This window comes from Camarhynchus parvulus, chromosome 4A (assembly GCF_901933205.1).
Source record: "Camarhynchus parvulus chromosome 4A, STF_HiC, whole genome shotgun sequence".
Taxonomy (NCBI): domain Eukaryota; kingdom Metazoa; phylum Chordata; class Aves; order Passeriformes; family Thraupidae; genus Camarhynchus; species Camarhynchus parvulus.
In genome coordinates this window covers 19439886-19550486 of record NC_044600.1, presented here as the reverse complement: position 1 = coordinate 19550486, position 110601 = coordinate 19439886, and the positions used below count along the sequence as shown (strand labels likewise).

Here is a 110601-nt window from a genome sequence, read left to right as displayed (position 1 = left end):
AGGTGTGCACGTGCACGTAGGAGCATGGACATGCACACACATGCACACGTACAGGTGTGCACACACCTACCTGCACTGGAACACATGCACAGGCAGACTCGTGTGCACACATACCTCCACATGCACACATGTGTACACAGCTATGCTTTGCTTCTCTGTGTGTCCATAGCACACAGAAGTACACACACAATTGTGCACCTATGTACATTCACAGGTGTGCAAACCTGTGGATACCCACAGGTACCCTCACCTATAAGCACACATACGCATAAGCACACAGCCACACTTCCCATGCACATGCACAATCATGCACATGCGCACACACAGGCATACACCTGTGTGCACAGATGCGGGCAGACGTGCATCATGTGGGCATCATGTGGGCATACAGATGTGCACCCACACAGGTGCACCAGCAGGATTTGGGCACACAGTGGGCTCCTGAAGACCACAGCACACTTCATCCCGGGGACCCCTTTGGGTAGGTGGGGGCCAAGTGGCTGCTGCATCGGACTCTGCAGCTGTTGGGAGAGAGACAGGACCCCGCAGGTGCCATGTGCCACCTGAGGCACACATGACCCTGTCATCCATGTAATCTGCCTTTGCACAGCTGGGCAGGGGCAAGAAGGTGCTGAATGTGGGCAGGGTGCATTAGGTTTATTTTCTGTACAGAGCATCTGGAGCAGCCCAGCCACGGCATGGCCCCAGGGAGTTCAGCAGCACAGTCTCCCCCTGGCCCAGCCCACAGGACATATGGCTGCTGGAGAGTCCTGTCCCAGAAGTGAGTGCACGCTGTCCCTTGGTCTCTGGGGATTCTAGTGCACAGTGGACATTCCTGGGGATGCTAGTGGTTGTCAGCACTCATACTGTGGTGGGGCACACCCCCAGACCTGTGGGGCAGAGCAGCCAAGAGCACTGTGCCAGGGTGTCCAGAGGGAGAGCATCCCTGAGCTGGAGGCAGCTGGATGAGGGGGCCAAAGCTGGGCTCTGCTGGGGGGATGCCTAGGCTGGAGTCACTGGAACTGGAGGACACCACAATGGTGGGCACAGGAGGTCCCTGAAATGTGGGCAGCGAGGAATAGTGTAGGGGTGGGGGTCCTAGAGTCGACAACTCCCAAAGTTGGTGGGGTTGGGTTACTTGTGAGGCCCCATGGCTGGGGACATCAGAGTACATGGAGCAGGCCACAGGGCTTGTGGGGATGAGAGACATTAAGAGTCCCAGGCATGCAGACAAGGCTAGGCAGGGGGTGATGCAGGGGATGAGCAGGGGTCCCCAGTTACTACAGGCCCTGATGACACACACAGTGCTGTGCCAGCAGTGGGCACCCAGAGGTCTGCTGCTCTCCATCCTCTAGAAGGGTGCTGCATGGGCCATCTGGGGGGCCACATGCCTCCTGCCCCCTGGGGCTCCTGGAACACCCAGAAGGGCAGATGGGGAAAGGAGGTCCTGAGCCACCTGGCATCTGCCCTTTATGCCAAGACCCCCCTGGAGGGAGCTGTAGAGAAGCAAGAGGAGGGAGAGGAGTAGTGCTAGGCTGATGGTGATTCCTGGGGATGGTAGTGAGGACTGCACTGGCCCTGTCAGCCATTCTGAGTGCCGAGGCTTCCATAGTCTTGCAAACTCCATCTGTCAGGTGTCTCCTCTCAGGCACTGCTCCTCTCAGGTAATGGCTCTGCACAAATATTTCAGTAGCCCTGGGCAGAGAAACAGCCCCAGCTGGGGGCTGCCAGCATCTCTGCAGGGCACCCATAAGGCATCTGGATCCTGGCCATCACCGTTTGCATCCAGCTACAGTCCTGGCAAGGTGCCTGGGGAGCACCTGCTCTCCACAGCTGGGTGATCTCCATCCTGGTGCCCCTGTACTGTGCCCAGCCTAGATTTACCACAGCACTGCAAGGGCACATTGGGACACATCCCCACAAACCCAGTCCTCTTCTTTTTAAACAAAACTAGGGGGAGATGTTACAGTGTGAAGCAATGTCCTGTCTTAGCTTTCCCACTTCCTCCCAGGTTTAGTAATTCTTCCCTCTTCCCCTCTCCCTGCCTCCTGCTGAGAGCTGTCCATCAATCTCAGAAGGTCAGCAAGGCCGTCGTCTGATAGGTGAAGTTCAAAAGATGCCTCTCAGCCCTGGGGACAATTGGGTCATCCAGGTGTCATTTGTCTCCTGAGCCCCCCCCCCTCCTACCTGGTTGGTAGCTCACCTACCCCTTCCCCTCCCCCTTTCCCGGAGCTTAAAAAGACACGGGACCATGTGGTCGGGTTCCGGTCGGGGTTGTCGCAACATTCAGAGGCCTGCGTGCCCAGGAATAAACTCTGGATTATGACCCCCTAGCTGGATCCATCTCCTTTTTCCTCTTCGCCTCGCCTAAAGCTTCTTCATCAGAGTTTGAGCCTGAGTTCTGTTGCCTGGACTTGTTCCAAGAGCCTAGCTGCCGCATACAACTAACCAAAGGGCCAGGCAAGCCCAGGCACGTTCAACCCGGTAATATTGGGATTATATTCCAATACCCCCTCTGCCCAGTGCCAGCCTGCAGGATATGGGGTGTGAGGTGTTCATGCCCACTTAGGAGGGGCAGCAGGAGGGATAGTGAATGGGCACCCTGTGGAAACAAAGCAAAGCCTCAGTGTGGGGTTTGGGGCAGGGGAAGGAGCTGGGAACAAGGCAGAAGGGAACAGGGATGCACTAGCTGGCCTGGGGGCGAGAAAGGGGCTAGCAGCAGTTCCACAGGCAAGATCCCTAAGTGAGGCTGAGTTGGGGCGCATATCCCCAAAGGCAGGATTCCTGGTGGCTCCCAATGGAATGCCAGGCTGTGCCCAAGGGGCTCACATAGCTGCAGGATCTGCAGGAAGATCATCCTTGCAGGGTGCACCCAGGCAACAGGCTAGGGTCACTGCACCCTGAGCCTGGCAGTCCCAGCAATGATGCAGGCACAGTGCTGGGGTCATCTGGGGACAGTGAATCTTTCCCTGAATCACTGCTCCTCCATCCCTGTGGTAGCACCTTTCCCACAACCAGCACAGAGGTGATCCTGCTACTGGAGCAGCCCCTAGGCACCCATGGGTACTCAAGGAAGGGGCCCATCCCAAAAGACTCAAGAGCTGTTGGCACAGTGCATAAATAGACACAGGGCTGGGGTGACAAACTCCAGTGCTCACCCATCTCCAGGTGCCCAGCTGGTCCAAGGGGCGCTGGCAGCAGGTTGGGGGTGGGGAGGGCACTGGCATCTAGGGGTATCCAGGGCTGGGAGCATGCCACTCTCCATGTCTTTTATCATCACTTGCCTGCATGAATCAACAGAACATGGTTAATGATTGATAGGGCTCAGATCTGTGAGCTTCCAAAAAAGCAGATGTTCCCCACTCATCACCAAGATGTGGCTAGCTGGGGACAAGGGGCAAGAGACAACCTGGGCCTCTGTGGTTTCTCACTCTTCCAGGATGGGAAAGAAACTTTGAGACTGGCAGGAAAGGGAGGGATTGGGGTTGACAGCACCCCATCCAACAGCAAACACGGGAAAAATAAAATTGCTGAAACATCCCCATGGAGCTTGGGCCAGCAATAACAGATGGGGCTGGACCCCAAGCAAGAGGAGACCCTGGCAAAAGCATGAGCTGTGGAGAAACAGTACCCAGGTGACAGCGCTGGTGCCAAGGATGATGACTGCTACCTATGCCTTGCTGCTCAAAGAATGGAAATTTTGCTCCAGCACTGCAGACAGGGCACCATATCCAGCAACAGTCAGGTTTGTTTGCAGATACCTACCCACAATAGCAACAGCAGAGAAATGCCTTGGCCATGGTGACAGACAGCCCCAGGAGACCCGGTTCATTGCTCTTCCATGGTCTCCTAGGACTTGCCCCATACAGAGGGATGCGGGGCATCTCTCATTCCCAGACCCATGGAGGCAGCTGCCTGCAGCCACATCTGGTCTCCTCTGCTCTAGGGCAGGTCAATGCTCCAGGGGAGGCACTTCTCATAGGCCCTGCTTGAACCAGCTGGGATTTACCCCCGCACCCACCCCCTCCAGTGAAAGCACAAAAGCAGGGCACAGGGATACAGCCTAGCGCAACCTATCCCAGGGTGCACCTGCTGCACCCTGGGGGCAGTGCAAGAACAGGCCAAGATGGTCTTTAGCAAAATCAATCAATTTATTTATTCACAGTCAAGAAATAAATAGAGAAGAGTCAGGCAGCAGGGGTGCTGAGAGTGGGACTGACCCTTCTGGAAACAGGGACATGCCAGAAGCTCAGCAGAGCCCAAGGACGGTGTGACAGCAAGAGTGCAAGAAGGTAGAGAGGCATCTGCAACAGGAATCTGACCTCTGGGAACAAGACCTGAGCCCTGCTAGAGGGCAAGCCAAGGAGCTGAAGAACAGGTGTATCAGAGGAAACAGCAGGCAGAGCCCAGCACAGGCAGCTGCCTTGGCCTCTAGCACCGGAAGCAGAGATGGCAGCTCAGGTCCCTCCAGTTTTTCACAGCCCTTCCAGAGCAGAACTGCAGGGGAGGAGAGAGGCTTCCTCACTCCAGCCCAAATTCTCAGCCTGGTGAGATGCCTCTGCAGCTGAGACTAGATAGGGATGGGGTGCACGTGAGTTGGGAAGGAATGCCACAGGCAGGGTCACATCAGATCCTGACACCACCAATGTGTCAGATGCAAAACACAGAGACACCTGGACTTCCTACCCTCCCTGCCCTCCCTCCACCAGGAGACTCCCAGCCACCTCCTAAGAGCTTGGTACTCCTGTTTAGGGATACAGCTCATATCTGAGAACATCAGGCCAAGCCCCCCTCCCCACCAAAACCAGGCAGCAGCCATGGGGGCTGCAGGAAGGACAGATGCCATGGGGCAACCACCCCAGCACAGGTTTCTGCCTTTAAAAGCCCACAATTTACATAAAACTGTCATTGTAAAACCTCCCCACTGAGCAGCACTGCATGGGGAGGGGAGATGAGCCAAGTGAGCCCCAGGCAGAGCAAGATAAACCCTAAAGTCCAGATCTGCAGGAAGAAGCAGAGCCCAGGGGTGATGTGCTGGGGCAGCGGAAATTACCGACAAGTGCAGGACTCTGCAATCATGTTCTCATACTCCTTGTACAGTATGTCTCCATTGCGCTCAAGCGTGAGGACGCTGATGGGGCTGTAGCGATAGGGCACACAGGAGGGCGGGGGCACAGCGGCATCCACAAGCTGATGGACAAAACTCTGCACCACAGCATGGTTGGGTGCGTGGAAGTCATAGCGGAGCAGGTGGGGACAGGTGCCCTTGCAGTAGCGTGGGTTGTAGCGGTGAGGAGCAATGATCCAGTGGTCCCAGCCCAGCTGTGCAAAACTGACAGGGAAGGGGCAGAGGGAACAGTCACTCTTCTCCCCTCCCTGCTCCCGCAGGTACTTGGGCAGGTCATGAGCCAATGTCCCTGTATCACGTTGGTGTCGGTGGGCTCTGCTGCCAGAGATGCCAACCCTGCCTGAGTATCATTAAGGTAGAGAAGGAGGAAAGGGTGGCCAGGGGCCACAGGAGCATCGTGGCCTCCTGCTCGGCCAGCACGCACACAGACATGCCACAGCGCCAGGCTCCCCATGCTGCTGTTCCCCAGTACCAGGTAAGGGGTGACATCAACCTCGGCCCAGTCATGACGGGGACGGGCAGTAGGGCTGAGCAGTACCCTGGGTGCCTCACCAGCCATCACCAGCTCCAGAGCGCAGAGAAGGCGACTGTGGGCCAGTGACAAACTGGGCAGGTAGACTACAGTAGCTCTGAGGAGGTGCTCGACCTCTGGCTGGACCTCCATGTGGTAGGTGAGGGCCTGCAAGTACCAGCGACCTGCAGGGAGGCAGTGCCCTGTTAGCATAGGGCAGGAGGCACTGTGGAGCACCCCTTTCTGTCATGATGCTGCCACAGCCCCACACAGCACAGCAGAGCCTGTGACAGCCATCTGCCCCAGCACAAGGCAGAAGCTGCAGCAAACAGAAGCCATGCGACAAGGCTTGTTGGTGGCATGAAGGGTAAAGAGTCTGCAACATTTCCTATCCTCTCCACCAACACCATTAGCCTGGCAGAGCATCAGGCAGAGTGGGAAGGAGAGAAGGGCACACAAGGGCCAGCTATGCACTTGCCCATCTCACCCCTGGGGCAGAGCCTTGGACTCCTGCCAAGTGGAACCCCATGGCCAAGAGCAACTCCAGCCAGGACACTGTAGAGAGGGGGAAGGAAGCAGGCAACAGACCTCACCTTCAGAGCTCAAGCGCCCACCCTGCTAGCTCTGCTAAGTGCACATACCATCCTTAGTGCTCACCGGTTCCTCACCTGCCCAGGGCTGACCCCCATGGGAACTGGCCTGCACCAGGCGGATGGTGTTGGTGCCTAGGCTGCGGCTGCGGCGGGGTCGGCCTTCGCGGTCAGCAGCACGCCGGTACAGATTCAGCATGTAGCGCAGGGGCTGCCCACTGGCTGGCCCCGCCTGCCAGCCTGGGCTGCCTGGAGCCCGCGTTTGCAGGGCCTGCAGGAGGGGCAGGGTGGGGACAGCAGGCAGGGAGCCAAGGGGCAGTGGGGACTGGTTCACAGCCTGGGAAATGGGCACAACAAGGAGAAGGAGGAGGCTGGTGAAAGGGTAGGGAATAGCCATGATAGGTGAGTGTCGGGAGGGAGCAGGTAAGAGGGACAAGGTGGGGCTGGCCAGCAGAAGAATTAGGGAGAACCTGCAGTCATGCTTCTCCTCACTTGGGAGGCAGAGGTGACTGTGGACGCCAGCAAAAGGATCCCAGGGTGCTTCCAGCTCCTATCAAGACAGGACAACCACACCAGCTGCTTCAGCTTGGCACAGGAACAGAAAGGTGGGGGGAATCTGTATGCAAAAAGGGGTACAAATTCCAGACTAAAATCCAGACCAGGAGCAAAGCCAGCCCAACGGAGCCTGGCTATGGGAGCTGTAAAGGTGCTGGGGTAGGGGAGTGGGGTGAAGTGGGGTGGGAGAATCAGCTCACTCAGCCCACGTGCTCTTGGCTCAGCCTCCTCCTACAGGGTAGGAGGTCCTTGCCCAGGCCCATTTTAAAGGCATGGACTCAATCAGGTTTTAAAGAGGCAGGACCTCCCTGGGTCCCGGGGAAGTGGGGCCAGACGGAGCCTGAGAGGGTGCTTTCATGCAATGAGAGTCCCTCCAGCTACCTCCACTCTGTGCTGACACTCCATCAGCGGCTCATCACCTTTGTGCCCATTGCTGCATGCTGGTCTGCACTGCCCCAAGCAGGCACAGAGCCTGGAGTTCTGCTCCCCAACAGCCCCACAGCACAGCCAGGCTGCCCAGTGCCTCACTCTATCCAGCTGGCACTAAGACACATGGGTGAGCAGAGTGACCCTGAGCCCAGCAGTGCTAAGTATGTCTGGGTAAGCCAGCAGTACCCCACTGTAGGCATCATCCTGCCACCACCATCAGCATGCCCGCAACTTTGCCTACCTTGACCAGTTTCCAGGTCTTTCTGCCAGCACCTGCTCAAAGCTGAGAGGTGAGCATGATGCTCACCCTCTCGCTGGCATGGGCCATTCAAGTCACTTTCCCTGCTGGGGACAGTACTTGCCTGGGAAAAGCCCTCTGGGCACACTACAGTGTGGTGTGGGCAGCTGCAGCCAGTCCCACCTCCAGAGCCCCTGGTGCTGTGCCCCGACCCACAGTACACTGTTGCTCTCCTGCTGGGATGGAAGTGGCCAGGGAGTGAGCACACTGGTTGGGAACCACTGGTGCAGGCATAGGGACATGGGGAGAGCTGGAGGGATTGCACTGGTGTCTGCTGCCCACTCTTCTTGGCACCAGCTGGGCACAGTGCTAAGGGCTTGGGAGGGCTGTGTAGGGGTGTGTGTGGTGCTAAATGTGCTATGGGGCCATGTGAAGAGCCAGGGCACAAGAGCCCTCTTGCCTGGCCAGGCAGCCCTTGTTACTCATTTGGGAAAGCGCACAAGGGGCAGATGAGCCAGTGAACATTGGGAAGTCTGGGCATGGCAGCAGCCAGTCATGATTTGGGGGCATTACAAGGCAGGTGGGGTCGGGGTGGTGGACATGTCAGTGGTGGACATGTCAAGGCTGTATGGGGGGGAGCTATGAATCTCTCCTGGGTGGGCTCTAGCACTACAAATAGCCCAGGTACCACTCCACCCTGTGCCCTGTGACACTCTGGCTGTACTGGTCTGGCTGCAGCTGGGCTGCACAGGGAGCAGGCAGAGTTCAAGACAGGTGCTTGTGGACAGGGACTACCAAGAAAAACTTGAGACCCTTCCAGCACTGGGAATGAACCAGCCTGGCACTGCAAGCTGACCCCCCCCAGGCCGTGGCGGGCAACCAGGGCTGCAGGCGCTGCTTGCAGAGCAGAGCTTTCCAGGCCGATTGTCTGGGAAGGAGATGAGTAAGAGTCATGGCCCCAGGCGGGAAGGGAGGAGCAGGACTCTTGGGTTCCCTCGGGAATCCATGCCGATCCACTGCCACCATCCCTGGGTGCTATTGCTGGCTCTTCCCCCTGCCTCAATTTCCCCCAGGTAGTACAGCTGCCTCTTCTGGGCGTAGCAGGGAAAAGACAAAGGTGAAGAATGGCCAAACTGCCAGGTATGCCCTAAGGTGCCTGGCAGGATATGGACAGGGATTGGGGCTGGCATGGGTAGGTCAGACTGTGCTGGCCTGCAGGCAGTGGAGCTTGGGGCGCCAGTGTGACTACATGGTGGGGAGCTGGGGGGGCTGCATCACGCTACTGCCACCCCCTCGTACCCACCTGAGTGCTGTTGAACTGCCACTGTGCCAGGCTAAACTGTGCTGAGCAGTGCCTACTGGTGTGCGTTCCCAGTGGCACCATATTGTGCTGAACTGGGTCATTTTGAGCTGAACCTGTGGATGGTCAAGCTAAGTCAAGGCAGGCCAGGCTCTGCTGAGCTGAACTCTGCCAGCCCTGCTTGTCCAAGTCAACCAAGCTGAACTGCCCGAAACAAAATTGGGCCAGGTCAAGTGGAGCTAAGCCAGATGAGGCCCCTGCTTGTTCTGTGCTGTACCAAACTTAACTTTGCCAGCCCTGTGTCATGTTGAACTGAGCTGAGACAAGCCAGAATGTGCCAACCCAGCTGAACTGCGCCAAGGCATGCCAGGCTGAGCCATGCTGGGTCAGTTAACCCATGCTGGCCCCCCTGCCATCCCACGTTGAGCTGAACTCTGATGCATCGTGCTGCACTGAGGTCTGCCAGCCTTCCATATCATGCATGCTGGGTTGAGCTGGACTTGGTACGGCTGGGCTGTACCAAGATGAGCCAAGCAGCTCACTTTAGGTCCCTGGGCTAAAGGATGGCATGCCAAGGTACTGAGTAGAAAGGTGCTGTGCTGTGCCATTGTGTGCAGAGCCATGCCATGAGCTGTGCTGAGCCGTGCCGTGTTGTGCCGTGCCGAACCGTCCGCCGCCGTCCCCCCGCGCCTCATTGGCGGCGGCGGAGCAGTCCCGGTGCGGAGCGGCCCCGCCCCGCACTCGCCCCGCGCCGCTCAGTCCGGGCGGGCGGGGGTGTAATTTCCTCCACAGTTCGGGGCCGGGCCGGGATGGGGCTGTAGCTGTAGCCGCCATGGAGCGGGCAGAGGGCCGGCCCGGCGCCCCCCAGTACGTGCATGTGCAGCTGCAGGGGGGCGCGCCCTGGGGCTTCACGCTGCGCGGCGGGCTAGAGCACGGTGAGCCCCTCATCGTCTCCAAGGTAGGAATCGCCGTCAGAGCCCCGCGTGGGCTCCGCGACATCCCCCCGCGAGGGGCCTCCCGCCCGTGGCGGGGCGCGGGAGATGGGAGGACACCCGGGGCGCGGCGGCGTCGGGGGTGCGGGGAGCCCCGGCCGCGGGGTCTTGCGTCCTGGCGCGGCGGGACGGGGACGGCCACTCGCACCTACGATCTCCCCGGCCCTCCACTTAGAGTCGCAGTGAAGAGTGAGAGCGAGGGGGGCGGCGGGACAGCCCGGGCCCGGCGGCAGGAAGAAATTCCTCTGGCACATCCGTTGGGCTGGCGTCGGGGGCGGCCCTCCCATTCTCTTTCACGTCTTTCCCGGTCCCGTCCCGCGGGCTGTAGCCGTGGGAGGTCAGCCCCCTGTGTGCCTGTCCGTCGGTGCCGCGCCCACGGGCGTTCCGGGCACCAGACTCTGCGGGGACGTTTAGTGCCACGGTGGGGGAACCATAGTCCGTCCCGTCATGCCCCGGCACCCCTGGAACGCAGGGGCAGGACCGTGCCCGGGACGGGGTTGGCGCCGGGGTGCGATGCCGAGCGGAGCCCGGCCGCAGTCGGGAGCAAATGGCGAGGGTGATCCCCGCGGCCCCGAAGTCTCGCCACACAGAGGGTCACCGATTCCCGCGGCCCCGCCAGCGCCTCGTTCCGCGGGGAGACTCGTGGGGAGACCCGCAAGGAGCAGAACAGCGGCCAGGGGAGCTCCAATAGCCACCCCTCCGGGGAGCCCGGACGGGGCCCTGTCGCCGGACGATTTGGCCGCCTGCCCGCCCGGTGTCGCCGTCCTGCTGAGCCGGGGTGCGGCGGGCCGGGCTGGCGGCCCCGGGGCTGCTCCATGCCTCGAGCCGGGCCGACTGCGCCCCCGGGCCGTTCCACGCCCTCGGCGGGACGCGGCCAGCGCGGTCTGGCTGGGGGAGCTGGAAAAGTGGCTCCGATCCCAGCCCTGCGCCCTGAGATGGCACCGCCGGCGGGTGGGGAGCCGGGCGCCGAAGGAGTAACTGCCCGCGTCCCCACTCGCTGCTGGCCTTCGGGATGATGGGTCCCCGTGGGTCCGCCGGTTGCCGGAGGAGGGGATGTTCCTCACTCACCCCTTTTGAGAAGGGGACTGGCTTGCGGGCCGCGGGGTGTCGGCCCCCGCGCTCCCACGGACACGCCGCCACCGCGTGTGCTCGGTAGACAAAAGGGGCTTGTTCCAGCGCTTTATGCATTCAGGGGAGGGTCCCCCGGGGTCACCGCTCCGCCGCTGCGGCCGGCCGAGGTGTGTGCGAAGAGGGGGCGGCCCTCGCCTGTGGCGTGGGGGGATGACCGCCAGAAAGAGGAAGGGCGTCCCCGTACACGATGACTGAGTTTGGCCTCTGAGCCCACTCCGGGCAGGATCCCTTTCTGTGGCAGAGTCCCACGGCATGCTCACATGCGATCTTAAGCCTTCCATGGGGCTGAAAACGGCCTCCGGCACAGGCTTCCCTGAGCACGTCAGGGGCAAGGAGGGAAGTTGGTGTGGCGCAGGGTGAGCACAGCTCTGGCACTTTTCTGGTTGTGAGTCCTAAGACAAGTTTCTCCTGAGACAGGCAAACATTTCCGTGAGCCATCTGGTGCCCACCATCAGGGCCCAGAGTGAACTCCAGGGATGGTGTTTGGGAAGCGTCCTGGGCTGGCTCAGCCAGGCAGGGCAGCAGGCAGTGGCGTTTAGTTGCCAATGCTGAGTTCATTGGTGGCAAAGGCAGAACAAGGAGCTGTTGTGCCAAATTTAGCTCCTCGTGAGCAATGCCGGGGCTGAGCCTGTCCATCCTAGTGCATGTGATGGCCCAGACATGGGTGCAGACCTGGTGGTGTCCTGCAGCAAGTGAGGACACCTTTCATCTCTGGCTCATCCCCATGGCGGTGGCAGGCAGGACTGGTGGGCACGTGTCTGGACAGAGGTCTGAGGTGAAGGTGCAGCCTGCCTTGCATGCTCTGCTGGTGCCTGGTGGTGGGCAGCAGCATGGCAAGGGGTAAACCCAGGTGCTCCACTGACTGCATGGTAGGACTGGGAGCCCTTACAGACAGTCAAGGTCCCCTGCCAGGAAGGCAGCCCCATGGCTGACATCTGAGTAGGAGGGCAGCCTGCCTGCACAGGCAGGCACACTGGGCTGTGTCTAGCCTGGGTATGGCATTGCAGTGCTAAGATTCTTGGAAAAATGGGAGAGCTGTTGGTTCTGGGCACACCTGTGCCAGGCAAAGCCATGGGGCAGTGGTGCGCTGGGCAGGAGGCTTGGCTGCCCCTGCCTTTCTCCCTCCTAAGGTGACATTTTGTCCAGGGGTAGTGGAATGCCCCCTGAGCCCTGCCCAGCATTAGGGCTGGAAAGTGGTGCCCAGGGGCACATGCACAATGACTGACCTGCTAGGAAGCCATGTGTGCTCCCTGGCACTGAGGTCTGGCTGCTGCCCAAACTGGTCCTACAGGCACTGTGAGCAGAGCTCATTCCCTGGCCAGGCCTGGGAGCAACTGGGCAGGGTGAAGGGCCCATGGGCAGGGTGGGTGCAGGAGCCCCAGCATGGAGCCAGGTTAGCTCTGCCCTGTGGGTGGCTATAGGGTCTTGCCACATCTACAGTCAGCATGGGGCACCCCAGGTCCTGCCCCATGCACCTGCATACCCTGTGCTACTGCCACCATGGAGAAGCAGCTCCAGTCGCTTGCCAGCTCTGTGGTGTGGAGTTGGCAATCCCTGGCCATTACAGTGGCAGGATGGGTAGAGATCAGTGCTGGCAATGGACACTGCCTAGCCCAGCCGGGCACTGCTTTTCCCAGGGCTGCCAGGACTGCACCTACCAGCTAGGGCAGAGGGCATGGGCCAGGATCTCATGTGCTGGCAGCACCATGGCTATACTTCCTCCAAGCACAGCAATACAGAGTAACAGGTTCATTTTGGCCATGGGTGTCAGGGAGGGTAGGCATGTGCCAGGGCTCAGCACTTCCCCTACTATTGTCTCCTATGTGCACATAGGGTGGGATGGCATCCTTTGGGCATTGAAATCACCACGGGTGCCCAGACAGGCTCAATGTGGGGTTGGAAGCAGCAGCAGGGGGCTGGCATCCATGCTGGACAAAGGGCCCTTGTGCTGCCTGTGAGGGAATCTGCTGGGATGGGACATTTTTCTTTCTCTCCCCTCTGTGATGCCCTTGCTCAGAAATTCATGTGACCAGAGAAGGGGGAGAGCCTGGCCCCACAGATCCCTCTGTGGTGCCTGGGGCTCAGGCACCTTCTCTAAAGCCTCTTTCTCCCCTGACACACGGCGGCCATGGAACATCCCCTGGGATATTCTGGGGGCTGTGCTCCCTTTGATGCCCCTCTCTGTCACCCAGGTGGAGGATGGGGGCAAGGCTGCACTGTCCCGCCGGCTGCAGCCAGGTGATGAGCTGGTGAACATCAGCGGGACGCCGCTGTACGGATCCCGCCAGGAGGCCCTCATCCTCATCAAGGGCTCCTACCGCACTCTGAAGATGGTTGTTCGCAGGTTGGCAGTGCTGTGGAAGGGACACAGGGCGGGCCAGTGGGGCTTTACCTGCCTGGGGGACTGGCAGGAACCTGGAGGTGCCCTTGTCTCCAGCTTGGAGGTGCCCCTTTCTGGGACAGGGTGGGGAGCAGCCCCTTTGCTGCTGTCAGCACTCCCGCTAAGTGGGGGTTCCACATCCAGCAGAGCCAAGGCAGTGCATCGGGCTCACCACCCCCTCGCTGGGCGGTATCCTCAAGCGTGGCCGCTCCTCTCCCTTCCTGCCTGCTTGCCTGCCTCCTGCCTGCCTGCTTGCCTGGGAAAGGAAGGAGAGGCAGGGCTGGGCCTTGCAGTCCCTTCCCACCCCAGCCCCTCCAGCTGCATCCATTCCCTGGCTGCATCCTGACTGACTCCAGCTCCAGCAGCACTCAGGGGCAGGGACGGCGCAAGGGCACTGCCCAAGGGGCAGGGGTCCCACGGGACTGTGCTGGGGCTCGGCATCATCCATGGTGAGTTTGGGGGTTCTGGGAAGTCCCTGTGCTGACCTCACAGCTTGCTGCTCTTATCCAGTCAGTAGATGTGGCATCACTTGGCAGTTGGGAGGTACAGGAGGTGGCTTCTGACCATGTCTGTGCAGTGGCATTTGTTGGGTGGGCTGGAGACTCCTGTGGATGCCGTGAGGGGGTGGGACAGAGACCAGCACAGGACCCTTCCCAGAGACATGACGTGGCTGGTGCTTGCTGCAGATATGGAGGGACAAAAGAACAAGGGGGAAGGTCAGGCTTGCAGTGGAGACAGATGTGGTCCCAGTCTCCCTTGGTGGAGCTAATCCAGTCCCAGCAGAGATGCTTGCCTTGTTCAGGTCATTCCCTGTGGGCTACGCAGGGGCTGTGTCCTAGGTCTCCTGTTAGTGTGGCAACAGGCATGCTGCAGTCTAGGGAGCCCTGGCCAGCTGGGTGAGCTGTGAGATCCCCTTGCCCAGTGCCGGGTGCTTGCAGGACTGGACCCTCCTTGCTGCCATCCCCTTTGGGCGGGCAGTGGCCTGGAGGGGACAGGAAACCCCGTAGGAAGTGATTTCAGCCCCGGTTCCTTGGCCTGGCTTCCTCCCCATTCTTGTCCTTTCCCGCTGTTGCTCTTGGCAGGAGGAGCGTGCCCGTCTTCCGGCCCCATTCCTGGCATGTGGCCAAACTTGCCGAAAGCCGCGCAGACGTCCCCACCATGCACTGCCTGGCTGATGCCTTCAGCCTCTCCTGGCCTTCGGGTTGTGATGTCAGGTGAGAGCCTGGGGGCAGTTATGAGACTGTGCAAGGGGAGAGGGCAGACAGGACACCCCTTGGGTTGTGGCAGTGGGGGTGGCATAGGGGGTCCCTCCTCATCCTGCACTACCCTTTCCCCTGGCTGTTTACTCCCGGCTCCCGGCAGGAAGGGGCGGTGGCTCTGCTGGAGACAGCCAGGAGCTGCTTAGTCCCACTGCCCCGGCTGCCAGAGCTGGGAGGTCTCGAGTGACTGGAGTCACACACACCCTGTGTTCCCTGTGCCTGTTCCCCTTGCCAGTGCCAGGCAACCCTGGTGGTGGCCCCAACCCAGGGGTGAAGGGCAGGTTGCGGTACTGCTGCCCTGTGCTCCGTTGTCCCAGGGAGGGTGTAGGTGGGGGGATGGGCTCCTTGGAATCTCTGTGGAGCTTGATGAGGGGCAGCAGGTGCCTGTAAGACCGACGTGGGGCTAGGCAGCAGCAAGCTGTTCCTGCAGTAGAACCCACTGTCCTGGCACTGCAGCACTGACCGGAGCAGCTCCATCGGGAGTATGGAGAGCCTGGACCATCCCAGCCAGGCCTGCTATGAAGGAGACCCCTCACCCATTGACCAGGGCATGTACCACAGCAAGCGGGACTCGGCCTACAGCTCCTTCTCTGCCAGCTCCATTGCCTCTGACTGCACCCTCTCTCTCCGTCTTGAAGAGACCGTGTCCATTGATTCCAGCCTCCAAGGCCCCTGCAAAGCCCCTGACAGGCGCTACCTGACCACAGGGACTGAGCCGTCTGCCAGCTGGCACCCTGAGGCCTGGCGGGCACCAGTGCCCCCCCAGCCCCCTGTCAGGAGGGACAGCCTGCGAGCAGCCCCAGCTGGCAGAGGGGACAGGTGCCAGGCCTCAGTGTCAGCGGATATGCTGCATGCCAAGGGCCGGTGGATCTCTGACACCTTCCTCTGCCAGCGGGATGGGGAGGCAGAAGTAGTGGGCAGGAGGAAACTGGCGCCATACCCCACAAAGGACTGTCTCTCTGCTGACCAGTATTACATGCTGAGCTCCCACCCGGACCGTTGCCCAGCTGAGCCACTCCTGGGGGAGAGCATGGAGTCTGACAACCAGCCATACGTGGATGACAGCATGCACCAAGTGCCTGATGCCACAACAGCAGATGACAACCCATTGCTGTCCCCTCTCAAGGGCCTCGTGTCGCACCGTCACAGTGCTCCTGAGCAACTGCTGGCCTCCCAGTTCCGCTCTCTCCAGCTGGGCACCAACAGCGGGCGAGCTTCTCCAGCCCCCAGTGGGCAACACTGGACCTTGTCCCCACTGCATCCTGAGGGCAGCCGAGGGGGAACCACAGGGGCTGCCCGGGATCCCCTGCACTGCCCAGAGCCTTGCTGCCGCCCACTGCCCTGCCGCTGCTGCCCTGAGCTGCAGCAAGCCTGCGGGCCGGATGGCCAGGGGGCTGGCCCAGTACTCAGCACTGAGGGCCCAGTGGAGGAGGAGAGCCAGGGAGGGGCCCGGCGGGCTGGGGGTCCTCCCCACCGCTCTGCTCAGATGCGCCGCCGCAGCGACCGCTTTGCCACCAGCCTGCGCAACGAGATCCAGTGGCGCAAGGCCCAGCTGCAGAAGAGCCGGGGTCCTGGTGCACCTCCGCCTGGTGAGGAGCCAGTGGAGGAAACTGAGGAGCCCCCAGAGGGCAGTGTACTGGCAGAGCGACACCCTGCCCCGCCTGAGTGTCTCAGCCCTGCACCGAGTGAGGAGAGCAGGAACTCTGGCCGCTCTGCAGATCAGGGCATCCCCACCCCTGACCCAGCCCCTAAAGGGCCCTTGTCCCCTGAGCAGATGGTGCCAAGAGCCAGGGGCCGCTGGCACTGGTCCCCGGAAAACAAGCTGCAGCCACAACACTCGCCCAGCCACAGTGAACTGGAGGGCTACAGCCAGGGCCCGGCGGCCTGCAGCTCCCCACCACGGGGCAGCGACGAAGCGGTCCTGCTGCCCTTTGCCGACCGCCGCCGGTTCTTTGAGGAGAGCAGCCGACTGGCACCACCCCGGCACAGCAAGCCGCCAGCAGGTGATCCCAGCACCTTCCAGCCCCCTGGCCCTGAGCACCGGGATGTCTGCCGCCTCTCTGTGGACCAGCCCTACAGCCCACCCTCACCCAGCCGCCCTGGCTCTGCTGGCCCCTATGCTGAGTGCTGCCGGGAGCAGCCCCACTGTTACAAGCCACTGGGGAGGCCAGGGGAGCTGGATTACCTGCGGGGCTTCTCCTACCCCTATGGGGTTCCCCTGCGCCCTGAGCCCTGCCGCTACTGTGGAGGGGACCTGTGCCCGCCACCACGGCCCCGTGGCCACACATGCCGCTGTCACCCTGTGTCCTGGGTGCGCTGCCCTGACTGCTGCTACCCAGCTACCCATCCTGGGCGAGAGGAGAGTGATGCCTGGCCCCCCCGGAGAGCTTTCGTCCCAGTGAGTAATGCCCTGTGGGACTGTGCTGGGGAGCAGCACTGACACTCCCTTGCACCCCTGGACTATGACCCTGGGTTGGGGTGTGGGGTACTGTTCCCCCATTCGCCCTGCAGACTGCCTGCAAGTCTTCTGCATCTGAATGGGGATGAGACAGAGGTGCTGGGGGATGGATTTCACACTGCCTTCCCCCTCACACAGGAATTTCCTCAGGATGAGTGGGAACCACCTGCAATCACCAGGAAAGTCAGCCAGTCCGTCAGGTGAGTCCATGCCAAATGCCATGGTGCTGGGATGTGTGTGCCACTCAGTGGGGACTCAGGGGATGTGGGGACTGCCCGGGGGATGTGGGGACTGCCATGATTTTGACTGGGGATGTAGAAAGTGCCTCCCATACTTCCTTGGCCATCCTTGGCTGGTGCTCTTTGAGGCAGAAGGAGGCACACAGGGCAAGAGTGTGTGAGGAGGTGTCCACAGCAAAGGTGGTCCCTCCTTACCCTTCCCCAGGGTTCTGGGGCCATCTCTGGAGAACTGTGCCCAGCAGATAAGCCTGGGTTTCTCCCACCAGTGTGACTGGATGACTAGCTGGGGTAAATGAGGCAGGACATGAAATGGGCCTGGACTGCCAGATGGGTGACTGTGTATGGGAGGGTGGGTACCTCCTTCTCTTCCTAGTGAGCTCTCCAGCTACCCACCCGGTTTCCCAAGGCTTGGCCCATTCCACACCTGCCTTGAGAGCACCGAGCCAGAGTGGCCACCCTGCTACCGGGCCACATCCACGCATGACCTCTTGTGGGATAGTGACCGCCTGGCCCACACCCCTGAGAGCCCCCCGGATCCGCTGCACCGCCCACTAAGGGGCAGAGCCTTCTCTGAGAGCCATCTCAACCTGGAACCTTCCAGCCCCTGGGGCTGTGACCAGAAGGACCTTTTCCGTGCCAAGCTGGACCCTCCCAGCATCCCCAAAAAGAAGGGCCCACCACCTCCCCGCCCACCTCCGCCCAACTGGGAGAAGTACAGACAGCGTCGAGCATCCCAGCACCCACCAGATGGTGCTGGGCATGGCTCTGCCTTCTCTGCTGCCCCAATGCCAATCCGCAGCATTGCTGAGGCAGTGAGGGAGCGGTCACAGAGCCTCACCGGGGAGCAGAAAGGCCAGTCCTGGGGGCACACTGCTTGCCCCCCTGCTCTGTCAGGTGCCTGGCCCCGACCTGAGGCCTCCAGATCACTCCGCAGGACTCCTGGGCCTGGTGCTGCCAACGCTGAAATTTGCAGGCAAGTGGTGCCATGGCATGGGGGTGGGCCCTTGTACCCTGTATCAGAGCATCCTAATCCTTAGAGCACAGTGTGGTGTTTTTTTGTGTTGTGGAGTGTCCCTGTCCCTGACCTCTTTCCCTGGCGTGGCCATAGCCCTGAGTGTCCCTGCCCCCACAGGTGGGCAGGGGAGCTGACATGCCCTGGGTGGGTGTTGACAGGGTGTCAGGAGCTGGGGAGAAGCAGACAAAGATGAAGCGGTCTGGGGAGATGGAGGAGCAGCCCCAATGGCTCATCCAGAACCAGGAGCAGGGCCGTGCCAGTCCCCGTGGGGTGGGTGAGTGCTCCCTGTCCCTGCATTGTGGCTCTGGCCCTGCCCTGCCAGAGGCACTTAAGCCCAGTTCTGGGGCAGTGGAGGGGCTGAGCTGCCAGGGCAGCTGGCCCCAGCCCCGCTGCATGGACTCCGAGGAACGACTGTGGGATGTGGCTGTCAGGGACCATTCCCTGGCCAGTATCCTGGCCCCCTTGGCTTCCCCTGGCACTGCCAGTGAGGTGATGGGTGAGCTGCTGGTGGCAGGGGAGCGACAGGCCTGGCGGAAGTGTCTCCAGCAGGACTGGCACCTGGAGGCCCTGGCACAGGACAGGTAGGGCTGTCACAGCACCGGGCCCCATACCAAGGCTGACACCCCACAGTGCTTATCGCTGTATCTCTGTCTCCCCAGGCAAGGTTTTGAGCCCATCTCGCTGCCTCCCAGGAGTGCTGCCAGCTCCAGTTCCTTGCCAGTGCACTTTGGTGTTGCAGTAGGCAAAACTGAGCCACTCAACAAGGTAAAGGCGCTGCCGGAGGTGGTGGAGGGGAGCTCGGAGGATGAGGAGGAGGAGGTGGACCATGAGCTGGTGGAAAAGAAGGTACAAGACACTGCTGGGAACAATTCCCTTGTGGTTCCCCACTGTCCTGGCCAGGTGCTCATGGAGACTGGGTGCATTTCTGGATGCTCATGGGGACTGAGGCATCACTGGTTGTTCCTGGGAGCTGGGGACATCACCAGGCACTCATGGGCATGGGGGTAATTGCTGGACACTTGTGGGTACCAGGAACATTACCATATATTCACATGGGCCTGGGGCATTGCCAGATGTCTGCAAGGACCAGGGGCATTGTCAGGTGCTTGCAGGACCTGGGAGTCTCACCAGATGCTCATGGGGACAAGTGGCATCTACAGATGCTTGATGTTTGCAGGGGCTGGGATGTTCCCAGATACCCACAGGGACGGGGGCATCCATTAGGTGCACATGGACTCTGAGACATTGACAGATTCTTGTGGGGACTGGGAATTGCCAGTAGCTCATGGGAACCTGGAACCTGGGGTATCACAAGGTTCTTGTGTACTGTTGGCCCCAGCACAGTGCCCCTACACCTCCGTGCCAGTCCCCTGATCCCATGGGGAGTGGCCCCAGTTCCCCCTGACCCTTTTGCTCTGGCAGCTGCAGCTGATTGAGAGTCTGAGCCGCAAGCTGGTGGTGCTGCAGGAGGCACAACGGGGGCTGCAGGAGGACATTAGTGCCAATGGGGCACTGGGTGAAGATGTGGCTACTCGCCTGCAAGCCCTTTGCACCCCAGGGGAGTTTGACAAGTACCGCCTCTTCGTGGGTGACCTGGACAAGGTGGTCAACCTCCTGCTCTCCCTCTCGGGTCGCCTGGCCCGGGTGGAAACTGCCCTGGGCAGCCTCGGGCCGCACACCCCTGCTGAGGACAAGGTGGGCATGGGGGAGGGGACCCTCACCCATGAGGTTTTGGGCTGCAGGATGCCCTGCCAATGCCAGCTGTCTTTCCCACAGCTGGCCCTGCGGGAGAAGCAGCGGCTGCTGGTGGCACAGCTGGAGGATGCCAAAGAGCTGAAGGAGCATGTGGGGCGGCGTGAGGAGGCAGTGGGTGCCATGGTGGCACGGTACCTGCCCCCCGAGCACCTCCAGGATTACCAGCACTTCGTCAAGATGAAGTCGGCCCTCATTGCTGAGCAGAGGGAGCTGGAAGAGAAGATCAAGCTGGGCCAGGAACAGCTCAGGTGCCTGCGTGAGAGCCTTGGCCAGGCCTCCAAGGACTGCTAGCCCCCCACCCATTCTCCCTCCGGGATCCTGGCTGTGATCCCAGATTGCCGCCAAAGAGGATCCAGCTCCTTGTGGATTCTCCCCTGTGTCTGTTCATCTGTCCAGCCCCTGCCTTTTATTTATTTTTCTGATTTACCAAGCAGGGGAGGGGGTTGCCTGTCCAGGTGCTGACAGGAGTTGTTGTGCTACAGAGCTGTCATGGGCTCTGGTCACTCAGCAGCCTGTGGCCCAGCAAGACCAGATGGATGGATGCTACCACCACTCTCATGGGTCTGTGCCCATGAGGTCCCTCCAACTTGTCCTGGACACCAGTGCCTGTCTTGTATCTGGTGCTGCACCACATGCCTTAAACATCCCCCAGCTACTATTCATGCAGCATCTGAAAGGCTTAAACAGTGCTCACTGGCTGTCCTGTCTGTTTGCCCAGCTCTGTCCATCTGTGTGGGAGGCGGGGGGAGCTGAAGGAATTTCAGCCCCAGCATCCTCTTCCTCCTCATTGTGTCAGAAACAGTGGCCCCAGCCAGCAGGTTCTTAACCCACTCCCTGCTGGCTGAGGGACCACAGGGGGCCGAGGTGAGTGCCAGTAGGTGTTGTGTACCTGTGTCTTGGCATGGTACCCTGCCAGGGCATGGATGCTGGGACAAATACACTGAGGCCTGTGCTACTCTCTGTCACCAATGGTGTGGGCATGGAGACAACCCAGCCTCAACCAGCCCTCACCTGTAGCATCTAGCTCAACACCAGGAGCGATTAATAGAGGAAAAACCACATTAAGGACAAAACGGGGTACCTGTCCCCTCCTTTCTGCTGCAACAGCCACAAATAGCACTTAGATGTCACCCCCGCCACTGTCCACCTGTCTCCATGGCATGAGCAGGTGCCTTCATACTGATTTTGCAGAGGGGTTTAATGCAACCAGCGGGAGCTTGGGGCAGGGGGTAAACGTTTTGGGGAGGCGCGTAGGCAGCAGTGCTTTGGTGTGGCCATAGCTGGACAACCCAGCCCAGGGTTGAGGCAGCATTCATGCCTGCCTGTGAGCTCCAGCAGCAGCCCTGCTGTGTTGCTACCCCTGCTCTGGGCTACCCTTTAGCCTGTTAAACACTACACTACACTTCACACATGCCTGGCTGTACTATGGGATGGTGCCTGGCAGGAGTGGGGTCCTCAACATTCCCTCCATCTCAACCACCCCAGGATCATTGCTAGGACCAAAGACTGCACCCCCTGGGGGCCATGCTGCTCTCGTGGTGGGTTTCAGCAGCCCTGCACAGGGCCCTGTGCTGGAGGAGCTGCCAGCGCCTGCATGTTGCTGCATGCCATTGTATCTCTAACATTAAAGCAGCAGCAGGAGCTGCACTTCTGTTCCAGCTGTCTCTTGCATGGTTTGTCCCTGTGCCCCAACAAGTGGCACTGGAGCAGGGAGAGGGTAATTTCTCCAGCTGGGATGAATGAAGGCTTAGCAAGCTCTTGGAAGCTGAATGCCCCCGTGGCACAGGGGGCACCTGAAGTGCAGCTGTGGGCAGGGTGTCTTCTGCTCCCAGTGCTCCTAGGCTGAGTTGGGGCACGGGTCAGTGCCTGGACTTTTCCGCCGGGATGCATGTAGAAGTCACGGCGCTTGGGTAGTGGATACAGGGTTTTCCCTGGCAATCTCTCAAGGAATTGAGAGCCCCGGGGAGGGGGTGGCCGTGCCCAGGGGGATGTCGCCGTGCTGCTGCTGCTGAGCCTGTTCCGGGTGCCCCGATTCACCGGGGTGCCCCGATTCACCGAGGTACGGCAGGATGGTGCCCAGTGCCTTCCCCGGGGACTGCTCTGCTCGCCGGGAGCCCCGGCGGCCGCTGGGCGGCGCCAGTGCTCGGACGGGGCATGCGCGTGCAGGTGGGTGTGGGAGCGCAGGTGCGCGCGAACGCGCGGGGGGGAAGGGGGGGGGGAAGGGGCGCGCGCGTGCGCAGATGTTGGGACGGGGCCCGGGGATGCTCCGGGGTGAGCGCAAGTGCACGGGGCCAGTGCGAGTGTAGGCGGCTGGGTACACACCCCACAGTGGGTACACACCCGCACAGTGGGTACACACATGCACACACATAGATGCGTGTCGACGAGTGGCCGGAAACATGTGGAGTGCGCGCATATGGCTATGCAGGGGATACAGGCACATGCATGTCAGTGCATACAAATGAACATGTACGCACAAATGGATGTGTGCACATACATGTGAGCACACACAGCTGAACTCTTACCTAAGTGAATGCATGCACACACCTCTGAGCATGCATGTTCACATAGTTGGACACATGCCATATGTGTGAGTGCATGTGCAACAGGGCACAGCTCCATGCTGCTGCGCACAAGTGTTAGTGGCTAGTGACTGCGCGTGCCGGTGACCACACGCACGGGGGAACTTGCCTTATGTCTGATGTGCACATGTGAATGCATGCACATCTGTATAAGTGTGAGTTCATAGGGCTACTTGTGCAAGCCCTTGCATATGGATAACTGCAGGCACAGGGAAACTGTGCCCCATGACCCATTCAAAACACCATTGCCCCTCCGTGCAGCTCCAGCTGCTGCCAGGTATGACCGTCGGCCCACGGCATGGCAGCATGGCTGGGTTGCTGGGTACAGAGACCCTCAATGCTGGATGTGGCCATGGCATGGGGTGTCCTGGGGATCCCTTTGTGAAACTCCAGAATTGCAAAGAGAACCCACAAAGGTGGGGTAGCCCCTGGCCCTGGTGTCTGTCTCCTCATCGTGATGATCTCTCCATTTTACAGATCCCAGATCTGTCCCACAATGTCCCATACACCTGAGCTGGGGAAGGATGAGGACATGGCAGGTAGTGATGCTTTAATGAGAGATCCCTGCCACATGTGGGAGATGGGGAATCCTGGAGCATAAAAGTCTAAACCCCACAGCAGAGTGCACATAGTAGGCCCCCCTCACTCCCACAGTCCATTACAGCCCAAAAGGGAAAGCCATGCATTGGGAAGGGGCAAGAGAGCGCTTCCTGTCCCTGCACTGGGGTAGAATGGCCCAGCAGGAAGGAAGGGATATGGGGCTCTGCCAGCATGGAGAGCCCAGAGCAGCAGTGGGTGAGAGATGAGCGCAGGGGCCCATGCAACACTGTGGGATGGAAAGTGAGGCTGGAGCTTCTCTCCCCACATGTTTGGTGGCACACCCCTCTGTGCGCATGCATGTGTGTGTGCTCCAACACATGTTCCAGGGCATGCTCTATGCAATCACACCTCTGTGGGGCTATCTGCATGCATGCACACCACAGAATCACAGAAAGGTTTGCGGTAGGAGGGATCATTGAAGGATATTCTGTCCAATCCTCCCTGCCACAGGCAGGGTTAGGGTTAGGGTTAGGGTTAGGGTTAGGCTTAGGGTTAGGGTTAGGGTTAGGGTTAGGGTTAGGGTTAGGATTAGGGTTGGGGTTAGGGTTAGGGTTGGGGTTAGAGTTAGGGCAGGGACATCTTCCAGGGATGCCAGGTTGCTCCAAGCCCTATCCACCCTGTCACTGAACATTTCTAGAGATCGTCTAGCCACAGCTTCTCTGTGCATCCTGTGCCAGTGCCTCACCACCCCTATCAGAAAGGATTTCCTCTTTCTGTGTAATCCAAACACACCACAAGTCACTTTCAAACTAATGTCCCTTGTCCTGTCTCTACATGCCCTTTAAAAATCTCTCCTTTTTGAATCCCCTTGATAGACTGAAATGCTACTTTAAAGTCTTACTGGAGCATTGTCTTCTACAGTCTGAACAACCCCATATCTCACAGTCTGTTTCCACAGTAGATAGTTTTCAGCCCTCAGAGCATCTCTGTGGTGTTCTCTTGACCCACTCTAACAGCAGCACAACCTCCTTGTGCTGGAAACCCCTGATCTGGAGCCAGCACTCCTGGGCATGTCACCAGAGGACAGCAGAGCAGACAGGGAGAAGCTTCCTCCCTCATCCTGCTGCCCACCCTGCTGGAGATGCACTCAGGACATGGGTGGCCCTCTGGGCTGCCAGCACATTTGTGTGCCTGTGGAAGTGTGTGTACAACTAAAGTGTGTGGCAGCATCTGTATATGTGCTCGGCCGTGCCTCCATGTAACGCCATATGCCCATATGGTTGCATGGCAATGGTGCACACACTCACCTGTGCGTGGGGTGTGCGTGTAGATGTCTGCACAAAAATGTGCGTGGCCACAGGGTGAATGCTCACCTGTGCCAGCCGTGTGCCTTCCCTTGTCCATGTGGGAAGTATGTGCACAGTGGCAGTGCACGTGCTCGCCCATGCCCACACGGATCTATGTGCAGGCACAGGGTGCATGTGCTTTTCCATGCCTGGGGTGCGGTGCGCAGGCATGTGTGGTCTGTGACTGCTTGTGCATATGCCTATGTGGACGGTACACATGCATGTGCAGCTGTGACGCCTATGCATGTGCTGGCCCTGCCCACGTGGGGGGTGCATACACAGGTGCACTGCAGTGGTGCATGTGCTCTCCCATGCCCATGCATGTACCCATGCGAGGGGAGCATCCGTTTGTGCACGGTGGAAGCCGCGTCTGCCCGTGCGCGTGTGAGCCTGTGCACACGTATGTGCGTGAGCACACCCACACCGGGTGTGCCCGCCGTGCCTCCGTGGGCGGGCAGCGCACACGTGCGTGCACGTGCTCTCCCGTGCCCGCGCGGGTGCCGCACACGGATGCGCGCGGGGGCGCGCGGGTGCCCGCTGTGCCCGCATGCTCGGGGCCGTGCGTGGGCCGCCCGCGCCGCGCAGCAGCGCCCGCCGTGCCGAGCAGGCCGGGGCTTGCGGCAGGGCAGGGCCGGGGCCGCTTGCGGAGGCACGTCCTGGCGGGGCCGGGGGGCCTGCGGACGGCGCGCCGGAGAAGGAGCGACCTTTCACCAGCGGCGGCGGCTCGGGTCGTGCAAGGTGTGTGCGGGGCGGCGGGCGCTCCGCCTTCTCCGTCCCGGGCGTGCTGCGGGATGCTCGGCGGGGATCCGGCGCCTGGCAGCCCTGGGGCTGGAGGAAGCAATGCACCCGGGGGGCCGCGGGCCGCGGCGCTGCCCTCACTCCCTCCCTCCCTCCCCCCGCAACGCTTGTTGCTGCGCCGAGAGACGGCACCGCGGTTGCCGGCAGCCGCGGGGAAGGGGGAGGGCGCGGCGGAGCCGGCCCGTGGTAGGTGCGTGGGGCCCGGCACGGCGCCGTGCCACCCCCGGCCCGGCCACGGCAGCCCTGGTGCCGTCCAGGCTCGCTTGTCGAGGTAGGCGCCCTCCCAGTCCCTCCTCAGCCTTCGGGGCCGGCAGGGATGCCATGGGGACGGCTTCCCCCGCATGCGGGAACCCCGCGCTCCCCCATCCATCCCAGCCCACCCGCAGTCACCTGCTCGGGGCTCGCGACCCAGGGCCGCAGGAGGTTCACCCATCCCTTCCCAGTTGCCGGCGCGAGACGGATGGCGGGGTCCAGCTGCTGCTTTTCATGGAGATCCCTGCGCTGTCCCCAGCCACGCAGTGCAGCCCAGCACCTCGGGGGTGGGCAACAAGGGGAAATAGCACAGGCTGCGGGAATGGCTTCCACCCCTCTATGCACCAACTTACCAATGCCCGAGCGTGGGGCAATGACAGTCTCCTGTACCCAAGTCAGGGACAATGTTGGGATGCCAGGTAGGCTGAGGAATAGTTGGGACACTGAAAAAAAGGCAAGGAAGGAAAACTTTGCCTGCAAGGGTGCCACCCTGAGTGTCATTTCTGGGCAAGGATGCACCATCCCCCTTGATTTCCAGGCCTGCACCTCCCAGCTAGCAGAGCCTTACAGGATGAGGGGCCATGCATGCCTCTTCAGGGCTTTTCCTCCATTCCTGTGTGTCCTTGTCCTCTCAGGGCTGTCAACAGGAGCTGCAGAGCTCTGAGCCAAGCCAGATCGGAAGATGGCTGAGAACCTGGTGCCTGGGGACCTGTTCTCGAGGAAGACCCGGGAATCAGTGTCATCCCTGGACCTGGACAAGCTGGCACCCATCTCACCTGAGGCTGGCGGTGAGGAGTCATCCGACAGTGAGGGCGAGCAGGAGGACAGTTCTCACAAGCTCATCCGGAAGGTTTCCACCTCGGGACAGATGAGAAGCAAGGTCAGGGGTGGGGGATGCTGGTGGTGAGGGGCTGGCTGGGTGTGGGGTCACTGCTGAGGACAAGGCAGGGGAGTTTATCAGGGTGTAAATGAGTACCAGGTTCTTGCTGCTGACAGACTTGACCCAGCCACAGCTGGGAGGGTTCTGGCCCCCTGTGTCCTGTGGGAGGGCATGTAGAAACATGCAAATCCCACAGTGGTAGTGTCAGCATTGGTCCCATGGGGCTGTGAAGCACAGATTTCATCCTACTGTTCAGGAACAGGGTCTCGCCCATACCCAGAGAGCCCCTACCACATTGCCTTCATGCTGCATTTGTATCCCCTGGGTTCCCCTTACCTGTCCCTGGAAGAAGAGGACTCTTTTTAGGATGCTCTGTGTATGCTCTGGGACTGAGATTTAGGGTCATGACAGTTTTGTAGGCTCCTTGGATCCCACACCCTGCTGCAGGCATTGTGTGTGTAGGGCTTGGTGGGTGGCAGAATGGAACCATGCATCTTTCCTAGTGCCCTAGATCGATTTGGCTGTGCCAGCTCCCCTGCGGGTCCCATTCCCACAGATCTAGTCCCCAGTGGTGGTTTGCTGGACAGATGGGAACACCTTTGAGGTCAGACGTGACACTCATATTTCCCAGCCACTAGCATGACAGCAGCTGGAGTGTGTGTGTGTGTATCACAGTTTGGTCAGAAAAAGCTATTTTGATAGCTTACAAAATTTACAAGATTACCCCTACAAAATATGGGGTGTGGTGCCTTTAGCCAAACAGGAGTGCGTGGTCAGAGGTCCCAGGTCAGGACAGTGAAATGCAATGCGGGCAGAAATAACCTGGGCCGAATAGCCAGGTAGGATGTGGGGAGAGAAGGAGGTTTGGGGGACATTTTGGGGAGGGAGGATGCAGACACAGTGCTTGGAGGATGCTCTGGATGACATGCTGGTACTTTGCATCCACCTTTCATCTGCGGGAAGGAGATGGTGGAATGAGTCAAGGCAGTGCCTGCAGTGTTGGGCGGCACGTGGGGGCTGCTAGAAATCCCCCTACAGCCAGCTTCTGGTGCCAGCTTCTCCTCAGTGGGGATTTGGTGGCTGTGCTGCTCTGGGGTGGGGGAGAGCTCTGAAAACACAGCATAGGAATGTAGTTGTGGAGAAGAAGGCTATTACTGGACTCTGGTATTGGGTGCTGAGGGCATGAGGGACGGGGAATGAGGCAGTGTGGGTCTGGTGGCAGCTGTGGGGATGCTTGGAGCTGGGGCAGGCTCCCCTGCTGCTGTCCCTGTCTTGGCTGTTGTGCCAAGCCTGGTGCACTGGCATGAGGTGGGGCAGAGGATACCTGCTCAAGGGTATGGAAATTGCATGCTCCCAGCCTAGCACTGGGGGGTTTTTCCACTTGGCAGAAGAGACTTCTGGGGCATGGGGCATTGAAGGGGCTCTTATTGAGTCCCCCTGGCTGCTCAAGGAACATACCTCAATTTTCCCTTCTTTGAAGCAGGCTGACATCAACTCTGCCCTCTCCAAGTTGGCTGCTAGGCAGGTGAAGAGGGCTGTACTGGGTGCAGGGTGTTGGGGAGGAGGCACAGTGGGAAGCCAGGCCAGTGTGTGGGATCATGGGGATGCTTAGTTCTGTGTATGAGCCCTCAGCACCCTTCTGGAAGGGTGCTAGAGTTTGCCATGCAGCACTGGCCGTGCTCTGGGCACAGGGACATCACAGGGAGCCATCAATGCCAGGAAGTCTGAGGGGAAGGGGCAGATGGCTGGGCTATGCCCACGTCCTACAGCAGCAGCACAGGGACACGAGCATGCTCTGAGCCCCAGCCCAATCGCCAGAGCCCCCCATACCACCAGCAGGTTCTGGCCTCACTGCTGACAGGCTGCTCGTGGGGAAAGGCTGTCTCCCTGCCTGCTGTGGTTGCTGCCCATCTCCTGCTTGGCATCAGAAATTAGCCATGCAGGAGGTCATGCTGTGCAGCATGTCAGGGGAGGCAGGTGGCATGATGGATGAGCAGGTGGAAGTGATATGTCTGGGTTAACAGCCCATGGAGCTAGGGGGGGAGAGTGAGAGATGGCAGGGCTGGAGCTGAAGGGGCCTCAGAGTGAGCTGTGTATGCCTCCCCTGCCACCTCTGTGTTTTCAGTGTTGGAGTTCAGTGTTTTTCCCAAGGATGCCTTTGCCCTGGTCCAGATGGGCAGGACTGCACTTGCCAGCCTGGCGTCTGGTTGGATGGACTCCTTCCTTTCCTATGGAGATGAGGATTTTTGGATGACATTGCTGCTGCCACCCAGGTCAGGCTTACAGCCCTGACATGGCACATGTACTGGCTGTCACTCCAGCCACAGCCACAGGGTGTGTGCCATGGCAGGCACCTTCCTGGGTGACGCCCCTGTCTTGACATCCTCGGCACCCAGGTGGGTCTGGGGCAGGGAGAGGGAATCATTGCCTGCACCCCAGGGGCAGGTCCCTAAAGAACACAGTTTATAAGGGAGAGTTCAGTGCCAGGGTGGCAGCTCCTGAGACAACAGGTCGTGGGGCGTCAGGGCTCACTGTCCTGTTTTGGGTCATATGTGGTGGATGGGGTGCTTGAGAGGGTCTATAGGAGCCTGCCATGTTGGGGGGCTGGGAAAGGTCAGGACCCCCACCCCATCCACACTGACTGGGGAGACCTGGGTCTCTGGTGATGGAAGCAGGCAGCTTCTCCCACTCCAGAGTGTTGTCCAGCCTGTGGGACAGGAATAGGTGAGGATCATTTTGGGATCTGTTGAATCCTTCTGATTGCTGCTCCCCAGTTCCAGTGCTTCTGCACTCTGAATGCTCATGCCCCCACATCCCTTCGTCAAACCTCCGCATCAGTCACATCCCCCCCACTCCACACCTCCAGGCTGGAACTGTGGACACCCTGTGGGGTGCTTTGTGCTGGCATTGCTGTGGGGGCAGCGAGGTCATTGTACTCAGTGACAAAAACAACTGCCAGATGCAGGTGTCCCTACTGGACTGAAAGGCTCCAGGATGGATGAAGTCTTGCTGACATTCCCCCCCGCCAGTCCTCCTCAATGCAGGTTGCCTGCACCAGGTTTTAGGTGTGCAAGTGCAGAGTGGGAGGGGGATGTGATGCTGTTTCCCAGCACTGGTCCCCTTAGGGCTGGGCTTGGAGAGAAGGGGAAGGGGAGAGAGGGGCTGGTTCTGGGGCTCACCAACACATTTGAGTTGATGGGGCTGGTGGGTCACATCCTGCTCACGTGTCTGGGGCGTTCATTCCCCGGCACTGCCTCAGCACAGGCTCTCCCAGCAGCTGCCTCCCAGAGTGGAGGCAGAGAGTGACCCAGCAGTGCTGTTTGATTCAGCAAGTGACAGTCCTGGGGTGATTGCACCAGAGCTGGGAGGTAGGGGTATCAAGGGGAACACAGCGGGGTGCATGCGAGGGATCCAGGGTTGCCCGTGGCATGGGAACAGTGTTCATGGCCATGGTGGGCAGGGGTAACCATGGCTTGTCTGCTGTTTGGAAAGGGGAATCCTGTTCCCGAATTCCTGATCTTGAGATACATCATAGCTGTTTGGTGGGGCTGAGGGACCCAACAGAATCCTCCCATGGGGCTCAGGGAGGTCAGTGGGGTTATTGGTACCCTTGTCCTTGCTGCAGGTATTGAGCATCCTGCAGGCTCAGAGTGCCCCAGGAATGAGGCAAGCTGTACCTGTGCATATTGGGGTGTTGGGTAGGTGTAGGGAGCCTGGTGAGGCAGTGCCATAGAGCCAGGCTGTGGGGAATGTTGCCCACTGAGTGCTAAATCCTGGCCAAAAGATGAAGAAAGAAGGTAGAGCTGGCTGGGGCCAGGCCTGGAAATCTTTCTTCTGCAGCAGGAGGGTGGACCATGGCTCCTGGGCAGTGCACCCTTTAGACTTGACACTGGTGGGGCACTGGAACGTCTCTCATACAGAGGGAGCCTGGGAGAGCTGGGACTGTTCAGCCTGGAGGAGAGACTGTAACCACGGAGTCCCTGGTTTTTGGAAGGGAGGGTGCAGCAAAGGGGGAACCAGGCTCTTCTCAGTGGTGTCTGCCAATGGACAGAAATGAAAAAATAGGAAATTGCACCTCAACACAAGAAAACACAGTCTGAGACCAGAGAGGCTGGGCTTGCTCTCATTAATCAGGGCTCACCAAGCTGGTGCCTGGGGTGTGAAGATAGCCCCACGGTCACTAGCCGGATGTTTGTGAGGTTTCTCAAGCACTCTGTCCTCTCCATGCTAACTTTTTCTGTTATGTGAATGTCGTTCTTGTCCATCAGCTCTTTCGCACTCCTGCTGGGCGGAGTGGGACGGCTGTGCCCACCAGCACTGGGGCACAAGGTGCAGGGGTGAGCTAGTAAAGGTTGGCCTGATGCGGGATGCTTGCAAGCATGATGCTTGGGGACCGATGTGGCTGTAGATAGGGAAGAATGACCTCATTTCTAAAAAGCAGCTGCTGGATAATGTGCTCTAGGGGGGTTGCCTTTCTTCTAGGGGCCTCTTTCCTCATTCCTCTCCTCCTGTTAATTGTCTGTTGCCTTTTAATGGTCTTGTGATGGCTTGTCAGGACTGGTGCTAGAATCTCCTTTTAAGCATCCACCCAGCACAGGGAAGGGATATTGTGGTTGGTCCTGCAGTGGCAGAAAGCTCCATCCTCTGGGAGCAGCAGAGCCTGTGGGGCCATAGCACCTGTCAGGCACCGAGCTCCTTGACTGCCCAGTCCCAGAAGAGCTCTGCTGTGTCACAAAGCTTGATAAGGTTTCCAACTGACTCCAGCCTGTGGAGTGCCTAGCAGCTGGTGGAAGCCCTGCAGCTGGGCTGTTTGAGGTCTGCCAGCTTTGCTCTGCTGTCCTGGTGCCTGCTGGCTCAGCTGGGGGATGAGCTCTTATGTAGCTGGACCCCGGCTTGTGCCCAGTGGGCTGCTGCACTTGGAGCAGGAGGGTGGCTGCCTGGAATGATGCTGGTGCAATGCAGGTCGGTGTGTTGACAAGTTATCCTCTTTCCCTTCTCCTCCTACTGGGTGAGGCATCGTGTGGTCACAGGGACAAGTATATCCCTTCAGGAGTGGTGTAGGGTGGCCAGCTGTGCGGGCAGATAATGTGGTGCTCAGGAGCCATATGTATGGCATTCCTGGGTAACAACCTTCCTGGCTCTTCTCCAGGCGCTGCTTCGCTGTCCAATCCGATCCCAGCAGGAAAACCCTCCTGCCCCAGCTGTGGTCAGACCTGGATTCACTATGGGCTCTTGCCAGGAATGGTGGTGACAGAGCTGGGAGAGTGGGGTAATGGAACAAAGCAGCATCCTGGGGCTCTGCATTAGGGCTGAAGGAAGGGCTGGCATTTCGGGTTGTAGCTTGACCTGGAAGAATCCCAGGACTGCGGTTCAAGCCCCCTGCTTGTGCCGAGCACACAGGCAGCCTGTGGCATGATGGCCTCTGGAAACCAGCCCAGTCCTGGCACAGCACGTGGCTGGCCATCCTCCCAGGGTCATTTTTACCTGTGTCCCCTCTGAGGCTCCACTGCCACTTCAGCTGCATCTGACCTGGAGGTGGTAGTATGCCTGCAGACACTGTATGGTTTCATTCTCACCTTTCTCTTTCTGCCCTGTGCCTCTGGGATCCCCCCAGTGCTGTTGCTGAGCCCCCTGGGCTGGAGAGGGCAGGGAGGGACCTCGGGATGGGGCAGTGGAGTGCTGGGACAGAGCAGGGGAGCTGGCCTCTGACTGATTGCTGGGCAGGTTATATGTGGCTCTGGGTATGCTGCCTTGGTTGCTGAGGTGAGACCAACTCTGGCTTTGCTGAGGCTCCCTGCAGTGCTGCCTGGGGCTTTCCAGAAAGAAAAGCTGTGGTTGGGGTGAGTGGAGTGCCTTGGGTTTGTTTTAGGGTGTGGGTGGCACACTGTGTTTTACAGCTGCGCAATGACTAGCGCAGAGCTCCCAGCCCAGTGAGCCAGCGCTCCCATTGTCCCCAAAACTCTCCAGAAGGAAGAGGCAGTCCCTGTGCTACAGGTGCTGAGCTCCAGCTCTTTTGAGCTCTAGGGTACCTAATAGCCACTTACTATACAATTGTGGTGGCCCTGGTGCTCTGGACAGGGCTTTGGGGAGCTGGCACAGCAGGGGTGATGCCACCCTGGCATGGGCTGTCTGCCCTTGCCATTGTCACCCCTTTCCTGTTTGCAAAGAGGAAACACTGGGCTCACCCAGCAATGGTGCTGCAGCATGCATTCCCACTATGTGGCTGGACCTGCTGCTGGCCTTGGCCATCAGGTGCCTCTCAGGTGTCCTTCTGTTGTTCATTGCAAAAGCAGGGGTCCAAAACCATGGAGCCACTTGGGAGCTGCTCCCTGCCCCAACAGCTGGAGCAGGTGCTCCTGGCTGAGACCCATGGTCAAAAAATGAGGTAGGTGGGTGGCTTACCACAGTGAGATCCCAAAACAGCCCTCCGTCACCCCAGACTTGTGTGCCTGCCCAGGCAGTGTGGGACAGCTGGACTCCAGGGCTTATTTTGGAAAGGGGACCTGCCTTATTTTCCCCAGGGAGGGGTTGTCTGGCCCCATGTGGGCACCAATGGAACCTGTACCACGTGGCATCACACACCAGGGATGATGGAGCCTGGATGGGCAGCTGCTTACCTGAGGAGTTGTGCAGCAAAATTCTGCACATGGCGACACAGAGGGCTTGGGCTTTGATGCCCAAAGCAGCCCACAAGGGTGGGCGTGGGGAGAGGTGCCCCCTGAGCTTCTCTGCACCAATTTTGCCACCCCATGTTGGGATGGCTAGGGATTAGTCTGCACTGGTGGAAAACTGAGGCAGAGTCCCCCCAGCCGTGGTATTGGAAGTGTTGTGGTGAAGGTGGGAGAGCTCTCATGGGTGTGGTGGTGAAGGTGGGAGAGTCTGCTTTTCAGGGCAGCTGCATTCTGTCCCTGGGAGGGCCAGGACTGTGACATCTCGGGGCTGGGTGATGACTTTTTGCTGCTGTCAGGAGCTGCTGCTGCTGGGGGTGTTTTGGCTCTGACCCTCCTTTTCAGGAGTGGGTGCCACCCTCCTAGGCAGCCAGTCCTTGCTGTATCCTACCACCCACGTGGCCCTGGAGCCAGGCAGAGTGCCCATGCCCAGCTGGCTCCAGCCCCTGCTGTGGTATCCCTGAGGCGCCATCATGGACCCGCCCCTTCTCCTTTCTCATTGTCATCCTTTTCTTCCAATGCCCCCCCCTCCTCCCCATCCCCTTCCCGCCCTTCACTGTCACAGCTCCTGACACCACTCCTTGCTGTCACACACTGCCTGTCCTTTGCAACAACAGCAATGACTGCAGCAAACACGGAACCTGTGCCTGATGAGTGCAGCCAGGTGTGGTGGATGTGGTGTTTGGGGCTGGATCCCACCGGGCTACAGCAGGACCCTGGCTTGTCCCCTGGTGTGGGACAAGGACTGCTAGGGTGCATTATTTGTGTGGGGATCTGAGGTCACAGCTGGACCCCGCTGGAGGGATCCCTCTGCGCCCTCACAGCTGAGAGGCCGGGAAAAGGACTCAGTGTGCGCCGGGGTGCTGGCACCGGGGACTGCTGGGCTGTTTGAACCTGCACTGACATTCCGAGGCATCATGCTGATTGACTGACCGCAGCCAAACTCTGCAGCAGTCTTGGGGAGTGATAAAGGCTTAAAACATCCCTCTTCAAACTCCAAGCTGGAAGAGAGCAGGGAACAATGTGGTGGGTGCCCCAGTGAGGTTCAGGAGTGTTACGCATTTGGATAGTTGAAGCTCAGGGAGCACCCCAAGTGGGGTTTTAGCTTCTTTGTGAAGGCTTCTGCTATTCCTGGTGCTTTGGCCATCTGGTTCAGACCCATGGGGCAGTAGATTAAGGCTGAGACCTGGGGCTGGTGTGTTTGCAGGCTGATGGGTGCCTGGCTGCCACCTCTTGCAGCACATGGGTTGGCACAGGAGTGCACAGCCCCGCCATGCTTCCCTCACTGTGCCCTCATGCCCAGTGCTAATTTGCTGTTAAATGTGGCTTGTCATCATGTGCCTGGATTGGATACAGCCACTGTGGCAGCTAATTGCAGAGAAGCAGCTGAACAGAGCTGCCGGTGGTGTTTAAAGAAGATACAATCAAAGATGAGGCAGTGCCAGAGCATCTCTGCCACCTCTTTCAGGCTCATAGCCATGTTGCAAACACTAATTAATTGAGTCTTGTAAACACCACTGCGAGAAGGGTAAATATTGGCAAGTGCTGTGTTTCGGGGGGGGGCAGAGAACGGGAAGCCAGGTTGCAGCGATGCTCTGTGCTGCAGGGGATGCTCTGCCTGCTGCGGGCTACCCTCAGCCCCAGGTTGTCCTCTCCAGGGCTGTGGGGGCAAGGCAGAGCTGGCTGCACTCCGGCTCTGCTCCAGCTCTGCTCTCCAAACCAGCTGGGGCCACAATGCCCAGGTAATGCCACTTTGAAGATGCAGTTGCTATTCTCTGGGGCACTAGTCTCCTCTTAAAGGAAGCTCTGCTGGCTCCAGTTCTGCCCTTGGCTTCTAGGGAGCTGCAGCAGGGTGAGGATCTCCAGGCACTACCCTGGGGATGGAGAGGAAGAATCAACAGTGGAGCCTCTGCACTGCTGGAGACCTGCATCTTCTAGTCCTGCCATGCCCAGCAGCATCCTTCCAGATCACAGGCAGTGCCCAGTGCCCAGGCGATGGTAGGCAGGGAACATAATTTGCCCTGCTACATGCAGCAGAGAGTGAGCCCCAGAATGTCCAATCTGTGCTCATGAGGACCCGGGGACTGGTGTCACAGGGGAAAATGGTGGCTTTGGTGATCCTGGGGGGCTACAGGAGCTCAGGACACTGTGGTCTCTGCAGAAGAGCGTAAAGGAGGGGCTGTTGCTGAAGCAGACGAGCTCCTTCCAGAGGTGGAAGAGACGATACTTCAAGCTGCGAGGCAGGACACTTTATTATGCTAAGGATGCCAAGGTAGGCTGGAGGGTGCTTCCAACATGCCCAGTTTGGGGGGGACCTGAGCCTGCCAGCCCAGGAGGGGCCAGAGATCCCTGCCTGGTGGACTGGGGCTCTGGTTCCTCTCTCGCAGTCCCTGATCTTTGATGAGGTGGACCTGTCTGATGCCAGTGTGGCCGAGACCAGCACCAAGAACATCAACAACAGTTTCACGGTGAGGGAGGTGTGGGGCTACCAACTGCACCCTGTGGAGACCTCAGAACCATGTGGGGAGGCACTACAGACCTCCCTCATCCCCCCAGAGCCATGGAGCACTCCATAGCATGGCCTCCTGCTGCTTGAGGCGGCACTGGTGTGCCAGAGATTGCTGGGATCTGTGCTGGGTTGTGGCTGGCCTGGCAGTGGCCTTGCGAGAGAACGTGGGGATGGTGGCTGTTACAGGTGATCACGCCGTTCAGGAAGCTCATTTTATGTGCGGAGAACCGGAAGGAGATGGAGGACTGGATCACGGCCCTGAAATCTGTCCAGAAGTGGGAGATCCATGAGGTGATGTGGGCAGGGTGCTGAATGGATCCGTATTTCTGTGTGGAGTGTGTTTCCCTCTGTGTGCCTTTGCCAGAAAAGAGCTGTTGCCCTTGGCATAGCCCCACGAGGAGGACAGGAGTTGGGCTGGGGGGACTCAGGAGGCCAGGAGAGAGGAGTGCCGGCTGAGCGTGCCAGGCACTGATGGGGCAGGGCTATGTCTCCAGGCCACACAGTTCAACATGGAGCACTTCTCGGGCATGCACAACTGGTATGCCTGCTCCCATGCCCGCCCCACCTTCTGCAACGTGTGCCGCGAAGCTCTTCCAGGGGTCACCTCCCACGGCCTTTCCTGTGAAGGTCAGTGCTGGCGTCCTGCTGGGAGGTGGGCAGGGGTTGGCATCAGGGCAGGGCAGCCTCTCAAGGCTGGGCCAGAGCAGGAGTGGTGCAGGATGATGCCCACTGCCCAGATGCAGAGAGGTTTGGGACCAGGGATGTGCATGCCGTGGGGATTTCCCTGCTCCTCACTGTTCCCCCTCATGCAGTCTGCAAGTTCAAGGCACACAAGCGCTGTGCCGTCAGAGCCACAAACAACTGCAAGTGGACGACTCTGGCCTCCATCGGCATTGAAATCATCGAGGATGAGGATGGGGTAAGCAGGGGAGTCCCTGTCAGGCATCCTGGCAGGACAGGTCCTCCATCAGAACTAGCCTTGCTGTGCCCAAATCAGGAAGCAGGAAGAAACTGTAGCTGTCCCCTGCACTGTGCGGCCTCTGGGCTTGGCTCTGCAGGGGTGTAGCTTGGGGTCACCTCCTCTGGAACCCTGTGTCAGGATCCCTTTTTGCTGTCCAAGTGGGGCCACCTCCAGACATTTTCTGGGGATATGTCTGCCCTGCCTAACATGCTGATGGCTTCAAGCAGCCAGGTGGGCAGGGATGAGAGGACATGGGAGGGGTCCCAGACCCACCTTGCCCTGCTAAGTGGCACCACCTCCATGGTGCTTGGGGAAAGAGGTGGCCTATGATCTTTCCCTCAAGTGTGCAGGATGCTATTGGTAGCTGCTCTTCTCTGCAGGTGGCCATGCCCCATCAGTGGCTGGAGGGGAACTTGCCTGTCAGTGCACGCTGTGCTGTCTGCGACCGGACCTGTGGCAGTGTCCGGAGGCTGCAGGACTGGCGGTGTCTCTGGTGCAAGGCCATTGTAAGGATATACCCACGTACCCAGTCCCCACCCCTCTCCCAGCACAGACAGCACTGCCCATCCTGTGTGCATCTCTGGGAAAGCTGATGCTGAGAATTTGGTGCTGCATCTCCCAGCTCTGCTTATACAGGCATTCCTGCATTCCCAGGTTCACAGTGCCTGCAAGGAGCTCCTTGGCAAGAGGTGCCCCCTGGGCCAGTACAAAGTGTCCATCATCCCGCCAACTGCCTTGAACAGCATCGATTCTGATGGTGAGTTGGGGAGGGCACAGGGCTGGTCTGGTGGGGGGGCAGGCTGTTTGGGATAGGGCTCTGAGCTCTCTGAGGTCTTCTGGAGACTTTGACTTGTTGCACTGTGCCTGTTTTATGGGGCAGCAGGAGCACTACCTTCAGTAGGCTCCAGAGTCGACGCCCTTCCCTTAGTTGAAGGCTGGTTGTTGCCTTGCACTCTGTTTCAGGGCTTGGTGGTATTCTGTGAGCTTTGGTGTGGCATTTCTTGCCTGCATGTGGCTTTAGCTGCTCCTGACAGGTCACCACTTGCACTGGCTCAGGACATGGTGCCTCTGTGCTGGGATCAGCAGTGCCAACCCTATACCCCTGAGGTGGGCTGTCCTCTGTTGCACCTCAGAGGTTCAGCATCTCTCAAGGCAGGATAAAGGTCTTGCTTGAGTTTCTCAGTGTCTGAAGCTCAGCTGGTTTTTTGGTAGTGCAGAGCACAGCTTTGCCCTGGCACAGGACACTGCAGGGAGAAGCCATGTGGAGCGTGGGGGGACCCCCCTAGCTGTCTCCTTCTCCTGAGGGGTCCAGCTGGCCTCTGCTGAGCAAAATCTTTTCTTCTCCTCCGGATATTTCTTTCTTCATTCTTTACTGTTTTTCACCACTCAGCTCAGCTGGTGGCTCATTTGCCTTGTTACTCATTGGGATGCTGTCAGGGTAACCATCACGCGGCTGCTCCTCAGCTCCAGAGCCTCGGCTGCTGGTGGCTGATCCCTGGCAGCATCTCTGCCCTGTCCCTCTCCAGCAGCCCAGCCATCCGTGGCTGTGACTGTTGCCCACCTGACTGGGAACACCTTAGCAAGGCCTCAGTCCCCCCTTGTCCTGCCGTGCTGTCCTGCTGCAGCATATCAGTACTGCTGGCAGCAAGCTTTTCTGCTGCAGCCCACGCTCTGACTCAGCAGCTCTCAGTGCTTTGTGTTACTGCTCTGCTGTGCTCAGCTGGGCTGGGAGTGGAGATGGAGCAGTGGCCAGGCAAGGAGGGGGGTGCTGTGGTGATGTTACCCCCATGCTCCTGCTGTGGTGGGGGTGCTAGGGCCCCTGGTTGCAGCCCATGGGGCTCTAAGGGCAGCAGCTGTGGGGCTGGTGCCAGTGGCATGATGGCTGATATGGTCTCTGCTGCAGCATTGCTTGGTCTTCCAAGAGAAGAGGCCTGCAGACACCAGCCACGGAACTGGGATAGCCAAGATGTGCCTGAGGCAGGTGCGGGCTCTGGGCCAGCTGTCAATCCTGCTCTGCCTTGGGCACATTTCTTTCCCCATCTCATTTCTTTAAAAGCATAGTGCTTCCTCTTCCCTCTGCCCCTCACCATCCCCCAGACATCCCCATCACTGCCCCTCCTGCCCCATCACCCCACAGATTGGTTTTGGCACAGATGGAGTGTCCATACTCTGCTCTCCTGAAGTGTGTGTGGGCAGTGAGAGCTGGGGCTCATGTGTTTGGGCTTACTGCAGGTTTCTGGAAAGCCACCTGCCCCTCGACCTGCTCCAGCCCTCTCCTGGCCTTTGTCAACTCCAAGAGTGGGGACAACCAGGGTGTCAAGTTTCTGCGCAAGTTCAAGCAGTTCCTCAACCCAGCCCAAGTCTTTGACCTCATGAATGGGGGCCCACACCTGGGGTAAGCACCAGCCTGAGCACCCTGGAATTGCCTTGCTGGGATCCCAGTGGGCACCTGGCACAGCACCTATTCCCTCCTCTCCTTGCCTGCCACCCAGGCTGCGCCTCTTCCAGAAGTTCTCCACCTTCAGAATCCTGGTGTGTGGTGGGGATGGCAGCGTGGGTTGGGTGCTCTCTGAGATCGATGCCCTTGGCCTCCACAAGCAGGTGAGTTGGGAGTGCCTGGCATTACTAGTGCAGGCTGGCATCATGCCCAGGTGTACCCCAGGTGCTGCCAAGCAATGGGCACAGCAGAGTTGGGGGTGTCACAGGTACCCTTGGGGGCTACTCTGAGCCCCCCCACTCTGTCTCTCTCCTGCAGTGTCAGCTGGGTGTCCTGCCGCTGGGGACTGGTAATGACCTTGCACGGGTCCTGGGTTGGGGCAGCCTATGTGACGATGACACTCAGCTGCTGCAGGTCCTGGAGAAGCTGGAAAGGGCCACCACCAAGATGCTAGACCGGTGAGCAGGGCATGGAATACATGCCTCTCTGTCCCTCCTACCCTGGCATCTCTTGGGAAGCCTGTCCCAGTTCCTTGCCTGTCCCTGTGCTAGGGGGCTAGGAGGTGACAAGCAGCCAATAGTCTCTGTTTGGCAGGTGGAGTGTGCTTACCTATGAGGCCCCCAAGCAGTCCCCCTCAGCACTGAAGGAGGAGGAAAATGGGGACTCCAACGTCCAGGTGGGAACTGTTGGCATTTGGAGGCTTGAGATGGGGAGGGCAGGCTGGAGGGCAGGTTCCTGTTCAACCCAATTCAGGGACACACAGGGAGGGATGGCGCAGGAAGAGGTTATTCTGGGGGTCCCTGGGGACTGGGGCTCTGAGGGGGCTGGAGTTGGCTGCATGCAATGAAATGAGCCTGGCAGGTCTCAGCCTGGCATATGCAGTTGGGAGCAGGCAGAAGGTGAGGTAGAGCTACCCTGCCACTGGCCAGCTGCTTTGGACTCTTCTGTGTGCTCCTGTTCAGCCCCTTGCCTCAGTTTCCCTCCTGATGTGACTGACCTTGCCTCTGCCCAGCAGCACGGGCATGGCTACCCTCAGTGGTGGGGAGTGGGCTGAATAAGGTCTGATCATCCCCAGTTCAAGGCTGGCTGGGCAAAGCTCCATCCCTGAGCGGGGCACATGGCAAGGTGGCAGGTGTCCAGCTGTCTCCACCTGTGTCCCCCCAGGTCCAGATCTCCCATTACGCAGACTCTGTTGCCTTCCACCTGGCCAAGATCCTGGAGTCAGACAAGCACTCAGTGGTGATCTCCTCTGCAAAGTAAGGAGGGGGCTGTTGATGGGGATGCCAGGAGCCCCTTTTGCTGGGCTGGGGCCTGTCCTCAGGACCACTGCACCCCTCTCGGCCAGGCTGTCTCCACTGGCCTCCAGCAGCTGCCGGCTGTGCTGGTGCCTGGCAGATAATGCTGGCTGTGCTGGCCCTCTGGAGCAGCGGGTGTTGTCCCAGCAGGCGTGCTGGCTGCCATCTGTGCCTCGCTGGCCATGCTGTGCCCCTCTTGACCTCCTGCCACTTCCTTTGGCAGGTTCCTCTGTGGCACTGTCAATGACTTTGTGACTGAAGTTGGGCGGGCTTACAAGAGGGCGACAGAGAACAAGCAGGAGGCTGAGCTGATGGCACGGAAGGTGTGTTGCAGGGGAGCTGGAGGGTTGGGTCAAGCTGGTGGCACAGCCCGTGAGCAGGGGATGGCCTGCTCTGCAAGCCTATGCCCTTGTTGAGCACGTATTGGGGTGTGCCATGCTTGGGGTGCCCAGGCATGGAGTGTCCAGGTGCTTGGGGGTATCCGGGCACTCATAATGCCCAGGGAAGCACCCAGCACTGGTAGGGGGCAGCAGCTTGTGGCAGGTACTGAGTGGGGTAGGTGTCCCACAGTGCGCCATGCTGAATGAAAAGCTGGACTCGTTGGTGCGGGAGCTGAATGAGGAAGCTCAGGCCATCATGGTCCCTGAAGAAATGGCACAGGCCACCCACGCTGATGTCAAGGGCCAGGAGAAAGCTGGCAGCTTCAACCCCAGCCCCCAGCCTCGCATCTTCAAATCCAAGGAGCAGCTCATGCTACGGGCAAACAGCCTGAAGAAAGCCCTGCGGCAAATCATTGAGCAGACAGAGAAAGGTGAGGGAGTGGTGGGACCTGGCAGCTTCCCTGCTGCTGCAGCAACCTGGCAGGAGCTGTGAAGCCACACTGGGTTGGTGCTGGACCCATGTCTTTGTTCTCCCCTGGGATCCTCGGGATGGCAGCAATGGCCCCAGCCTGGGCCCTTCCTGGTATGAGCCCACAGGCCTGACACGAGGAGGGGCTACAGGGCTGCACAGACTCCCTGTTATGTCCCCCCTTGTATCTCAGCTGTGGATGAGCAGAACAAGCAGACCCAAGCCTACCAGGGCAGTGTGGGCCCCAGCAAGGACAGCTCGGAGGAGTTCAACAAGGAGGAGGAGAAGCTCAGTAAGATGCCAGCAGGGCATGTGGCATTTTGTGGGGGCATGGGGGTGAGCTGTGGGATGGGCTCAGGGTGAGAACCCATGTGGCAGCTAGTTCCCTTTGTCACCCTGGCCAGGCTCCCGGCGGGTGATGGTGACCTCTGCGTCTTCCTCCATCATCCTGGACCGGCCAGACACCTTTGGCAGCTTGCAGTTCCCTGAAGACTCCAGCACCCTGTGAGTCAGGTGTTCTGCCTGCCCCAGAGACCCTGGCCCACTCTTTCTGCCCAGGAGCAGAGCTGGTACCATGCTGCCCCTTTGAGGAGGCTGCTGCCCACCAGTGTGGCATCCCTGCTACCAGGCCCTCCTTGGCCAAGCAGTGCCCATGCTGGGGGAGCCTGCCTGTGGATGGTGTGGGATCTCTGGCTTATGCTTTGAGCTTGATGTTCCCACCTGCAGGCAGGTCCTGGCTGTGCCATGGGTGTCCTGCCATGATGACTGAGGGAAACTAGCAGCCATCCCTGCTAGTTTTGGTCAGGCTTCCCAGTGCCAGCTGCTCTGCTCCAGTGGGTGTTACACCGCATCCTCTGGTGCCAGCCCAGAGTCGCCAATGTGCAGCTGCTGCTCAACCTGCTTTCCCTCTTTGCTGATTTCAGACACTTCTTGGAGAAATGTGTCATGAATAACTACTTTGGCATTGGCCTGGATGCAAAGATCTCCCTGGAGTTCAACAACAAACGCGATGAGCACCCCAAGAAGTGCAGGTTGGCTGGAACCCCTAGATTTCCCCCAGGAAAAAACATGTACCCCTGGCTTTCCAATGCCATCAAGTTGCTGGGAGCCATGGGGGTGACTCATGCCTACTGTGCTGGAGATCCTTCCTACAGCAGATTTTGTACCTGCACCCATTGCTGGGATGAGCACCCCTTGGTGGCAGGCTGCAAACACCCCAGAAAGGGTGAAGACCTGAGGACTCGGTGGGATTTACTTGCTCTGCAGCTGGAGAGAGGGACATTGCCATGCTGGTGTGGAAGGGTCGAAATGTGGGTGCAACATGCTGCACCTTTGGCTTTTCTGGGAGGTAGCAAGAATTGAGGAAACTAAGGTGGGGCCAGCCATCCAGGACTGTTCAGCACAGTGCCCCAGGAAGGGTGTGGAGCCTGTGGCAGGCAGTGGGGAGCCCACAGCCCCTCATCTATTCCACTTTGCCCCACAGCAGCCGCACCAAGAACATGATGTGGTATGGGGTGCTGGGCACGAAGGAGCTCCTGCAGCGCACCTACAAGAACCTGGAGCAGCGGGTACAGCTGGAGGTATAGGGCTGGGAGAACAGGGAAAAGGTGGGAGGGGCAGCGTTACAGCAGACCCTCAGGCTTAGCCCTCTCTTGCAGTGTGATGGGGTGCCTATCTCACTGCCCAGCCTGCAGGGCATTGCTGTCCTCAACATCCCCAGCTATGCTGGGGGCATCAACTTCTGGGGAGGCACCAAGGAGGACAATGTGAGTGTCAGTACCATGAGATGAGTTGGGTGGCGTGATGTCCTTTCCCCAGTCCTAAGATACCCCAGGGCTAGGGTGTCCCTGCCTTGGGCACACATGGGGGAAAATGGATGTCTTCATGTGTAGTGATCCTCTACAGAACTTTGGGGCTCCATCCTTTGATGACAAGAAGCTGGAGGTGGTGGCAGTCTTTGGCAGCATCCAGATGGCTGTGTCACGGGTCATCAACCTCCAGCACCATCGCATTGCACAGGTAGTGGTGAGGTACCCTGCAGGACCACAACTAATGCCTGAATGCTTTTTGAGGCAGTGTGGCTCTGCTCAGCCTGGCAGCTATTGATGCCACCCCTGGGCTGTGTGCCCCGCAGTGCCGCGTGGTGAAGATCACCATCCGGGGCGATGAGGGTGTACCTGTGCAGGTGGATGGAGAGGCCTGGATCCAGCCACCTGGCATCATCAAAATCCAGCACAAGAACAGAGCCCAGATGCTGACAAGGGACCGGGTGAGATTGAGGAGTTCAGCAAAACCATGCTGAGGGACATGGGGAGATATGACAGTCTCAGAGGGGCCATGTCTGTCCCCCGCAGGCATTTGAAAGCACCCTCAAGTCTTGGGAGGACAAGCAGAAAGGGGAGAGCTACCGAGCGGCCACACGGCCACGGCTCAGCTCCCAGCAGTCCATGGAGTACCTGACCGAGGAGGAGAGCAGCCTCTTGCAGCAGGTCTCGCGTGTCGCTGAGACCCTCATTGCCAGGTCAGACTGTGGGAAAGGGAATATAGTGGGCACAGGGAAGAGGGAACTGTGCTGTGGCCATGCAGAGGTGCGTGCCCAGCCCAGGGGAGCCCTGGCAGCTCCAGCCCCTGTCACCCGCAGGATCCATGAGGCAGCCAAGGCTCACAAAGCCATGGAGCAGGAGCTGGCGCACGCAGTCAATGCCAGCTCCCTGGCACTGAGTGAAGCCCTCTCCCACAAAGCTGCTGGCGCCTCAGAGGTGAGCGGGGACTGGGAGTGTAAGGCAGCCTTTACCCAGGCCCCATGGAGCCCTGCCACTCCAGGGGTTACCCCCTCTGTGCCCCAGTTTCTCAGCAGGAATATGGCTGTGGAGATGGTGCTGAGCATCAAAGAGCTGTGGGCTGAGACCAGGGCATTCCTGGACGGGAAGGCGGTGAGTGAGGGACTGGAGAGCACCCAAAGCCTCTCAAGGCTGCTACCTCTAGGGGTGGCAGCAGGGTTGGGTATGGGCCCTGTCCCCCACAGCTGGACTCGCCTCAGGAGGAGGAGGCGCTTCAGGGCCCTCTGAGTGTGCTGGGCCAGGAGCTGCAGCGGCTGCTGGACATCCACTGGCTGGGCCCTGTTGCCCACCCTGCTGAGGAGGTGGGTGCACAGGGACCGGGGTCTGGCACAGCCCAGCCTCAGGGAGCTGTAGCATCCCACCAAGCCTGGCTTCTCACAGGAAGGTGCCAGCAAGGGAAGCTTTAAGCTTCGCCTCAACATCCCCAAGCCCAGGAAGGAGAAGGACAAGCTACAGAAGCAGAAAGCCAACAGTGCACTCCCAGGTAAAGTGAGCAGTGTGCCAGGGAGAGACAGGTGGTGCAGTCCATGCTAGAAAGGACCCCCCTGTGCTGACCTATCCCTCAATCTCCTGTTCTGGGAATGCTGGGGAAGAATCCTCAGGAAAGGGGAACGTGGCTGCTTGGGGGTGGCACCCTTGTCACCAAGAGCCCCTTAAAGCTTTTTCTGATATCAGACATGCAGAGCACCCCAACCCCATAATTCCTTGGCTAGAGGGAGAAGGGGGCTCCGGTACAGCTCAGACCTTTGGACAAGTCCCTTGTCCACAGCTGGGGGTCTGGTTGAGGGGGAGCAGCTCAGGTGCTCCATAAGTAAGCCAAGGAGAGGAGAGACCTCTGCAGCCCGAGCAGGCTGTGGCCTCTGGCCCTGCTGGAGTCAGGGGTGGGAGGGGGTATGCTGTCTGCTGACCACAGGCTGCCATCACTGCTGCCTGCGCTGCTGTGTCCCACTGCCTCCACAGGCCCCAGCAGTCCACCACTGTGCTTTTCCTCCCTGCTAGCAGACAAGTGGGGCTCCGAGGAGGTGGCAGCTTGGCTGGAAACACTTGGTTTAGGGGAATACAGAGACATTTTTGTTCGGCATGACATCCAGGGCTCAGAGTTGATTCTGCTGGAGAGGAGAGACCTTAAGGTACAATCCCCTTGTGCCTCCTGAGGGACTCCCAGCCCTGGGGAGCATGGTGTCCTCCATCCCTCCTCTCCCTATCCTTCCTGGTGGCAGGTTGGCCCTACATCTGGGTCTGCAGAGTTGAGCTTGTGCAGCTTCTGCACAGGGGCAGGGAAGCAGGGGAGGAGGGTGGCCTTGGTCCTCCAGCTTGCAAGGCTCCGTACACCTATCCAAAACAGTATCAGCAGCACCCGACCCTCAGCTGCATTCAGGCATGGGGATGTGCTTTCAAGAGGACAGTGAGCTTCAAGCAAGCACTATGCTCTAGCAAGGGAGAGCATGGGGAGCTAGGCTGTGCCTCATCCTCCACCCTGTGGCTTGTCTACCAGCAAGGGCCAAGAGCTGCCCCCTGCAAATGCATCACCTCCTCTCTCTCTTTCCTGCAGGACCTGGGGATCACCAAAGTGGGCCATATGAAGAGGATCCTTCAGGCCATTAAGGAACTCAGCAACCTGCCCTAGGCTGACAGCAGGGCAGCAGCCCAGTCCAGGTGCTGGGTGGGTGCTGCCCCCAGGGAACAGGGGTTGGGTAGGGGAACAGGTCCCTGCCCTTGACCCATATGTATGGAGCCCCCCCTGCTTGCCTCGCTTTAACTGTCTGTCCCGAGTGACCCTGGAGCCAACTGCTTCTCCCCCAGCCTATGGGGCTGGAGACACTGAAGCAGAGGTCTACCCCGATAGGTGTGTGGTCTGACCACCAATTCTGCCCCATCAGGGTCAGGTGGTCACCTGCGGCCACCCTCTGTGTGCTCAAGCTGGAGCCAAAGCAAAGTTTCCCCTTCCTGATGTGGGTATTTATGCTGTGTAAATAATTGGAGAGAAGATACTCATTGCTGCTGCTGCTTGCATAGTGTCATTACTAAGGGGAAGGTGGGGAGGAGGGAATTGAGAATACCTTTCCAGCCTTCACCCCTGAGCTTCCTGCTCCCCACCAGTCACCGTGCTCTCACCCTCTGTCTCATCACAACACAGGGAAGTACAGTGCTGGGGCTCCAGTGCCAGCATGTACAACAAACACATTTTATTAACAGTTACACATGACTTTTTTTCCCCCCCCCCGCCTCTTCCTCAGTTAAAATTACTATTACTTATGTACATGGTACCACCCTGCTTGAGGGTACCCATTATTTACAGGCTTATTCACAGAGTAGGGCTAGGAACTAGCGAGTGTCTCCTCGAGCTTGAGCATGTCCATGGGGGTGACTTTGGCAACCTCAAAGAAGACCCTGGAAGGAACACATTGGCTTAGAGCTCAACCACAGCCCTGACACCCATCCACCAGTGCTCCCAGATCCCTACAGAAGCCCAGGGTGCATGCCAGTGGTGTCACTCCCTGAGCAGGGACAGGCCTGAGACAGAGCCCCATGACTCTCACCTATGTGAGTACTTGCTGCGCACAGCATTCAGCTTGTCACGGGGCTGGTATGTGAGCAGGAAATTCAGCCTCTTCACCAGGGGGTGCAGGTCCTGGGCACTGTACCCACTGTAGTACTCCAGTGTAGGGGTCTGCAAGGGGACAGCAGGGCTAAGCTGTGTCCTCAGTGACAGTCATCATCTTCCCTGATCAGCATCCAAATCTGATCATAGCCCTAGTGCATCACCCCACTCACTAGTTCATTGCATCCCCCTGCAGTGCCTCCCAGGGTGCCTCAGCAGGGACAGTACTCACCCAGCCCCCAAGGTTCTTCATGGTAAGGGCCAGCAGCAGACAGCTGGCAGCCAGCTTCGAGGGGCTCTCACGGGCATAGTCGTACTCCTGCAGGGTCATCTCACAGAGGAAGCGGGCCAGTGTCAGTGTCTCCATCGTGGCACGGGCACACTGCAGCCAGTGGGCAGGGAAAGGCTCAGCCTTTTGAGCACTGCTGCTCCCCTTCCCAGCCTTCTAGAATCTAGAATGCAGCCTCTGGGGCACAGGTCAGGGATTACACACACCCAGCTTATCACAGACCACCATCCTCACACCCCGAACCCTTTTGAGGGGACCTGGACGAAGTTTCCTTGCTGCCAGCTGGGAGCCTGAAGCCCCAGTGATGTGAGTCACTGTCCCCTGGAGCCAACAGGAGGGGTGCATGGGGGCACCCAGCCCACCCTCTGCATGCACTCACCTTGGCAAAGCGCCGCAGGAAGCGGTAGGGGATGGGGATGTTGATGTCGAACTTGAGGGTGCTGAGGATGCTCATCTCCATAGCAATAAGCTCCTCCCGCTTGTAGGCATCATCACAGATATAGAGGAAGTCATCCACACATGGTGGGCACCGCTCCTGCAGGGGCACAACTGCTCAGCACCCCAATGGGAGCTCATCCTGGCCTCACTCAGGAGATCCTAACCAGCCCGCAGGCCCTGTGAGTGTTCATGCGCTGCTGGACTCAGCAAGGACTCTTAACACCCTGTGGGACTTTTGTCATGTCCATACTCCTCTAGCCCTTGCCTTGAGCTCCATGCCTGCATTAAGTAAACTAGGGTATCCTGATGGTCTATGCAGAGCAGAGAGAAGCTGGCTTTCCAGTGACACCAGGACACAAGTTTCAGCCCATCATGACTGTATTTGCAGCCCTTGGGACAGGAAGGAGGAACATGACAGACATGCCACCCTGGCAGCTCTCAGGGCAGTAACCTGGCCTTCCCTAAAACCCCCCCAGGGACCATAGAGGCACAGCCCCTCTGAGTCTGCACCCCAGGAGAGCACACAAAGAGTCACCTCAAATTTGGAGGCAATGAGGATGGCAGTGGAGCCGATGAGCTGCAGCTTCTCTCTCATGCTCACCACCTCCACCAGGTAGTGGTCTACTAGCTTCACAGCCAGGTACAGTGTCTCATGGTTCAGCTCAAAGTTCTCCTTCAAGAATGAGAGTGGGGGTCAGAACAGAGTGTCAGACAGAAGTTAGGCCTGGCCAGCCCCTTCCAGGTCTCACAGAGGCCAGGGATACCTATGGGCAGGCTCAGAGGGAGGGATGTAGGCTCATCCCTAGCCCACACAGGGGGAAGATCAGCTCTGCACTGGGAATGCTTGCAGGAGCCTCTGCTAGCACAGAGGTCACACATGCCAAAGGCAGCACAGGGGCTGCTCTACAGAAAGCTGTGCCCTCTCACCTGCACCTCCACCATCCAGTCCACAAGGATAGCACGCATGTCCCCACTGATGTCCGTCTGCTTCTCCATGTAGTCAGGAAGCATGAATTTTTCCTGCCAAAGAGCCAGCTGTCAGGGACAGGGCAACCATGCCCACCTTCAAACAAGCACCTTCTCACCCTGTGCAGTCTACCCTGTGCAATGGTCAGAGCCTCTGGGCAGTCAGTGGCCCTGCCTGAAGTCACTCTTTTCCTGGACAGGGCTGTCACCCCCTGGACAGGCATCACCCACCTCTCTTTCCCGCATGTATTCAAAGATCTCCTTGGCATACTCTGCATTGGCGTAGGGGTCACCCAGCTGCTCCCTGTCAATGTCCTCCACTGCTGGCACCTGCTGGTATGGAGGGGGCAGCAGTAAGGGGGAGGCTCTGTAAGTGCCGTCACCTTGTTGGGGCAAGGCTGCTGCTCCTCTCCACACCCCTTTTCCACCTGCCTTCATCACCCTGCAGTCCCTGCCCCACTCTTTCCCAGGGTATGATTACTGAAGGAAGATGGTGGTGCACTTTGCCCCCCCCAGCTTTCCAACACCCTGGCTGAAGTCTCTCCAAGGCCCAGAGTGCTGCCTGGTGCCTGATTACCACTAGTGGCAGCCACAGAGCGGTGCTGTGATGGGCTAGGGCAATGCTGCAGTCCAGGGTCCCTACCCTCTGCTCAGGGGGCTTCAGTTCCTGTACAGACACTGGCTTCTCTGGCACAGGATCCACTTTGGGCTCTGCAGGAGCTGTTGGGGGAGTTTTCTTCATTAACCTGGGAAGGAAAAGAGCATAAATCATTGCTGGGAGAAAACCAAGTTTCTTGGCTGAAAAGGGGCCTTCCAGAGACTCTTGCTGCTTCAGGAAGGGGCAAAACCACCCCTAAAATATCCCCACAGACTCCTAGAACTTCTTAGGTTGGAAAAGACCTTTAAAGATATTGAGGACAACAGTTCCCCCAGCACTGCCATGCCCACCACTAAACCATGTCCCAAGGGCCACATCCACATGACTTTTAAATCCTTCCATGGAAGGTGACTCTACAACTGTCCTGGGCAGCCTGTGCCAGGGCTGGACAGCCCTTCTGGGGGAGAAATTTTTCCTAATATGCAACCTAACCCTCCCCTGCCACAACCTGATGCCATTTATAGTAGATATACTAGTTTCCTCCTGCATCTGGCTCAGCCTCCATCATGCAAGGGAAGCCCCTACTACTTGTCCCCATGGAACAAGTGTGCAGCAAACCCCTGCCCCCAGCTACTCACTTTTTTAGGTTGATCTCATTGTTCTTGGCCACCCCTAAGGTATTATGTGCCTTCTGCGCCTTGGGTGGAGCAACCTTCACAGACTCCTTCTTCCCTGCCACCACCTGGTTCTTGCGAGCCTGTTTGGGTCAGAACAGGGGCATACAGGGGCTGCACAGCGGAAAGCAAGATATGTCCTGCAGGGAGACCTCTCCTCTCCTAATGGGCATGGGATATGCCCCCCCACCATGGGGAGCTCACAGGGGACACCAGAGCCCCCACCCTCACAGAAGCACTCACATTGGTGATGTCTCCGAATGCTGATCTCTTCTTGGGCCCGCCTTGGGGTGAGGACGAAGACCGCTTGGCATGACAGCTCTCCTCCTGCAATAGAGGCTGTTAGAAGATGGTGGTCAGCTGCCCCACAGGAGCCCCCCCTACAGCCCTCACTTGGCTCAGTGCTCACCTTCTCAGGATCTACGTTCTCTGTAGCAGGACCTGCCTTGCCTGCTCGGGACTGTTTGGTGGTCAGCATCTTGGCATTGCGTGGCAATGGCATCCTTTCCCTTGGTCTCTGTGAGCAAGCTGGGGGCAAAGCATGATGTGATGGAGGCTACTGCCCATCTGCCTCTCCCAGCTTGGGGCAGCACAGGGGGAGGTTTGTCCCTCCTGTGGGTTAGCACAGCAGCACTGACCCCTTTCCTGAGCACAGCAGGTGGGTGGTGCCCCAAGACAAGCCCAGGTGAGGGACAAATCTGGCTAGAGGTGCTCCCAGGGAAGAAGGGACACAGATCCCAAAGACCACCACCAAAAGCACTCTGCTGGGTGAGGTGGTAGGGGGGACAGGCAATTCCCAGATTCCTGCATCCCAGAGAAGGATGCAAGGGCTTGCACTTCCTCGGAGAGCTGGAGGTGTTGGAGATCCCCACTCTCCCACAACCCTCAGGGTCCCCTGGGGGAGTCGGGAGTCCCAAAGTTGCCCTCTCTCCTGCATCCCCCGGAATTCCCAGGGAAGCCGGGAATCTTGGAAGCCCTTACTCCCTTGCATCCTCCAGGGTCCCCACGCCTGCATCAACTACGGGCCCCAGCGCTGCCCACTCCCCCGCAGCCCTCGGAGGCCCCACTTCCCCATAGCCGAGGGGATCCCCCCAGTCACCCATGCCCGGAACGTCCCCTCCCCACTCACCCATGCCCGGTCCGCTGCGCCCGCACCTCCGGCCCCGGCGCTTTTGAAAGTAGCAGTTCGGTAGCGGCCGGCCAGCACTGGCCGAGCCTCGCCCAATCAGAGTGCGAGGCGATGCCAGGCGGCGGCCAATCGGCGGGCGCAGAGGGATGCAGTTGCTAAGGGGCAGGGCGGCAGGGTTTAAAATTCAACGCCGATGACCAATGGAAAGGCGAGCATGCGGCAGGGGCGGGGCGAGCGCCGAGCCGGGCGGGCAGCGATTGGTGGGAGCGGGCGCCGTTTAAATCCGTTCTGAGGGGCCGTCGTGGCGGCCGGGCCGCAGAGTGGGGGCGGCCGAGGAGCGGCCCCGGCCTTCGGGGCGGGTGGAGCGGCTTCAGCGGCCAGCTGGCTCCACTGCGCCCACTGCCTCCGTCCGCAGCCGTGGGTCCCAGGCCTCGGGGGCTGCCCTTTCCCACTGGGCTGGGGGACAGGGTGTGCTGGCCGTGCACCTTCCTTAACCCAGCGTCGGGAACAGAGGGCTCGGTTCGCTCGGATAATCACAGAACGGTTTGGGTGGGAAGGGACCCAAACGGTCCCTTAAGCTTAAGCTCAACCCGTTCCACCCCCTGCCATGGGCAGGGACACTTTAGATGAGCTCGGGGTGCTCCCTGTCCAGCCTAGCTTTGGACACTCCCAGGGATCCAGGGTCAGCCACAGCTTCTCTGGGCACCCTGTGCCAGGGCCTGCCCACCCTCACTTCTCACAGGGAAGATATTTTTCTTACATCTAGTCTAACCCTACTTTCACTGTCTGAGGTAGCACAGGAGCAGTGTTCATGTGGTGTCGTACAGGCATGACTGACCAAGTTCAGGGCGAGGCTCACTGGGACTGCCCCATCATCCGCAGCGACGGGGTCAAAGTTACCAAGGCACACGTCAGAGTCACTGTAATATGGGCTTGTACGAGATACCGGCTGCTCATCGAACATCTGCTGAGGGTAAGAGCACTGTACGTGTATCAAGGACCAGCCTTGAGGGCATTGCAGTTCCTGGGGAGACCCGTGCCATGCAGCCAGGCTGCCGGGCAGGGAGAGCTCGGAAAAGGCTTGCTCAGGCTGTCAGTTGGCTTGAAGTCAATTTCATGTATCAGGAAAGGAATGCAGGAGACTCCTTACACCCACAGCTTGCTTTGTTCCTTGATAAACTAGTCTTGGAAAAGCCACCCACTTTTCATGTGTGAGACACATGATCCATGTTTATATCCTTGATGCTCAGTGTATCACTCTGCTCCTTTGTGAGTTTCCAGAACAGTTCTTTGCTTTCATGCCACCACCATGCAGTGGTCCTGTGCCCTCAGTAGCTCCTGGGGGCTTTAGCACTACACTGAGCTCTGGCACAAGTGAAGCCCCCGCTGAGGTGACCTCAACAGAGCAGCAGAGGAGAGCTTCCCTTGGCCACCGGATTCCCAGAAAAACCTTTCAAATTCCTAAGTTTAACCCAAGAAAATCCTTTCAGATAATTGCACACTCACGTCCTGCTGTTGTGGGTGGAGCTGATGAACCCCTGGCTAGGGAAATACAGCAGTGCCAGCATCTGGGGGGATTTAAACCTGCTGCCCAAGGGCTATGTGGGCAGGATCAGGCACATGGCTTGGCTGCATGCGGGCAGCTCTGACGCATCTCTAGCAGAAAGACCTGGATCATGGACAGCCAGGAGCAGAATTCTGCTCACAGGTTCAGTGGAGGTTTAAACCTGGGTCCCACACATCTTGGGTCCCTTCAGTCCCCAAAACTGGTCAGAGTTGCTGCAGCCCCAGCCCACCTTGTTCCCTCCTTGGCCATTTGTCCTCTCCAGACCCAGGTCTCCCAGTGTTACTGCTTCTGTCCTTGGCCTGGGGGCTCCCTGGGGCTTGCTTGCTGTTGGTTTGGGATCCTGTGGGATCCAGAAGCCTGCCTTTTCTTGTGTATGTTAAGGCAGTGCATAGCCCAGTCAGAAATACAGATTGGGTACATACTAGCCAGGCAGAGCCAGGACACATCCCACTGCCAGTGGTTATCCTGTGGGATAAGATCCTCAGCCAAAACTCCCATCTAAATCTGCCCACAGCCCTGTGGAGGCTGGGATGAGCTGCCTGCTTTGGGACAGGTTCACGTCTGCCTATCCTGCCCAGGCTTGGCACTGGGAAGCAGGCTTTTCCAGTCTCTAAAGCACTGCCATGCTGGTGCTCCTGGCAAGGCTCTTGGGAATCCCAGCCCTGCTTCAGGGGTATGACTCCCACCACGCAAGCTGAAATTGCCCCTGGACATGGGTTGTGTGGGGGAAAAGATGAGGAGAGCAAGAAGTGCCAAGGTGAAGCCATGTGTGCAGCAGGAGCTGTGCCAGCTGTCCAAGTATTGAGGCAAGGCTGTGGTCTCAGTCCTGCTCACAATCTATGGATGCTGGGGGGCAGCTGGAGGTGAGACCTCCGCAAGCTCTCCTTGGGCTTTGACATTCCCCCAGCAAACCCCCAAATCAGGGAGAATGCAGGTCCTTGGCTCCTCTCGCTAGATTCTTGCTGTGTGCTGACTCAAGAGCATTTGTGCCTGGCACGTCCCTTTCATGAGGAAAGCTGGATTTCTGCTTCCATCCAGACTCTTCCCACAGCACTAAAAAAGCCTGTGCTGCCTTTTTGAGTTGGAGCAGACCCCAGACCCAGCATGGCTTCCTGGCACCCCTCTGCATGGTATCTGGGGAGCTTTGCTCCAGGATTGCTTACCAGATAGGAAGCCCCAGGCTGAAGAAGAGCAGCGAGGACAGGGAAGCATCTTTCCTGGGACCCAGATGGACTGCTTTTCCCCTTTCCCTTCCCCTTATTCTTTCCTGTGTTAAAACAGGCCCAGCTTGTTGCGTTCCATGACGTAGTGCCAGAAGTGCTGATGGGAGGCAAGGTACTCCTCTGCACAGGGAGGGCTGAACTTTGCCTCATCCTTTTCCCCCTTTTCATTACTAATGACCAAGGTCAGGGAGAGATATTGTGCCTAAGAGCTGTTGCATTTATTCACTGGAAAAAAACACAGCAAGTTAAAACTTGGGGTCTCCTGCCACTGGGGAAAATAGAGAGGAAAGCATAGAGCAACACGGGATGACAGAGCTCCTGAATGCCTGCAGGTAGGTGAGAGCCTGTGGTTATGCTGAGCTGCCAATGGCCCCAGCCTGGGGAGCAGCTCCCTTGGCACAGAGGGCTGCATGGCATGTACCCTGGTGGGGCTGTGCTGGTGATGCCTGCTGTGCTTGCACACCCACTCCACCTGCCTCTTCCTATGTCCTGGCCATTCCTGCCTCTCTGCTGCTGACATAGTGCCTAAGTGCAGGGTGTGTTTGCAGCACTAGGAGTGGAAGCCAGTACCCAAGGAGAAATAGGAGCAAGCAGCTTCAAAGGGCTCAGGATGGGCTTGGCACAGCTGATCAGGGTTAAACTCTAGAGCCAGACAATGCAAGCTGAGAACAGGGAGGTTAGGTTAGGGTTAGTGGCATCTGTGGCAAAGGAGCCCATGGCCCACAGAACCATTACATAGCCCCTCATCACACTGAAAGTCTGCATGTCACCCCCAGCTGGTGGAGCAGTAGATTGATGGACACACTGGAGCTGCCATGACCGTGCTGCTGCTCGGGATGTCCAGTCACCCCAAGGAGCCCAAATTCTTATGTCTCTCTGATGTTGGATCCCACTGAGCCTGCACCCCTCTGCTGCCCTCCAGCTGTTTTCTTCCAGTTCTTATTTGGTGGCTGATTTGATCTTATGTATGGCATATGGGCTTGACTCCTTGGGCATCCAGATCTCCTCCCCACTGTGGCCCTGGTGCTCCACTGCTCCCTCCATAGCTGCCGTCAGCTCGGGACCGAAGATGCTGTCAGTGGCCCGGTAGGTGCGGGTGAGGCGGCGGAAGGAGGAGTCTGAGGAGCTGTCATCAGGGATGTCTTCATCCTGCTCATCCTGCAGCTTGGTCCTGCCCAGCTCTGAGCTGCTGCCCAGCTCTGGGTCTTTGAGAGCCTCCCCCACCTCCTGGAGGAAGGTTGTTTTGGGGCTGATGATGCACAGCAGTAGCATGAGGCCTCCTGAGACTCCACAAAGAAAGTAGAGGGCAACTTTCTCTGGGACACCTGAAGGGAAAAGGAAAGAAAGATACCAGGGTACAAACTGCTCTGCAGTTAATGGGGTATCAGTGCCTGCAAAGCCCCTCTGCCAGGCATACAGGAGTAAGAGGAGGGGAGCAGGGATGCCCTCACCACCCAGGCTGCAGAGATAGGACAGACCCTGCCCCAGTGATCATGGAAGTGTCACCTAGACCCTCATCAGCACCCACCAGTCCTGAAATGGGCCTTTCTCCAAAGGAAACCTCCACTGGCATGTGGGGTAGGCAGAGCAGGGGAAAGAATAATCCCTTGGGGGATTAAATGAGTAATTTCCTCTGGCAAGGGAAATTTTTGCCTGCAGAGAGGTGGTCTCCATCAGTGCCTGCAGACAGGGCAGGAAGGAAAAGACCCAGTGGGTAATGTGGCCTGTTGGAAAAGGAAGGTCCACAGGCAGGACTGTAGCCACACTGTGACTCTTGATGCTGTGGGTCTTTGAGGCTCGTTCCGCCTCTGAGCTCCCACCTTACCTGTCCACCCCAAACCCAGCATGGGTGCTTGGTGCCCTGCTCCTTTGTGTGCCTGTTGGCCCTGCTGGAGAGGTTTGGGGTCTGGCTGCCTCTGAGATGAGCCCTGGATTGAGCTGGGGCCATCCGGGATGTCAGCCACCCCCCCAGCCTGTCCTATTTCCCCAGGTGCTGCATGAGACCCAAGGAGGGCACATACCCCAAAGGTGAGCAAAAGCTGCCAGAGAGCTAGTAAAAATCATGCGGTCTTCTTGGAGCCTGGAGAACCTGGGGCCTTTGTACCAGCCACCTGCAGTGACAAGGGGGTGCGGGCTCAGGCACGAGGTGCTCTCAGTGCCCCATGTCCCAGCTGCCTGCTCCTGCCTGTCCTTCCCCATACCACACTCCATCCTTCCTGCACGTGCTCTGCTGTCCACAGGGATGGCCCTGTGCATCTTCCTCTTCCCTGCTCCCAGCAGATGCCACCTCCATCCCCTCAGAATGGGCACTGACCAAGGGATAGTTTCCACCATGGGACAGGGATGCTAGGCTGGTACCAGGGATGCAGACAAACCATGGAAGGGCTGGTTCACCTGAGCACAGACATGGTGCCATACTGCTTGTGGTGTAACCTTCCTCCCCCCACATTACCGTGTATGTAGTCCGAGAGCAGGAAAGGGTCCGAAGTGTCAGGGCCCACCTCCTCTAGCAGCTGCTTGGGCACTGTAAGGAGAGCACACACCAAGCCTCACCATCCTGCTCCTGCCTTGCAGTCCCTGCTTCCCTGGGGGGTCCCATACCCCTGCCTGCCTGGCATGGGGTGGACAGAGACACTCCACCAGTGGCACCTGTGCCCCTGGCTCTGTGGGGAGCTCTCACCACAGGTGTAAGAGACTCGCAGCTGCTTCTTCATGCCAGGAAGGCACGGGTCTCCGAAGGTGGCCTTGTCAGCAGCCACGGTGCAGTTCCCCTTGCGGTGGCACTTCTTGGAGACCCTGCGCAGAGCATCTGGAGCCACACACTCTGCAGAGACATGAGGCAGAGCTGCTTGCCCCTCCCTGCTGGGCATCAGCCAGCAGAGGCCAAGGGATGCAGGTATAGCCCAGTGGTGGACTTGTGCCATACTCTGCATGACTCCTGCCCCATTTCTGTCTCAAACCATTCTGGCATACCTATATGGGGTTCTCCAGTGTTCAAGACATCACATTCTGGTTTGCCCCGCAGGAATCGTCCATAACTTGCAGAATAAATGGCCAGGATGGATTTTGGTCGACACTGCAGCCTGAGCTTGTCATTCTCACACACGGTCTTGACTCGATGGTTCCCTAGGGAGTGACATCCTGAATCACCTCTCTTAGGCCAGGGGAAGGGTTGAAATAGGGCTGCGAGGTGCAGGAGCAGCCATGCTCTCCTCCCTGCCCCTTTCTGAGCAGCTGAGGTCAGAGAGAGCCCATGCCCAGACCGTGCTCCACCTCACCTGGCCGGCACTTGTAGGAAGCGATGAGATACTTGTGTGTCCCAGGGCATGGGTCTGGCCCAAAGACCTGGCTGTGCACTGAGAACTGGCACCACTGCTGGTCCTGGCACTCAGCCAGCAGCTTCTGGAGAGCAGAGTGGAACAGGTGTGAGTTGGGTGAGAAGTCCTGAGGCTGTTCTCACGTTCTGTGCATCAGTTCCATCACCATGCTCAGGAAAGTGGCCTCTCACCCCACAGAAGTGTCCCATAGCTGCTCCTGCCCACCCCTGATGCAGACATCCCAATTCCAGTGCCTGTTCCTGAACCAGTTCCCCTCCTGCACCCACTGAGCTGTGTGTCCTACACAGCTGTTACTACCTGTGCTGGCATCCCAGTAACATACCATACTATACCATACCATACCATACCGTACTGTGCCATACCATACTGTACCGTACCGTACCAAACCATACCATACCATACCGTACCATACCATACCATACCATACCATACCATACCATACCATACCATACCATACCATACCATACCGTACCGTACCATACCATACCGTACCGTACCGTACCGTACCGTACCGTACCATACCATACCATACTGTACCGTGCCATACCGTACCATACCATACCATACCATACCATACCATACCATACCATACCATACCATACCATACCATACCATACCATACCGTACCGTACCGTACCGTACCGTACCGTACAGTACCATACCATACCATACCATACCATACCATACCATACCATACCATACCATACCATACCATACCATACTGTACCGTGCCATACCGTACCATACCATACCATACCGTACCGTACCGTACCGTACCGTACCGTACCGTATAGTACCATACCATACCATACCATACCATACCATACCATACCATACCATACCATACCATACCATACCATACCATACTGTACCGTGCCATACCGTACCATACCATACCATACCATACCGTACCGTACCGTACCGTACCATACCGTACCGTACCGTACCATACCATACCGTACCGTACCATACCATACCATACTGTACCGTGCCATACCGTACCATACCATACCATACCATACCATACCATACTGTACCGTGCCATACTGTACCATACCATACAGTACCATGCCATACCATACCATACCATACCATACCGTACTGTACTGTACCATACAGTACCATACCATACAGTACCGTGCCATACCATACCGTACTGTACTGTACCATACAGTACCATGCCATACCATACCATACCGTACCGTACCGTACCACACCACACCGTACCGTACCGTACTGTACTGTACCACGCCATGTCACGTCACGCCACGCCACACCATACCATGCCATACCATACCATACCGTACCGTACCGTACCGTACCGTACCACGTCACGTCACGCCACGTCACGCCACGCCACACCACACCACACCACACCACACCATACCACACCATACCATACCATACCATACCATACCATACCATACCATACCATACCATACCATACCATACCATACCACACCACACCACACCACACCGTCCCGTCCCGCACCACGCTTATACCGGACCGCGCGTCTCTAACACCCGTGCAGGCGCGCGCTGACACGACCCCCTCGGCTCGCAATGTCCCCGCGGTCCGTGCAATGTCCCCGCGCGGCCACAAGGTGGGGACGAGCGTTCACCCACGGGCCGGTCGGGCCCCGCCCGTGACCGAGGTGGCCGCGGCTCCTCTCCCCTCCTGCACACGGGACCGGCCCGCGAGCGGCTGAGGTGGGCCCTCGGCTCTGCCAGGAGTCCCTGGGTAGCCCGGCCTTGGGTGGCTGTAGGACTCCCTGCCCCTCCGTTTCCCCTCTTTGCCCCCACAAGTCCCACAGCAGTGACTCCGTAGCGGAGCGGAGGCTGCCGGCAGAAGGGAGGGGTTTTATTCCCTTGCTGCCGCTTCGTGACTCAGGCCCGGGGATTCCAGCATCCACAACGGAGCCTCTTCTCATCTCTCATTACCCTCCTCTGTCCCTGTCCCTCCCGCCCAGCTCAGGACTGAGCCTCCGCTTGGTCTTGACTGCCTGCCAGAACGGAAATTCACTAAGGAAACACAAGCAATCTCTGTTCCCAGTTGCTGCCATAACAGCGCTGAGCCTTGGCCACAGCTTTGCTCTCTTTGCTCTCTGCTCCAGACATCCCTGCTCCTTAAGCAGCAGCATGTATTCCAGCCCTGTGCCAGCATGGCCACCCCACCTTTTACCCAGTATGAACCTGAGCTACACAGACCTGCTCTCAGACCTGCCCTTCAGTTTCCAAGCACCTCTGCCAGGCCATACTCTCCATCCTGCAGAGAGGGGGATCCTGACCTGTGTTTGCAGGATGGCTCATAGGACCAGCCTGGTGCTGTGCCAGCATGGTCTGGCTTGGTGCTTGCAGAGCTCCTGGAACATGCAGAATCCCAGAAGGGGATGTATGGTTGGAGCAGGACCAGGCAGGAAAGCCCTGTGAGCTCCTAAGTAGGGCACTGGCTCTTTCCCTTTTCTTGTAGGCAGCTGCAGTCACTGGCTTTGCAGCAGGTTTGCCCCAGCCCTAGCAAGGAGCTGGAACAGGGTCTTAAAAAAGCAGCATATGAAATGATGTCCTCATCGAGGGACCTAGGCATTAGCTTTGAGGATGTTTCATCTCTTTTCTTCAGTCAACCTCTGCTTTCCTACCCTTTCCCTGCACCAACTGCTGCCATCAAACAGGCACCCCTTTGGTCTGCTTCACTAATCCAGTCCCTGGGACCTGCCGGCACAGATGGGAGCTGCTTCTGGCAGCTGCCTACTGTCTGTGCCAACCCCAGAGGATGCAGCCACAGGGGTGAGTGCAGCATCTCAGGAGGTCCTGTCTCATTTCATGAACCCAACATCCTGCCTACAGCACTGCCCTTCTCCCAGAATCCAGCCCCAGATTCCAGGGCATTCTCTGAGCCTGCTGCTTCCTGTGGGATTGCTCCAAAAGCCATCTCAGGACACAGCAGTGCCTCCTGCCAGGCTCTACTCTGGAACACATGGCAGAACATCTCTTTCACCCTTAACTTCCAAAAATGGTCTAGGAAAAGGGCCCCACAGTGAATCACAGATGATACAAAACTGAGAGGAACTGCTGACTCCCTCGAAGGCAGGGAGGTCCCACAGAGAGACCTCAAGAAATTAGAGGACTGTGCAATCACCATCCACAGGAAATTCAACAAGGGAAAGTGCTGGATTCTGCACCTGGGAAGGAGCAACCCTGGGTGTATGGACTGGGTGTATGCTGCGGGTCCTGGTCAACCACAACCTGAATATAAGTCAGCAGTGCCCTAGCAGCCAGGAGGGCCAACCTTGTCCTGGGGGGGCATCAGGCTCAGCCGGGCCAGGGAGGGGATTGTACATGTCTGCTCTGCATGGGGCAGACTCACTTTGAATATTGTGTGTAGTTTTGGTCACCATAATATAAGAAAGATATGAAACTATCAGAGACCGTCCAAAGGAGGGCAACAAATACTGTGAAGGGCCTTGAGGGGAAGTCTTATGAGGACTGGCTGAAGATACTTCGCCTGTTCAGCCTGGAGGAGTCTTGAGGGGGTCCTCATTTCAATCTACAACTTCCTCATGAAGGGAAGAGAAGGAGCAAGCACTGATCTTTCCTCTGTGGTGACCAGTGAGAGGACCCGAGGGAATGGGCTGAGGTTGTGTGAGAGCAGGTTTAGGCTGGATGTTAGAAAAAGGTGCCTCTCACAGAGGTGGCTGGGAACAGGCTCCCCAGAGAAGTGGTCTCAGCACCAAACCTAACAGAGTCCAAGAAGTGTTTGTGATTCTTTGATTCCATTATTCTATAATCCTGATGTTGATGAAAACCTCCTCAGGGAGGCTGCATTGCCTGCAGCCCCCCAGCCCAAGCAGGCAGCTCAGTGATGTGAAGACAGAGGGTTGTGCAGCCTGGCCCCTGGGATCCCTCCCTTACCAGGTGGGCAGTGGCAGACGTGCATTCGGTGCTCTCCTGGGAGGCATTGTCGGGGCTGGGGCAAAGGTTGGTGCTGGGCACTCGGCGCCCATAGAAGGCCCCGAGGATGCTGATGGTGGTTTTGCGAGGGCAGACGATGAGGAGCTGCTCTCCATCACAGGTGTGGGCAGTGTGGTTCCTCAGCACCTTGCGCACCGGTACCCTGGAAGGGGAAAGCAGGGGTGGCATTGTCCAGAGGAGACACCAGGGCCACAGCAGTGGTGGCACTTGGGCACCCAAGTGCTGGTGGCAGTGAGTATATCTTGAGATGAGGCACTTATGGAGTGAACAAGATCAGAGAAGAACAGCAGCAGAGATGAGCTTGCAGCAAACTTTGCATACAGCATTGCTGCCAGGAGCCTGGAAAGCAGCACAGAATAGCTGAGCTGGTTAGCAACAGGAAAGGAAAGATGGAGGCAGTACAGCAAGTCAGAGAAGATGGAAAAATCCTGTAAGGAGTTGTCAAGTGTTTAGAGAAAATTAGGCTTGTTATGAGGCCATGGTGAGGAGAGAACAAGAGTGAGCCAGAGATGGTCCCCCAGCGATGATCCCTGGAGTCAGGGTGAGGAGGATGCTCTCTGTCACAAGTCTGTCACAAGCTGAGCCATGAGCCAGATGAGAGAAGGGTCCAGGGGCTGCTGCAAGCTCCCACAGCTGGCTGGGTCAGTATGGATGAGTGTGAGCCACAAAGTCATCACTTGAGCCCAGCTGACCTCAGGTCTCTGCTGAAGAAGCCCAGTGTGTTGCTGCCAACTATTCCTGGCCCACAACCCTTTCAATGGGAACTGGCCCTTCCCTCCTTGAATTCCCACCACAGGATGCTTCTTTCTTTCAGTCTTGCCTAGTTCATGTCCCAAACTACTGCACCTGTTGTTTTCCCTACAGGGGACAACAAAGTGGGACTGTCCTGTGCAGTCTCTCCAAGGGCTTAACATGCAGCATTGGCTCCAGTTAACATTGGCTGTACTGGGTGGGCAAGGAGTCTGATTTAGTAAGAGCTTCTCAAGCTGCCAGGTGCTCTGAGCAGGCACCAGTTGCTGGAGAAGACTGAGGAAGCAAGAAAAGCTGACAAAATGTGATGTGTAGGCCCTGAATGAAGCACTTTGCATCTTTGAATAAAACAAAACCAAAGAGGAAGCATCATAACCAAAGGGGAAGCATTGTTTTGAGGTTTGGGAGACTGCAGCAGGGCAGCATGGGGCTTCTGAGCAGATCACAGACCCCAGATCCCAGCTCTGGGGTCTTTGGAGGAACTTGCAGCTCAGCCCCAGGCCAGTGCTGGGGCTTAGGGCAGGACATGCACCCTGTCACCCAAACCCCAGTGTGTCAAACTCCTCCAAACCAAGACAAGAAGGTGGGAGCACTAGCTCCACCACCCCCCCCCCGCCCTACCCCTGCAAACTGGTGCCAGGCTCAGCAGCACAAAGGGCCCCTTTCATCTTCAGTGCTGCCACTAACCCTTCAGTATCTGCAGTCAGAATCCCTCCCTGGGATGTCAGCAAGTGCAGCTGGGAGCTGCCTCCAGCCTGGAGTTTATCTCTCCCTTGGCATTATCCCTCACAAGCTGGGATGAGCAAGTGGGTGGCCACAGCATCCCAGAAGCAAGCCTTCAATTGCTTTTCTGCATGATGGAGGAAAGAGGAAAGGAGAAGTACAGGAGGGTAGATGGCAGTAGACAAGGTGCTCTAGCTTGATCAAAGCTCCAGATGCAAAGATGCTCTTTGAATGGCACAGAGCTGGATCAGACCCTTGGAGTGCAGAGCTCATGAAGAGGGGACAGGACAAACTGTCCTGTCCCTCTCCTCTGGTTGCCCCATATCACTGGATGCTGGGGCCTGTGAGGGGCACAGGACCCTACCCAGGCTGCCAGACCCCATCCCCTTCCTCTGCATCCCCTGCAGCAGTCCCACACTTGCAGCACTAGCCCCACACCTGGCAGCAGTCAGATGCTCCTGAAGGTTTCAGAGCCGCCCTGGCCTTGACCTCTGCCTATCACTGACTCCAAACCCACCTGCCTATACCCAACACTGCTGGATGTAAGGCTGCCTAAACTCCCCACTGCTGGGCAGCCTTGGATGCAGAGGGCTCAGACAAATCCTAGGGATGGCAGGGAAGTCAGGGGAGAAATATGAGAAGAAATGGGTTTCCCCAAATCCAGCCTTGAGGCAGCCACCCTATTCTGCTGTCATGCCAGCTGCAGGTACCAGTGGTTTGTATTTTAAAATTGAGGCTCAAACATTGCCATGGGTGCAGAGGTTTCTCCATCACACTCTTTTGAGCCAGTGAGCAGTTGTGAAGATAAGATGTTTTTTTGGTGGAGCCATGTCAAGGAGGCTGTAGGCAGACTTTGTGAGTGATTCGTGCCAGTACAGCTGACTCAATCTCCGGTGCTGTGGTTGTGCCGTTAGCTCTGCCCCGATGAAATCACATCCTCCTCACCACACCCCACGCTGCAGCATCAGGCTTTCACCCACCTGGGCTCGGCTGAGAAGATGGAAGGCATGCATGGCTGTTTTCAGATGATCCCTGGGGAATGCCTGGTGCCCAGCCTGCCTGCACCTGTCCTGACTGTTCAAAGAGCTGGGGCAGAAAGGATCCCAAATTTCTGCCTTGTCTACACCTATAAGGTTCACCGGCATAGCCCTGGGGAGAGCTTCTGACCCATGCTGTGTCCTGTGGCAGGGGACCCTGCAGCACCCCTACTCATGAGTGCTCTAGCTGGGGCACAGCCGCCAGCTCCATCTAGGGGCCAGGTACAGCTTCAACCCAACTCTTCCTTCTCCTCAGAGCAGGGACGGCTGGCAGGGTAGCCCTGAGTTCTCCTTCAGCTCTACACACTGCCCAGCACCGAGGACATGAGCAGAGTGGCTAAGGGGATGCTCAACAAAGCTCGGGGACTGGCTTGATGTTTGTTTCCTTGAATTTCTGCCTGCAAACTATCCAAGAGAGCTCAGCAGAGCTGGGGAGCCACTCTCATGCACACCAGGGCTGTGGGATGTGTGCAGTGTGTTTTCAGATAACACCCCGGTGTGGAGATAAAGTAGTCTCAGCATTTTGGGGAAACTCACTCTGGCCTGCCATGGTTTATACCTCACTTGTCCCTACCCCACCAAAGTGCTGTCGCTTCTCACTCCCATCCTACCAGCGCAGTTCTCGGCATCCCCCTCCTCCCCGCCTTCACCCTGACTCACCGGACAGCTCCGGGCTGGCCTTCAGACGCACAGCAAAGCAGAGGAGGACCGCGGTCACTGCTGGCCGGAGCAGTCCGGCCATGGCAGAGCCGCCGTGTCCCACGCGGCAGCTGGCACCAGCCGGGCCTCGGCGGCTGGCGGTGCCGCGGGGCTGGCACTGCGCGGGGACAATGGCTCGCTTCTCTGCCCTGCCGAAGTCCGGGCGCTCGGCGGGCACGTGTGCGCTCGCTCTTAGCCTGCTGCCCAGGGCCAGAGGCTGCTCGGGACAGCTGGGTCACTCTCAGCACAGGAACACTTCCCCCAGGGCACCCTGTTACGGGTGAGCCGTGCCTTGGCATCCCATTGCTGGCAAAGAAACTGACAGCCCCTTCCCTCCCGCCTGTTTCCCCTGGGCAGAGGAACAGGGCTTGACAAGGTTTCCAAAGGGCCCCCAGCTTTCTCCCAGACACGGTGAGACAGAAATCCAGATAAATGTGTGCTGTAATCTCAATCTCGGCAAATGTCCGGTCATTTACTCTGTGAGGAGGAAGGGAAAGGCTCCTTGAACTGCCTCCCAGGAGGCTGTTCCTGCAGAAAAGACAAACACCCTGCTCCCAACAGTGTGGGAAGGGACCTCTTTGCTGCCACGTTTCTGCTCCCCGGTCTCCGTGGGGCCAGGTACTGGGCATTCCGGCACCTTGTGAGGAGGGCACCGTGTCATACTGTGCCTCCCGCCTGCAGGACTTAGATCCCTGCTTGCTGCTTCAGCTGGAGGGAAATGCCATGGACTGGAGCTGCTGGCTCTTCTCCCAGCTGAGATCAGCAGAGACAGCAGCAGCTGGCAGTGCCAGGAGCCATCACAGCTCTCAGAGGCTCAGCATTGCCCAGGCAGGGGTAGCTGGGGAGGCTGTGGCAGCAGTGGGTACTGGCACACCTCACCTGGGGTGCACAGCAGGAGCTGGGTGGTGGGTGTTGAGCTTGTGGTGGAGGTAATGACATGGTCCTGGGGGACACTCACAGTGCCATCAATACATACCTCTTGATTATGGGAATATGAGTCAGAGTGTCCTGTCCCATTGAGTAGGGTTCCAAATTCTCCCAAAGTTTTGATAGGGCAGAAAAAAATTGCCCACCCCCTGCAACCCCCAGTGTTAGCACCACTCTGGGCTGTGTAGCAGGACTTCTTTGTTGGGGAGTCAGCTCCAGGGGTCTGCAAAATAATTTCCCGTCCTAATTGCCTTGCGGCAGATTGCTGTCTGATCAGGGGTTGATTATCTGGGGAAAGCTGGAGCTTATCTGAGCTGGGGGGGCTGGCTGACTCAAGCATTAGGGATCCCCATTTTGTGCAACGGTACCAGCTACATGGTCTAGGGGTGCAAGACAGGTCTTGCGTAAGGGTTAAACCTGTGTGTGCTGGGAAGCTGTCTCTGCTGTCTCTGCAGCCAGGGTGATCTGACTGCAAACAGTTCCCTCCCATCCTGGAGAGGAAAGCAAGCTGTTCATCCTTCCTGCAAAACAGCCCAGTTCCAGGAATGGGGCCCTGCTGAAGGTCAGCCCTGAAGACATCCCATCCCACCATCCTGCTAAGCACCACATAGCTGGGCAGCTGCCAGGGGCATTGTGGGGTTCCCCACTGCTCCCCGGCGTGCTTCAGCATCTTTTATCTCCTGCCTAGCTGAAGATTTTGCAGTCCTTCCCACCCAAGGGCTATGCCCCACCTTCCAAAAATCAGTGACATGTGCCCAGACTGCTCCACTCAGCTTCCCTGAGCACTTGCCCTGTGCAGCCCAGCTCCTTGCAGCAAGGGGTGCTCAGACAAGCCATGCAGGGATCCCCTGAGGGTAGTGGGCTGGGAGAGCAGCTGTACCTTCCCTCCGGGGGGCTGCCTGTCATAATGCAGCTGCAGGAGGCAGCGAAAAGGTCAGCCAGGTTCAGCCCAAACTGATAAAGAAGCCCTGGTGTCCTGAACACCAGCACGAGGGTGGGAGAGTGGCAAAGGGCCAAGACTGGAGCAGCAGGAGGAGCAACAGGCAAGACACTTCCTCTATAAACCCCTGCACCCAGCTGGGAACAGATAGCAGCAGTGCTGTGGACCAGAGTTGCTGGGGATGCCAGCCCACTGCTCGGAGGCACTGGAGGAGCACCTGGGTGGGTGCGATAGACTCTGAATGTGACCAGATAGACCCGTGCTGAGTCACGTCTGAGAGGCCCTGCAGCTTCCTCCCCTTGCTGGCGGGTCCTGGCACACACCCCATTGCTCCTCCCTTCTTCAAAAGGAAGCAAAGTGTGAGCTCCAGCCCTCTGCGGAGTAAGAGCAGCCAAGAGGCCCAAGGCACCAGCCCTCTGAAAGCCTTCCCCCATCAGAGCTCTGCAGGGGACAGATCGACTGACACAACAGCGTGCGGCCAGTGGTCTCTCCTCACACTGCAGGAATGGACAGTCAGCAGCACAACACCCCCAAGGAGCCTGAGATCGAGCTGTTCGTGAAGGTGGGTCTCGGGGGGGGCAGTGACTCTTTGGCTCACCCTCGCCAAGATCCAGCTGGGTGCAGATGTCTTCATGTTCTGTGAGGCTGGAGATGGGTACCGATTTCAGTGTCACTCACCACAAGGGCTGGCTAAATGGTTGCCCAAACAGGGGGACCATGCGTTGGTGTGGGGACTGTGGGGCGTCACACTCAGCAGTCTGAGAGATGCCCTGGTCTTGTGATGGTTGTGCACCCCGGAGAAGTGGCAGCAGCATGATGAAGGCATGGGAACACACATGCTTCTCAAAACCCAGATAAGACAAGCCCCAGCCTGGGAACAGCAAGCAGGAGGGCTGGCAGCAGCCACTTCAGCCTCTTCTGAGGGCAGAGTTATGAAACAAGCATGGCTGGCTTGGGGAATTTGTGTGGCAGTCCACATGTGGGCGAGATGGGGCGGCACCACAGAGGGGTATTGGCTAGAAACAGTTTCTGGTTTTTCCTCTGTTAAGCAATTTTCTGAACCCTTTCCTTGGAATAGTTTAACACTCAAGTTCAAAATATCTGCAGTGGCCATGGGCAGTGCACAAAGAGAGGAGCCAAAGCTGAGGGCCGGTGACTGTGTCTGCCCACAGTGATGCCAGGGGGCCCCAGGACACACTGTCAAGTGACAATGAGAAGGGGGCAATGCCTCTCTGTGCCACCTCATCAAGGTTTTAAGGGTGGTTTCTCTGTAGGCACTTAGGCCCATGGGCTTCATTGCTCTCCTCTTGGGGCAGTTTGGTGCCCAAAAGGTCACAGACACTAGCTTCCTTGGCACAGGCACCCAGCAGTTCTAGGCACTGAATGGTGCCTTCCTTGGGTAGTAGTTAGACATACTTGCTAGAAAGGGTTATCTGAGCCTTCCCAGCAGAGTTCTTCGCCATCCCCTTGCCAAAATTGTAGCCACAGCACTTCTTGATGGACATTGAACTTTGCTGAGCTGGGACAAGTGTATTCTTGGTAAAAGTAATTTGCCTTGAATTCTCTGCTTAACACTTTTCCTTGGGATGGCTGGAAAAGAAAACACATGAGGTGACTGCAATGGCAGCGGCACATTCTAGGGGGTTTCCAGAGGGAAGTGAAACAGAAAACCAGCAGCATCGTCAGGACTTCCCCTGTGCTGTAATTCAGCGCAAAAAAACCATCCTGATTTGTCTGTTCACAGAAAAGTTGATGCTGTGCCTCCCGCTCCCAGCACTCAGGACTCAGTTTTACTTTTAAAGACACAGTGGCTCTAGCTGCTGACAGGAACCTTCCTTTGCCTTCAGCACCTCCCCAGGCTGGGAATGACCCAGACACAGCTGTTGCTGTGACCAGTGGCAGCTGTAAATCATGGGGAAAGCTGGTGCTCCCACAAGCGCCTACTGGTACAGCATGGCATGGCATGGCATGGCATGGCATGGCACCCTGCCTAACTTTCACTTTGGCACACACACTGGAGTTACCATGGTAAGGATGGACAGGTGCAGAGCAAGTCCCACTTTACCCTGAGGTTGGGGCGGGTGGTTTCCAAGGGGCTGGCAGTTTCTCACCCTGCCATGTCCCTGGCAAGAGCATCGTCTTGTTGGCTGGGAGGCTCTCCCTGCCTGGGAGGAAACTCTGCTTTGGAGCTCCACCAGGCATTTAGCTGCTTTCTGGCTCTCGGGGTGGTTGTAGAAGCTGTGGCAGGTCCCATGGGGACTGAATATTTAGCAGTGCCCCAAGCAGGCAAAGCTGTTTCCTCCTCCCACTGCATTTAAGATTGTTTCACCATGCGGAAACCACAGGAACTGTGAAGTAGCTTTGGGGTTTCAATGCCCTATGCAGCCTAGTGATGCCTCAGAAAGTTGGGGCTAAAAGCCTGCAACCCTCCTAGAGATTCTGTGCTAGTCCATGCTGGGTTTCTCTATCATCTGAGGGTACAAGATTGAGGAATGTCAGTCTGTGCCCCCCCCGCCAGTTCCTGCTGCAGCAGGAGGAGCAGCAGAGGCACTTTGGGGAAGGAAGAGAAGAGCAATGACTCCCCCTACTCCATGCTGCTCTGCGGTTGCCAGCGAGGGAGGGCACGTGGCTGCAAGTCTCCTCTGAGGCCTCCTGGATCCCGAGGCTCCCCCCATGGCCAGTGGTTGCCAGCAAGGCCCTTCCAGAGCCTGATGCTACCCCAGCAGTGCCCGGGTGCTGGTGGAGCTCCCCTCCAATTCCTCCAGATAAAGGGTTTGGCTCTGCGCATCCTGGTACGGGCCTGATTCTTTCTCCCTGCAGAGGCCATTTTGATTTTCTTTTCACTCTAGTCCGAAACTCCCCACCACTCTATTTTGAAAAGATAAGGGGGAAGACCAGCCTGACCAACTCAGACTGGAGACTGGAGCTACCAGACAAGCATGGAAAAACCTGAAGCAGGTGATCAGAGTCTATGCCCAGAGCAGCCCAAGAGACAGGCACCCCTCCCCTCACTGACCCCCCAGCCCACCCCACCCCACCACTGTCCCGATGCCCACCAGGGCTGTGTGCTGCCATGGCTCAGCGCAACAGCTCCTGGGGGGACAACAGGACAGATTAAGCCCTCTCATTCCCAGCCTTGTGACAGGCCAGGGAAGTAGAAGAGAGTGCAGCTGGCAGGAAGAGCAGGGTGGAAAGCATTGGTCCTCGTGCTAGGCAGCCACAAAAGCACTTGCTGTGCTGTTGATTCTGGAGATGCTCCAAAGCACGGCCGTAGTTTGGGTCATAGGTGGCAGGGGTGCTGGGGAGGGGGAGCAGAGATGCCTTGTGCTCTTGCCCATAGGCAGCCCTCGAGGCTGTTCTCTGACTCTCCCCTCCAGCTCCTTCAAAGGAAGATTGAGACCCAGTTTCACTCCTTTCCAAAGAAGCCCTATTTGCTATTAATGACACAGGATGTTCCTGAGCTGTAGCCCCTCTGGGAGTATTTGCTATTAATAGACACTGACCAGCCTCATGTGTAGATTTCAGTTTTACTGTTGGGCACACATCCTAGGGAATCAACGTTTCTCAGTTCCCATTTCCTTCCTCAGATTTCATGACATAAAAAATACTTATTAAAAGTAATTTTTGTTCCTCTGGAAGGACTAAAAGGTCTTGGCATGATGGAAAAACAGAACCCCTGCTCCAGCTTACTACCTGGAGTACTGGAAGATTGTTTTGATCCTTTACAGTCCCCCTTAAGGTGAGTTTGATGTCAGTGTCCTCTTCCTGGAGAAGCCGTGCACTCCAGATTCCACAGGTTTTTGGGTGTCGGTGGTGAATTGTAGCACCTACCTCCTGCCCAGGAGAACCAGGCACAGGTCTCTGTCTCTCAGCCATCCTGTCTTATGGTCCCAAAAGAGGTGTGAGCTCTGGAGCCAGGTCCAGCTGCCCACCCTGGGTGTTTTTGCTGCTACTTGACTCTGCCAGATCCTCTTAAATCTCATTGCCCTCCTGCTTAGCCTCAGGACTTCAGCTCACTATCAGATATCAAAGCATAGCGCAGAGCTGCCCACTAAGGCTCATGTCCCACCACACACGGCTCCAGGGGAGTAGCATCCTTCTGTAATAGGGCTGGCATGAGCTGTGCTGCTCCTCTCTGCCAGGGCAGGGTGGCCATGAGCTGGAGCACCACACTTCACATGCAGCTTAGGAACCTGGTAATTCTCTTAAAGAAGCTGAGTTTCCTGTGAGCCATTTTACCTCTTACCACAGCACAACTTCCGTCTCACAGCAGCATCTCAGCCAGTTTTTGTGAACGGGACAACCGGCCGTATCCTCTTACCAAACTCCTCATAAGGTGTTTCAGTTGTTGTTGCAAAGGATATTTTCAGCTGCTACATAGCAAGGAAATGTGCTTCACTGTGCCTGTGTCTGTGCTCATGCAGAGGGGCTGCAAAGGGTTCCTTCAGCAGCTGACAGTTGTCACTGTTTCCTCCCAGTGCTGTGTGGGATGCCAGCACAAATTCTCTTTGGCACAACCCTCCTGTGCCCATCCTGGGGCAGGCTGCTGGGTGGCTCTCAGGCTGAGCACATTGTGCCAGGGTTTGTTAAACACACACAAGATGGGAGGCAGACATGACCAGCACATGAAAACAAATTGCTCTTTTCCTGGCAAACATGAGCTCATTTCCCTTCTTCCACTGTCTCCAGACTGGCGTCCTGGCCAAGTGGACCCTCCCTTCCTCCCCATGCATTAGCAAACACTTTCTCTCCCTGCCTCCTTCTCCACTTCCTTCCAGCTTTATCTCGCATTTCAGGGAAGGCTGTGACCCCTTGCATCCCGAGTATGCTCTTGGTGGCCCTCAGGGCTCTGGCTCAGTGTGGGTCCTACAGCTGAGCCCCCCCGGCATCGGGAGGGGCTCAGTGCAGTGTGCTGAACCCAGTGGCTCTTCAGGTCTGGGCATCCGGTCTGTGAAAGGGTTAAATCTTCATTTTTCTGCTTTCCTGGCAGGCTGGTCTGGATGGAGAAAACATTGGAAACTGCCCCTTCTGCCAGCGCCTCTTCATGGTGCTCTGGCTTAAAGGGGTCAAGTTCAATGTCACCACAGTGGACATGACCAGGTGAGGTGGCACTGAAGCCCTGGGCCAGCAGTGGGGTGAGACATGCCCTGCTCAGCTCTCCCATCAGCACTTCTTCCCCCTGCCTGCTCTGTAGCCTGTGTGTCGCTGCACAGGGACAACCACTGCCCGCAAACTGCCCGCCTCACTCGGGGTGCAAGTGCAGGTCAGCACGGACTTGGGCCACCTGCCGGTGTGCGTGGCCCAGGGACTCCCTGTCCTGCTGGATGTGAGGATGACTTGAAGGCACCACTGGGCAGATCCAGAGGCTGGAGAGCACTTGTCAGCTCCCTGAAGCCAGCAGAGCTGGGAATGTTCCTGGTCCTGTGCTACCTGCTAGCCCCCACCTCTGCCGTGGCCACTTTCCTTGGGGACTGGTGGAGGCAGATGTGCTACAGGCTCTGAGCCAGCTTGTTTTCTCTGCTCCAGGAAACCTGAAGAGTTGAAAGATTTAGCCCCGGGCACCAACCCACCCTTCTTGCTGTTCAACAAGGAGCTGAAAACAGACTTCATCAAGATTGAGGAGTTCCTGGAGCAGACCCTGGGTCCACCCACGTAACTGCAAACTCACCCTTCCCCATTTTGGGGCCTGTCACAGTGTTGTCCAGGGCTTGGCAGATTGGGGAACCGAGGCAGGGTGCCAAGAGGTGCCCCAGGGCAGCCCAGGCAGGCGGATGCCCCCCCAGCCCCTGAGCCTGCTCTGCAGGGCAGGCCCTTTGATGCTGAGGAGCTGGGTCCCTTGGGGAGGTCACGGGGACAACAGGAATGGAAAAGAGTGGGAAGAAATGCACCAGCCATTGCACCCCTGCTCTGGGGGCAGAGGGGAAATATGGGGAGGTCCCTGCAGGGACCCTGGCACTGGTGGGTTTGCCACTGGCTGTGGCAGCTGGTGTTGAGGTAGAGGGGAATGTGAGACCTCGTTGCTTGTTTATGTTCAGTGCCCTCAGCTGAATGAAAGCAAATGCCCTTGCTTGACAGCAGCAATGCAGGTGACCCATAGGGTGCTTGGGGAGGTGGTCTTCCCTGAGCTCACTGGGGAGCCCTCCAAACCAGCCTCCCCCATGCCCTGGGTGGCTGCAGGCCCCCCACTGCTGCAGAGAAGCTCAAATACATTTGTCACCTGCCTCCTTGAATGTGTCTGCCTCACAGCACACCCTGGAGCATGTCAGCAAACAGAAGACAGTTCCTGAGGGAGTCACGGGGAGCTTCTGGCTTCCTGAGACCCCTCTGTGCCAATGCGTGTCCTCTGGGCTGGGTCAGAACTGCCTGAAGGCAGAGCTCTGCCCTGGGGTTCTATTGCCACCAGTGTTCCCAAACTGTGGAGTATCTGCCCTGAGATTGTCTCCTGGCAAACACCCCAGATAGAAGACACAGCTCACAGGGTGGCAGCTGCAGTAATTTACATCATCATGGTTCTCCCACAGACAGATGAACATCCCCTGCATCCTCCAGTACCAGCCCTGGGCTCTGTGGCCCAGGAACTGACATTGCTGTATCCCTGCTCCATCCCAGCTCCATTCCTGCCTGCACTGACATAAATGTCTTTTCCAAGGTATCCACACCTGAGCCCCAAGTACAAGGAGTCCTTTGATGTGGGCAGTGACATCTTTGCCAAGTTCTCAGCATACATCAAGAACCCACGCAAAGAAGCAAATATCAGTAAGGACTGGGGTTGTTGGACTCTTATCAACCACGCTGCAGCACAAGAAATGCTTTTGTCTGCTGGCAAATCCTGCCATGGGGTTAAGGTTCCTGCTACCTGCCTCACCGAAGCCTCCTTGGGAAGTGGAGGGGCAGAGGGGAAGGATTAAGGTAGTTCTCTGCTCCCTCCACAGGGATAACAGCAGAGCATAGGGTGATGCTGCTGTAGTCCCCTAGGAACAGAGACTGGCAAGGGTCAATGCTGTGTCCCGATGGTGTGGCCTTGAGGGCTTTTTCCCTCTCTGCAAAACCTGTGGGAGGCTCAGGCAGCCCAGCACAGCCTAAAGCTTGTCTGGGAATCCAGGGCACACACTCACTACTCTCGGTTTCCCACTCTTCCAGATTTTGAGAAGGCCCTGCTGCGGGAGTTTCAGCGCCTGGATGTTTACCTGAACACTCCTCTCCCAGAGGAGATTGACCAGGATAGCGTGGAGGACATCACTATCTCCAAGAGGAAATTCCTGGATGGAGACCATCTGACTCTGGCTGATTGCAACCTTCTGCCCAAATTGCATATCATCAAGGTAATGCCACTAGCCCCCAGGGCCAGGGTAGGGGGGCACCTGCTCCAAGAGGAGTGGACAGGGAGTCCCCCTGCCAAAGCTAGAGAGTGAGTCTCCCCCAGGTCTTGGAAGTTTCAGCCTCCTCTTCCTTCACTCTCCTCTAGATTGCAGCCAAAAAGTACCGTGACTTCGAGATCCCAGAGGACATGACGGGCGTCTGGCGGTACCTCAACAATGCCTATGCCTGTGATGAGTTCAATCACACCTGTCCTGCAGATGAGGAGATTGAGCACACATATGCCAGCGTTGCTAGGAAGATGACCTAGCCATAGGGAGGCGTGGGGTGGCAGCATTGCCCTGGCTGAGCCCTCCAACTCTGCAGTCCTGACACAACCAAAACCAGTTGATGGAGAGACTGGAGAGGGTTTACAACATCGCTAGCTCCTGCCTTTCAGAAACAGCACCTTGCTTCACAGCCCCTGCCACTGCCTCCTCCTTCTGTGCTGCTGGCTGCAGCCCCTGGGCACCAGCAGTGCTGACCACATGTATACACCGCTCCCATCTGGATGTAGCTGCATCCCTACTCCCCGAAAATGTTTTTCACAGCCTGTGACTATGTGTCATGGGAAAAGCTGAGGACTAACCTTCTGCAGTAGCGCTTTCTCATCAAGAGATGACACCCCCAAATGGCTAGGCCAGCCCGGCCTCCCCATTCCCATCTGTCAGCCCTGTGTTGTCCCAGCCATCCTGTGCTTGTCGTGGGATCCTGGTGCTTCTCCTGGGCTGGAGTTGTTTGTATTTGCCTGTTGCCAACCTGCTCAGCACCTGGGGCTGGCATTTGGACAGCCCTCTCTTCCAAGACATCAGCTCCCTCTGAAGATATGGAAAGGCTTTGCCCTGGCAGCTCATCACATTGAAAATTGTGCTCACTGTTGAGGGCTGTGACATGGGTCTGACTCCCAATAGGACATGGGGGTAGGTGGGTGCTGGGGGTGATGCCTGGTGCAGCAGTGCCAGGACTAGCTATGGGAGGAAACAAAGGGTCAGAGGACCTGCAAAGGGCCTGAGGATGAAGGGCTGAGGATCAGGGCATCCCTCCCATGACTGCCAGCACCCAGAGCCACGTGCTGCGAGCTGCAAGGTCCTGCGTGGCTGCTCCCAGCTCAGAAGTCTTTGTGCCTCGCCAAACCCTGCAGAGGGTGCAGCCATGCTCTAGCTCCATAGTCCCTAGTTCCCACCAACACTTCTGGCACCTGAGGCTGGGAGCAGCCACAGGGTAGGGCACACGTTTAGTTTCCACCCTGGAAAGCCCAGGAGAACAGACAGCAGCTGTTTGGCAAAATGCTGTGTCTGTGGAAAGGTGTGGGCAGTGCCCCTTGGCTCAGCTTGCCTTCACATCCTGTGTTGCTGACATGAGGCATCAAAGCTACTCTGCACAGCCATGACATCCTATGTTCCCCCTCTGACACTTCAAGCTTCCCCAGGACTCCCACCGGACCTTGAGAATTCAGCCAGCCCTCCCTAACCAGCCCCAGGCAAATGGATACTGTACAGTGGGCATGGTGGGTTCTGTGGGAACTGAAGAAGCGAGCAGAGCCTCCTCAGCCCTCACTGCCACTTTCCTCTTTGCACTAAAGGTGTGTCCTTGTGAGGTCTGCCTCAGATAGTGCTGGGTTTGGGGACTGGGTTTGTTACCAATGGGTTTTGGTTTGTTGTTTTTTATAAACTAAGAATAGCAATAAAATATATTTTAATATGCCTTTCTGGTGTGCTGTCAGCCAGGCACGAAAGCTGCTGGCATAGAGGGTGCTGTGCAGTGGCGGGGGCTTTCCTGCAGTGGAAACTCCTCTGAGATTTAGCAGAAGTGAAGCTGTAGCGCAGACTCTGCTGGCCTGGATCACTGGCTCAGAGTCAGCCCAATGTGTCTTGGTGCACGGGGCTGTTCCTCCCTGGGGGCAGACTTGGCACTTCTCCTTGCTGACCAGCACAAGGTCTGGCTTTTCAGAAGCTCTGCTCTTCACTGTGGTGTGTTGTGTCAGTGGGAAGTGCTGTGGAAGGCTGGGCAGGTTAACCCTTGCTCCAGTGGGGTTTGGAGGTTGATCAGAAGAGAACATAAGGCCAAGGTTTGGACAAAACACATGGATCCATGCTTTTGCATGATCTTCCTTCCTGAGGGTTACCACGTGTCTTCTGCTCCTTTCACATCTCATGGCAGCAAGAGGGCAGTGACAAAGCCTTTGGGCATCTGGGCATCCCAAGTTGATTCTCAGCGCATGCTGCGGTCCCTGCAGACAGGACTCAGCCAGTGACAAGGCTTATCCTCTGCTGCCGAGAGCTTCCTTGCTGGAGAAGTATTGGACCTTGCTGGCATTCGGAGGAGCCTCTCCTCTTCATCCCAGGAGCTGGCCGTGCAGTTCCTCCTTCTGGAGGATATGTCTGTGAGCTCCAGGTGGCTGATGTAATCCTAGACTCCTTGGCTGGGGTCGTCAGGGGACACTGCTGGGGTGGATACCCCTGCAGACTGGAGAGATCAGTCTGGGCTTCACAGCAACAGCAAAGTGGCACAATTCAGAGAAAGTGCTTTGGTCTGGGGAGTTTTGGAGAGGGAAATACTCATCCTTGCTCTCTGGAAAAAAGGCAGGCAGTGATGGAGGCTGGTCCTCCAATGTCCCAAAACACCATCCATGAGACAGGGTCATGAAAGACGGCTTTTCTGAGAGAACAGCACTGAGGTGGTGCACACTCTTCCCAAAGCTGCAGGTACAGAGGCAGCCCCCAGCCACTGGCTGTGTCAGCTGGGACCTGGCCCAGTTCTCCTGTGTTGAGGTTTTTCCAGTTCCCATTAGAGATCTTGGTTTTTTCCCCTGACTTCAGTTTCAAATTACCATGCTATCAGCCAACTGGAAATGCTTCTAATTACTTCTCTTCCCCTGGAAGGCTTTAATTCAGAGAAATCCAGCTAGAATGACCTCAACCAGGCCCTTCTTGTTGTGACTGCAGCTCATGCCCTACCTCACTGAGCACGTTTCCTGAGGGCAGTGGGGAAGTGACTGACAGGCAGAAGAACATTTTAAACTTTCAAGAGCTTAAAATCCTGAGGTGTTATTCATGGAGGAGAGGAGACAGGGCAACTTGTTCTGTGTCTTTCCCTACCTGCACCGAGGCTGGAGCTCAGACAGGTTGAACAGTGCTTGCTTCATAGGTGCCACATGGAAAGTCCCTCTGAAGTCTTGGCATGAGATCCCCGTTTCTCAGTCTATTGTGTCCTCTCATCTTATGGGGTTGGACATCACACTGGGACTTTCTTGAGGAAGACGGGACAGGATGATGACCAGCCTGAGCCTCTATTATTTAATCATGAGGCTGACTGTGACCCTGCTGAGCACAAAACAGAGGCTCTCATTTCTCATGGAGTAGTTGAAGGTGCATTATCCAGAGGTCATTGGTTACCTCTATTTGCCACTTGCCATCTGTCAGGCATGGATACAACTGGAAAAAAGCTGAGATTAAGCTATCATCCATTTCAAGTGGGCGTGCCACCAGCTGGGACTTTTCTCCTAACATAAATCTTTATCTAGCCTGTTTTCCATCCTCTGGAAAATAGAGGATGGAAAAAATCAGAATCCTGCCAGGTTTCATGTCACAGAATGAAAAATCCTGGAGACAGGCTCATGCCATTTGCTGTGGTGCCATGAGGAGGAAGCACACAACCCCCCCCCAAACTCAGAGTGCATCATGAGCCAATATGCACCCAACTCAGAGGGCAGCTTGCTGGTCCTGTCTGTCACCAGGAACATGAATGATCCTAGGGGACAGAGAGCTACTGGAGCCGTGCCAGGAAGTGAGAAAGTGTTAAGCTGAGCTGCCGTTCCCATAGGCTGCAGGACCAGAAATCCCCTATCCCTGTGCATCTGAAGGATGGGAAACACAGGAACTGGCCCTGTGTCACAAACCCTAAGAAGAGCAGTGGTGAGTGGTGAGGACAAGACAGGGGAGGTTGGCCTGCAGAGTAAGGGGACTTGGTGACCAAGCTAGATGGTATATGAATCTGTCAGGTGCCCTGGGCACCTTCTGAGTGCAGACACTTGCCACGCATGCCCAGGTGAGGGCACACCCAGACCAGCACATGAAGTAGGATCAATTTTGCTCTACAGTCTCCTGGGGTGACCTGAACACCCCAACCACCCTGCTTGGGTCCCAATCCACTGAATTGCAGGAAAGCTCCTGCATGGAGAGAAACAACACCGGTCTGAGCAACCAAATTCACTTCTCTGCAGCCTGTCAGCTCTGCACCCCTCTTCATGCATATCCTCTAAACACACCACACTCAGGCTCCAGCCTTTGGGGCTCTCACAGTCCCCACCCACATCCTGCTCAGCTTCCCAACCAAGGCAAGCAGCTCAGACCGCTGAGAGGGAGGTGCAGCAGGAGTCAGTGGTCTGGGTGTTGCAGCTCAGACCTGTACACCCACAAAGTCTTTTGGGGCTGAAGGATGGGGTCCGGCTGTGATGCTGCTGCTCTGTGCTGTTTCAGGGACCTACCTGGAGCTACAGACCCATCACAAAGGCAACTTGCACAGGGAGGCTGAGTGACAGGGCCTTAGTGAGGTCCCAGGTCTTTGCCATATACACAGATGCGCTGGACAGCACTTGAGGTGGCTGTGAGGATTTGGGGTGGCTCTGGGCTGTCCCAGAGAAGTGGCAGGGCAGCTGCAGTGACAGGCAGGAGAGAAAGCAGACAGAGCAGAGTGGGCACAGGGTCAGAGCAGACCCTGCTGTTTGCAGCTCTGCCTCCCATGGTTTTCAAAGGGTAATGGTCCTGGGTACTGCCAGCCCACAAAATATAAAAGCTTGATTTTCCCCCATCATTTCAGAGCCACCACATCTCTCATGGCTGTCAGGTACAATGGTTCCCACTCAGTGACTGTGAAAGCCCCATTAGCCCCCCAAAGAGCAATTTTCCAGTGTACACCATTTTCATAGGCTGGCAGCTCTGCTCTCTGAGAATTAGTAATAAGAAATACGCTCTTGCACAGTCCTAAACCCACTGTTTCTAATAAAGAGCTGTTTGCAGCAGCATCTCTCTTGTTGCTTTGATCTGCCACCAGCAGAATGTGAAAGCACCACAGAGAGAAGGAAGGAACAGGGGATGGATGGTGGTGAGTCAGAGCTTTCACCAGCCCCCGCAGCCGTACCTGCAGGCACAGTGCTGTGCTGTGGGCCTGAGGCCAGCTCCAGAGATGGCATCTGACCTCCATAACAACAGTGCTGTAGGGGGCGCTGGGTCAGCCCTTTCCAGGCTGCGGAGGGAGCATGGAATGCTGAGGGAGGACCCTGCTGTATGCAGGTGACTGAGGCTGCAGTGGTGATGGAGGGACTGCTCTGGGGTCCTGTGCAGACCTGCCTGGGGCTGATGTCTTGCCCGGGGCTGGGGGCTTACTCCTGACCCATGTCCATCCTCCAGCACAGTCCAGTCCTGTTCAGCACATAACAATCTGGCAGGTAGACCAAAGTGGGATCTAATTCAGACACTCCACCCAGGCCCCACACTGCACATAGTGGTGACAGGTCTCTCCTGGGACATGCTGGGACCTCACCCCACAGCGAATGTTGCACTTTCTCTCGGTGATTCTGCAGAAACCCACATGCCACTCGCACCTCTGAGGCAAAGCAGAAACCCCCTCTTGCATCCACTTGGAAACTTCAGCTGCTGATGGCATCTTGAAATGTCACAACCTTTCTGTCTTTTTCCACTCGCCATGAACAACTCTTTTATATGAGTGGGAACATTCCAGCTGTCCAACAACCCCTGGGCCAGGGCAAGCCCCTGCTGCCAGTGAGTGACTGCCTAAATCATCCATGGGGACCCCAGCACCCTTGTCCAGCCACAGAGCTGGTCCCCTTCAGACTTGCAGAGGCCTGGCCAGCTGTGATCAGAGCACCGGTCGTGCCCCAGTGCAAGCCCAGCTCCCACAGCACAGCAGCTGTAGGAGCCAGTCTGGTCCCATTGCACTGGTCCAATGTCCTGGCAAACCAACACAGGACGGGGCTGGAGCAACATGATGTACACTGCTGGGTCTGGACAAGCTCCTGCTTCGGATGTGGCTCCTGCCACGAGCCTGTGGCACAAACAGCAGCTCTGACTGATGGTCCTGCTAAGAGGTGCCTTGCCTGGGACCGTGCAGTGACCTTCCAGAGTAGCGTGGGGTTGGAGGCCCTGTGGGCTATGGGGATGAGGCAATTGATCAAACAGGGCTGCAGGGCTTCACCACCATGACCTTGAGGCAGATCAGAGACTGTGAGGGACAAAGGAGATGGCAACTGGGCACCAACTTCATAGGTAGAAAAAAGCATATGGGTAATACATGTGTTCCTCAAGCAACTCTCGGGACTGTATCTTTCCTTTTTTTTTTTTTTCTTGTGTGTGTGTGTGTTAATTCAGCTCAATTTCTTCAATAAATGACATGTCCTCACATTGACTGTGAGATTGACCTGGGCCAGATGCCAGACACAGCCCAAAACTGCTCTATCACTCTCCCTACAAGGTCCCAATCCCCTTTAGCAAACCTGTTTCAGCTTGGTCTCCTCTCTCCATGGGGCCACAGGTCTTGCCTGCCAGGAGTTTGCTCCAGTCATGACCTTCCCATAGAGTCATGGCCTCCTTTGGGCATCTGGTATGCGATCCTCCCTAAACTGCACGTGGATCACTGCTCCCCCATGGACCCTTGTGGGCTACAGGGGCCAGCCTGCAGTACGAGGCAGGGATGGAACATGGCTGGGGTGTCAGGAGTGACAGGGTTGGAACATGGCCCTGCACAGCCCCAAAGGCTCCCTAAGACTGGCAGCACTGTACCTCCATCCCCTCCATCAGCTGCCTGGACACTAGACACCAGTTTCTCACCTGTTCCCAGATCCAGAGGAATTTTGTGAGTCCAAGAGCCTGGATTTGTCACTGCATTTTGACTCCACTGATTCCAGCTTGTGGCACAGCACAAGGAGGCTTCCCCGGGCCTCTGTAGCTTCAGGCAAAGCCTCAAAACACATCCCGGAGGGGAGAACCGCAGGGAGGGGCTTCTCAGCCATAAATCACCCCAGTGCTAGCAGCAGGAGTAATAATGTATCCCATGGTGCTAAAAACCAGTCTTTTCCCACAGGAGAGCAGGACGGAGATTGTGGGTGCAATTTTCTGCCTGGAAAACCCCAAGTTTACCCCGTGCCTTTCCTGACTGCTGCACAGGGAAGGGTCGTGCTGGGTCTTTAACACAGAAACAATGAATAGAGAAGCCAGTTTTCTAGAATAAATTAGTGATATTTAAAAACAACTCCAGCACAGAATCAACATTTCCACAGAAGTAAAAATCCCAACATTTTTTTTCATTAAAGAGCTTTACAAATATATATGTGTATATGAATGTTACTTTAGTATAGATACGGTGCCATACATGCACACATACAGACAGATCTCTAGATAAGAGTTTTGGGGGTTCAGCGTTGGTCCATGCTCCTTATGCTGTGTCTCAAGAGCACCAAATCCCCAGAGGAAAGCTCTGGATCCCGCCCTTCCGTGGTGGATCCTCGGCGGCCGCGCCCGGAGCGTGCCTGTGCCTGCCCTTGGAGCCTGCCCCGGTCCCACCCGCAGCCCTGACCCAGCAGGTTGGGACAGACAGACAGACAGCCGTCCCGGGGAGCTCGGGGAGGCGCCCTGGGCTCTGCTGGGCGCTGGAGGCTTCCCCGCTCGCTAAGGCTCGCTGTCCGCTGGGGCCCGGGGCTCGTAGCCGGAGAAGGGAGCTGCCCGCAGGACGCTGCGGGACGAGGGGGGCAGCCGGCACAGACACGGTTCTGCCTGCTCCGGGGAGCCTCGCTGCACGGTGCTGTCGCCTTGTTCTGGGTCAGTCCCGCCGCCACGCAGGGGATGGGGAGCACAGAGGCGCTGCCCTCCCTCTGTCTCCACGCTGGGCAGGAGCCTCACGGAGCTCAGCCGGATCCAGTGCCCAGCTGTGCCCAGACTCTCCTGCAGGTACTCCTGGCTGCAGCTTCTGCTTGGCACGGGCAGAGGAAGGTGGCTGTCTGCTCCCAGAACTGGGCACTGGCATTTAGAATAAAGCTGGAGGTGCAGGGGGAGCCATATTTTAGGTATCTGGCTGTCCCTGTCACCTATGTAGCTGTGTCCAGCCAGTTCCATTAGCACCAGCTGCTCTGGCAAATCATCCCCATCACCTGCCTCCTCATCCTTCTCCAGCTGTGAGGGGACCTGAGAACCTAAGGCATGCCCCAGCTGACTGTGGGCACAGGATGGGTCCCTTCCCTCAGCACAGTTTGGGCCAAACCCATTGGCACAGTAGCCACTCACATCCTGGACAAGGCCTTGCAGGAGCCGTGGGACCGTGGCTGATGCCTGCACAGCTGTGGATGGCCCATGGGAGGGGAGCACAGTCTGCAGGAGCAGGGCCAGTGGGTCCTCCTCAAGCTGGAGTGGAGGCACCTGCCTGGCCACGCTCAGCTCACTGTTCTGGAGAGCCTGCAAAAACAAAAGCAGTGACATGGTCAGCCTCAGCTGGCTAAAGCCCTGCCAGCTAAGGGGTTGTGAGAAACTATGCTGAACACCAAGGGCTCCACTGCCTGAGATCCCATACTCTGCTGTGACTCATGGCTGGCCAATGCCCTCCACCAGCACCTTCTTCTTGGGGGACAGCGGTTCAGATGGCAGGGGAGGCACCTGGGTACTAAAATGGGCTTGGTGATGTGAGAGTTGGAGGAAAGGAGGTGCTGAACCTTTGCAAATGCAGGGAACCCTGGCTTGGCTATGGCTACACACAAGGTGGAAGTTGGAGGAGGATCATCACTCACCAGTGCTTTTGGGAGGCACATCTCTGGAGGATTGGGAAAGACATGCAGCTCCATGAAGCAGATCCCGGCCACACTTAGCAGCAGCAGCAGGAAGAAGGCACTCAGCACAGCAAGGACCAATGTAAAGCCTGCCAGGAAATCACAGCAGGCTGAGGGGTCACTCAAATACATCCCTCCCACCCCACTCTCTGTTAGTGTTTCCCATCCATGTCACGCTGGGATGTTTCGGGAGGCAAGCCCAAGGCAGATGACAAGAAAGCATCACCATGAGAGGTCCCCACTGGGCAGCACTGGGCCACAACCTGGACCACAGCGGCTGGGGGTGAGGTATTCACACCTCCACACAAGTTTGTGCTGTGAGCAGGATCTGAGATGCAACCGTGCCAGCTGAGTTGGTGAGAGTCGTCCCACCTGAAGGGGTTGCTGGGGTCACCAGGCACTGCTCAGCCTCCTGGCTCCGCTCCCTGGCAATGTCTGCAGCCACCGTCCGGACACAGTACTGTGTGCTGGGTTTCAGGTGCCCAAAGGTGCAAGGCATTTCCTCACTGCTCTGTTTGCAGGGCACCTGAAAGCAGATGGAACAGGCGGCCACAGAAGCTGGAGGTGGGGTTTGGGCATGGCTCCGCTGCTCTGTGCAGCCTCAACATCCCACTTGCCCCATGGTCCCTCCTCCTAGGCATCTCCAACACTCAGTTCTTTGCCCCAGGAGGTGTTCAGGTCCCAGAGCATCTCCTGAAACACCTGTGGCATCACTTTTCATCTGAACAGAACCAGTCCAGTTCTTCTTACCCAGGGGAGGGAAGTGGTCTCCTGCCTTGCTGAGGTGGGAGCCCCAGACTGGGGGTGCACAGCACCTCACACCTGCATGTGCAGCCAGGTGTGGGCAGGGCTGCAGCACAGGCACCCCCACACCACTGCAACCTGAGATGGTGGCTTTGCTGCACCAGGAAAGCTTGTGCAAGCCCTGCACCTCTGGGCCCTGCCCAGCTAGCACACATACCTGCTGGACAAGCAGGTCCCCCTCGTACAGGTGCAGCCAGTACCACAGCTTCAGCAGCACTCGGTTGACTGGCTTGTAGGAACCAGTCCTTCTCTGGTAGGGAGTGGGTGGTGTGATGATGTTTACGCTGAGGATTTGGTCCTGGAGCAGCCAGGACAGCTTGGGGGGGCCAACAATTGCTGTAGGGAAGGGGAAAAAAATCAAAAATTAAGCCCTTCAAAGGAAGGCAGACATCTTGTTTCTCTAGAAATTATATTTTTCTGTCTGACATTCCCCTCTCAGAGCACAGAAGCTCCTCGGGTCTTTCCTGATGGCACTTTGTACTCTGAAACCAGCTCTAGGAATGGCAGCCACCACATCTTCATGACAGCTAGCACTGCTCCTGCCTCCTCTTCACACCAACAGACCTGTGGCACCTCCGTCTCCTTCTGCTGAGACCTTCACCCCTGGGCCATCCACCAGGGTCTGGAGACCCCACTGCCAAGGCCAGCAATCACTTCCTAGCTGAATGCACCCACTTCCATGCCAGTTGGATGCAGAGGGAATGAACAAGGGAACACAAATCACCAGCATAGAATCCATTTATCTTACACATTCTGTTTATTGCAACAACCCCTCTGATGGAGGTCAGAGGAGGGTCCTGAAAATTTTCTAGCTCCAGAAGACTGCTAGGTTTTTTGGACAGAACAGCCAGTCTGACGAAAAGAGGCACATTCCCACACCAGGCAAACACAATTGTCAGGATGAAAGGATCACCAGAGGGTCTGCCCGTGCTTCATCCCAGACCATGACAGGGGAAGATGATGAGCCTTTCAAAAGCCAAGCCTGGAGCCATATCCTCTTTCCTGCCCCATCTCGCTGCATTCCCCAGAGACCCAAATTCTCGGTGCCTTGCTGGCCTGGGGGCCTCCTACCAATCACCTCACTGTGTCTCCTCTGTCCTTTTGCTCTTCACCCAGCTATCTTCCAGCAGCTCTACCTCATCCCTTTCCTCTGGTTAGGGCTCTTGACTCTTTTCCCTCCAGTATCCTAATATGCTTTCCCACTGTATCCCATCAGATCTCTCCAAGGTCCCCTCTCCCCATCAGCCCCCCAGGAAGAGCCCAACTGGAGAAGGTCCCCAGTCCTTACTGTCTCTGTACAGCTGCAGCTCGCTGGAAATGGCCCACTCGGACTGCTCACCTTCGGCCACCACTCTCACCCGTGCCCAGTAGATATCATGAATCCTGTCAAAATACAGCTCACACACACAGGAGTTTCTGCTGGTCCCCCCATAGGCACCTGCCTTGGTCCAGTTTGAGGTTCTGCCCAGGGAGAAAGCACAGGGATAGCTTCTTTTCAGCATCCTCCCAGCTCAAAGGGAGGGCTGCCGAGCCACTGCCATCCTGCCTGGGTGGAAAGCGTAGGAAAGCCCAGGCATCGGCCAACAGCATCCCCGGGATGTGTGAGGAAGGGCGTCACCAGCAAGTTGACTCCCTCCTGGCGACAGATGGCATCTGGCACTGTGCCCTGACCTGTGCTCTCCGCAATGAAAAACCACACAGCTGAGGCAGGGAGAACCCACCAAGGAGTTGAGGCTGTTGAGGCTCTGTGCTACAAGGGAAATGGAGAGACTGGTGACAGCTTGAGCCTCAGAGAAAGGTGACTGTGAGTGGCGGGGTCTTATCAACACAAGAAGAAGATAGAGTCAGTGGTGCCCAGCAAAAGTACAAGAGGCAGTGGACACAAGTTGAAATACAGGAAATCCCATTTAGCATAATGGGAAAAAAATCCAAATTCAAAACCCCAGTCCAAAAGCAACCCCTTAGTTTGTTACTGGGATAGTGAGCAGGAAAGGGACCAAGCTGAACAGGGATGTTGTCCTGAAGTTGTTCAAAACCCACCAGGACACACTCCTGAGTTGACCTTGCATGTGCAGGGGTAGGACAAGCCAATCCTTGCCAACTCCACTGCTCTGTTACCCTGTGGCATTTACTGCCAGACAACAGTCATCTGGCTGCCAGAGGTCCCCAACAGCCTCTGCCAGGGTATAAGAGGACCAGACCCCTTCACCCCTCCTCCCCACCCACCTGTTCCGCCACTCCACCTCATAGGTGGCAGAGCTGGGTGAGCTGGGGTCTGGCTCCCAGCGCAGCAAGACGTGGAAGTTCTGTGCCTCCAGCCTGACGCGCCGTGGCCTCAGTAGCATCCCTGGGGAGGAAGCAGAGGGGTATGAGGCAGTGTCCTGCAGGGTCCCCTTGTGGCACAGGTTCCTCAGCTTCATCCCAGCACAGGCAAACACTGACTTCAAAGGAGGTGCTCAGCACCTGTATCCCCCCCAATTGGTCACACACCGAGAACACCCTCTCCACACTTCTGCCAAAGCAGAGACACAGCTGACAAAACAGGAGAGACGACAACCTGACACAGCTGCTGCTGACCCAGGGGTTTTCTTTCTCATCATTCCTTGACAACCACCTGGGCCCCTCCTCTTCACAGGTACCTTTAGTAGGTTTGAGAGGTGTCCCTGTGCCTTCTCCGGCCCTGCAGCCAGCCACCCCCCCCGGCCTGTGGTGACAGCTTCAGCACTGGCTTACCCTGGAGCAGGGAGCAGCTGGCCAGGGACAGCAGCAGGAGCAGGGCAGGGCTCATCCTACCACAGCCCATCCATCTGCCCCAGCACTATGCAGCCGTGCCGGGGGCCATGGAAAGGGATGGGTGTGCTGCAGCTGTTCTGCTACCCACAGACATAATGTGCTGCTGGAACCTGGGATTAAAAACGGAAGCTTCAGCCAGTGTCACTGCCCCATGAAGCCCACACGCCTATTGTGGCACAGAGGTGTCCACTCTGGAGGGCAGGGACCTTCTGCTGCGCACTGGGGGTGCAGCAGGGTAGGTACCCTCAGAGCTGTGGTGGTAAGTGGACCCACAGGGACAGTGAGCAGCTGCCACACTGCTATGGCACTATGCACGTGCTGCAGCAACCTTCTGTTGCACCCACCTCTGGCACCCCGTGGTGAGAAGTTGCACTGCCTTTGTCACCAGGATGTGGGTCTGAGAAAGCTCCTCACCTGAGGCTCACACCACTGGGGAGGTGACTCAGCCCAGCTCTGGGCATGACTCACACTGGCACAACCTGTGACACCACTGCCAGGACACCCCCAGCCACTCCACAGACTCCCCGGTATGGGGAGGGCACCACCCCACAAGGCAAAATGGGGCACAATGAGGGCTGTAAGCAGAGACCTCAGAGTGTGAACCACAGCACAGGCTGGTCCAGCTGGGCACCTGTACCTGGCCAGTCCCTTCTTACCTTGGTCTTGCCCCACCATTCAGCTACCAGGAATCTTGCCCTGCTCTTGCTGGTCATGGAGGTAATCTTCCTCTCCTGGAGCAGACATGCAAGGGCTTTGAGGCTACCAACACCAACATTGTGGTTGTGGGGACACATTCCCCCAGGATGGTGGGGAGCCCAGGGACACCTCCAGAGGCAGAGGGGTGGGAGCACCCCTGACCAGATGGGACACCAGTGGGGCTGGCTCACCGCTGTTGCTGCTTCTCACACCAACTTTTCACTATTACAAGCGCAAGCACCTCAGCACGTGGGTACAAAACATTGCCTCCATGTTTTCTCTGTCCCTTGCAGGATTAAGAGCTTGAAACAAGGAGGAACAGTAAACAAGCAGGGACATGCAGCTGCAAACTGTGGGTGAGGGCTGAGGTGAGAACTCTGAAGCACCAGAGCTGAAGCACAGGCAGTCGGCCTAGGGATTCCCCCCTCGCTGAGACCAACAAGAACCCTCCTGGCTTTGCAACAGAGCCCATTGAAGGAGGCAGTATTTCTGCCTGGAGGGAGAAAGAGCCTCCAGGATTGTTCCTGGGGCTTACAGAGGCACAGAACTGGGGAACTGATGGAGACCCTAGGACTAGCTGCCTGTGCAGGCAGGGACAGGGCTGCTCTCACTGCAGAAGGCAGCACAAGGGAGGCAATGTTTCCCTGAAGCAGCAAGGGTGACTGCAGGCCACTCCCTGCTAGCCCCCCTCTGAACCCCAGCACATCCGTTCCCCTTCTGCCATGGCCAGAGGAAAAGTCCCAGCAACTCTCCCTCTGTTGTGCCATTAACTGAGATTGTGGGGATTAACACCCTCTGCTCTGCACATCCTCTCCTTTTCTGTATCCCCATCACATTACCCTGAAGCACCAGCACTACCCCCAGCCTTGATCCAGCATTTCCTCTCTGCCCCTCTGCAGTATCAGAAACCCACCCCACCAACCACACTGTTAAACACAACACCCTCAGCTCAGCAACCTCACGTTTGGCTCCGAATGTTCACTGGAAGCGTTACCACGGTCTGCTCAGCTGCCAGGCTTCCTCCAGATGGGGGACAGTCCGTGTTGTCTGTGCAACCCCGCTGGGAGGCGTGATTTGACTTGGGTGGTTTGTACCTCCTTTGCTGAGCCAGGGTTTGTTTTTTTTTCCTTCCTTGCTTCCTCATTAGAACCGTCCCAGATGGGCACAGGTGCTCAGCAGTGCCCTCTGCACACCAGAGCTGAGGCACAGCCTGTCCCAGCACGCCATCCCAGCAGATGCACTACCCCGGCACGGACCATCAGTGGTGTGAGGACAGAAAGGAGCAAGGCTTCAGGCCAGGGGTGACACATGGCAGGGCAGACACAGGCCAGGACATCCCAGTAAAACCAGTAGCAGGTTTTATCCTTGCCAAGACCAACGCTGCAGACTGGGCACACAGGGCTGGGCCCCCTCATTTTGCCCTGGCGACCACGAGGGACCTGCATGTGGCTCTGCACCACCTCAAGAGCTCCAGGCCTCTGGCAGCCCACTGGGACAAAACACAGCTGAACTCGTGCATCCCAAGAAGTGGGCAACCATTGCAGGACTAATAGAGCCATTGACAGCAGCATTGTGGGGCTCATAAGCACCATTCAACTCTGCCCAGGGCCCAGCAGTCACTGTCGGCCTGGGCATTCCAAAACAAGAGCCCTAGAGTGGCCAAGTGTCATCCCGGGGGGCAATGCCAGCATCTCCACTGTTGTCCCTGCACCACTTCAATGGCCAGCAGTGCTGGGTAGCCCTGGCACATCGCTGGTAGAAATGGGGCTGGGGCCTGGCAGGAGCTGGAAGGGAGACCGCCACGAGGAAAAGGACACATAGCCACAGTAGACTGGACAAGCTCTTTTAATACCTCACTGAATAACAGTGCTGAAATGCTCCCAGCTGTGCCTGACAGCTGCACACACTGCAGAGCCCAGCATCCACCACCGCACAAAGCGCTGTTGGTAAGGCAGGCCTATGGCTCCTCCAGCCCCCTCAACCCCTCTCCCTTTTTGGTCAAAGGGTGGGGGAAGCCTGCAGGAGCCTGGGAGGACTGTGGGGGCTAGCAAGCCTGGGTGCAGCAAGCACAGTCCAGCCCTGTGGGTAGGGTCAGGCCAAGGAGGACTCCCATAGGCCCAGGCAGCCCAGAGGGGCGCTGCACAGCTGCCCCCAGCAATCTGGAAGCACGTCCTCTGGCCAGCTCTCACTCAGTGCTTTGAAAGCAGAAAGGTTCCAGAGCTGGCCAACTCCATGGTCTGGAAAAGGTGGGTGGGTGCCCACTGCAGGCAGGATGCAGGCAGGGCATCCTCAGACTGTGGCACTGGGGCTCCTGAGGGGTTCGGGAAAGGCAGGTCTCTCCCTGACAGAGGGTGCCACAGGGATGAGGACTCCAGTGGCAGTGGTCCAGCTGTTCCTGCACTGGAGACACCACCAGGGTGCAGGGGGATGCAGAGGGAGCAGGCATTGCCGTGATGGGATCAAGCATCAGCACTTGTCACTGCCTCTGTCCCTGTTGCTCAAGGTTAAACTTCCCCTGGCAAAACCCATCCTCCAAAGGCTTTCTCCAGGTACCGGGCCACCGCCAGCGTCAAGTGGTCATTGTAGGAGGCCGCCACCAGCTGGATGCCCAGTGGCAGCCCCTCGCTGCCCAGCCCCAGCGGGCACTGTGTCACCGGCAGGCCCAGGACATTGAAGATGGCTGCAAGAGAGAAGGTTGGATAGATCAGAATGAGCACAAAGACTGGGATACATCACTGCCTGGCTCTCCCACCCTGGGCAGGCAGCTCTGCCATACACAGCACCAAGATCTGGGAGCTGGTGCTTCATGCAGCAGTGCAGAGACATGGTGACAAGGGACATCAGTGGCCAGAGATTCCCAGCGCCCACATGATGTGTATAAACAGCATCCATGAGGGATGGCATACACTGTGGCATGCAAAATTTGGGACATTCCTGTGCCAGGCACCAGCCCTCCATCACTCCACAAAGCAAGGCAGCACTGACACCACATGGGAACCACACAAGGGGCCCCAGGCTGTACCCCAAGAGATGGCAGGTTTCAGGTTCCTCCTAAACCCCAATATCACACACAAAGTCACACCTGCCCTGCTGTGGACAGGCACCTTTGGCAAAAGGTAAAAGATGCCACACGGTATGAAGCACGACAACCGTCACTCCAAGACAAGACACCTCTCTTTGCTGCACAGCCCATCGTCAGCAATGCAAACACTTTGGATACAACAGCCCAGCTGCCAGCCCACACTACTGCCACAGGGAGATAATTTTGGTAGCCCTAGCTGCAACCCCACAGGAGCCAGGGCTGCTCACCTGTGTAGGCAAAATTGAAGGGCATGCAAATGGGGGAGTGGTGCTTGGGGGCGATGGTGGGGTGTGAGGGATAGAGGAGCACCCCATCTGGCCCCAGCAGTGCCTCCATCTCCTCCTGTAGGCTCTTCCCCATGCTCACCAGCTTGGCCTTCCCACTGGGGTTGAGGTTCACCAGCTTCTCTGTCAGTCCCAGGGCTGCAGCAAACGGTAGAAATGGGGACAAGAGCATATGAGAGGACTGTGGTCTATGTGGGGCAGAAACAACGCCTAGCCACATGCAACATCCCCTGCTTCTGGGGTGGCCTCCCAAGCACCCCTTCCTGCCAGTAGCCACAGCAGATTGCCCCTAGCACAGCTTTGTGGTCACCATTCCCCCAGCTCTGCCAAGGGACAAGCATTCAGCCTGCCCCTTCCTTCCAGCTTTTCCAGCCAGTGGGGCTGAGCAGAGCTGGCAGAACGACCCCAGCACTCATTAGACAGCAGCACAACTGTGTTAATTAGGATTCTCTAGTACCCGCTGCTATAAAACAAGATCAGTGCAGACCCTGACTGAGCCCTCTGAGCCCCCAGCAGTTCTGGTGCGGCTCACAGCAGAAGTGAACCCTGCCCCCAGCTCCATCATCCTCACTTCTTCCTCCAAGGTACCCACTCCCATCTATCAAAGATCCAGACTCTTGAGCTAGCCTTCAAAACTAGGCTGAAGCTGCTCAGGGCAAACCCCGAGTTCCTTCACTGGGCATTGGAAGGGTAATACCTGCATTCAACAACTTGCCCACCCCAGCACCGCCTCTGCACTTCCCAGGGCCCCTGCCAGCATTACCGATAGCTGGGAGAGTGTGAGAAGACATCCCCACGAGCCACTTCATCAGCTCCCACAGCGGCCACACTGGCTTCCCATGGTCCCCCAGCAGGTCTGTGAATCTTTGTGCCTCCTGTAACACACCCACTCCCCTGTCAGCAAAGCCAACATGCAGCAGGGAGGCACAGGCTGGCAATGGACAGTGAAATTTCAGTTATCTCATTATCCCAATGTGAGGTGTTCCTGCTTTAACACAGGAGATGTCCATCAGGTGCTCCACAGCTGTGATACTGATCCAGAGCAGCAGCAGGAGCATTATTCCTTGCCAGAGACAGCAAGGAGATGGGAGAACCCCCCCTAGAGCAGCACCCAACTGACACAATGCAAGGGACAATGTCGCAGAGGCATTGCCTCCTGTGATATGACGATTGGACCTGGAAGAAGGAGGCAGAGGAGCCAGACAAGCCCTCCTTGGTGTGGTGGGGCTGGGCTGTTTCATCACTGCCTCTGTGCCAGGAATGCATAAATTATGACACTCCCAGAGGTTTATTTTATTACAAAGTACTTTCCTGCATGCACGGATCTAGTGCAGCAGCTGCAATGCCAGGGAAGAATTACACAAGCAGGCCTCCTGCTGGAAAGCTGCTAGTCCCCTGCCTGTCTTGGCATCCCAAAGGATGTTAATCCCAGCCTACAAGTCAGAAGACACAGCATGGGGCAAAGAGCAAGGCAGGATGCCCCCTGCTTGGCTGACTTACCAATCTGCATGGAAAAGGTCAATGTGCCAAAACAACCTCCCCCCTCCCGATTACCACATTGCTCCTCTGCTGAGAGCTAGGGCCTCAACCCACAGGACAGCAAGGGAGAAGGTGCTGTGCAACTTTAGGAAGAGGTGAAAGGAGAACTGGGGGGGGACATATGGAGCAGGGAAAGCGCCTGGGTAGGTTTAGGAAGCCTACAGCTCTCCACAGCTGGCCCCGAACAGCTGTTTCTTCCCTGATGCCTCCAAAGTTGTGCCTTTGCCAACTCACTCTGACACACCTGTCCCTCACTGTCCTTGGATGACATCATGGCTGACCAGATCTGGAAAGAATACTTCATCTTGTGGATTGCCACATGCTGAACCTGGACCCCAAGGTCATTTTCAAGGTGCTCCACCACCTGAAGGGAAGAGCAAGGACGGGTTTGTTCCCATAAAGATTTGACACCTGCCATGAGCCCGTGGAAACTACAGAGAAGAGAGTAAGGGGACCTACTCACAAGATCTTCCCCTTGTGTCTTCTTTAGCCCTGAAGGAGAAAAAGTTCTTTCTACTTTTTAACCCCTGAAAGCACAGGACTGGGATGCAAGGCTGCCTCCCCAGCCCTTCATTTTGCCAGCTCCTGCAGGAGCCACACAAAAAGCAGCTCTTTCCCCTCCCCAGGGCTCCTTTGACTGGTCTCCCCAGGTTCTATCTTCACGGTCACCCCAGTGAGTACCATCCTCTGCTGCTTCCTACCTTCTTTTGGGCCTGCAAGATCTCCTTGTCCACAGGTGATACAAAAATGGACCCACCATCATGATCCATGCAGTGGAATTTGATTTTCTCCAGCGACACTTTCTCATTCAGCTTCAGCCTGGGAAAGGAATGGTGCTTTGTCACAAATCCATCCCTGGCTCCTCTGCAGCTGCTAGAGGTTCTCACACGCTTGTTATGTGTCCCCAAGGGACCCTGCTCTGTCCCCCAGAGTGGCAAGGTGAGACCCTGAAGACACAGACACCTACTGTCCACAACACATCCAGCTGCTCACCTGCCCCCTCAGTCCCATCAAGTTTCTGTTGGGAAAATTCCCATTTCTCCAGAAGCACCTTGTGACTACAAACCCTGGCTGCAGCCAAGGCTGGGATTGCACAAGAGCCTGGGAAAAAGCAAAGTGGTAATGGAGAGAGCAACTGTGTGCAAGCTGTGGCAAAAAGGAGGGGTGCTCCATGTGCCCCATCTCTGCTCTGCTCCTCACTGACACGCAGCATGGTTGCACTTCATTGCACGGACCAAGAAATGAAGGAACTGAACTGGCCATGATGTGGGGATGGAAAACTCCTCATTCAACAACAGGAAAAAAGCCGCTGCAATATCCAGGAGCAAGGCCAGCCCTGGGAGGGGTGTGTGGGACAGAGCTAGGAAGCAGCTTACTGGTGAAGGGGGAACCTATCACTCTGCCCATGGCTGCTGGTTCCTGGGAGTACGTGGGTGGTGGGAAGGGCAGTCCCAGAAGCCAAGGTCCTGCTGAAGCCAGCAGCAGAGGAAGGAAATCAGAAACAAGCAAACTGGGTGGGGTGCAGACCTGTCTCGTACAAAGGCCTCATACATTGTGAGGACCAGAGAGCTGCTGACTCCAGCTCAGCAGCTTGGAGCAGTGGGAACAACTCACTTGCTGACCCCAGGACCGGCCATGACTCTCAACACAGGCTCCAGGTCCTCTGCGTAGCGGCACAAGGGCCCTGTGCACAGGTAGCTGGTCCGCACCCCGTGAGCGTTTGGGAACTGGCCGTCGTTGGGCACCACCCCTGAGAGCAGAGAAGTCAGATACTACCCCAAGTATTGCCTCCAGATGGGGACAGCCCTGCTGGGGGGGTCTTTGGGTGCAGGAAGACATGGTTCCCCAGGGACTGTACACCCCACAAGTGCTGATGGCAAGGTTCATGGTGTGAGGATGGGAGGAAAAGCACCCAGTCAGGACACTGGAAGACAGAGAAACATTGCATACTGAGGATGCAATACTTGGGTAAACCCCAGCCCGTCTCCAATGTGCCTGGCATTCTGCCACCAAAAGCTTCCCAACTGCCAACCCCAGCTGGGCTTCCTCAACAGGCTAGTCCCATACAAGAAGTTACCTGACTCCTTACAGCAATCTCCCAGCAACCAGCATAGAGGTGTCCTGAAGGAGTTCATCCCACAGCCCCCATTCCACCTCATGGCATTTCTGCTGGTGGGGAAGAGGAGGAGACCCCAGCACCCACCTTACCTGTCGTGGGTTTATGGCCAAAGACTCCATTGAAGAAGGCAGGCATTCGGATGCTGCCACCGATGTCAGAGCCCACACCTACAACTGAGCAGGCAGCTGCCAGGACACTGCCCTCCCCACCTGCACAGGAGAAAACATGGCAAAACCCCATAGATTTATGGTGCAAATCATCCAGGAAAGCAGGAACACCTCACAGGGAGGGTGGGGACCTAAAAAGCAAGAAGGGTGGGGGACACCTTGGCTCTAGTGATGGGTAGGGGATAGATGGGGTACGTGGACCAAAGGGATTTGCCTGCCAAAGTACAACAGGGCAGGCTGAAGCAATGCCAAATGAAACACCCAGAAGAGGCAAGGCAGCTACACCTCCCAACAGCCTACAGCAGTGCGTAGGAAAGAGGCCTGTAAGCTCTGCAAGAGCCCAGGGACACGTTAACAGCTGTGTGCAGAGACTTGGAACTCTTCCCTCACTGCATTTTAACCTGCTACTCATGCAGGACTGTGCCGAGGTGCCGGGGTTCACCTGAGCTGCCGCCCACAATCCTCTGCAGGTCGTAGGGGTTGTTGGTCCGCCCGTAGACCCTGTTGCTGGACTCGTACCACATGCAGAGTTCGCTGCAGTTGGTGACACCCAGCGGGATGGCACCTGCCTGCTTCAGCCGTGACACCACAGTGGCATCCGAGGTGGCGATCACGTTGCGGCGGTTGACCAAGCCAGAGGTGTTGGGCATCCCTGTGGTGCCAAGGTCAATAGGAGGGAGGCATCAGGGCCAGTGCCCTGAGATGACCCAGAGCTGCAGGAAGCAGGCTCCCAGTGAGGGCTGCTCCTCTGAAGCACCTCAAGTTCTGTAGCACCTGTGTGCTACAAATGATCACAAACGCAGAAGCCCAGGCAGAGCTTGGTGCAAACCAGGGAAAGGGAGATTACTTCCCTCCAAGCACCTGCCACAGCCACCCACCACTCTGGGGAGCACGTCAAGAACTGGAGGCACAAAGATAAACCCACCATAAAGAGAAAAGGCCTCCTTAACGGTGATGGGAACTCCCAACAAGGGGAACTTCTCCTCCAGGCAGTCATCGCCAGGACCCTCCGAAAGCAGCTTATCGACCTGCCGGGCTTCCTGCAGGGCCTCCTCGAACCTGCAACAAAGCACCCGGCGATGCTCTGGCGCTGGATCAGAGAGGAGCGGTGTCCCCGCAGGGCGGGTGGACCCCAAGTGCGGCAGGAGCTTGTGGGGGAAGTGAGACTGCCTGGTCGTTGCCGAAGCCGGGAGCGACATCCCGGCCCAGCCGCCGCCGGGCGCTCGGCACGGCGCTGCCGCGGTGGCGGCGCGGGGATCCCCGTGTCCCCGGCGGAGTGCAGAGGTTGGGCCTGGGGCCCGAAGGGAGGCAGGCGGAGAGCCGCTGCCTCCTCGAGGGTGTCCTCTGCCTCCAGCTCACCTGTCCTTAACCACAGCATTGATGAGGGGATTCACCTCCTTGATCCTCTCCACGTACGCCTCCACCACCTCCACGCACGCCACCTGGGCACGGGGCACAGCGGGTCCCGCCGTCAGGCGCGGGCGCTGGGCGGACCGAGACCCGCTGCCCGCGCTCCCCCTCCCCGGGCCGCGGGTGGTACCTGCCGCGCGCGGAGCAGCTCCGCGAGGCGCCGCGCGGGCAGCAGCAGGAGCGCGCGCCGCGGCGGCGGGACGGCGCGCGGGGCGGCGCGCGCGGGCCGGCGCGGCGGCGGCAGCAGCGCAAGCAGCGCGAGGCAGACGCGCGACAGCAGCCGCAGCAGCGACGCGAGACAGCGCTCCGCGCGCGACAGCGCCATGACGGCCCTGCGCGCACCGCCCCGCGCGGAAGTGACGTCAGGGCGACGCACCGCCCGCGTTGCCGTGGCGACCGTCCGGTGCCCGTGCCGGTGCCCAGCGGCCGCACCGGCCCGGACCTCCCCGGGAACGCAGCAGTGCCCGGCGGCGCGGGGAGAAGGGCGGCCTCGCCCACCTTCTGTCTCGTGCGTGGCGCTCAGGCCCGCTCTGCCCGCCCCGGGCCGGCCCGCTGCTCTCTCCGGGACAAAGGCAACGGCTCGGGGGCGCACACGGCAGGCGAGCTGCGCTGGCGCCAGGTGCCAGCGGCGCCCCCGACGCGGGGCGTGTGCGGCTTAGCGAACGCGCCCCGGGCAGGGCTGCCCTGGCAGCCTCACCCGACCGGTTGCGGCGGCAGCCCGAGGCGCCGGGCTGAGCCCAGCAGCCGCAATGCCTCGGAGCTGCCCGCGGGAATGTCCCGTGCTGGACTGGAAGGAGACGGTTCCCTTTCCGGCAGAGGTTGCCTGTCCCCATCTAAAAGCCTGTCCTCTGGGTCAGACTGTGCAACAAACGCTCTACTGGGTGTCTAACGTGACTACGGGACATTAGGAACTATCAGTTTAAGGTTGACGTCAAATTATAATGTTCTTTTGCGTTACAAACACGAAGCCTCATTCTTGAGGTTTTCCCTTATAAAATACCGCTATTATCACACTTATTTTTAAACACGTTCTGAGGTGTTCAGATGCTTGATTATGGAAACAGGAAGAGCACTGTATAATCGTCAACCCTCAGGGCAAAGAATTGGTAATGCTGGGGAAAAAAAAATACTGTCTTTTAAAGCAAGGGTTTAAGCAGCATGTGAGCAGGCCTTACTGCATCTCTTCCCTTCCACACAGTTGGCAATTGAATTATCAGCACAAAGGAAGGCTACAAAGGGATACATTTCTTGTGAAAATCTTTTATGACCACATAGTCAACATATCAGCATTTATAGAACAATCTGCAACACACACACACCCTAGAAGGCCATCGGCCGACCTCTGCCCCCTAAAACCTAAGCTGACACCAAAGTCATCTTGATAGTAGTTCTTTTTTCACAATCTTATCAAGGATACTTTCTTTCCTCCCTGCCTGATGCAGGGAGGAGAGGAGAGGAGAGGAGAGGAGAGGAGAGGAGAGGAGAGGAGAGGAGAGGAGAGGAGAGGAGAGGAGAGGAGAGGAGAGGAGAGGAGAGGAGAGGAGAGGAGAGGAGAGGAGAGGAGAGGAGGAGAGGAGAGGAGAGGAGAGGAGAGGAGAGGAGAGGAGAGGAGAGGAGAGGAGAGGAGAGGAGAGGAGAGGAGAGGAGAGGAGAGGAGAGGAGAGGAGAGGAGAGGAGAGGAGAGGAGAGGAGAGGAGAGGAGAGGAGAGGAGAGGAGAGGAGAGGAGAGGAGAGGAGAGGAGAGGAGAGGGCTGATAAAGGCTCCCTCGGAACTCAGGAGTAAGTCAGGTGTCCTCTGTCTTCCAGAGCTAAAATAGTAAAACTCCTCTGAACTACCCTCCTAAATGTAATCTCAGCAATGCTTTTGTCAGTTTTTTTCCCTCAAACTCTCAGTGGATTTGCTGGTTTCCCCCCTTCAAATCCTGCCCAAATGTTGGCAAAGAGGGGTACAAACCAAAATATTTCTGTCCTAGGCCTCTGCCTGTGCTGCTGCTCTGCAGAAACCTTCCCTAAGCTCTGGCATTTCCTTTGCTGGAAAGTGCCTTCCTTAATCTTTGTCTTTTAACATTTCAAGAACAGAGCTTTGGAATTCACACTGGATCAGCAGCTGCATTGCTCTCTGTGAGCTCCTCTTGTCCCTGCTCTTCCCATTGCTCACCAGTGCTGTCCCAGATAGCAGCTCAGGCTGCTCCTCTGTTAGCTCAAGGTGAGGAGTTTCCTGGGAGCTGAGCAAAAAGAATGGCTGCCAGAGTTCATCATAGCCCAGTGGAGCTCTGTTTCCATGAAAAATGGAAAAAATAGGATACAAGGTGCTCTAGAAATAAAGCAATAAGGTCTGGAAACCTAAGGTTGGAGTGATTTGGACTGTTTTTCAGTTACCATAACCAGCCAACCAAGCAAACACCACTCTAGATGCACACTTAGAAGCCAGTTAATTCCAGTCTGATTGCCAAGAGCATGGGGGCTCAACATACACAGTGAAGCTCACCCATTCAGACCTGTCCCACCAAGGAACACCAGCTGCTTAGAAGAAACACATGTTTCCAGGTCTTGCACGCCAGGGGTTTATGCTTGTCATTATCCTCAGTCACTTCATTACAACCAAAGGCTTTAAAAACCACAAGAGGTTTTCAAGGACACATGGAAAGCTGGAGTGGTTCTGCTGGCTGTGTGGATGTGTTGCAACCACTAATTGCCTGGGAAGCCATGGAACGGGCTTTGGCAGCTGAGTGGGAGGCTGGCGGGAAGAAGAGGTGTGCGCTAATTGGCAATACCGCAGTCTGGCTGCCTTCACAGTGTTCTCCAAAGCTCTTCTCAATCTAGTCCCCCATGCACAAAAAAAACCTTTTTGGGAATTAAAAGAAGAAAAAGAACCTGATAGCACAATTCTTTGTGAAAGGAATCCTTTAAATCTTATTCTTAAAATAATGCTTCCAAAGAAACCTGGGGTTTGTGCAGCACATGGGGGGAGTGGGAAGGGATGTTTAAAGGTTCAGGTTTAAACACAACAACTCAGATGCTTAATTCCTAGCTGATCCCAGAAAAAAAACCTCTGAATGTGATGGCAGTTCCTCCAAGCCTGCCCTTAGCCACATCCACCACAGAGGGATTCTGTGCTCTGCATTTCCATCAGCTGTCTTCTTGCGTGCTGGCCCGGGATCCATCAGCAGACGTTGGGCGCCCGTGCTGCTCACTCGGGGCTTTGCAGATAAAGATCTCTGACCTCACCTTGCTCTCGCTGAGCAGGGGGCCTGGTGGGACACAGGAGGTCCCCAGCCCCAGCACCTCATTCCTGGAAGGGCAGGAGGGCACGGAAGGAATCCCATCCTGCCTGTGTGAGAACACAGCAGCTGGCACTGCCAGGGTCTTGGGCTCTCTTGATACAATACTGCCATGGGATCACCACCCATGATGACCCACGGGCAGGGCAGCTCAGGGCTCTCCCAGCTTGTCCTCGGTTCCGGCACGGCTTGCCAGACACACAGCTGCCAGACACACTGCCCTGGAAGTAGCCAGAACCTCCTGCAGCCGGAGCACAGCCTCCCTTCAGAGCAGGGTGCTGGCACTCGGGTGTCCCGAGGCCTCCTGCTGCTGCCGCCGCAGTGACGGTGCTGAGCACCCCGCGGTCGGGACCGTGCCACGGGAGGTCGCTCTGCCACCGCCGATCGGTGTCGCTGGCCCTGCCCCGCAGGGCCGCAGCTGTTCCCTCTGCACGGAGCCAGGGTACACTGTGTTCACTCCGAGTCCTTGATTAAACAAAATGTTTATGCGTGCCTCTGCTCCAGCAAACATCTTGGCGGCTGCACGCAGCTTGTTTGCTGCCGCTGCTCCAGCTACACTGGAATTGGGGCAGGGTCTGTGCGATGCTTCAGGAGCCAGCTGGCCTTCCTGGAAGAGTCCCCAGCCCAGGAACACCCCATCTGTCCCTGGTTCCTGCACCTCCAGTTCCATTGGAGGGACCTTGTCTTCTGGAGAAGGCTGTGCCCCGCATCCCCTTAGTGCCAAGCCCTCCCCTTTGGAGAGGCTGGGCGGGGGCATGCTTTGCTTCTTTACCCTGAAGGAGTGACACCCCCCTCACAAACCCACCACCCATTTCCCCCTTAAAGCAGGGCTCTGGGGTGCATCTTGAAATTACAAGAGGAGCTAAGACATTTCCTGGGCTCCACAGTGCCTTCAGCGAAGCAGAACACTGTGCCTTCTTGACATCCGGCTGCTGCACCCCCTGATGATGGCTATGTACAGCACCATGGAGTTGGGTGGGCATAGCCAGCCCTGTCTGGGGCAACTGCAGGGCTCCCAGGGCCTGATTGCAACTCCATGTCCCCTGCCTGTTTAGCCAGTGTTGTCCAGGATGTGCCTGCTTTCTTCCCTGACTAAGGGGCTTGTGTCAGTTGTGCATATCTGGAGTTAACTGGGGACAGGCTGGCCCTGCTGTGTCATCTCTCAGGCATCGTGCAACCGCTGGTCTGTGTTTGGAGGGCAGCCCTCAGCCAGATGTGCTGTCACCACAATTACTCTGTTGCTCCAGCTGATACCTCCAAACCCCTTGGAGGGAGTGGGCTATCTCCCTCCCCAAGCCATATACCCTGTGAGGATGGAGGAGCATGCCCTGGTGAGTGGGGAACCAGCATGCTGAGGTCATTTACAACCTTGCCAGGTGAGACCAAGGGAAAGATTCTGCAGGACTGAGAGAGGGCCAAGAACAAAGCTCACAGCTCTGTCCTTGAACTCAGGAGACCAGAAAGGAGAAGGTATTGATGGCCACTCAGATGACATCAATCCACACCAGACTCCCAGCCTGGAGTGTTTCCCAAGAGCACAGGCTTTCAGCAGAGTGGGTTGCCCAAGCGGCTTGCGTGCCCCTGCCAGGCTGTATGCCATGGCTCTTGCGAAATGGTGTTGATAAACACTCCAGGGCATGCCAAGTCCTGCAGGATGACAGCTGATGTGCTTGGGCTGTAGTGAGTGCCAGCACAGTGAGAGGAATTTTCCACTCCTCTGTGGCAAGTGTGCCTGAGCCTGCTGGGGGACTGTCCTCACAAGGCAGAGATTATCTGGTGTCCCAGCTGGCTTGTCAGGCTCAATAAACCCCCCATGCAAGGGCTGTCCTTAGGCACATGACAAAGCAAGGGGTGGTTGGGTTGCCTGGGGCATGGTGGCACCCTACAGGGCTGGGTTAGGGTTCCACCATCCCCAAGGAGACCCCACCACCCTCGTTTCACCATGGGGCTATTCCTGTGTCCTGGCAATGAACTGCCTCTTAGCTTCCCCGTTCCAAGCACATTGGCCAAGTTGGGGTGAGCTATATGCTTCTACATTCCCTGTCCCAAGGACTTGCTTTCCTGTGATTCTGGTCCTCTTTCCATATTCCCTGAGGGCAATGGGTGACCTTTGACAGGGCCCTCCAAGCTGCCTGGGTAAGTTCTGCCCAAGTGTGTCTTCTAGCAAGCTGGAAATGCCTCAAAGACCAGCAGATTTGTGGTATGGTGTGCTCGGACCTGTGCTGGCCAATGTTTGGTAATTACCATATGAAAGCCCAGTTTGATTTGACCAGTGTGTCCTGGAGCTGCAGTTCCTTTCATCCATGCTGCCATCCCACAGTGATCTCAAGAGAAGCATGAAAAGCTTGTGCCAGGCAGCACAGACTAGGACAATGCACCTGTGCACGCTGCTACATGTATCCCTGTCCCCCAACAGAGCCTGCAAATGGTGTGCCATCAATGGCAAAGTAGCGAAACATCAGCCAACACCTGCAGAGAATGGGGGCTCACAGGTCTCTTGTGAGGATGGTATGTTGGGAATGAGAGCTCTGGGACGATCCTTCCTTCCTTCCTTCCTTCCTTCCTTCCTTCCTTCCTTCCTTCCTTCCTTCCTTCCTTCCTTCCTTCCTTCCTTCCTTCCTTCCTTCCTTCCTTCCTTCCTGCCTTCCTGCCTTCCTGCCTTCCTGCCTTCCTGCCTTCCTTCCTTCCTGCCTTCCTTCCTTCCTTTCCTTCCTTCCTGCCTTCCTTCCTGCCTTCCTTCCTGCCTTCCTGCCTCCCTCCCTCCCTCCCCTTCTATTTCTCTCCCTTTCTTCTCTTGCTGCCACCTGGCCATACCTCTGCTGCCACCCTGGTGCTCCCTTGCTTATCCTTCTGGTATCTGGGTTAGCAGCAGCAGAGATGGGCTACTCATACCATTTCACATCTGGCTGCTGCCCTGTGCCATGCATGGTGGCTGTCCCAGCCCAGCTGGGCTGTGATAGAGCAATACCACTGCTGTGACTGATCAGGGTCCCCTGTCCCTCCATGTCCCTTCAGCCTCCAGGTCAGTGGGTACTGGACCAAGGCACTGTGGGAGCCGAGACAGTGACAGAGTGATGGGATGCATTTGCTGAGGGTCCTGTTGGGAGCACATCCTGGGAACAGGCACACGCAGGGGTCTGCTGCTGTGTGGGAACCTGTGCTTCGGATGGACAGTGGCAAGAGGAAGAGAGACTTACGGCAGCAGACACAGGAACACTGCTGTCTCTTGGCCCCAGCTTGTGGCATCATGGCTTGTGCCTGTGGGCAGAGGTGACAGTGGCAGCGCAGTTTTTGGTGCCTGCACCTCTCCATTGAGGAGAGATAGAGCTTGGGCAAAAGGCGGCAGCAGCAGCGGCAGTGAGCCCCGTCCTGCCCCCGGCTGTTTGGGACATGCTGTTCTCTCAAGTGCTGATAAGGACAATCAATAATAAAAGCAGGCAGTGGAACGCGAGCCCGGCCTCCAGCCAGCGACCTTCAGGAGCTGGGTTACTGGAGCAGGCGCAGGCGTTTTGGCAGCGGAGCAGCGCCGCGTCGGGAGCCCGTGCAGGGTAAACACGGCTGCTGCAGCGTTCGGACAACGCTGGCCGACAGCGTGGCTCGGCCACCGGCCCCCTGGCATGCAGCCTGATAACACCGGGCATCGCGGCAGCCCGGCACACGCCGTGCGCCTCCATGACGAGCCGGGCCGCTCTCCAAACTCCGCGGAGCGCGGGCCCGTGCGCGGCTGTCCCCGAACCCGGCGGCGGCGGGCGGCCCGACAGCCGCGCGCATGCGCACGGGAGGCACGGCCGGCCGAACCTCCGGAGTAACCCCGAGGCGTTACATAACCGTGAGGCTGCACAGGCCGCGGCGCAAACATGACCCACTCACCGCCCAGCTCAGCGAGATAAAGCAGAAAAACAGCAACCCCAGCCCAGTGCCTGGACACAGCTGGCCCAGCGTGCTTGGGGCTGTGATGTGGGAGGGTCGGTAGTGTCCTTGCCAAGCAGCTGTGGGGCTGTGGAACGGCCTGGAAGGTTCGAGCTGGCCCAGCGCTGACATGGGCGTCTGCCTTCCAGAAGGTTCTGTCTCTTTCTGAGCTTCTTGGAGCTGCAGCGAAGCTCAGGGTTTTGCAATTTTCTGGGAGACAAAGGGCTGTGGGGCCACACAAAGTAACACCTCCTGCCCCAATTGGAGAGTACTTTTGCCCCCAGGGACAAAACAGCCTTTGCAGAGGGGATGCAGAGGATCCCAGCCTTAGATGGGAATGGCCCTGCCTGGTGAAAACACAGGCTGTTTCTTTCTTTGCTGCCCAAAGAGCACTTCCTTCTCCTGAGCATTGACATGACAAGGGGTTCGGGATGTGCTATCTCATGATTCTGTTTTGGGGACAGGGCAGCATCACTCCCATCAGTACTCTCAGTGGGAGAATTCTGGCCATGGCGCAGGTACCACAGTGCTGGCAGGCACTGTGTCCCTCACATTCTTCTCTCCCCCTCATGGAACCTCGTCTCTATCCCATGCCTGAACGTGACAGTGGCTGACGCCAGCTCTGTCGGCTCCATCTGGCAGTTCCTGCACTGCTATGCCTATGTGTGACCCTCTCTGGGGTCACCCTAAGCTCACGTCCTGTGCCATCAACTTCCCTTCTGCAGAAGTCCCTCCCTATGTCTTTGCACCTCACCTTGCCCAGGGCTGCAGCTGGACCAGCACAGGAACCTCCCCATTAGCACCACATGGAGGAGCTGCCTTGGTTGGGCTCTGGAGAGGTGAAAGCTACTGCTGCCACAGTTGGGAAGATGTGGGCATCACAGCTGCCTTGTGGAAGGCTGAGTCTTGCACAGCACGGGTGGGTGGGAGAAGAGGCACTTGCTCCTCTGTGCAACACGGGGCAGCAGGTGCTCCAAGGCATGTGCTTCCCCATCTGGATTGTGCCCTGCACATTGCTCCCCTTCCTCTGGGCGAAGCAGGACAACTTCGCCAGCTCTTTGAGTGTCTGTGGCAAAGACCCACTGAGAAAAGCCCAAAAATAACCTAGAAATAGTAGAGGAGGAAAAATAAAAGGGGGGAGAAAAATAAAAGGGGGCTCTTTATGGCTTAGCCAACAGCAGAACCAGTTGTTGCCGGGCAAAAATGAGAGAGGAACTGAGAGTTAAAATAAGATCTGCTTGCAGGGAGCCAGCCTGGGCATCCATGTTCCCAGGTTTCCTGCGGGCAGGAGCAATGTGCTGCTGCCTGCGTGGGCTGAACGTGTGGGAACTGTATTCCTGAGCCACATCCAGGGTCTGCACTCCTCCAAGCTCCCAGTGGGGATGCAGGGACCCCTCCCTACACCAGCAGGATGCTCTCCACCACTGCCTGTGGTGGACAGCTGCCTGTGGCCCCAGGAGTCATTCCCCTGCAGAGGATGGTAGGATGGGGTTTCTCCTGATATGCTGGGTATAGCTGGTGCCACTGGCTGCAGGTTTGGGCTGCTGGGCTTCCAGCGGCTGCTGCTATGGGGAGCAGGGATGTGGCTGGCAAAGTCTGGGAAAAACAACCAGAGTGAGGGAAGCCAGGCTGTGCGTGTCCCCTTCCTGGGCCATCCCAGCTGTGGGATAGCTGGTAGGCTCCTTGTGTGGCAGTAATGGGAACAGCCTGCTCACTATGCTGCTACCCTGGGTCTGACCTGAGAGCATCGCTGCTGCCTCACCAGGTTTCGCTGCAGGAATGGGCAGCTTCTCACAGTGAGTGCGGGGAACCAACCCCTTCATCCCATTCATAACAGCCAGGCATGCAGACTATGGATGCCTGTGGCTTTCACTTGGAAGGTGCTGAAAGCAACCAGAAAACAGTTATATAAAAAATCATTTACTGAGTCTAGTCAAGTGGATCCGGCACAAGCCCAGCACATCCTGTCCCTCCTGTGGCATGCAAGGCCAGCTCTCTGGGGCAGGAGCAGCTTGCTTAGGACAGCCAACAGCTCTGCTGGGCCCTCCCCATCATGGATAGCAGCCAAGCCAAGTGCTCTCCATGTCAGGAGTCTCTCTTCTGCTTGACCTCAAACACACCTGCAGGCCTGGAGTAGCAGAGGTGGCTCTGATGAGCCCAGCTGCAGCAGCGATAGCTTATCTTTCACTCTGAGCCATGGCTCTGCTCCTCCAGTGGAGCAACGTGATTTCAATGTGGTAAATAAAACACTCCGGGCTCTGCTCCTCCTCAGCACAGAGCAGCCACATCCCTTAGGGGTACCTCTATTATGATGTCCACACCGGCCAAGTCCTGCCTTTGCGAAGCTGCTCCTGAGCCCACAGGGAGCAGTCTGGGTGGCTCTGCCCTCCTGAAGCCAGGAAAGCCCAGAGCACCGAGCATCTTGACTGCTTTGGAGGAGTCCTGTGGGTGGGAACATGGGGTCTTGAGACCCCTGAAGGACTTGTGACTGAAGGGCTGGGCTCCATAGGAGTCTGACCCCAGTGCTTTAAATTCTGTGGGCTGGAATGTGCATCTGGCCTGTTCCTCTTGTGCTCCTGCCAGGGGCTTCCGAGAAGTGCATGGCAGTCATGAGCGAGCAGAGAGAATCAGGTGGTTTGTGTCAGGCCGGAGTGTGTGAGAGCAGATGGAGGGCATGCTATGGGGATACAGAGCAGAGGTGGAGTCCCAGGTTTGTCCCCAGAGCTGAAGCTTGAACCTTCCCTTGTGTCAGGCGGGTCAAAAACTAGTCTGCCCTGAGCCTACAGGAAAGCACATGATCTTGCAGCTCTTGTGCAGCTTCTCACCCTGCCTGTTCTCCAATGGGCATGGTATGGCAGGTACACCATTTTCCAGGACTCTGTCCTAGGTGAGGGCAAACCTCACTGGCTGTCAGAGCCTGCCCTCCTATGTAAAACCTGTCAGGGACGTGTCCCTCCCCATTCCCTCCATTGCCTGCACAGTCCATAGGGCTGTCTTTGTCAGCCCTGGGGCTCTCTGCAGCCCCTGCCCATGGGAAGGCAAGTGAGCAGCAGGAGAGCTTCCTTGTGGGACCTGGTGGCTCCAAGCTGGCTCCAAGTTGTGCCAGCCGGGGGGCAGTTTATAGGACCATGGTGTCAGAAGTCAGGCACCCAAGGGAGGAAGAGTGCTTGCCAGGCTCCCAGGGCTGCCTCTGTCCAGAACACAAGCTCTCTGAGAGGCATCTGGACACTGCCCCATGAGCACTCACTCACCTGCCTGTGCCTGGGCCACCCGCTCCACCTGCTCTGCCTTGTGCACAGGGACTGTGCCCTGAGTCAAGGCATGACACCCTGCAGCACCCCTGGCCCCCTGCACCATCTCTGGCCATAGCACACAGTATGACCAAAGCATCTGGAGCCCAACAGGGCTCTGGGTCAGTCCTGTTAATGTCCTCAACTGAGTAAGCCCCAGCCTTAACAAGTCTGCAGCATTGTCCTCTCTGCATCCAACTGGCTTCTGTTCCATTCTTGCCTGTCCTTTCTACTGCTTGGGTTTGCTGCCTCCCTCTCCTTCCAGGGCAGCCATCACACTGCTTTCCTTCCCCACCTCACCTGTGCCAGCTCCTGACTGGGCCACAGCACACACTGCTCCTTGCCTGTTGCTCAGTCCCAGCCTGGGAAGATTTCATCCCCAGTGTTCCAGCACAGGGAGAGGGGTCTGAGCAGACTCCGATGATGCTGTGCTTGTCTCCTGGTCCTCAGACAGAGGATCAGGCACTCATCACACTCCCTTGGACAGAGGCAAAACCTGTGCTAGTGATTTGACCTCAGCCCAACGTTGCATTTCTCCCTCTAGTTTTTTGGAAGCTTCCAGCTGCTGCTGGGAACTGGGACTCTTTATCACTGGTTGGGATGCTCCAGCGGCTGGAAGGGAGGTGTGATGCAACCCAGTGGGGGATATTGGGACCAGCTGTGGCAAAATGGCCTTCCCTTTGATCAAGTAATGGTGCCTCCCCTTGTGGGGTGGACTTTGTGCAACTTGAGGGAATGTGAGAATTCTGTCTGCACAGCCTGGCATCTCTATTCCCAGCACTACCATTGCCAGGAACAGAGGAGCAGGGCACCCTCGCAGGATTCTCAGCATCGCCTGTTTTCTGCTCATGGCAGAGCAATGTTTGCCTCATGCCCTCGCTTCAGGTGGCCAGGAAAGTCAGGCAGAGCCCTATGCCGCGGTCTGGACCCTCTCGCGCTCAGGTGCTGTTCGGACCATCCTGGTCCCCAAGGAGGTGACACCTCAGTGTTGCAGCCCCAGCCGTCCCTTTTACCTGGGGAGGTGAGGCTGCCTGTCCCTGGAGAGGCTCGAGTACTCAAAGGTGACCTGAACCCACTTCCCATCGCTGCCCTTTGGCACAGCCGTATGATACGCTCCTTGGAACAGGGCTTCCAGTGGCCTTGTCCGGTCCTGTTCCCTGTCCCAGTTCCCAGTGGATATGTGTTAGGCTGCTACGGGCTGCATGATCCTCGCTCCTTCCCCAGCCTGAGCTGGGAGCAGGGTGTGGCCAGGAGCTACCGTGCTGGGCTGTGCTGTGCTGTGCTGAGCCGTGCTGTGCTGGGCTGTGCTGTGCTGTGCTGAGCCATGCTGTGCTGGGCTGTGCTGGGCTGTGCTGCCCGTGGGCTGCCCTGAGCCCCGGCCATGGCCAGGAGATGGCAGCAGCCCCTCACCCTGTGCCAGGCCAGGCCTGTGGGGCTGAGACCCCTTCAGAGAAGCGTTTATGCTGCTGTGTTTCCTCCTCTGGCAGCGTGAAGAAGCAGAGCTTGGCCCTGGGCTGGAGGGCAGCCGGGCTGGAGGGGCTCCAGGGACACGTTGGGGTGAAGATGAGGGGACAGGACGGCTCTGAGCAGCACAGCAGGGCTGTGGTTTAAGCCCTGCACAGCACTGAGGTTTGAGGCAGCAGCGCGTGGAAGTCGGAAAGAACAAACTGTTCAGCCGCCAGCCCTTCCAGCTTCTGCTTTCGAAGTTATCTAACAGCCCAAACAAACACGAAAGTGCTGGCTCAGCCACAGCTGGCTGGCCTGACCCGTGTATGTGGGACACAGCCCATCCCATTCCTAATCCAGCAGCCCAGCCTTGCCAGGTCATTGCTTCTCCATGGATGGGTAAGGGGGCCTGCTCCCCCACTCATCACTGCAGCTGTTCAACCCCTTCCAGTGCCACCACTGATGCCTCCCGGGCAGCTTCTTGGGATATCACTTTAGTGATGACTGGTGGTCACTTGTCCCTGCAGAAATGGACAACCCCATGGCTCAGAAGCTCCCTTGCACTTTGCTTGGTCCTGCTCAGGCTGAGCAAGCAGCACAGGATTGCTGTGGAGATGCCATTTGCAAGGGGCAGGGAGGCAGGATTCTCACAGAGATGCCATGGCTGATCTGTGTGTAGAGGAGAGCACTGACCCACCATCACTGAGTGCTTCAGTGCACAGCTCTGGAGATGAGCACAGGCTGCAGGACCCACATGGTTCAGCCATGCATGGGGACGGGGACAAGGCTTCATGTCCTCAGTCAAGCTGTGGCGTCAAGAAGCTGCCAGGTTAAGGGATGCAGGAGGAGGGATGCAAATTGTGCAGAGGGGGACTGAGTACCTGGAGAGCCCAGAGCAGAGTTCTATGGGTGACAGAAAGGGGAAGCTGTGGTCTGTGACCAGCTCTGACAAACAATGCTGGGCCGTGGTGTCTTCTCACACACACCAAATTCACACAGGAGGGGCGGGGCGGGGGGGTGCAGGTGGGAGGGGGAACGGGGAAGGGGTGGAGAGCTCTGTGACATGGAATGTCCTTCAGCCTTCCTTCCTGTGGCCACGGGCTGAGGGTATATAAACAGTGGAGCTATAATTATCTGGGCTGGTGAGCAGCACACCCAACTGCTGTCTGCCATAGGCACAGCTGGAGACAGCAGTGCAGAGCTCCCGGGGCTGGCACCCAGCTCCACTGCTGCCCATTGCAGCTCTCCCAGGAGATTTTTGTCATAGGGTAACTGCTTTCCTTTGTGTTAAGCAGATCCAGGTTGCTCAGTGTTTCAATGGGCAAAATGGACACCTGAGAGTTTTACTGAACTTTAGGAAATTTGGGCCAGAGGCACTCCAGGATGCCCTCAGAAATCACTAATGCCCATATGAGTGCCTTGCGTCTCTGGGTTCAGGCAGATGGTTCACCTGAGCACACCAGTGCATGTTCACCATGAGTGGGAGGAGAGGAGAAGCAGGAGAAAAGAGTCAGGGCAATGCTGGGAGCTGCTGGGTGGGACTAGGAAGGCTGAGAGGGGGTTTTGGCAGGTCCTTGTGTTGGAGAAGTGCCGGGGCAGTGCTCAGACAGGACAGAAAAGGAAGGACCAGAGTGAGTTTGAGTTTGTTCCCTGGAGCAGACGGAGATGTGTAGCCTGGAGTGGAGGTGGCTGTGTCCTCTGGGGCATACTTCACCTGCTCCCTTGTGTGGCTTACATCATCCAGGTCAGGCTGAGGTAAGCTCCAGTTTGGGCTATGATTTCTGGAACTCATGGGAAATGGTGAGCAGGGAGTGAGGAACTAAGTCACTGTGTGAAGACACCTGATCATTGTGAAAGGCTCAGTCCAGGCCTGGCTGAACGGCATAGAAAGTAGTTGGAGTTAGTTTGTTCTTAAAATTTACAGCCCCTCCAGGGTCCTCACCCTCAGCTGAGCACAGTGTTTGCTTTTTCTTCCCTGCCTGGGTTCCAAGACTGACAAGTGCTGGGAACATTCCATGTCCTACACAAAAAAACCCCAAAAGACATGCAAGAGAAAACAATGTTCACATTTGGAAGCAAAGAAGGAATCTATCATTTCAAAACCAATCCACACTTGGCAGGGAGCTGGGTAGGGAATGGAAACAGCCACCTGAGCAAGCTGAATGGATCACCAAAGACATTCTGGTGGCCCAGCTGGGCTGCCTGGTTTGGGGCAAGTGGTCTTGCTGGTCACCCTGGGAAGCCCAAAATATGCCAAATTGAGGGAGAGGTTTTGGGGTATTTTAGGGCACTTTGGAGCAGGCCATCAGCTCTTGAAGAGCTTAGCATTGGTGAACACAGGGCAGGAAGTGTCAGGCAGTGGCTCCAGTGTCAGTGGTGACTTGTCACAAAGAGGCAGGCTGGGTCAAGCATGGGCATATCTCCTCCCATGGAGGGTGAGCTCCATGCCACAGACTGGCGTGGTTTGGGCTGGCTCTGCCACCCTTCAGTCGCATCCTCTGTCCTGTGACTGTGGATTCCTGGCTCCAGTGCAGGCTTGAGCCATTCACATCTCCTGGGGATCTCAGGCCCAGCACAGCACACTGCACAGGAGCTCCTGGATGAGTCCCAGGAATGTGGGAGGGCTGGCAGGTCTCACCTCGTGCTTGCCTGATCTCTCACCCTGCTGAGCACCGGCTGAGAACAGCCTTCAGCCAGGGACAGAGTGGGGATCCAGAGTGCTTCATCACAGGTTGTGACAGCAGGGACACCAATGACAGGACACCAGCAGTTTGGCAGAGACCACATTCCCTTGCAAGGGAGAAGGGGACAAAGGATCATGTGCAGACTCCAGCAGCGATTGCAGGCACAGACGTGGTCCCTGTGGAAGGTCTGCAGCAGGGTCGGGGTAAGGAGAGCCCCTGCTCAGTGCAGTGGCCGTGCTGCTGCTGGGAGGGCAGCCCATGCTCCTGCTAAGTAGCTTGGGAAGCCAGCCAGCACCTGCAGCCCCATCTCACCTGCCCCGCTCCTCCTCTCCTGTGGGGAAAGACAAACCTGAGGTTAGCTGTTCCTAACACATTCCAGATACTTACCTCCCAGGATTCCTGCTCTGAAGGACTTTGTTGATGAAAGGCACAAACCTGGAACAGACCGTTTGGCTGATGAAAGACACAGTGGAAGTTACCAGCAGAGCAAGTTCCCCATGTGCTTGCATCAGGCTCCCAGGTTTCATTGGGGTGAGGCACAAGGTGCTGGCTATTATCCTGTTTGTCTCATTGACCTCCTGTCCCAAAAAGGGATGAGGGAGAACCTGCTGCCATTTTGTCCTTCTGGGGAGACTGGCAGGGGAGCAGGAGAGTACAGCTACATTCCATGGCTGCCCTGAGAACAGGTTGTTCCCCTCAGCTCCCCTCAACTCCCTCAGTGGGAGCAGAGAGGGGATTTGGCCCAGGGCTGTGCAAGATCTGTGGCTGGAGGGTAAGGTTCGAGGAGGGTGCTGAAGCTGGGGTGGGAGCTGATGTGTCTCTGAGGGTGCTACAGGCAGAGGCATCACCCTGCAGCACCAGCACTAGTTCCTCTGTCCAGGTGAACACCTACCCACACAAGCTGACCAAGGACTTCTCCACGAGCACGGGCAGATGGTGAACCTCTCCCACTGCAGTGATGCAATCCTGGAATCACCCCTGAAGATGCTCGTCCAGACTCCACTTTCTGAGCTGACTCACGGTCTGCTTTCATCCTGGAACATCCCATGCCTGCAGGGTGTCTTTCCCAAGCATCTGTGGGGGTGAGAATTCCTTGTCATCCAGC

General features: G+C 57.4%; 7 protein-coding genes across 22 annotated transcripts; 3 read left to right on the top strand and 4 right to left on the bottom strand.

Moving 5' to 3' along the window:
- Positions 1-5049: 5049 nt before the first annotated feature.
- Positions 5050-6626, bottom strand: BMP15 (bone morphogenetic protein 15). The gene is given in 3 exon segments (XM_030967488.1): positions 5050-5438; positions 5441-5824; positions 6308-6626. Coding segments are annotated over 3 exon segments (1092 nt in total).
- Positions 6627-9501: 2875 nt separating this feature from the next.
- On the top strand, positions 9502-21600 carry SHROOM4 (shroom family member 4). Of its 11 annotated transcripts, none has more exons than XM_030967479.1 (10): positions 9502-9709; positions 13067-13218; positions 14337-14468; positions 14970-16911; positions 17110-17171; positions 17584-18183; positions 18384-18806; positions 18885-19071; positions 19648-19920; positions 20002-21600. In XM_030967479.1, exons 1-10 carry the CDS (start codon positions 9584-9586, stop codon positions 20269-20271), a joined length of 4167 nt encoding a protein of 1388 aa, XP_030823339.1. In that variant the 5' UTR covers positions 9502-9583; the 3' UTR covers positions 20272-21600. The 11 variants fall into 11 exon arrangements, with proteins under 11 accessions (XP_030823339.1, XP_030823340.1, XP_030823342.1 ...); XM_030967480.1 differs by having other exon boundaries at positions 9568-13218; positions 18384-18499; positions 18575-18806; XM_030967482.1 differs by adding an exon at positions 13399-13703 and having other exon boundaries at positions 9568-13218.
- A 3450-nt stretch (positions 21601-25050) lies between these two features.
- LOC115914756 (diacylglycerol kinase delta-like) lies at positions 25051-45941 on the top strand. Of its 2 annotated transcripts, XM_030967475.1 has the most exons (30): positions 25051-25186; positions 26134-26378; positions 35208-35318; positions 35434-35514; positions 35742-35846; positions 36050-36182; positions 36368-36474; positions 36897-37022; positions 37171-37273; positions 38749-38911; positions 39009-39117; positions 39272-39411; positions 39548-39629; positions 40118-40209; positions 40472-40571; positions 40819-41059; positions 41291-41389; positions 41502-41601; positions 42021-42128; positions 42581-42677; positions 42756-42863; positions 43003-43116; positions 43232-43366; positions 43452-43618; positions 43739-43856; positions 43944-44030; positions 44123-44239; positions 44319-44421; positions 44937-45067; positions 45490-45941. In XM_030967475.1, the coding sequence occupies exons 2-30, from the start codon at positions 26181-26183 to the stop codon at positions 45562-45564; spliced, it is 3450 nt and encodes a 1149-aa protein (XP_030823335.1). In that variant the 5' UTR covers positions 25051-25186; positions 26134-26180; the 3' UTR covers positions 45565-45941. The 2 variants fall into 2 exon arrangements, 1 of the variants encoding a protein (XP_030823335.1); XR_004061452.1 differs by having other exon boundaries at positions 42021-42407; positions 43944-44239; positions 44940-45067; positions 45490-45935.
- A 185-nt stretch (positions 45942-46126) lies between these two features.
- CCNB3 (cyclin B3) lies at positions 46127-50761 on the bottom strand. Of its 5 annotated transcripts, none has more exons than XM_030967566.1 (12): positions 50634-50761; positions 49914-50032; positions 49748-49831; positions 49469-49587; positions 48876-48978; positions 48464-48565; positions 48194-48286; positions 47802-47939; positions 47208-47363; positions 46772-46921; positions 46478-46608; positions 46131-46328 (listed from the first exon to the last, which is right to left on the bottom strand). In XM_030967566.1, the coding sequence occupies exons 1-12, from the start codon at positions 50635-50637 to the stop codon at positions 46256-46258; spliced, it is 1272 nt and encodes a 423-aa protein (XP_030823426.1). In that variant the 5' UTR covers positions 50638-50761; the 3' UTR covers positions 46131-46255. The 5 variants fall into 5 exon arrangements, with proteins under 5 accessions (XP_030823430.1, XP_030823426.1, XP_030823428.1 ...); XM_030967568.1 differs by having other exon boundaries at positions 48464-48562; XM_030967567.1 differs by lacking the exon at positions 50634-50761 and adding an exon at positions 50604-50608 and having other exon boundaries at positions 46256-46328.
- Positions 50762-54349: 3588 nt separating this feature from the next.
- Positions 54350-63982, bottom strand: LOC115914935 (protein eva-1 homolog C-like). Its single transcript, XM_030967820.1, has 8 exons — positions 63897-63982; positions 60671-60872; positions 56702-56825; positions 56397-56549; positions 56104-56247; positions 55876-55947; positions 55445-55534; positions 54350-54748 (listed from the first exon to the last, which is right to left on the bottom strand). Exons 1-8 carry the CDS (start codon positions 63980-63982, stop codon positions 54363-54365), a joined length of 1257 nt encoding a protein of 418 aa, XP_030823680.1. The 3' UTR covers positions 54350-54362.
- Positions 63983-66159: 2177 nt separating this feature from the next.
- LOC115914755 (chloride intracellular channel protein 2-like) lies at positions 66160-74803 on the top strand. The gene is made up of 6 exons (XM_030967474.1): positions 66160-66368; positions 70797-70906; positions 71333-71458; positions 72456-72562; positions 72947-73128; positions 73272-74803. The coding sequence occupies exons 1-6, from the start codon at positions 66312-66314 to the stop codon at positions 73431-73433; spliced, it is 744 nt and encodes a 247-aa protein (XP_030823334.1). The 5' UTR covers positions 66160-66311; the 3' UTR covers positions 73434-74803.
- Positions 74804-88097: 13294 nt separating this feature from the next.
- Positions 88098-95211, bottom strand: FAAH2 (fatty acid amide hydrolase 2). The gene is made up of 11 exons (XM_030967537.1): positions 95017-95211; positions 94836-94918; positions 94402-94535; positions 93919-94128; positions 93399-93518; positions 92805-92940; positions 91892-92009; positions 91435-91554; positions 90415-90526; positions 89595-89789; positions 88098-88965 (listed from the first exon to the last, which is right to left on the bottom strand). Exons 1-11 carry the CDS (start codon positions 95209-95211, stop codon positions 88790-88792), a joined length of 1599 nt encoding a protein of 532 aa, XP_030823397.1. The 3' UTR covers positions 88098-88789.
- Between the last annotated feature and the right edge of the window lie 15390 nt (positions 95212-110601).

Bases quoted from the DNA above. Each gene is read 5' to 3' on its own strand.
- SHROOM4 (XM_030967476.1), top strand. From the start codon at position 12,878: ATGCCCTTGCTCAGAAATTCATGTGACCAGAGAAGGGGGAGAGCCTGG. The intron at 17,172-17,583 runs GTGAGTCCATGC...TTCTCTTCCTAG, and splicing joins AAAGTCAGCCAGTCCGTCAG to TGAGCTCTCCAGCTACCCAC. The intron at 19,072-19,647 runs GTACAAGACACT...TTGCTCTGGCAG, and splicing joins ATGAGCTGGTGGAAAAGAAG to CTGCAGCTGATTGAGAGTCT.
- LOC115914756 (XM_030967475.1), top strand. From the start codon at position 26,181: ATGGCTGAGAACCTGGTGCCTGGGGACCTGTTCTCGAGGAAGACCCGG. The intron at 35,847-36,049 runs GTGATGTGGGCA...CTATGTCTCCAG, and splicing joins AGAAGTGGGAGATCCATGAG to GCCACACAGTTCAACATGGA. The intron at 37,023-37,170 runs GTAAGGATATAC...CTGCATTCCCAG, and splicing joins GTCTCTGGTGCAAGGCCATT to GTTCACAGTGCCTGCAAGGA.
- CCNB3 (XM_030967566.1), bottom strand. The intron at 49,832-49,913 runs GTGAGCACTGAG...CCTCTATTGCAG, and splicing joins AGAACGTAGATCCTGAGAAG to GAGGAGAGCTGTCATGCCAA. The intron at 46,609-46,771 runs GTGAGTACTGTC...GTCCCCTTGCAG, and splicing joins TGAAGAACCTTGGGGGCTGG to ACCCCTACACTGGAGTACTA.
- LOC115914935 (XM_030967820.1), bottom strand. From the start codon at position 63,982: ATGGCCGGACTGCTCCGGCCAGCAGTGACCGCGGTCCTCCTCTGCTTT. The intron at 56,826-60,670 runs GTAAGGGAGGGA...TCTGCTCTCCAG, and splicing joins CGTCTGCCACTGCCCACCTG to AAGCTGCTGGCTGAGTGCCA. The intron at 55,535-55,875 runs GTAATGTGGGGG...TTGTCACTGCAG, and splicing joins GCTCTCGGACTACATACACG to GTGGCTGGTACAAAGGCCCC.
- LOC115914755 (XM_030967474.1), top strand. From the start codon at position 66,312: ATGGACAGTCAGCAGCACAACACCCCCAAGGAGCCTGAGATCGAGCTG. The intron at 70,907-71,332 runs GTGAGGTGGCAC...TCTCTGCTCCAG, and splicing joins ACCACAGTGGACATGACCAG to GAAACCTGAAGAGTTGAAAG. The intron at 71,459-72,455 runs GTAACTGCAAAC...GTCTTTTCCAAG, and splicing joins CAGACCCTGGGTCCACCCAC to GTATCCACACCTGAGCCCCA.
- FAAH2 (XM_030967537.1), bottom strand. From the start codon at position 95,211: ATGGCGCTGTCGCGCGCGGAGCGCTGTCTCGCGTCGCTGCTGCGGCTG. The intron at 92,941-93,398 runs GTAAGGTGGGTG...CTCTGCTCTCAG, and splicing joins TGGCCATAAACCCACGACAG to GGGTGGTGCCCAACGACGGC. The intron at 90,527-91,434 runs GTGTGTCAGAGT...GGTGTGTTACAG, and splicing joins CCAAGGACAGTGAGGGACAG to GAGGCACAAAGATTCACAGA.